This window comes from Pongo abelii, chromosome 1, assembly GCF_028885655.2.
Source record: "Pongo abelii isolate AG06213 chromosome 1, NHGRI_mPonAbe1-v2.0_pri, whole genome shotgun sequence".
NCBI classification, from domain to species: domain Eukaryota; kingdom Metazoa; phylum Chordata; class Mammalia; order Primates; family Hominidae; genus Pongo; species Pongo abelii.
The window spans coordinates 54015421-54159599 of NC_071985.2; positions in this window are offsets into that span (position 1 = coordinate 54015421).

Sequence of the window (144179 nt, forward strand, 5' to 3'; positions counted from 1 at the left end):
AGCTGAGACAAATTGAGAGTGAAAAAATAAAAATAGGTTCTTTTAAAGAGTTGAGATTCTATAAAAATGAAGGGGTGGATATGGTGTAGACGTAGAAATTAGGATGATAATATATGCTCATATAACGAATATAGTGTCCTTATATTTGTGTCTTTCAATACTAACACATTTTTTTCTAAATAATAGCTATCAATAAAAAGTTTAAAAAATAACCTCAAATAAAGAGAAACTCCACACGTAGTTTAGATGATAAAGGGATTAAGCAATGATAAAGACCATGCCTAGCAAGCATCTTAATTTTACTGACAACATTACGGACACTGTTTTTAAAATCCTTTTTTGTCTATACGTGCCCGTCATTATCAATGTGAAAATTCTTTGTCCTTATAATGAAAAGTAAATACTTGGGCAAATACCAAAGCTACAGGATGTACCAGTCAAATTATATTCTATGTGAATAGTGCCTACCAGTTTTGGATTGTGCATCAATTACTACATATCATTTGCAAAGCTGAGAGAGTTGTTATGGTAAGTGGATTATAAGTATTATGTAGCAGGGCATGAATGCAAAAACACTTTTCATTCTTTTTCATTTTCAGAGAATTTTTAATTGTGTGTGTGTTTGAAAGATAGAGAATCATTTAGAATCAGACAAACATAGTATTTAATTCAAGGTTTATTGGTATTTAGCATGGGTCTACATAGATCGTTATTTTAAAATATGTAGTAAAATTAAGCCTATCACTTGAAATAATTCACATAATCAGTTTATGGAAAAAGAAAATTTAACTTTTTGTGACTTGTGTCCCCAAATGTTGCCACCATTTACTTAACAAAAGAACTTGTATATACTGTTTAAAATAATTGTTGGATATTTTTCTAATTTTATTTTTAATTGACATGTAATACTTGTATATATTTCTGGGGTACAGAATAATATTTCAATACGTGCCTGCAATATATAGTGATGAAATTAGAGTAATTAATAATTTATCATCTCAAATATTTGCTATTTATTTGAGTTGGGAACACTCAAAATTGTCCTTTAGGTATTTGACAATACACAATAAATTGTTAACTACAGTCACTCCACAGGGGTATGGAAGACTAGAACTGATTCTTTCTATCTAGATGTAATTTTATGACTGGCAACAAACCCCTCTCTGTCCTCCACTTCCCCATTTCTATTACCCACTATTCTACTCTTTACATCTATAAGCTCAACATTTTAGCCCCCACATATGAGTAAGAACATACAGTATTTATCTTTCCATGCCTGAATTATTTTACTTAAAATAATATCCTCCAGGCTTATCCGTGTTGCCCTGAATAAAATGATTTCATTCTTTATTATGACCAAATGGTATTCCATTGTGTGTGTGTGTATATATATATATATATATATATATATCCATTATATCTTGGCTTAGGTCCATTCCATATCTTGGCTATTGTGAATAGTGCTGCAATAAATATGGGTGTGTGTGCATATATAACTTCAATACACTGGCACACCTAGTTTTATTGAACTTTATTATACCTCACATATATTTTCTCTTTTAGAAAATAAAGGTTTGTCACAACTCTACATTGAACAAGTCTATTGATGTCATTTGTCTAAAAGTATGTGCTCATTTCATGTCTCTGTGTCAAATTTTGGTAATTCTTGCAATATTTCAAATTATTTTATTACTGTTCTATATGTTGTGGTGTTCTCTGATCAGGGATCTTTGTTGTTACTTTTATAGTTGTTTTTGGATGCCACTTAGCACAACAAACTTAATTGATAAATATTGTGTGTGTCCTGACTGCTCCACCAACTGGCAATTTCACTGTGTTTCTCCCTCTCCTTGAGCCTATCTGGTCCCTAAGACACAACAATATTGAAATTAGGCCATTTGATAACTATACAGTGGCCTCTACGTGTTAAAGTGAAAGGAAAAGTGATCTGTCTCTACTTTAAATCAACAAATAGAAACAATTATGCTTAATAAAGAAGGCACCTCAAAAGCTAAGATAAGTTAAAGATAGGCTTCTTGTGCCATGCAGTTTGCCAAATTGTGAACGTCAAGGACAATTCTTGAAGGAAATTAAAAGTGCTACTCCAGTGAACCCACAAATGATAAGAAAGTGAAACAGCCTTATTGTGATATGGATAAAGTTTGTGTGGCCTGGATAGAAGATCAAACCAGCCAAAACATTTCCTTAAGCCAAAGCCTAATCCAGAGCAAGGCCCTAACCCTGTCCAATTCTATGGAGGCTAAGAGAGGTAAGGTACTGTAAAAGGAAAGTGTGAAGCTAGCAGAGCTTAATTAATGAGCTTTAAGGAAAGAAGCCATCTTCATAACCCAAAAGTGGAAGTCACAAGTTCTGAGGTTTAAAGCTGTAACAGGTTATCCAGAGGATTTAGCTAACATCATTGATGAAGGAGGCTACACTTAATGACATTTTTTGATGTATTTTTTAAATGTAGACAAAACAGGCCTGTATTGGAGGAAGATGCCATCTAGGTCTTTCACAGTTAAAATAAATGATGGCAATGTCTTCCTTCAAAGCTTCAAAGGCAGGCTAACACTCTTTTTCAAAATTAATGCACCTGGTGGCTTTAAATTGAAGCCAATATTCATTTACCATTCCCAAAATCCTAGGGCTCTTAAGAATTAATCTAAATCAACTCTGCCTGTGCTCTACATTAAGAACAATAAAGCCTGGCTGACAGGACATCTGTCTGTAGTATGGCTTACTGAACATTTTCAGCCCACTTTTGATACCTATTGGTAAGAAAATGTGCATTGACAACGTATCTGGTCATGCAAGAGCTCCAGTGAAGATGTACAAGGAGATTTATGTCGTCTTCATGCCTGCTAACACAACATCTATTCTGCAATCTATGGATCAAAGAATAATTTAGACTTTCAGGTCTTATCATTTGTAAGGCTAGACCTGCTGTAGATAGTGATTCGTCTGATAGTTCTGGGCAAAGTAAGTAGACAACCTTCTGCATAGGATTCACCATTCCAGATGCCATGAAGGAAATTCGTGATACATGGGAGGAGGTAAAAATATCAACATTAACAGAAATTTCGAAGAAATTGATTCCACCCCTCATGGATGACACTGAGGGTTCAAAACTGCGGTAAAGGAAGTAATTGCAGATGTGGTGGAAACAGCAAGATAACTTGAATTAGAAGTGATCCCTGAGATGTGACTTAATTGCTATAAACTCATGATAAAACTGATGAGGAGTTGTTTCTTATGAATGAGCAAATAAAAGTGGTTTCTTGAGATGGAATCTACTCCTGATGAAGATGCTGTGAACTTTGTTAAAATGACAACGCATAATTTAGAATATTATATAAACTTAGTTGATAAAGCAGTGGCAAGGTTTGAGAAGACTGACTCTACTTTTGAAAGAAGTTCCACTGTGAGTAATGCTATCAAAGAACATCAGGTGCTATAGAGAAATCTTTCATGAAAGAAAAAGTCAATTAATGTGCCCCCCAAAAAAGTGTTTAATGTTTTCATTATTTTTTCTCAAGTCAGATATTAAATTTTTGTCACAAACCTTTTTTAAGTAAAGTTTTTATTTGACGTAATTACATATTTATTGTTGTCTTATTTTTTAAAAATTGCCACAGCTGCCCCAATCTTCAGCAACCACCACTCTAATCAGTTAGCAGCCATTAACATCAAGACAAGACCTTCCATCAGTAAAAAGATTACTACTCACTTAAGGCTCAGATGATGGTTAGTATTTTTAAGCAATAAAATATGTTTTTAAATTGAAGCATGTACATTGTTTTTAGATATAATGTTTTTGTACACTTAAACTACACTATAGTGTAAACATAACTTTTGCACACACTGGAAAACCAAAGTATTTGTGTGACTCACTACATTGTGGGGATTAAGAACCAAAACAGCAGTCTCTGAGGTATGCGTGTACTGATTTATTTTCCCTTGAATAAATATCGGGTATTTATTCCCTTGAATAAATATCATATGATCCAAATAAAATTTTTGGATCATATGATAGTTCTATTTTTAATTTTCTGACGAACTACCATAATGTGTTCCGTAATGGCTATACTATTTTTAAGTGGTCAAATAAAGAAAATAGGCCTTTAGATATTGATCAATCCTCTTGTTACATAGAGAGTATTATAGAAAGGAAATTTTCCATCCTTTGTAAGTTTTCACTTTGTTTTCCAACCACAGTTACCTACATTTATTATAACATCAATTGTTCAGATGAGGTTACTAACTTTCTATCCTCTCTGCTTTTTGAAGCTTAGGTTCTAAATGAAAAGGGTATGTGTTCTAATGGAATTCTCCCCTGGGGCACATTGAGTCATTTTATACAACGACACACTAAGAAAGGCAATTTATGATGTGTGACTGACTCTAATGTGACTTTTTCATCATTTCATTTGTTTTCCATTAGTCAGAAAAAAAGACATAAGAACCACATACAAATCTTTTTGTTGCACTCCACAGGGATTTTCTAGTATATTAAATTCTGGTGGAATACAATATTTTATAAAGCTTAGAAAAAAATGTTGTTCAAAAACATTTTTTACCTTCAAATCTCTGTCAAGAATTCCTATAATGTTCTTGAAGACACCTAAATTCTTTTTAAAAAATATATCTTCCAAAATATATTTTTATGTAAGTGCTTAAAACTTTAATCAGTGCTTGTAAACAATTTTCAGCTATAATTCAGAGCTCTGAAACCATTGTCGTTCAAATATAAATCAAATAAAATCAGAGTTGATTGCTCTGATTATATAATTTAAATCTGTAAATCCTTATTTTTAGTTATCTAGTGTGTTTTTCATTACAGTTTTTCTACAACTTGGGTTTCTAATAAATTGTCAGCTGTAAACGTGCAAATATCATTGTGATAAAAGTAGTATCATAATAGTATCAAGACTATTTACATAACATCTTTAGTGAGGTTTTACTCCTTAAATAATGTCCATCACTGTATTCCCTTCTCACCCTATTTTCACACTAATTTCTTTGCTGCTGTTTTCATTAGATATTTGTATTAGTTCGCTTGGTTTTCTCACCTTTTCTTGCTCTCCACTTACCCTCTTCATGTTTACTTTTTAGCATTATTTGAGATATACTGTAAATATTAGCACATTCATTCAATATAGTGGCTCATTTAATTATTTTTAGGTTAAAAAATGTGGGTACACAGTAGGTGTATATATTTATGGGACTAAACAAAATGTTTTGATATAGGCATGCAATGTGAAATAAGCACATCATGAGGAATGGGGTATCTTTCCCCTCAAGCATTTATTATTTGAGTTATAAACAATCCAGTTATGCTCTTTAAGTTATTTTAAAATATATGATTAAGTTGTTATCAATTATAGTCACCCTGTTGTGTTATCAAATAGTAGGTCTTATTCATTCTTTACAAATATTTTCTTTCCTGTTAACCGTCCTCTCCTCCACCATCCTCCAGCCCTCCATTAACTTTCCCAGCCTCTGATAATCATCCTTCTATTTTCTAAGTCCATGAGTTCAACTGTTTTGATTTTGATAACCCACATATAAGTAAGAACATGTGATGTTTGTCTTTCTGTGCCTGGCTTACTTTACTTAACATAATGATCTCCAGTTCCATCCATGCTATTGCAGATTACTGGATCTCATTCATTTTTATGGCTGAATGGTACTTCATTGTGTATATGTACTACATTTTCTTCATTCTGCTGATGAACATTTAGTTGCTTCCGAATCTTAGCTATTATAAACAGTGCTGCAGCAAACATAGGAGTGCAGATATCTCTTTCATATACTGATTACCTTTCTTTTTTATGTATACCCAGCAGTGGGATTGCTGGATCTTATGGTAACTAACTTTTTAGTTTTTTGAGAAACCTCCAAACTGTGTCCATAGTGGATGCACTAATTTACATTCCCACCAACAGTGTACAACTGTTCTCTTTTCTCCGCATCCTCACCAGCATTTGTTATTGCCTGTTTTTTGGATATAAGCCATTTTAACTGAGGTGAGAAAATATCTTATTGCAGTTTTGATATGCATTTCTCTGATGATCAATGATATTGAGCACTTTTTCATATGCCTGTTGCCATTTGTGTGTATCCTTTTTGGAAATCTCTATTCAGGTCTGTTGCCCATTTTTTTTCTCAGATTATTAGCTTTTTTTCTGTAGAGGAGTCTGAGTTCCTTATATATTCTGGTTATTAGTCCCCTGTCAGACGTGTAGTTTGCAAATATTTTCTCCCTGTGAGCTGTCCTTTTAATTTATTGATTGTTTACTTTGCTGTGCAGAAGCTTTTTAACTTGATGTGATCTCATTTGTCCATTTTTGCTTTGGTTGCCTGTGTTTGTGGGGTATTACTCAAGAAATCTTGGCCCAGACCAGTGTCCTGGAGATTTCCCCAATGCTTTTTTGTAGTAGTTTCATAGTTTCAGGTATTAGATTTAAGTCTTTAATCCACTTTGATTTGTTTTTTTGTATATGGCAAATAATAGGGTTCTAGTTTCATTTTTCTGCATATGGAAATCCAGTTTTCCCAGCACAATTTGTTAAAGAGACTGTCTTTTCCCCAGTGTATGTTCTTGGAAACTTTGTTGAAAATCAGTTCACTGTAGGTGTGTGGATTTGTTTCTGAGTTCTCTATTCTGTTCCATTGGCCCATGTGTCTGTTTCTAAGCAAGGACCATGTTGTTTTGGTTGCTATAGCTCTGTATTTTAATTTGAAGTCAGGTAATGTGAATCCTCTTTTTTATCTATTTATGTAAAGAATGTCATTGGTATTTTAATAGAAATTGCATTGACTCTGTAGATTGCTTTTGGCGGTATGGACATTTTAACAGTATTTACTCTTCCAACCCATTAACATGGACCATTTTTCTTTGTTTTTAGTGTTCTCTTCAATTCTTTTGTCAGTATTTTATAGTTTTCATTATACAGCTCTTTCACTTTTTTGGTTAATTTCTAAGTATTAAATTCTGTGTGTGTTGATTGTAAATGGGCTTAGTTTTTTATTTCTTTTTGACATTGTTCACTGTTGGCATACAGTAATGCTACTGATTTTTGTATGTTGATTTTCTATCTTGCAGCTTTACTGAATATTAGTTCTAATTGTTTTCTCATAGACTCTTTAGTTTTTTTCAAATATAAAATCATATCATTTGCAAACAAGAATAATTTGACTTTTTCCTTTCCATTTTGGATACCTTTATATCCTTATCTTGTCTGATGAATCTAGCTAGGACTTCCAGCACAAGGTTGAATAACAGTGGTGACAGTGGGCACACCTGTTGTGTTCCAGATCTTAAAGAAAACGCTTTCTTTTTTTCCCCATTTAATATGTCACTAGCTGTGGTTTTGTGGTATATGGCTTTTATTATGTTGATATATGTGCCTTCTATCCCAGTTTTTGGAGAGTTTTTATCAGAAAGGATGTAGTATTTTATAAAGTGATTGTTCAGTACCAATTGTAATGATCATGTGGTTTTTATCCTTCATTCTGTTGATATGATGTATCACATCGATTGATTTGCATATGTTGAACTATCCTTGCATCCCAGAGATAAATTCCACTAGTTCATGAGGAATAATCATTCTAATGTATTGTTGAATATGATTTGCTAGTATTTTGTTGAGGGTTTTCACATCAATATTTATCAGAGATGTTGGCCTGTAGTCTTCCCTCCTTCCTTCCTTTCTTTCTTTTTCTTTCTTTCTTCTTTTTTATGTATCTTTGTCTGGTTCCAGTATCAGGGTAATACTGGCCTCACAGAATGAGTTTGGAAGCATTTCCTCTTCCTCTATTTTTCAGAATAGTATCAGTGTGACTGGTGTTAGTTCTTTAAGTGTTTAGTAGAATTCAGCAGTAAAGACATCAGGTCCCAGGCTTTTCTTTACTGGGAGACTTTTTATTATCACTTAAATCTCATTACTTGTAATTAGTCTGTTCAGGTTTTGAATTTCTTCCTGATTTTATCTTGGTAGGTTGTTTGTGCTAGGAATGTTTCCATTTTTCTAGATTTTCCAGTTTACTGGCATATAGTTGCTCATAGTAACCACTATGATTATAGTTATCCTGATACTGAATTTCCACAGTATCAGTTGTAATGTCTCCTTTTCAATTTCTGATTTTATTTATTTTTATTTTTTCTTTTATATTTCTTTGGCTAAAGATTTGTCAATTTTGTTTAACTTTGCAACTAAACAACTTTTTGTTTTATTTATCTTTTGTTTTTTTATTTCAATTTCATATATTTCTGCTCTGATCTTTATTATTTCTTTTATTCTACTAATTTTGTGTTCAGTTTGCTGTGGCTTTTTTAGTTCTTTAAAATGCATATTAGATTATTTAAACTATTCCTGTTTTTTTATGCAGGCATGTATAGCTATAAATTTCCCTCTGAGTACTGCTTTTGCTGTATCTCATAGGTTTTGGTATGTTGTGTTTCCATTACCATTTGTTTCAAGAGTATTTTCTATTTTCTTCTTAATTTTTTCATTGACTCACTTGTCATTCAGGAGCACTTTGTTTAATTTTCATGTGTTTGTATAGTTTCCAAAATTCCTGTTGTTATTAATTTTTAGTTTTATTCCATTGTGGTCAGAGAAGATGCTTGATATTATTCCAATATTTTTGAATGTTTTATGACTTGTTATGTGTCTTAACATATCACCTGTCAATGAGAATGATACATGAGCTGAGGAAAAGAATGTATCCTGTAGCTGTTCAATGAAATGTTCTCTAAATATCTATCAGATCCAGTTGGTCAATAGTGAAGATCAAGTCTGAGTTTTCTTTGTTGATTGTCTGTCTGGAAGATCTGTCCAATGCTAAAAGTAGGTGTTCAAGTCTCCAGCTATTATTGTATTGAGACCTCTCTCTTTAGCTCTAATAATATTTCCTTTATATATTCCAGTGTTGGGTGCATTTATACTTAAAATTGTTATTTTCTGTTGCTGAGTTGACCCCTTTCTCATCATATTGTGACCTTATTTGTCTCTTCTTATAGCTTTTGTCTTGAAATTCATTTTTTTATTATTAAGCATAGCAACTCCTGCTCTTTTCTGGTTTCCATTGTCCAAGATATTCCAAAAAGATAGAATAACATTTCCGTCCCTTTATTTCTAGTTTATATGTGTCTTTACAGGTGAAGTGTGTTTCTTGTAGGCAACAGATCAATGGGCCTCGTTATTTCATCTATTCAGGTACTCTATATCTTTTGATTAGAGAGTTTAGTTAATTTACACTTAATGTTATTATTGATGAGTAAGAACGTATTTCTGCTTTTTTTTTTTTTGGTTGTTTTGTGGTCTTTCTTTCTTTCTTGTCTTCCTTTAATGAAGGTGATTTTCTTGGTGATATGGTTTAGTTTCTTACTCTGATTTTTTTATGTATCTATTGTATTTTTTTGTTTTAGGTTACCATGAGGTTGCAAATACTATCAGATAGCCCAGTGTTTTAACCTGATGACAACTTAACACTGTTTGCATAAACAAACAAATAAGCAAAAATAATACTAATACAAACTCTATACCTTAACTTCATCTCCTTGCTTTTTAACTTTTTGTTGTTTCTGTTTATATCTTACTGTATTAAATATGTCTTAAAAATTTTTATAGTTATTATTTTTGATTGGCGCATTGTTTAGTCTTTCTACTTAGTATATGAGTAGTTTACACACCGCGTTTGCAGTGTTACAATATTCTGTGTTTTTCTGTGTGCTTACTATTACCAGTGAATATTGTACCTTCAGATAATTTATTATTGCTCATTAACATCCTTTCCTTTCTGATCGAAGTACTTCCTTTAGCATTTCTTCTGGGATAGATCTGATGTTGATGACATCCCTTAGGTTTTGTTTGTCTGGGAAAGTCTTTATTTCTCCTTCGTGTTTGAAGGATATTTTCACTGGATATACTATTACAGGACATTTTCTTCAGCATTTTAAATGTGTTATGCCACTCTTTCCTGGCCTGTAAGGTTTCCACTGAAAATTTTGTTGCCAGACGGATTGGAGCACCATTGTATGTTGTTTCTTTTCTCCTGCTTTTAAAATCCGTTCTCTATCCTTGACTTTGGGGAGTTTGATTATTAAATGCCTTAAGGTAGTATTTTTTGGGTTACATCTGCTTGGTGTTTGAATATTAGTGTCTTTTCCTAGGTTTGGGAAGTTCTTTGTTATTGTCTTTTTGAAGAAACTTTCTACCTCATCTCTTTCTCTACCTTCTTTTTAACACTAATGACTCTTAGATTTCCCCTTTTGAGGCTGTTTTCTAAAGCCTGTGGGCATGCTTCATTGTTTTTTGTTCTTTTTTCTTTTGTCTCCTCTGACTATATATTTTCAAGTAGCCTGTCTTCAAGCTAATTCTTTCTTCGGATTGATCTATTCTGCTACTAAAGTAGAATTCTGAACTCCTTCTCTGTGTTACCTTGAAATTTTCAGTTTCCTCAACATAGTTATTTTGAGTTATCTGTCTGAACATTCATATATCTCTGTTTCTCCAGGATTGGCCCCTGGTACCTTATTTAATTCATTTGGTGAGGTCACATTTTCATGGATGGTGTTGATGCTAGGAAATATTCTTCAGTGTCTAGGCATTGAAGAGTTAGGTATTTAGTGTAGTCTTCACTGTCTGGTCTTACATGTACCTATCCTTCTTGGGAAGGCTTTATAAATATTTGAAAGGACTTGGGTATTTTGAGCTAAACCGTATCTGTTTTAGGGGCACCCAAAGCCCAGTAACACTGCTGTTCTTACAGACTCAGTGGTCCACGTCGATGGTCTTGGACAAGATCTGAGAGAATTCTCTGGATCACCAGGCAGAGACTCTTGTTTTCTTCCCTTACTTTCTCCAAAGAAACCAGAATCTTTCTCTCTCTCTGTTCTGAGTCACCTAAAGCTGGGGGTGTAGTGACCCTTTGGTCACTGCCATAATGACTGCACTGGGTCAGACCTGAAGCCAGCACAGCATTGGGTCCCCAAGGCCTGCTGTAACCACAGCCTGGCTACTGCTTGTGTTTGCTCAAGGACCTGGGGCTCTACAGTTAGCCAGTGTACAAAGTCAGCCAGGCCTGTGTCCTTCCCTTCAGGGCAGCAAGCTTCCCCTGGCCCCAGGTGGGTCCACAGGTATAATTTAGGATTCAGGGATTAGAGTCAAAAACCTTAGAAGTCTAACTGCTGTTCTTGTCTACTGTGGTTGAACTGGCACTCAAACCACAAGGTGCAGTTGTCCCACTCCTCTCTGCATTTTCCAAAGACAGATGAGCCTCAAACTGTAGCCACTGCCACCCCAGGCCATGAGGAGTACTGCCAGGCTACTGCTGATGCTCCCTCAAGGCCCAAGGTCTCTTGAGTACACTTGTCACGAATATTGCCTAGCCTGGGACTCACCCTTCTGGGCAGTGGGCTGTCCTCTGTCCCAGGAAAGGTCCAAAATTGCCATCTAAGAGTCAAGTCCTGGAATCAGGGATCTCAAGAGTCTGCTTGGTTCTTTACCCTTCTGTGGCTGTGTTGGTACCTAAGGTGTAAGACAAAGTCCCCTTTACTTTGTGTTCTGCTTTGCTCAAGCAGAAGGACTTTTGCTCTGTAGCAGCTACGTAGTGGCTCATTTAAATTCTTAGAATTCAGCTTAACCTTGCAGGGAGGAATGAATAACTCTAAATGAAGTAATGTATGTGTAAAGCTAACATAATAACCTATTAAAAATAATAATGTGTTTGGGGGTATAGAGTTTATCTGGCATTAAAAGCCAGATAACAGTAGCAAAACAATGCAAGAGAAAGAGTAAATAGATTTAATTCATTGTAAATTGCTTCCTTTGCTTTGAAGTGGTGAAGCACCAGTATATCATGTATTTATAATGACTACTGTAATCTTAGGTATAATTATTAAAAGATGATATAATAAATAAGGTGGAGAGAAAGAAATGATATAAAAATATGATTTAATTTATTCTAAAGAAGGCAAAAAATCCAATGGGAAGAACAAAAATGAAATGAATAGAATAAATAATGTTATGATAATATTATTTCAAACATGTCAGAAAAATGTAAATAGGACTAACTATTTCAGTAGTCACTAAACAAATGAAAGTCATATACATCAAACTTCTGCATTACCAGACTGAATTTAAAAATTTTTAATCTAAAATTATTTTAGTTGTGTCTGAAGAACTTTCTTTAATTTTTAGTGCAGGTTTTTGATAACACATTTTCTTAAATTTGGTTTCTCTGAAAATGTTTCAGTATTTCCATTATTTTTCCAAGTCAGATATTAAATTTTTGTCACAAATAATCTTTAAGACAAGTTTTCATATAGATTTACATGCATTTTTAAGAAATAATAGAGTGATTTCGAATATCCTTTATTAATTTTCTCCACTGAAACCATCTTGCAAAACTATAATATAATTGACCTTGTTATATTGAAGATAACAGAAAATTTTCATCACCACAGGGATTCCCACACCTATTTCCCTTTCACCTGTTCTTCTACAGTTTTACAATTTTAATAATGTTATATTAAGACAGAAACATTTAATGTTTTTTGTTTTGGCTTTTTGAATTGTTTAACTTTCTCATAGATTCTGGTTATTAGATCTTTGTCAGATGCATAGTTTGCAAATATTTTCTCCCATTCTGTGGGTAATCTTTTTACTTTGTTGATAGTTTTGTTTGCTATATAGAAGCTCTTTAATTAGGTTCCTTGTCAATTTTTATTTTTGTTACAATTACTTTTGAGGACTCAGTCATAAGTTCTTCGCCAATGCCAATGCCCAGAATGGTTTTCCTAGGTTTACTTTTAGGAATTTTATAGTTTCAAGTCATACATTTAAGTCTTTAATCCACCTTGACATATATATATATTATATATAATATATAATACAATAATATATAATATATAATACAATAATATATAATGTTATAGTATAACATATAAAATACATAAGTAATAGTATAATATATAATTTAAAATTTAAATATATATTGATATGTATATGTGTATGTATATATGTATTTTTTCAGTTTGTGAAGATAGAATAGTTCTGGTGATGGACAATGTTGATGGTTGCACAACATTATAAATGAATTAATAGCACTGGACTGTACTCTTAAAATTGTTAAGACGGCATATTTTATTTTATGTACATTTTGCCACAACTAAAAAATAACTACAAGAATGAAGGGAAAATCTAAATAAGCTCAGATGATGGAAAACTAAGAGAATCTATTGCCAGCAACTCTACCTGGAAAGAAGAAAGTAGTATAGACAGAAAAGAAATGACAAGAAAAGGAATATTGGAACATCAGAAAGGAAGAAAGAACAATTTACAAAGTACAAATGTAGATAAATATAAACAACTCCCTTCTTGAGTTGTCTATGGTTAAAGGTTGATACAAAAACTACAGCACTGCTGGGATGTTAAGTATATATTTTAAATAATTTTACGTTAAGTATATATTTTAAATAATTTTCAATAGTGAAAAGTAATAGGATACAAAAGGAGATCAGGGTTCTGCAATTCGCTCAAAGTGGAAAAAGAACTGTACCAGTAGGCTGTGACAGGTCGTGTATATGATATAATACCCAAAGCCACCACTGACACGTTAATACAAAGATCAACGCTCAGAAACACCACATTTAAACCAAAATGAATTGAAATAATGCACAAGAAGGCAGAAAAAGGAAAACAAAAAATACAAGATTAAATGTCAGATTTAAGAGCTGGCATATTAATGACTACAGTGTGTGTAACTATTCTAAATATCTCAATTAAAAAATGGGAATTGGGAGCGAGGAATAAAAAAAGACATAAACAAACTATGCATCTTTTGATGGACAAAAGTTTGATATTAGAATGCAGTCCAGTTTATCTATTTATTATTTTGTTGTTTGTGCTTTTGGTGTCATATTTAAGAAATTATTGTGTCATGAAACACTTCCTTTTTTTTTTGTTTTTTTTTTTGTTTTGTTTTGAGACGGAGTCTTGCTCTGTCACCCAGGCTGGAGTGCAGTGGTGCGATCTTGGCTCACTGCAACCTCCGCCTCCTGGGTTCAAGCGATTCTCCTGCCTCCGCCTCCCGAATAGCTGGGACTACAGGTGCCCACCACCACACCCAGCTAATTTTTTATATTTTTAGTAGAGACAGGTTTTCACTGTCTTAGCCAGGATGGTCTCGATTTCCTGACCTCGTGATCCAACCGCCTCGGTCTCCCAAAGTGCTGGGATTACAGGCGTGAGCTACCACGCCCGGCCAGATGGCTTACAGTTTTATATACTACGTTTAAGTTTTTGATACCTTTTGAGTTAATGCTGGTATATAGTGTAAGATAAGGATCTAACTTCATTCTTTTGCATGTTGATCCTTTCCTCCATTGAATATTCTTACCCTACTGTTAAAAATAATTTGACCAAATGTTCAAGTGTTCATTTCTGGGCTCTGTATTCTCTTCCATGAAGCACACTTTTTACTGGATGTAGAATTTTAACTTGATAAATCATTTCCTTCAATCTTTGAAAAATGATGTGTCATTTCCTCATGGTCTTTTTGGTTTTCAATGAGAAATTTGATGTCTTTAGGATAGTATTCCCTGTAGAGAGGGTGTCATGTCTCTCTGACTGCTTTCAAGGTTTTTCCTTTGTCTATATCCTATAGAAGTTTGATTCTATTGTTTCTCCATTTAGATTTCTTTGAGTTTTTCATGTTTGGGCTTCACTCAATTTCTTGAATATGTAGGTTTATATCCTTTACAAAGTATGGGTAGTTTTTGCCATTATTTCTTTGAATACTGCTGAGCCCTACCTGCTTTTTTGTCTCCTTCTATATAACTCTAATACTTGGATATTTTGCTTATTGTACTTTTCAGTTTTAAAATACCATTTGGTTCTTTTTTACATCTTTAATTTTTGCTAAGACTATCTCTGTTTCAAGTTATTTTATGTGTTTAAGTTAGATTTTAATTGATGAGTGAATCATTTTTATCATGGTTTTTATAAATCATTGTCAAAGAATTCTAAAGCCTCTGCCTTCTTGGCACTGGCATCTACTGATTGTCTCTTTTTATTGAAAATTATATTTTTCTGGATCTTGGTATGATGATTGATTTTCAGGTGAATTCTATACATTTTAGGTATTATGTTTTTATGCTTTCAGTGTTATTTAAATCTTTTGTTTAGCTAGTTGCTTCTTATATCACTTCAGCAGAAAGAGGGGACCCTGAATAATTACTGTTAAGTGGAGTTGAAAATCTAGTTTCTACATACTGCTGCAATTGACACAAGTGAGGTAGGTCTCCTCCATACAGCCTAGCTAAAATAAAAGTTCTGGCTTTTCCCCAGGCCTCCAGTGATACCTGGCTTTATTGAAGGAATAGTATTGCCTAATTATTATTCCCTACATAGGCTAGAGTGCTCTTGTTATCACTGGTCTACGGAAAATGTCTTAACTCTTCACCAGGTCTCCTGTGACTCCATCCCAGATAAGAGGGGCATTGGTGCTTTGATACCAGCAGAGGGTGTGGATAAGTCCAGGATCTCCTGGTGGTCTCCACTGATACCACTGGGAAGAGGCCTTGTTATTGCCTGGCTGTATTCAGTCCTGGTTCACTACTTAGCCTTCTCTGACACCACCCTGGCATGTGGTGGACATAACATGCCTGGAAAGGTTTGGACTCTACACTTCCCGCATGGTCTTTGCCGACATGGGTAGAAACTTGTACTCTTATGCCTATTTATTTTATAGAGCCAGAAACCCACATTGGACTTCTCAAACTAGTGAGATACAGTGGGTTCCAGGCTACCTCTTTGTGCTAAACTTCTGTTTCACCTGTGAGGAACAGGCAAATGCCTTGAAGAAAAAAATTGTAGAGAAAAATAAAACTTCTAGTTACTTTCCCATTCTTCAGAATATTGGCCTTCAAATCCTGGATATCTTAGTTGCTTTCAAGAGCTTTCAAACAGTTGTTACTTCAGGTTAAAAAAAAGTTCTTGGCTATTGTAGTTGATATTGGTAAGAGTTTTACAGTGACACAAGTTATTCAATCATGGTCAAAATTGGAAGTGGATCACACAATATATTTAATGTAGGTGTTTGGTTACATTCTTACAATGGAATTCAAAGGTCAAAAGTAGGAAGCCCAGTAGAGTTTAACAGATACGGGAAAATAGTATTACAAGTGGATTTCGAGGCAAAGAAAATAAATGGATGTTTGAGTTTTATTGTTATTGTAGCATAATACCACAAATGATGTGGCTTAAATCAACACAGGTTTATTAACTCACAATTGTAGAAGTCAAAAGTTCAAAATATGTCAGCAGAGATGGGTTCCTTTTGGAGGTTCTAGGGAAGAAAAAATTTATTTTCTTTGTCCAGCTTCTAGAGGCTCCCCATATTTCTTGATTCATGCCTGGCTCTGAATCTCTCCAATCTCTGTGGTTGTGGTCACATCATTTTCTCTAACTCTGACTCTCCTATTATACTGAGCTCACCCAAATAATCAAGGATAAACTCTCCATTTATACACCTTCGACATAATCACATGTGTAAAGTCCCTTTTGCTATGTAAAGTCATAAATTCTTAGGTTCCGGGGATTAAGATGTGGACGTTTTTGGTGGGAGGCATTGTTCAATGTACCACTATGGGTTATAAGATACCAAGAGCAGGAATCACCAAATAGGATCTAGCAGCATGGACTGTAGAGCAGAGAAACTGGAGCCACGAAGAGTCAGAACTGCTGCCAGAAGCATCACCTTATTTAGGAGGAGAAGGAAAAATGCTATAGCTTATTTCTCATTGTACACTCTAATCTCCTGTCAACATTGCGTGTGGTGGACTGAGCTGGAAGGCAGATAACACTGGAGCCTGAAGACTACATCCTGGATATGTTGACCCTGTTTAGATAGAGCCAAACAAGTGAATATTGAGTAAGGGAAGTGAGTTCAGGCAGGCCCAGGAAACATGGCAACAAACATACTATTTTATCTGTGTTTGATTTTAACAACAACAACAAAATGTATGGCTTATTTTAGTGTAAAAATTAAAATTGCTACAATAAGGGAGCATGTGTATCTTAGTGGAATTTTACTGTCTGTGAGAAAATGAAAAATTTCCATATAACAATATACCACTTTATAATGTCAAATTAGCTCATGGAGGTACACAAAACAATAATGAATGGTGTTTTGTTTCTAGTTTTTAATGGGCTTACAGTAAAATAATTGTGATGCAAAAAGCACCTTGTAAAGGTAATATTTTCAGTCCTTTAAAAAGCAATGGGCAGGGCTCGGTGGCTCATGCCTGTAATCCCAGCACTTTGGGAGGCTGAAGCGGGTGGATGACCTGAGGTCAGGAGTTCAAGACTAGCCTGGGCAACATGGCTAAACCCCGTCTCTACTAAAAATAAAATAATTAGGCAGGCGTGGTGGAAGGCACCTGTAATCTCAGCTACTCAGGAGGCTGAGGCAGGAGAATCGCTGGAACCTGGGAGGCAGAAGTTGCAGTGAGCTGAGATCACGCCACTGTACTTGCACTTCAGTCTGGGTGACAGAGCGAGACTCAGTAAAAAAAAAAAAAATGCAATGAAGCTTTTTATTGACTGTGTGTTCATTGATTGGAATTCAGTGTATTGATTCATCTTTTAAAGCGATGAATCAGTTTATGAATTTTTAGCTATTTTATGATAATAAGACTGTGCTCTAGCATCACTTTTTAAATCATTTTCCAGAAGTTTATATGGCCTAAGAGACTGGAAGCCTTTTATTTAGTTTCTATTTTGCTTTGTGGAAATACCCAACCCAATTCAAGTTAGAATGGACCTTTATTTAATATTACATTGCTTTGTGTGTACTGTGGTAGCCCAGTTAAAAATATATGCAAGTCACAGATGACAGCGTGTTAGGGAATTAAACACTGCTTAGGTTGAGCTTCATCTGTAAGCAATGAAGCAGAGCTGTAGCAGAGAATGGCACCTGGAGCACATGTAAAGTCAATTGAACTAAATACACTCAAACAGCTCTGTTCAGAGGGTGAAAGAGAAAATGAATGGCCACTACTTCAGAATGGAAATGAACCTGCAATAAGAATGGAAAGTGGTTTACTTTAGACAGGCAAATCTGAAGCCTAGAATTAAAATTATTAGCCTCTCTAAAGAATAGCTCTAATGCTATGTAACAGCTACAGCTTTAATCTGTTGGTTTATTGACAGCTAAATACAGAAGCAGAACTAACACATACGGAGAAAGATAGTCACTGTATATATGTAGAATAACTGAGCCTTGATATATCATTGTATTGAATGGCTTATATTTGGTATAATGAATTGGAAAACCACCATATTTGATATGAATATGATTTTGAAATAAAATATTTTTCTTTGAGCATGTGTTCTATTACTTATTTTGCTTATTCCATTTACCCCAAAATGTATACATTAAAATATTATGCATGTATGTATGCGTGTGTGTGTGTGTGTGTGTGTTGGAGTTTTCAAGGAGAGAGCATTATTTTGATTCAAATATTGATTACCACCTGTCTTAGGCACTATGCATATTTTATCAATAATTCCTATAATAGCTGTACTGTGTAGGTGTTATATAATATTACAAATATAGAAACCAAGGATCTGAAATTAGGTAACAATAAATGTATACTAGGGTCATGAGAACCCATGTCTGTTTGCATAGAAGAATGATTTTTAAAAGATAAAACACTCAGTTAAATGATTGGTACAAACTGTTTATTTTTGTGTGTTTGAAAACAGGGCATGTTTCGCAAGATCCAAGAGTTAGATTTCTTTCTGCAAAATAAATAGTTATTTGATATAATTACTTTTACTTCATTTTAAAGAAGAAATCATAACAGTTAATTATACAATTTTTAATCACACCAAACCCTAATTTACACGTGTTAAAGTAATAGTAAGGAAAAGAGTAGGTTTTCCTCAATAAGTGTACATAGTATTTGTTCTCATCAGAATAGTATATAATGAAATGGATTATTAGGTTGATGCAAAGGTAATTGCAATTTTTGCCAATAGAAAGTATTCTCTGAGCAGGTGGCTCAAATATTTCCTTTAATTAGAGACACCTTTGAGGAAGAATACTTTGGTAACTCTTCTAAAGTTTCTAGATCCAAGGATAACTTGTACCAGATTTCCAAAGGAAACTCATTTGTATAACAGAGGAAAACAAGTTTGGGGAGGAAGATAGAGAAAAAATGAGAAGGAAAGTGGCAGAGCGCTGTTAAATAAGTGAAATGACTTCATCCTGTTAGTACACAATTTTCAGGAAAATATGTGATAATTGAGGATTTTGTATATACATGGAGTTCTCATCAAAAGCAGTGAAAGACAGAATTATTGTTGTGGTTAAATGAGCATACAATAAAAAATATGGATGGACAGAAGGGAAAACAAACCGTAGAAAACAATGTTGAAAATGGTTCACTCTAGACTTTATGAGATATTGTCAACTTATTAGCCATTGGCTTTATGGTTGTTCATAATCTCAGCTATATTTCAAGCTTTTTAAATTATTTTACATTACATACTAAACATTTTAAAACCTGTCCTTATGAAAATGTGCCTTACTCTTTTATGCATATTTGCTATGTACAAGAAGCTTATTTCTGAAAACTTTCTCTCATCCCATTCCTTGTCTCTCCACCAGAATAACTTTTAATTATCATTCTAATTTCAAATTTTCCAAAATGTCAAGTTATTGACAATTTCATTTTGTGGGATATTGTTATGTTCAGTACATAATATCTAGTATATGATTATTTAAATATATTTATTTTTAAGTTGACAGATGAGACTGTATATATTAGTCACCTACAGCTAGGTGTCTTAACGTATATATGCATTGTGTAATGGTTCAATCTACCTAACAAATATGATACTTCACATATTTGTCATTTTTATATTGAGAAAATTTAACATTCACTCTCAGCATTTTTCTTTTTCTTTTTGTTTCAGAGACTGGTTCTCACTTTGCTGAGCAGTCTGGAGTGCAGTGGTGTTGATCACAGCTCACTGCCACCTCAAATTCCTGGGCTTAAGGGATTCTCCTACCTCAGCATTTTTCAAGAACACAGTATATCTTCATTAACTATACTCACTATGCTGTACAACAGATCTTTTAAAGTTATTCTTCCCATTTACAATAATACTATATATTTTGATTAATATCTTACCAACCTACCCTCACCCATCTGCCCCAGCCTCTGGTAATTGCCATTCTACTCCATTTCTGAGATAACTTTATTAGATTCTACAGATGAATGAGATTATGTGGTGTCTGTCTTTCTGTTTCTGACTTATTTGAGTTAGCATAATGTCCTCCAGATTCATCCATTTATCAAAAATGAAAAGATTTCCTTCTTTTCTATGGCTGTAAAGTATTCCATCATATATATACACCACAATTTCTTTATCCATGCATCTTTTGATGGACACTTAGGTTGATGCTATATCTTGTGAATAATACTGCAATAAATGGTATGTTTGACATGGTGATTTCATTTTCTTTGGCTATATACCCAGGAGTGAGACTGCTAGATCATAAGATAGTTCAGTGTTTAATTTTGGGGGGAACCTCTATACTGTTTTCTATAATGGCTGTACTAATTTATATTCCTACCAACAGTATATAGGAGTTTTCTGTCTGGGCATGGTGGCTCACGCTTGTAATTCCAGCACTTTGGGAGGCCGAGACAGGTGGATCACGAGGTCAGGAGATCGAGACCATCCTGGCTAACATGGTGAAACCCCGTCTCTACTAAAAATACAAAAAATTAGCCAGGCGTGGTGGCGGGCACCTGTAGTCCCCACTACTCGGGAAGCTGAGGCAGGAGAATGGTGTGAACCCACAAGGCAGAGCTTGCAATGAGCCGAGATCGCGCCACTGTGCCACTGCACTCCAGCCTGGGTGACAGAGCAAGACTCCGTCTCAAAAAAAAAAAAAAAAAAAAAAAAGTTTCCTTTTTCTCTACATCCTTGACAACATTTATTATTTTTTTCTTTTTCTTTTCATTTGTTGGGTAACAGTCACTTCAACAGGTGTGAGGTCATAGCTCATTGTAGTTTAAATTTATATTTCCCTGATGATTAGTGATGTTAAGCATTTATATGTAGTCATTAGTTATTTGTATGTCTTCTTTTGAGAAATATCTAATCAGATCCTTTGCCCATTTTTCAATTGGGTTATATTTTTTCTTTCTTTGCTATTGAGTTGTTTCAGTTCTTTATATATTTGAGATTCTAAAACATTAAATATATAGCTTCTAAGGATTTTTTTTCCATTTCTGTAGGTTGTCTCTTTACTCTGCTGATTGTTTCCTTTGCTATGCAGAGCTTTGAGTTTAATGTAATTCAATCTGTCTATTTTTGCTTTTGTTGCCTGTACTTTTGAGATCACATTGGACAAATTACTGCCCAGACTAATGTCATGAAGTTTTTTTTTTCCTGTGTTTTCTTCGGTAGTTTCATAGTTTCAAGTTTTACATTTAAGTCTTTAATCCATTTTTGTATGTGATGAGAGGTAGAGTTCTGATATCATTCTTCTGCATGTGGATATCCAATTTACCCAGCACCATTTATTGAAGAGACTGTCCCTTCTACAATGTGTGTTCTGGTCACTTTTATTGAAAATCAGTTGTCGTGTAGGTTTGTGGATCTATTTCTGAGCTCTCTATTCTGTTCTATCAGTCTATGTGTCTGTTTTTTTTTTTATGCCAGTATCGTACTGTTTTAATTACTATAGCGTTGTGATATATTTTAAAGTCAGATAGTCTGGAAATTCCAGCTTTGTTTCTCTTGCTCAAGATTGGTTTAGCTATTCAGGATCTTTTGCATTTCCACAGAAATTTTAGGGTTACTTTTTCTATTTTGGTAAAGAATGTCATTGGTATTTTGATAAGGAATGGACTGACTTTGTAGATTGCTTTAGGTAGTGTAGACGTTTAAATAATATTAATTATTCTAATTAATGAACAAGTCATGTATTTCGATTTATTTGTATCTTCTACAATTTTTAAATCAATATTTTATAGTTTCCAGTGTAGAAGTCTTTTAGCACATTGGTTAAATTTATTCTTAAATAATTCTATCATTTTTTAGCTATTGTAAATGAGATTGTTTCTTTATTTCTTTTCAGGATAGTTTGATGTTAGTGTATGGAAGTATTGCTAGTTTCTGTATGGTAATTTTGTATCCTGTTACTTTATTAAATGTGTTTTATTAGTTCTAAATGTTTTTAATGATATCCTTAGGGTTTTGTATAGATAAGCTCATGTCATGTGTAAACAAGGAAAATTTATCTTCTTCCTTTCCAGTTTAGATGTCTTTTGTTTCTTTCTCCTGCCCAATTGCTCTGGCTAGGAGGTCCAGTACTTTGTGGAATAGAAGGGGTGAGAGTGGGCATCCTTGTCTTATTTCACATCATAGTGAAAATCTTCCAATTTGTCCTCAGTGAGTATGATGTTAACTGTGGGTTCATCCGTTAAGGTCTTTATTATGTTGATGTACATTCCATCCATACCTAATTTGTTTAGAATTTTTATTTTGAAACAACATTGAATTTTGTCAATCACTTTTTCTGCATCTACTGAAGTAATCATATGGTTTTTGGCTTTCATTCTATTAATTTGATGTATTAATGTTTATTGATTTGCATATATTGAAACATTATTGAATCCTTTGTATGAATTCCACTTTATCATGGTGAATTATATATATATATAAATATATATAACATAAATTATATATAATTTATATATATATAATTTTTTTTTCTTTTTTTGAGATGGAGTCTCCCTGTGTCGCCCAGGCTGGAGTGCAGTGGGGCAATCTCGGCTCACTGCAACCTCCACCTCCCAGATTCAAGTGATTCTTCTGTCTCAGCCTCTGGAATAGCGGGGATTACAGGCGAGCGCCACCATGCCCAGCTAATTTTTGTACCTTCAGTAGAGACGGGGTTTCACCACGTTGGTCAGGCTTGTCTTGAATTCCTGACCTCGTGATCTGCCCGCCTCAGCCTCCGAAAGTGCTGGGATTATAGGCATGAGCCACCGCACCTGGCCGGTGAATTAAATTTTTAATGTGCGTTTGAATTCAGTGTTCTAGCACTTCGTTGAGGATTTTTGCATCTCTGTTCATCAAGGATATTAACCTGTAGCTTTATTTTCTTGTAAGGTTTTTGTCTGAGCCTGGTGTCAGGGTAATTCTGGCCGCATAAAATTAGTTTGAAAGTATTTCCTTTCTTTCAATTTATTTGGAAGAATTTGAGAAGTATTGGTATTCGTTTTTTTAAGTTTTGGTAGAATTCTCGAAAATCATTGGATCCTCAGCTTTATATTGATGGGAGAATCTTTATTCCTAATTTCAAACTCTTAATTAATTATTGAACTGTAAAGATTTTCTATTTCTTTGTAATTTCATCTCAGATTGTGTATGTCAAGGAACATATTTTTTCTCTATATTATTCAATTTGTTGGTATATAATTTTTCATAACAGTCTATTATGATGCTTTGTTTTTCTGTGGTATCAGCTGTAATGTCTCTTTTTTCATCTTAAAAATGTATTTGAGTCTTCTCTTTTTTTCAGTCTATTATATTTTTGTCAGTTTTATCTTTTCAAAAAACAACTCTTCCTATTTTTATTTTTTCCAATATTTTTCTAGTTGCCATTTTATTTAGGTTTACTCTGATCTTCCTTCTGCTAATGTTGGGCTTAGATTTTTTTTTTTTTCCTGTTTTTCTAGTTCGTTGTGGTGAAACTTAAGAGCATTTTTTTTTTTTTTTTTAGATCTTTCATGTTTTTATGGTATAGGTGTTTATTGCTGTAAACTTTCCTCTTACAACGGCTTTTGCTGCATCCTATTAGTTTTCATATGTTGGGTGTTCAGTTTTATCTCAGTTTATTAAAAGTATTTTCCTTTTAAATTCTTTCATCAATGTATTGGTTGTTTGGTCACATGTTATCTAATTTATTTGTGTTTGTGAATTTTCCAGTTTCTCATATTATTGATTTTGGTTTTTATACTATTGGGAACAGAAAATATACTTTATATGATTTTTAAATTATTAAGGCTTGTTTTGTGACCTAAAAATGACCTATCCTAGAGAATGTTCCATGTGAGCTTGAGAAGAAAGTGTACCCTGTTGCTGTTGGATAGAATATTTCTTAAATGCCTGTTAGGTCTATACAGTCTAGCATGTAGTGTAATCCCAGTGTTTCTTTTTTGATTTTCTGTGCAGATGATCTCTCCTTTTAGGAATGTGGCATGTTAAAATTTCCTATTAATGTTGTATTGCTGTTTTTCTTTTCCTTGAGACCTATTAATCTTTGCTCTATATATTTACAGTCTTCAATATTCAGTGCATATATATTTGCAATCATCATATCTTTTTGCTGGTTTGACCCCCTTATAATTATATAATGCCATTTTGTATCTTTTTAATTTTTGACTTAAATTCTATTTAATCTCATATACATATAACTACTCCTATTCTCCTTTGGTTTCCAATTTCATGGAATATCTTTTCCCATCTTTTCACTTTCTTTCTGTGTGTGTCCTTACAGGTAAAGTGAGTGTCTTATAAACAGCATATAGTTGAACTGTATTTCTTTTATCCATTCAGCTACTCTGTATTTTGATTGGATAATTTAATCCATATATATTCAAGGTAATTACTGATAGGTAAGAGCATACTGTTGCCACTTTAAAACATTGTTTTCTAGTTGTTCTGTAGATCTTTTGTTTCTTTCAACCTCTTTTATTGTCTTCCTTTTTGGTTAAGTAATTTTCTCTCAAGGTGTGTTTTGATTCCTTGCTTTTGTTTTTTGTGTGTCTTCTATAGTTTTTTTGCTTTGTGGTTATTATGAGGCTTACAAAAAATATTATAGTCCTAACAAATTATTTTACACAGTAACAACTGAACTTTGATCACACACAAACACACAAATCTATATTTTTACTCCAATCCCCCCCCACTTTTGGAATTGTTGATGTCACAATTTACATCTTTTTATATAGAATATCCTTTAACTAATTATTATATTTATGATGATTTTTAATATTTTGTCTTTTAACCTTCATAGTAATAAGTAATGGGAATCAGTGGTTTACACACCACCATAACAATATAGTATTTTCAAGTTGACTGTACTTTTAACCAGTAAGTTTTATATTTTCTGATGTTTTCATGGTATTCATTAGTGTTCTCTTTTTTTTTCCACCTTAAACTACTTTAGCATTCCATGTAAGATAGATCTGGTAATGATGAAATCTCAGCTTTGGTTTGTCTGGGCAAGTCTTTCTATCTCCTCAATTTCTTTTTTTGCTTTTTTTAAAAGGACTCTCGCTCTGTCACCCAGGCTGGAGTACCGTGGCACAATCTATGCTTACGGCAACCTCCACCTCCAGGGTTCAAGCGATTCCCCCGCCTCAGCTTCCCAAGTAGCTGGAATTACAGGTACGCACCTCCGCACATGGCTAATTTTTGTATTTTTAATAGAGACGAGATTTCAACATGTTGGCCAGACTGGTCTCAAACTCCTGACTTCAAGTGATCCACCTGCCTCGGCCTCTCAAAGTGCTGGGATTACAGGTGTGAGCCACCACACTTGGCCTCTCCCTAATTTCTAAAAGAGAGCTTTATTCAGGACAGTATTCTTGTTTGCCACTTTAAATGTATCATCTCATTCCATCTGGGCTGTAAACTTTCTGGTGAGAAGTCTGCTGCTAAGCACATTGGAACTCTTTCATGTTTTATTTGCTTCTTTTCTGTGGCTTCTTTCCAGGTTTTTTTTATCTTTGACTTTTGACAATTTAATTACACTATGTCTTGCTGTAGTCTTATTTGGATTGAATCTGACCAGAGACATTCCTGTATCTGGATTCTTTATATCTTTCTCCAGGTTTGGAAGGTTTTCACCTATTATTTCTTTAAACAAGTTTTCTATCTGTTTATTTTTCTCTTCTCTTTCTTATACTCCTATGACTCAAATATTTACTTATTTAATACTGTACTATAAATCCTATAAGCTTTCTTCTTTCTCTTTTGCTTCTGTGTATTTTTAAAGAACCCGTATTATAATTTTTTCTTCTGCTTAATCATTTTTGCTGTTGATGCTGTCTATATTGCATTTTCATGTTTTTCATTGTATTATTTAGCTCCAAATTTTTGTTTCATATTTTTAAAATGTCAGTCTTTCTGTTAAGTTTCTTTTCCTGCTCACTTATAATTTTTCTTATTTCACTGAATTGTTTTTCAGTCTTTTTTTGGAAGTTTGCTAAGATTATTTGAAACAGTTATTTTAAACTATTTGTGAGATGCTTCTTATCTTCATTTCTTTAAGATTAGTCACTGGTATTTTATTTTTTTCATTTGGCGGTACCGTGATTTTGATTATTCTTGATCCTTGTGGGCATACATCAATGTCTACACATGTGGAGAAGTGGATCCTTATGCTAGTCCTTACAGACTGACTTTTTCCTAGGTATGCCCTTCAACAGTAAGCCTGTCCAGAGTTTCTGAATAGACTATCTGGTGTGGTCCCTTAACCCAGGGCCACATTGATCATTGCAGCACTGAGGGGTTCCCTTAGACAAAGACTTCTGAGGCTGATGCTGTACCAGGCTGGAATTCCATGGATGTTCAGGCTAGTTTGGAGCTGGGGCATGCGTGGAGTCTTTTTGAGGTCTGTCTGCCACTGGGGTTGCCTAAGGCTGCTGTAGTTAGCTGGGAGTGATGCCGACTGGAGATCAAGTCTACTCCACAGGGGGTTATGTATTTCTACCTGGGTCCAGGACATATCTGAAAGCCCATGGTTACCAGCGTGGAGTCAGGAGCTGTATCTGCTTTGCTGAGTTTTACTGGTGTAGGCCCAGTACCTGTTTCCAAGGAAAAATCCTATGCTTACTTCCCTTTCTTTCCTCATTTGGGAAGTATCACTATCCTTGCTGTGCTACCCAAGGTTGAAGGAAGGAGAGACAGGTAATGTAAAACTACTTTTTCTACCCTTTTCTTACGATGGTATTATAAATAGATACTGTGACCACTTGTGTGGTCTCCTTAGCTCTTATGAAGGTATTTTTACTTATGGATAGTTGCTCAGATTGATGTTTCTGGGGGAGAATGATCACTGGTGAGTCCTGTTCCACCATCTGGCTCCTTGGGCAATTTTTAACCTACATTTTCATCATCTGCCTACTAATCTGTCTTTCCGACTTGACTGCAAAAACTTAAGGCAGAGGCTCTAAATTATTAGTTATGCAATCATAAATTCACATAGTAGGTACTTAAAATGTAGTAAGTAAAGAGTAACTTAAATAGATTTTCTTTAAGAACTTCTTAACAATGTAATTATTAATGTTATAGATCAAACATATATGATATTCTGTTACTCAACCTGACAAAAATGAAAAAGTAATATTCTTTATTGTGTAATTTCTTTTTTTTGTTTAAATGTTACAATGTATCACTTTATTATAATTTTTAATATCATAGTCTACTTATTTATGAAGTTTAGAAAATAACTTGTAGGACTTGTGGCATATTAAGCTGCGATATTCACAAGGACAGTAAAATCAAATCGGTATAATTTGTTTTGGCATTATTTTATGAATAAATGTATAGAAAAACTCCAGAGCAAAGAACTCTTTATTGCTAGCCGAAGGCCTTGAGGGGCACATAAAAATATCGTTGCAATGACTTGTACTGACTTTAATGTGACCTATGGTTTTTCTATAACTGCTCTATATAAATGTGTTTATCATACCTAAGTTGTTTTGTCCTGTATTATAGGTAGCATTTCAAAAAGATAGAAATTTTTAAATTACATATTTATAGTGAGATGTCCGCAGTTTTGTTTTAAACAAGGACACATTTATGATACAATAAGATTTATTTAACACGTATTTTTCTACTCTTTTTTAGCATCAAGCTTTCCATTCCTTCCAGTTCTTCCTCTTCTCTTAGTGGATTAGGGAGGAAATAATGGAATATTAGCAATAGAAGCTTTGAAGGGCTATAAAGAAGGATTACACTGAAACAGAGAAAAGAACAAGCTGATGGTCACATCAAAGGTCATTTACCAATGTGTTTACAAATATTACAGGGACTTATTCTATCATATGTTGATCTCTAACTCTTTGGAATAACAATATAATCTTTCAAGCAAGATCGTAGTTTATTTTGGGGCATGGCACATATTTTCTCAGTCTTCTTCTATTTAACTCACAGTGATTAGAGGGTTTCTCAAAATCTGATCCACTGAATACTCACATCAGAATTCCCGGGGTATGAATGTAAACTTTTGAGTCCTCATAACAATTAAGTCATAATTTCTGGGTTTGAATTTCAGAGTGCATATTTTCAGCAAGTTTCTTAATAACTTTTATGTAAAATGAGACCCACTGTCTTACCAGCATCTTGGCTTGAGGTTAATAAACACCTGTTTATTTGGTCATTATATTGCCATGAAGTATGATTCATGAAATTTGATATATTAAAATATCTATGTATACATACACATACACACAGTGAAAACAATATTTAAAAATTATTAACTAATTATTTAATAATATTAGTGTAATGTGGTCCAATTACTCCAAAACATTGTTATTAAAATTGTTTTTTCATAGTTCTGCTTCTTTTTATTAATTTGTATCAAGAGATAGGTGAAACCAAGAACCAAACAAATACTGCAGAGACTTCTTTCTACTTCTGGCAAAAATGAACTAACACGCATGAGAATTACCTACTGCTTGAAATAAACAAAAAGTAGTAAAATATATGAAACAGTTGTGTTTCAGATGGTGATAGTCAACCAAAGAATGTTGAGCTTGAGAAGAAACACTTACGAGATGGAATTATCTAGAATAATGCCCAGTGTTTACAGAGGGCTAGCAGTAGTGCCTGTTCTGACCACCTATACTAGAAAAACACAACACAAGAATATTTATAGACATCACCAGCTGTGCTATCCACATGGCCTCAGAGGTCACATAGCATTTCTTCCACTGTATTCTGTGGGTTGAAGCAATTGTAAACTTGAATTATAATCAAGGGAATTGGAGACATCTGAATGGGTGGAGTGTCAAGGAATTTTAGTGCCATGTTTTTAAACTGCTGCAGTTATATCACGAACTCATTTTGGTGTTACTGCATGAATATTGGTAATGAATTTACTTTAAATATTATAGAAACTACTTGATGAATTCATGAAATTGTCAGTATTGCAGATAAATCACATGATAAATGCCCCAGAGCAAGAAATGTCTAAGAATGAAAAAGACAATATATATGCTTTGATCATTCTGAAAACATTTTTCTGCATGTTCCAGTTCTAAAGATTTTACGTTCTTATCCTATACAGAGAGTTAAACTGTATTGAAAAGTAAAATATGTTCCTTTTGGTTTGAGTGAATTCATTTGCAAATTAGTGTAGTGTAGTTTTAAATTTTCATGATTTTTAAATAAAAGGCCATAAAAATAACATTTTTAAGAAATGTCAGTTTATCATAACAATTAATAGCTAGAATTATTATCTTTTAGATTAATGGATAGGTTATATGGATAAATGGGCATGTGTTTGATTTTTAAAAATCTTTAAATGGTTTAACAAATTAATAGAGTAACAGAAATGCTGTGAAATGACAGTGTGTTCCTCATTTATTTTCATTGAAAATAAACAACTTTCCATTAAAAATCCTAAATGTTTTTTATTATAAAAAATACAGTAATACATAGCCTTAAGGTAATATAGTCTTAACAATATAGAATATAGTTTCAAGTATTCATCAAAAACATTCATACTATTCATTTAAAGAATTAAAATAAGACTTATTTCAAGTTATTTATATTCATCTTTAATTTCATTTTTATCTTCCTAATATGGCAATTTGAACTCTATCAGTGACTTGTTCTGTGAACACAAAACTAGTCAGTATTTTTATGAACTTGACTGATTCAATCTATCCCACACAGTGAGTCTAAAGGGTGTCAAGATGGAAAAAGACAGAAAAAATACACAGAACTTTAAAGGGTACAGTGCTGAGGACTAATGGTATATTCATATAAGCAGGTTATATTTTTACCTAATTCTTTCTAGAAGGGCTGACAATCAAAACCAGAGAATCACTGTGCTCTTTGAAAGTAAAGTATTCAGATTGTGCTTGTGAATAGAATGTGTCATATTTCATTTGCCCTAAACACCAGAGGTATAGGATGTGTCATTATTTTATGTACACTACAAAGCGAAACCTGTTGCCAATTAAACAATGTAAGATTGCTTTGTTACTACTATTTTTAAAATCTGAAACACATTGAATGTAATTTTTTTAGTTATTTAGAATTTTTTGCAAAAAGAAAAAATATTGAAGTAAATTTTTTGAAAATGCATGCACAAAGTTGTCTTCTAGATAGTTTAATATTTTGTTATGTTTTAATTTATACATAAGAATTTTATGTACATATGAGTTATACTGTGATGTTTCAGTGTATATATGTATGTATATATACACACACATATATACACATTGTGTAATGATTAACTTAAAGCGATTAGTATATTAACCACCTCAAATACGTTTTTTTGGTAAGAACATTCAAACTGCTTTCTTCTACCTATTTTGAATTGTACAATACATATTGTTGACTGTAGGTACCTTACTGTGTAATGGAACACCAGAACTTTTGCTTCTATCTAATCATACTTTGTACCTGTTTATTGGCCTTTTTCCACCCCCCTTCCCCTACATTCCCCACCTATGATAACCTCTATTCTACTCTGTAAGCCTATGACTTCAGTCATTTAAGATTTCACCTATGAATGAGATCATGTGGTATCTGTATTTCTGTCCCTAGCTTATTTCCCTTAATATAATGTCCTCTAGGTTCATCCATTTCATTGCAAATGACAGGATTTTCCTCTGTTTATGGCTGAATAATCTTCCATCTTGTATGCATACCACATTTTAAAAATCCATCCATCGATTTTATTTTTTTTAAATACAGGCTCTTACCCTATCCCCCAGGCTGGAGTGCAGTGGCAATCACGGCTCACTGCAACCTGGACCACAGTAGCTGGGACCACTGGAATACACCATTATGCCCAGCTAATTTGTTTTATTTTATTTTTTGTAGAGACAGGATCTCACTGTGTTGTCTGGTCTGGTTTCAAACTCCTGGGCTCAAGCACTTCTCCCTCCTCAGCCTCTCAAAATACTGGGATTGCAGGCATGAGACACCATGCTTAACCATTCATTTGTTGATGGACATTTAGGTTGATTCCATATCTTGGCTACTGTGAATAGTGCTATAATAAATATGGGAATGCAGAAATCTCTTTGACATACTGATTTCATTTCCCTTGAATATATACCCAGTAGTGGGATTGTTAGATGATATGGTAGTTATATTTATAGATTCTGCACAGCAGAGGAAATAATCAACATAGTGAAAAGACAACCTACAGAATGAGAGAAAATATTTTCAGACAATGCAGCTGACAAAGTATTAATATATCCGATATATAAGGAACTCAAACAACTCAATAGCAAAAATAAAAGTACTTTATTTTTAAAATGGGCTAACGACCTGAATAGACATTTCTTAAAAGACATATAAACAGCCAACAGCTATATGATAAAGTGGTCAACATCACTAATCATCAGGGAAATGCAAAGTGTGAAACACGATGAGATATAACTTTACCCTGGTTAGAATACCTATTATCGAAATACAATAAAAAACAAACACTAGCAAGAATGAAAACAAATACTAGCAAGAATGAAACTCATACACTTTTTGTGGGAGCTATAAATTAGTACAGCTATAAATGTCACCAGTATGCTTGTTTCTTAAACATTTTAAAAACATGAATAATCTATGACTTAAAGCTAGTTCTGATGCTTTTCACAGGTTATCATCTTCAGTGACTTCATCACCTTTCTTAAAAAGGTGGTATTTCTCTAATATCTTTAGGATTTTCTTTAAAGCAGCAAGGAAGTAATTAGATCACTGGGGTGGATTTTAGCTTCAGAGTGTCAATCAGGCTCACAGTAGCCTCACCCAAGAACAATTTCAAGACATGTTACAGACTCCAGAGCAGAGTAGTATACACAGCAACAGTATCATGGACCTGTCATACAATCAATATGGCTCCTAATGTCATTGTCGCCAGTTGGGATATGCGCGGTTTTGAGACAAGAGCTGATGTAAGTGAGGATCACATTAACACAGGAAAACGGAAGGGTCTAGAGACTTCTGGCTTAAACAATTTTTTAGTCAAGTTGCACCTGAAGAGGTATGAGTCTAACTTCTGTTTTAGTGCTGCTGAAGTTCATAAATTATACATTGTATAAAAACAAATCTTATTTAAAAAATTTAAAAGTTGTAAATGTTCTCAAATCAATAGTCAATACTTAGTAACCTCAGTAGGATGCTCATTTGTCTTCAGCTGGATACATAATATCAATATTTCAAGAATTTTAATTAAAGATAAATAATTCCTTAGTTGTTCTTAACACTGGAGTGCAGTGAAGTTGTTAAACCATTCTTCTGGTATCTTTGGCATCCTTTGACATTGCTTCTGCAGTTTGATTAGATCTGAAATTTATGTCTTTCTTTCATATTACTGTTATGTATTTAGTTTATTTTTATTTAGGTTTACCCATGTGTATTTCAGATTGTTTTTTATGTAAATATCTTACGGTATTAAGTATCTTTATTGTTTCTGCACACTCTTGCTCAGAGTAATCTGTAAACAAATTCGATAATATTCCATCAACTATTTTTAGGAATTTTAATTAGAGTGGAACGATAAAGTATAAATCAGAGCACCATATTACTAAAACTAGAACTGATTCATTTCTTTTTTAACTGAATATCAAATCCTCATTAAATGTAATTTTTATCTATCCTTCACAGTTATCTAGTAAATTACTCACATAAAATTACCAATCTTTTAGGCAGCTGTGACTTAACAGGTTTACCTCTGGCCCCATTCCTTATAAATGAAACTCTGTCCTCGGGTTAAAAAGATAGACCGACCCTGATTGGCTCTCTTTTGCTTCCAATTCTGGTGCAGAACTCAGAGAGTCCAAGAATTCTACACCGTAACATAGCCTTCCATATTGTTATAAATTATAGTTTTCAAGGTAGAAAAACAAAACCATTTAATGCTTTGTTTTATTGATCTATTTTAAGTATTACACAAGATATGTTGGCCTTTATTTGTACACTTTGTGTCCAGCCCTGAATAGGTTAAGGGATGTTCTAATTTCAGGATACAATAAATGCAAATGCCTAAATACAACCATGAAGTTTTTAGGCTAGTTTGATGCAAATACAATGGATGTTTCTATATTTTTGAATTATTTGAATAATATTTTTCCCAGATTTCTCTTCATTTTAATCGCATAACAACTGCCACCTTCTTTAGTTGTGAAAAAATTTGTAATAACATTGGATAAATTATATGTGAAAAATATTTTAAACATTTTTCCTTCAACCCACTGCATTGTCTTGGCAGTAAAACGTAACATGCCAGTGTTTAAAAATGCAATTAGCACTATTTATTTATTTATTAAACTTGTCACAATTTTCACCCAGAAAACAAATGAAACATTTGAGCTACTTTCATCCAGTTTTCTTCCAGGGATGGACATATCAATTAGTGATATATATATAATGCCTCTGGTCTATCAGGGAAATGATGAAGTCTCAAACTCAGATGCCTTAATGTCTTTTAAGCAATAATTTTTAAACAAGACAACTGTAATTTTGTTTAGTACACTTAAATTTGGGCTAGGCATGAAAATAAATTATTCACTGCCTTTCTGCAGTACACTAATTATTTCTTGCACTTACATTTATCTAAAAAAACTGATAATGTATTCCACGGATTTGACAATATACAAGTTGGGCGTCCTTAATCTGAAAATCCCAAATCCAAAATTAAACATTTTTGACTACCAACATAGTCAAAAACTATGCCACAAACGGAAAAACATAGCCACAAACGGAAAGTTCTTCATCTGATCGCATGTTCCAGGTTACAGTCAAAACACAGTAAACAACACACACTTTATTTAGCATCCACAAAGGAAAAAAGTCCCTCCCAGCCTCCTTTAGCTATACTGTATTTTCCTTACATGCCCAGATTCCCCAATGTAAACCCGCTCAAAAAGGATAATAAAATAACACATGTGCAGATCAGGTAAGCCAAGAGCAGGTTCCTCAGGTTCCTTCTTCAAGCTGCCCCACTTGAAGCCAAAACTGACGTGCATTACTCACTGTATTTTTTTTTAATTCTCTGCTCTGGTGTAAATATATTGTTGAAAATATTGGCTGGGTGCGGTAGCTCACGCCTGTAATCTCAGCAGTTTCGGAAGCTGAGATACGTGGATCACTTCAGGTCAGGAGTTCCAGACCAGCTTAGCCAACATGGTGAAACCACATCTCTACTAAAAATACAAAATTTAGCCAGGCGTGGTGGTGTGTGCCTGTTGTCCCAGCTACTTGGTAGGCTGAGGCACGAGAATCGCTTGAACCAGGAGGAAGAGGATGCAGTGAGCCAAGATTGCACCACTGCACTCCAGCCTAGGCGACAGAGCAAGACTCTGTTTCAAAAAAAAAAAAAAGAAAGAAAGGAAAAAAAATATCAAAAAGGCCTGCAGATATTTCTGTGAGCAACAGTGATCAGAAAAATAGTAAGCATTTGTTTTTCTATGTTGCATAAAGTAGGTTATTGGAGAAACTGGACAGCAGTTTAAGTGTGAAACATCTTACAGAGGAGTATGGTGTACAGTGTTGAAATGACCTCTATATATATTATCTGAAGTAGTAGAATAATAAACTGTTGAAATTCTATGCTAACAGTTTATTAGAAGTAACTGAAAAATACAAAACCATTGTGTAAAGCAAAGCTAAGATTCAAGATTATGAGTGTTTATTGAAACAGTGGGTACATCAGCATCACAGTGAAGACATACTATTTAAAGGTTTGGTGGAATCATGAAGCAAGTGAAAATTCATCATGAAAATTGAAGGGAACTGATTATTCAACAATGTAGCCACAGGAATATTTGACTATACATGGGATTAAGTTTTTAAATATTTGTGGAATAAAGCATCTGCTAACTACAAAGCAGCAAATCCATTGACAAATTTGCCAAGCTAATTGCTGATAGAACAAATCTACAAGGGTGAAGAAACATCACTGTTTTGGTGTTATTGCCCCAGAAAGATATTAATTATAATGGATAAGACAGCTCCTACAGGAATTAAAGATGGCAAGGACAGGCCGGGCGCGGTGGCTACGCCTGTAATCTCAGCACTTTGGGAGGCCAAGGTGGGCAGATCACAAGGTCAGGAGATCGAGACCAGACTGGCTAACACGGGGAAACCACGTCTCTACTAAAAATACAAAAAATTAGCTGGGCATGGTGGCAGGTGCCTGTAGTCCCAGCTACTCGGGAGGCTGAGGCAGCTACTCGGGAGGCTGAGGCAGGAGAATGGCATGAACCCAGGAGGCAGAGCTTGCAGTAAGCCGAGATCGCACCACTGCACTCCAGCCTGGGCAACAGAGCGAGACTCTGTCTCAAAAAAAAGATGCCAAGGACAGAATAACTGTGCTGCAGTGTGCTAATGCAGGAGGCATGCATAAGTGTAAACTTGCAGTGACAGGAAAAGCTTTTGTCATCATTGTTATCAAGACATGAATTTACCAGTCTATTATGCTAACCAAATATTATGCTAGCCATGGATCAGTAGGAACATCTTTTCTGATTGGTTTCATATTTTGTACCAGCAGTTTATACTCACTGAAGGAAATCTGAACTAGAAGAGCACTGCAAGATTTGGTTATTCCTTGACAACTGATCTGCTCATCCTCCCGTTGAAATTCTCATCAAAATAATCTTTATGTTATGTACTTTCTCCCAAATGTGACATCATTAATTCAGTCATGTGATGAGATTATCTGAAAATCAATAAACAGTAAATATGAAAGCATGCTTTCCTAAACAGCATGCTAGCAGCAGTGAACAGAATACAGAATAGTGGAAATGGGAGGTTTTCAAAGGGAGTTTAATGTGAAGGAAACTATATTGGTGTTGCCAATCCTTGGAACACAGTGACTAAAGGCACAAGTTGTGCATGCCTGGCACAGTCTCTGGCCTGCAAATATGTTCAGTGTTGATGATGAACAAGATTGTGACTTTGAAGAATTCTGTATGTCAATTGTGCACACAATTATATCTGACCTCCTTACATATGCAAACATATACCTTCAGAGTCTGTCAGTACGCTGACAAGTAAGAAGTAAATGCTGAAGACGTTTTTAACATCAATAATAAGGCTCCAGTTGTTAATTCTTTGAATGATGGTGAATTAGCCAAAACCATAATGAATTGAGATGATGATAATAATGATGATGAAGTTGATGTTATTAACACTGCACAAAAAAAGAACCTATAGATAATGTGGTGGAAAGGTGTGATGGGCTTATTAAAGGAGAAAAAAAAAATGAAGTTAATGAGCAGATGACTCTCAGGGAAACATTTAAAAAGCCATCCACCAGAAGCCCTCCTCATTTTTTGAAAGACCCACTTCCTGGTCCCTCAACTGGTTTGATGTTTCTGCTCACTCCCCCAAAATAAAATAAGTTGTACAAAAACCTTCTAATCAAAATACAGCATCGTGGTGGAGACCGGAAGCCTGCCATTGTTTGATGTTGCTGCTGTCTAACAACTGATGTAAGTATTCTGTTGATGTTACTACGCTGTTTTGTTACTCAGAACACATTGTTTTTCACTGGAATAATGGTATGTCACATTTTTCTGCTATGTACTTATGTGTCAATAAGCCAAAGAAAATGATTGCTTATTAGTAGTGTATAAATTTAGAGACAGGAATGATGGTGATGCCAAACAAACAGATTGTCCACATTGGTGGCTGAGATAGTGATAGTGACTGTGTTTTCTGATGGTTCAATGTATACAAACTGCATTTTGTGCACAAATTCATTAAAAATATTGTATAAAATTATCTGTAAGCTATGTATAGTAGGTGTATATAAAACATAAATGGATTTTTTGTTTACACTTAAGTCCCATCCCCAAGATACCTCATTGTCGGTATGCAAATACTCCAAAATATGAAAAAATCTGAAATCTAAAACATATCTGGTTCCAAGAATTTTTACATAAGGATTACTCAATCTGTACCAGTTACCATGTTACATATTTCTAGTTAAGTGTCTCTTTATTCAAAACTTAGTTTCAAACATAAGATATAACATATTATTGCATATGATTTGAAACTGTTTACTGTCAGTTTTCAAGCTTAAAGCTTTAAGTCAAAATTTTGATTATCATTGTAAATGAGTTATATAGCCTATCCATTATCCCTATATTATTGAAATTTTAGTTGACTTGATCAGCATTAAAAAGAAGTAATTTTTAATAAATTAGAAGTTCTCAAATTGGAGTTATCACTTACTCAAGATTTGCTTAATACTTTTTCTTAACCGTAGGAGATAAAAATAGTGTATATAATAAAAGTGTATTATATAAGTGTATATAATAAAAATTAAACTATAAGGAAATCATATATAATATTCTAAAATGATTGCACTAAGTGTAGATGTAGAGTGTCCTTATATATTTCTTTTCAAGAAAAAATAGTCTTCTATGTTACGTATCTGTTTCACAATTTTGTGGGCCTCTCCTGAATGTTGTTTTATAATTTCTTATATGCTAAAATAAACACATTTGACAATTTTTAAAAGAAAAATCATGCTTTAAAATACATATTCAATGTAAAGCAATGCAAGGTAGGAGATTGTATTTGGAACTTCTGGTTTAAGAATGTCTATATTCCTCAAAATTAAAATTATGATACTTTCTGTTGAAAATTTGTCAATGTAAAAATGATAAATGATGTCACATTTTTTATTGTGTTTTCTCCTAAGGTTTTAATTAGGGTACAATGCACAACACTGAAGATTTCCAAATATTTTATTAAGATGATCAAATTGTATTTGCCTAGGGAAAATTCAAGGCACTAACCTGTATTTTTTGATTGAAATTATTTTTGTTATCATTCTTGAAAACTTTAAGCAACTATATTTTTCCCAAGCACGTGGGGAAATTTGTTCAATTTGGGGAAAAAATATCAATTGCAAATACACTCATATTAACTTTACAACTTTACCATATTTTGTAGATTTCAATTATAATATATTCAATGTGTTTAATATCTTCCATATATCTAAAACAGTGAGCCAGGTTTTTAAACTATTGACATACCAGAGATAATTTTTCCCCTGAATTTTTAACTTTGAAGTAAAATAGATAATTTTCTCCTTTCTAACCCACATGTCTGCTACTCTACCAACATGGAGAATTTAATTCTCCTTCATTTTAATGGGCAGTGGAGCAGGTACAATCAATATTTGATGAAAAACATTTAATTTTCTTTTTCATCATGACTTTTCCAGTGTGAGAAACATAATGTTGCTCTGAACTTGAGAGTTCTTATAATAGAACTTTCACATAAAAATAACTTCATTTTTCTTTTGTATAACACATTATTACAATGTATAAAAGGATTATTTCTCTTTTAACAATCTTACAGGCTACTTACTCTGTTTTTTTTCACAGATGTGAAAAATGAGGTTTACATAGAATAGCAGACTCATGGACTATGATTCCAATTATAGATATTGTCCTGCAGGCGATAAAATACCTAGGCTACTACTGCTAAATACCTAGGCTGTATATTATAGCCTATTGCTTCCAGGCCAGATACCCATACAGCATGTTACTTTACTGAACCCTGTAGGCAACTGTAACACAATGGTATTTGTGTATCTAAACATGTCTAAACATAGAATAGATACAGTAAAATACAATAAAAAAGATAAAAATTGGTCCACTTGTATAGGGCACTTATTATGAATTAAGCTTGCAGGACTAGAAGTTGCTCTGGGTGAGTCCCTGAGTGAGTTGAGTTTTGAGTAAATATGAAGGGCCAGGAAATTGCTGTACACTACTGTAGGTAGGCTTTATAAACAAGGTACATGTAGGCTACACTAAATTTATTTAAAAAATTCTTTCTTCAATAATAACATTGGCTTACTGTAAACTGTTCATGTCATAAATATTTTAATTTTTGTAATATTTTTATTCTTTTTTAATAACACTTAGCTTAAAACACAAATACATTGTACAGCTGTATAAAAATATGTTCTGTCGGCCGGGCGCCATGGCTCACACCTGTAATCCCAGCACTTTGGGAGGCCGAGGCGAGCGGATCACGAGGTCAGGAGATCGAGACCATGCTGGCTAACATGGTGAAACCCCGTCTCTACTAAAAATACAAAAAATTAGCCGGGCATGGTGGCGGGCACCTGTAGTCCCAGCCACTAGGGAGGCTGAGGCAGGAGAATGGCGTGAACTCAGGAGCATAGGTTGCAGTGAGCCGAGATCTCACCACTGCACTCCATCCTGGATGACAGAGCGAGACTCCATCTCTCTCTCTCTCTCTGTCTATTCATCTATCTATCTATCTATCTATCTATCTATCTATCTATCTATATCTATTTATATATATGTGTGTGTTCTGTCTTTATATTGTTATTCTACAAGCATTTTTCAATTTTTCTATTTTTTAATTTTTTTGTTAAAATCTAAGACACAAGCACACACTTTAATCTAGCCCTATACAGGGTCAGGATCATCAATATCACTGTCTTTTACATCTGTGACTTATCCCACTGAGAAGTCTTTGGGGGTAGTAACAGGCATGAAGCTGTCATCTCCTATAAAACAATGCCTTCTAAAATATCTCCTAAGGATCTGACTGGGGCTCTTTTACCCTTAACTTGGTTTTAATGAGGAGGAGTACATTCTAAAATAATGCAAAAGAACATAGTGTAGCAAATACATAACCACTAACAGAGTAGTTTAATATCATTACCAACTATTATATACAGTGCATAATAGTATGTGTCATACTATTACACAACTGGCAGCAAAGCACATTTGCTTATCTGAGGGATGCATTGCCCTATGACATTACAACAGCTGCGATGTCACTAGCCAATAGGAATTTTTCAGCTCCTTTATAATTGTTGGGGCCCCTGGAATGTATTCAGTCTGCCATTGATCAATGTGTCCGTGTGCAGTGCATGCCTGTATTTCTTTGTGCAATAGTTGTAAAGTCTTAAAGCTGTCTTCAAATACTTCAGGTGGCTATTAAAAATAAATGGAATATGTATGTTGCTTAGGGTCATTACTGGAACAGAATAGAAGTTTACTGAAAGGAATCTAGGTAACTTCATGGAGAACCAGGTGCAATACACTCCAATTAGGAACAAAGTCCCAGTACAACAATAGCAACAGTAACAACACTAACAAATCTGCAGAACTGGTCTAGTGAAGAAACCATGCCTCACTGAATTCTGAGTGCTATGGTTTGATACATTCCAAGCTGGGGCCTGGAACCCATCCAATACTATTTTCTGCTACCATGGAAGTACTAAGAGCTCCACTGCATGGATTATTTTCATCCAGAGCTCCAGGACAGGGGTAATCCCTATAAATCATATCTCCTGGAGTTGTAAAAAGTGAGCTCCTGACTCCAAAATTAGTCTTTGGTCTGATTGTGAGAGTCTAGACACATGACTTGAACTCTTTAGCTGTAAGGGCTGAAGGGGCACATGTGACATTTTCATATCCTATAACAAGACAGATCTAAAACTGAGATGATAAAGGTATAGACTGAGTTGGGTCCGTATATTATTTCTGGAGTTCTTTGAATTAAAATATATGTATATATATAGATAGTGTATATATATAAATATATTTATATATAAATACATCATATTATATATAAATGTTATATATAACGTTTATATTATATATAAATATATATAAACGTTATATATAACGTTTATATTATATATAAACGTTATATATAAACATTTATATTATATATAAACATATTTATATATAAACATATTTTTATATAAACATTATTCATATTATATATAAACATATATAAACATATATATAAACATATTTATATTATATATAAACATATTTATTTATATATAAACATATTATTTATATTATATATAAACATATTTGTATTATATATAAACATATTTATATATAAACATATATTATATAAACATATTTATTAATAAACATATTATATAAACATATTAATATATAAACATATATAAACATATTTATATTCTATATAAACAATTATATTCTATATAAACATTTATATTCTATGTAAACATATTTATATTCTATGTAAATATATTATTTATATTATATAAATATATTATTTGTATTATATAAATATATTATTTATATTATATATATTATTTATATCATATATAAATATATTATTTACATTATATAAATATATTATTTATATCATATAAATATATTTATATCATATATAAATATTTATATCATATAAATATATTATTTATATAATATATAAATATATATATTTAGGTTCAGACTTTTTTAGGTCTAAATAGGAAAGTTTACAGATGATATCTTTGTCTAGACATGACTTATGCAAGGAAGACATTGTCTTTGAAAATTAAGTATAATATTAGCTGTAGGTTTTTTCAGTTTTCATATCTCAAGTTAAAGAAGTTTCCTTTTATTCAAAATTGGTTGGTAATTTTTAAAATCATGAATGGATGTTGAATTTTGTGACTTTTTCTCTACTTACTGCTATAATTATATTTTTTCTTATTTACTCTGCAAACATGATAGATTGCATTAACTGATTTTCAAATGTTGAACTAGCTTTGTATCTCTACTGTAACACCTCTTGATTGTGAAGTGTTATGGTTTTTATATGTTATTACAATTGTCTAGTATTTTGTTAATGATGTTTACATTTATATGAGTGTTATTGGTGCTTTTAAAATCTCTGCCTTATGTATCCGGATATGCTGATCTCATGGAGATGAAAAGTGTTGCTTTCTTTTAAATTTTCTGGAAGACATTGTTAAGAACTAGCTTTAATTCTTCTTTAAATCCTTGGCATAATTCACAATTAAGTCCATTTAGGTCTGATATTTTCATTTTTAAAAAGATCTTAGCTACAAATTTAATGCTCATTACATTATCTATTTATTATTGAGAGAGTTTTGGTAGTGTGTTTCAAGTAACTGATCCATTTCATATAAGCTGTTAAATTTTGTCCATAGAGATTTGTTGTAATATTCCCTCATTATCCTTATAATATGAGGTCAGTTGTGATAATATCTCTTTTCTCCTAATAACAGTAATGTGTGCCTTCTCTTTTATTTCTTGTTCAAACTACCTGAAGGTGTAATCAATTTTGTTTGTTTATTTTGGATAACATAAGCAGCTTCTAGTTTCACAAATTTTCTGTGCTTTTGTATATTCTCAATTTCATTAATTTATAATTGTATCTTTTTCTTCCTTCTGTTGTTTACTTTGGGTTTGGTCTTCTATTCGTTTTTTTTTTTTTTTTCCAGTTTCTGGAGGTGGAAGCTTATATTATAAACTTGAGAACTTCATTCTTTTGTAACATGAGCAAATAATGCTGTAAATTTCCCTCTAATCTTGCTTTAAATATGTTTCTCATAATTTGACGTGTTTAATTTTCATTTTCATTTAGCTTAAAATATTTTCTATTTTCCCTTGAAACTTCTGCTTTAATCTGTGGATTATTTAGTACAACATTGATTGCTTTTTAAAGTATTTTTGGATTTATCAAACATCCTTCTATTTATTTTACATTTAGTTTTATTTTGATCAGAGAACATAGTGTGAGTAATTTCCATTCTTAAATTTAATAAGATTCATCTTGTGACCTAGAATGTGATCTATCTTGGAAGATGAAAGCATTGCTAAATCATGCAGATCAATTCTTTGTTGTGTAATTGTTCTGTGCATTAGAGGATGTCTAGCATCTGGGTCTTCTGTCCCCTAAATGCCAGTAGTTTATCACATTGTTTTGCAAGCAAATTTATGTCCGAAATTTTTACATGTCTTTGGGGGCACTGATGCCTCTTTTGGAAAATGACTGGTTAAACATAAATATTAAACTTGTTTAATAAACTGGATATTTGAATATTAGATATTTTAGATTTCCTTGTTCTCAATACTATTTCAAACATTGTAAAATATAATAATTTATTTAGTTGAGTTTTGCCTCTTTGAATGAATGAATTTTTGAAAAGAAATTTAGAAGATAATTATTTATCAGTAAATTGGTGTTTTAATTTAGCTTTCTTCTCTCTCTTTCTCTGTCTTTCTCTCTGTGTGAATGTGTGTATATACACACAAGTACATGTTAACTATTACCAGAATTGGAGATTTTGAATTTCCTTATATCTTACTCATGTATATTTGCATAATAAATAACAACTGCACAAACATTAGAGCAAAATCCCTCTCCTCCATATTCGTAACTTTTATTGTGGTGAAATTAATGTGGGTTCATTAAAAAATTCCTTTCATTTTTGTCTAAAGGAATGTGGCTTGAGGGAGAGTCTCTTGATTGGCAATGGTGGGCAAACTGTGAGCCATTTGTTAATCACTTAATAATGACAGCTTTCGGGTAGTAATTTAGACCAGCTGCACTGGACTGTCTGGACCCATCATTATTTCTGCTCTGTGAAATAAGCTGTCATTATGTTTCACACAAACATATTTCTGTCTTTTCATAACTAGAACAGTTCACCTGGGAGAACCAATGAAAGAGAAAGCTACCGTATAAAAATTCTGCTTTACAGAAAGTATAGCTTAATAGAAATAACATTATTAATGGGTTTAGAAGAAAAATATTTCTCCTATTTTTCATTTCAACAAATAGTGTTGCTGTGTGTTTTACTGATGCTGATGACAATGACTTTAAAAGTCACAAACAGTTCATTCCTCAGTAGAGATAAATACAACTTCAGAAAGCGGTATATCAATCTTGCACTGATAGAAGTAAAATATCTCACGAATTCTCTTTACACAGAATTTCACTTTCAGATGTCTTAATCAACTATTGCCTATGGCTGGTCAGCAGATGCCTCAAAAAATGTTAAAATCATCCTCCTAAAGTCATTCTCTTGCTTGGCTTCTATGACAAAATATTCTGCCTTATCTCCTACTATCTCTCATTTTTATTTTCGGTCTCGCTCGCTGCATATTTTTCCTTTGCTTGCTTCTTATGTATTGCTACACCTTATATTCCTTCCTAATACCATTCTCTCCCTCTATTCTAATGCACTTTTGAGCTTGTCCTCTATCATGATTTTAAGCTCTATCTTGGTGGGTGATTTTAAAGATTATTTCTTCAGCCCATATAATCTTCAAAACTTTTGTCCTCTATATCATACTGCTTACTGGACAACCCCACTAAAAATTTTCATAGGTATTTCTCTGCTATTCCTCTATTTCTTTTCCTAATTAAAGACATTTTCCTCTATTGAGTCAGCAGAAGATAAACTTGGGAGCTCTCTTTTAATCATTACTTTGTTTTTATCTCTACTCTCAAGAGTTCCACATTTTGTGATTTTCTTTCTTACCTTTGATTCACTTGTTCATTTTCAGCCCCACAGTTAACGCTTTCGTTCCGACTCCCATTTTTCTCTTTTCTCATCTAACATCACATTCTCCAAAATGCCTACTGACTTGCATTTGTTATACTCTCTCTCCATGACTGCCAGAATAATCTTTCTGAGAAGCAAGATGGAGAATATCACGCTATTGCTTCAACCTCTTCAATAGATACAGCTTCTTAAGGATGAACTCTCAACTTCTTAATGTGTTATGCCCAGCCCTTCATGATCTGGATACTCCAAGCACCCAGGGCTTTTCTTGCTTTGCCTCTAACCACTCTAATTCAATCTTTTTGAAATATTTATTGTTCTTCAAGGCACAAATATCTCATAACTTAGATGCCTTTTTTTGAGTTAATTTCCAAAAATGTCTTTATTTATTGGCCAGCAACTACTTATCTGTCAATATTCAACTCTTCTGTTACCTTTCCTGAATGCTTTAAGTAAAGTGATTACTTTCTCCTTTTGACTTCGCTATAACTTAAAATTCTCCTATAACGTCTTACTAAAGGTAGGTGCTTTCAAATTAGTTTCACCTTACTTAGTAAAGTGAGTGCAGGCAGTAAGTCAGCAAATCCCCAATGATGATTATCTCTGATGAAACTGGAATATAGGAAGATGGACAAGACAATCCCCTGCCATGCAGGAATCACAATCTTCATGTCTTTATCCCCAGAATCAGAGTTTACCACAATTTTAGCAGACTGTGGAAGCACATTTTAGTACTGATTCAGTAAAATTATGATTAAATTAACAAATGATTGGATAACTTATTGGTAAGTTATTACATTAGTTAATAAAACAATATGCTCATATATATATATATTTTTCAAGGAGCAAGTCCTTGTAATACTATTACCTGATTTGCCGTAATACTACTCATCTTTTAGCCATGCCATAATTATTTTCAAAAATGTCATATTTTCAAACTAAAAACGCTTAGTTTCTAGTCAGTCTCTTACTTTAAATTTTTGACCCAATGAGTCTATATATATATATATACACACACACACACACATACACACACCTTAATCCTGTCCCCTGTTTAAGGTTAAACGAATTACTTTCATGAAACTTTCCACATTACTTCATAAGACTTTCTACATTACTTTATAAGACTTAGAATCATAATGTTTGTGCTGTTATTAGCTGTTATTTCCTAGGTAGCCATTAACCTTCTAGGTTTATGAGTAATCTCAATTTAGCAAGCTTATTGTGTGGACTCAGGCAGATAACTATATTTAATACTAGTACATTTGGGGTGCATGATGAATTTTTGTTGATTCAGGCCCCAAATCTCACTAATAAATTGCTTGTTTGACCCATGTGGCCTATAGCATTTTTCACTTATTTTCACTTATGTGGGTATTTAATCCTGTTAATAGCATATTCACTCTTAGGATGAATGAATATATCTTTTATTTTGTTTTAACTTTGCCTTTATCTATTACAATATTTCAAGTTGCTAGAAGTAAATTATTTGTAGAATAAATACATTTCTTTTTATGCTTTCCATTTTATAAGTCCCTTCACCTTAGAAAATATAAATACTCCCTTTTTGCATGCAAACAGGCAAAACTTACACATGCAAGATTCTTGAATAAAGGATTCTTCCACTGGATTGCAAAAGTATATTATGAGCATTTAATACGAAATTAACATTTATTTTTGTTACGTAATTTTGTTTTCTAAAAACATAACTAAATTGTGCTATGATGTAAAGTAGTGTACTTTAAAAATCATAAAACATCAGTTAAGTAACAAATCCCTGGACATGCAGTAGAAAAGAAACTAGAAATAGAGGTGAATTGGACTACATAACTCGCAATATTTCTCTCAAAGGGAATTGATGCCATGATTTTATCAGGACTCAAAGATTGTTTTATGAACCAATACAGTTGTGGTCTAAACTTGTATTCTCTTGCTAAAGTGTATAACAGTTATAGCTTAGTTTAAATTCCTCAAAGGCAACTTTGTAGAATGAAAGAACATTTGCTTTGCAAAAGAATGTGCCTTTTCCCCTTTAATTTTTAAACTTTCTGAGAAAATTTAAATTTAAATTATTTTGTTATTATTATTTAAATATGGAATCTCATTCTGTCACCCAGGCTGTAGTGCAGTGGGACAGTCATGGCTCACTGAAGCCTTGAACTCCTGGGCTCATGCCATCTGGCCTCAGCTTCCAGAGTATCTGGGTCTATAGTCATGCACCACCACACCCAGCTAATTTTTATTTATTTATTTTGTAGAGACAGGGTCCCATTATATTGCCCTGGCTGATGTTCAACTCTTGGCCTCAAGTGATCCTCCCACTGTCCCCAAGAGTGCTGGTGTTTCAGGCATGAGCCAACACACCTGCCTCCCCTTTATTTATTTTTTGTACATAATTAGTAATAGTGCAGTTTCAAGGAGCAAGTCTTTGTATTACTATTAACCTGATTTGCCATAATACTACTCATCTTTTAGCCACGCCATAATTATTTTCTAAAATGTCATATTTTCAAACTAAAAATGCTTATTCTCTAGTCAGTCTCTTACTTTAAATTTTTGACCCAATGAGTCTTGTTTAAAAAGAGAAACTAAAGCATATTTCACACATTTAATTAGTTTGAACTATGATATTATAGCAATGTTTCCAGCTTAGAAAAAATATCAGAATGTGCAACAATATTATTAATCTCAAATAATATTAAAACGGTATTTTCTTTTTTTTTTTTTTTCTTTTATTATTATTATTATTATTATTATTATACTTTAGGTTTTATGGTACATGTGCGCAATGTGCAGGTAAGTTACATATGTATACATGTGCCATGCTGGTGCGCTGCACCCACCAACTCGTCATCTAGCATTAGGTATATCTCCCAATGCTATCCCTCCCCCCTCCCCCCACCCCACAACAGTCCCCAGAGTGTGATGTTCCCCTTCCTGTGTCCATGTGTTCTCATTGTTCAATTCCCACCTATGAGTGAGAATATGCGGTGTTTGGTTTTTTGTTCTTGCGATAGTTTACTGAGAATGATGATTTCCAATTTCATCCATGTCCCTACAAAGGACGTGAACTCATCATTTTTTATGGCTGCATAGTATTCCATGGTGTATATGTGCCACATTTTCTTAATCCAGTCTATCATTGTAGGACATTTGGGTTGGTTCCAAGTCTTTGCTATTGTGAATAATGCCGCAATAAACATACGTGTGCATGTGTCTTTATAGCAGCATGATTTATAGTCCTTTGGGTATATACCCAGTAATGGGATGGCTGGGTCGAATGGAATTTCTAGTTCTAGATCCCTGAGGAATCGCCACACTGACTTCCACAAGGGTTGAACTAGTTTACAGTCCCACCAACAGTGTAAAAGTGTTCCTATTTCTCCACATCCTCTCCAGCACCTGTTGTTTCCTGACTTTTTAATGATTGCCATTCTAACTGGTGTGAGATGTCGATCCTAAGCCAAAAGAACAAAGCTGGAGGCATCACACTACCTGATTTCAAACTATACTACAAGGCTACAGTAACCAAAACAGCATGGTACTGGTACCAAAACAGAGATATAGATCAATGGAACAGAACAGAGCCGTCAGAAATAATGCCACATATCTACAAGTATCTGATCTTTGACAAACCTGACAAAAACAAGAAATGGGGAAAGGATTCCCTATTTAATAAATGGTGCTGGGAAAACTGGCTAGCCATATGTAGAAAGCTGAAACTGGATCCCTTCCTTACACCTTATACAAAAATCAATTCAAGATGGATTAAAGACTTAAATGTTAGACCTAAAACCATAAAAACCCTAGAAGAAAACCTAGGCATTACCATTCAGGACATAGGCATGGGCAAGGACTTCATGTCTAAAACACCAAAAGCAATGGCAACAAAAGCCAAAATTGACAAATGGGATCTAATTAAACTCAAGAGCTTCTGCACAGCAAAAGAAACCACCATCAGAGTGAACAGGCAACCTACAAAATGGGAGAAAATTTTCGCAACCTACTCATCTGACAAAGGGCTAATATCCAGAATCTACAATGAACTCCAACAAATTTACAAGAAAAAAACAAACAACCCCATCAAAAAGTGGGCGAAGGACATGAACAGACACTTCTCAAAAGAAGACATTTATGCAGCCAAAAAACACATGAAAAAATGCTCACCATCACTGGCCATCAGAGAAATGCAAATTAAAACGGTATTTTCTCCTTAGGATGATGTAGTTTTTTTTTGGCTCATAATAAGCAGATTGTTTAATCTGTGCCGTTTTGTTTCACCTCTCTGGGAAGCTGAGTAGTCCCTTCACACAGGTGCTTTGAAAGAAGTCCGCCACCACAGACCCTGAGTTCAAATGCAGCACTTTAATAGCTCCTTGAAAGTCTAATGAACCTGTAGAATATTCACAACAGTTCAAAGGGAGTCCCAGGAATCCACTTACATTAATTAAGTAACACAGTTTTTAAAATAAGACATTTTTAGCATGTGGAACTAGATGAATAGCGGCTTTCTCTTCCTCCAACCCCATGCTCCATGATGATGCAAAGCCACAAAAATTATTTTTAAATGTTTTAACTGCATTTTCATAAGTCTTAAATGTAAAGTGTTCTTTTTTTGTTTCTCATTGCTAAAGCAATGCTGCTCTTGCTACTACTGCTGCTAGTGTTGCTGCTACTACTACTTCCACTACTATTGCTGGTAGTAATTTGTGTGAACCCATTGAACATAACATCAAAGTCATCATTTGAAAGATAAGTAAGCTGAGACAGAATGATTAAGTCTGACAAGTAAAAAAAGATTACATAAAGTTATTACACAGTATCTCTTTAAATCAGGAGATAATCAGAAAACATGATAGAGAAATTTGCCTTTTCAGTTTTTCATTCAAGTTGCTTGTTATTATTATAAATACCTATGAAAAATCAACTTGTCTCCTGGCTTGAGAATGAGTTCTCTTCTCTGATATGTGGTTTGTCATACTGCTGTCCTAAAAATGCCACCAGTGTACCTATGCTATATAAAATATTTGTCCCACTTAAGTCAAGGTGAGCTTTTTTTTAAGAAAAATGAAGAAATATGATTAATTTTCTTAGTAAAAAGAAAATCATATTATATACTTTTGTCACAATAATAATTATGTACCTTAATACTTATAAATACTGCACATATGTAAACAAATTGAATGTATCTTCTTAGGATTTAGAAACCACTAAACTGTTACACATTTTTGTTTTGATGATGTAGATTTTTATTCTTTGATTAAAAACATTAACAAAAATCAACACCAACAGACCTACAGATTATAGGAAATTTTTTATATTAAAAATTATAATGCAGTCAGCAGTAATATTTATTTTATAGCTGTCGATGAGTATATAAAAATTTGAAATATATTGCTTCAAAAGTATTTAGTTTTAGAAGCACTTTCAGAAATGTTGCAGTAATGTGATGAAGGTTGTTAATTTGAAGTAACATGAAATTGAATTTAACTTACAGGTGTAAATGCAAAAATTTGCCTAAATACCATACCAATTTAAAATGGGGATAGAATACAAACTGGATCATATTACTTTAAATATTATATGAAAGAATTTACATAAAACAAATACTTTTACTTCAGACAACAATAACTTGGTTACTTTTAATTTATAACTATTAGTACTGTTTTATCACATGATGATTTTTAAAAGTATAATTTGTATTTAAATGAAATAGCCAAATGAAATAAAAATTTATCTTTCTATAACATTTTCAAGGAAGACTAAAAGAATAATTTGAAATATCCAGAAATATTATTTCTTTGCAGATTTTTTCACAAACAGTAGTATAGTTGTGCTAGATAAAAGAATAACTTGGAATATCCAGAAATATTATTTCTTTGCAGATTTTCTCACCAACAGTAGTATAGTTGTGCTAGGTTCATCAACACTTTCAACAGATATTTTACAACTGTTTTCCCAGGCAGTGGGGTAGAGATATGATAAATATTGTGAATATAAAAAAAAATTAAATCTCTGCCTCATGGTAACTATAGTCTATTGTCTGGTCCAATTTTATAATGAAACGAAAGTCCAATTTGTAAGTGATGCTGATATTCAGCACTTAAATACGACTACCACCTCACCACCACTGCCACCATAATAATAAAGCACTAAACTAAAACAATAAAAGTCATGACTATTTTAAATAAATACCTATAAATTATATTTAGAAATAGAACAAATGATCCAGAATTTAACAATTATTTTATTCAGAGTAGAGCAATTTGAGTGTATTATCCAGTCAAGGAAGCCCCTGGTCACCATCATTATACTCCTTGTTGCTAGTTATTCTGTTTTTTGTTTTTTGTTTTGTTTTTGAGACGGAGTCTCCCTCTGTCGCCCAGGCTGGAGTGCAGTGGCGCGATCTCGGCTCACTGCAAGCTCCGTCTCCTGGGTTCACGCTATTCTCCTGCCTCAGCCTCCCAAGTAGCTGGGATTACAGGCACCCGCCACCACGCCCGGCTAATTTTTTGTATTTTTAGTAGAGCCGGGCTTTCACCGTGTTAGCCAGGATGGTCTCTATCTCCTGACCTTGTATCTGCCCGCCTCGGCCTTCCAAAGTGCTGGGATTACAGGTGTGAGCCACCATGCCCGGCCTTGTTATTCTGTTTTTTAGATTCCACATATAAGTAAAATCATTCAGAATTTATGTTTCTGTGTCTGGTTTAGTTTACATAGTATAATGTCCTTCAGGTTTACCTATGTTGTTGCAAATGGCAGGGCCTCCTTCTTTTCTAAGGCTGATATTTCATTTTGTATAACACACACACATACACACATACACATGATTTTATTTATCTGTTTATTGTCAATGGACACTTGTTTCCATATCTTGGCTACGGGGGATAATGCTTGCAATAAACATGGGAATGCAGATATCTCTTTAAGATACTGATTTCAGTTCCCTTGGGTATATCACTGGCGGAGGAATTGCTCTATCATATGGCAGTTGTATTTTGATTTTTTAAAGAAAGCTCCATCCTGTTTTCCATAATGGCCATACCAATTTACATTCTCATCATCAGTGTACAAAACGTACAGTGTATGTTTTTCATATGCCTATTGGCCATTTTATGTCTTACTTGAAAAAATATCTGTTCAGGCCTTTTACCCATTTTTTAATTGGATGATTTGGGTTTTGGCTATCAGTTGAGGGTTTTTACTGGAAATCACACCATGCCAAATGCATTTCATATAATATCAGAGTTAATTCCATGACATATTATCTTTGATGAAACACAGACTCAGAGAAGTTAACTTTTTTTAAAGTTCTAGAATTAGTGTGAGCTGAAGAAGGATTCTGAATTCACATCTTTCTGATTCTCAAACCTGTACCTCCAACTCTGAGCTGGGTCTATCTGGTCATGCAAATTTTTTCAAGTGTGGTTCTCTGCTTGCTTCCTTCAAGAAGCAAAATAACATAAGCAAAGAAGCATATTGTGCCACATTCCCAAATAATCACACTAATTCTTTTGTAGATTGCCTCTTTAAAAACATTCCAAAGCTGCATTCGTATACTTCCTGAGAAGAGAGGGGTCCGGATGGTTTCACTGTGTAACTATGATACATGAGGTGATATATTCATCACACATCAAACCTGTTTATATTTTCTCATTTCATTCAGGCTACAATCTCCTTTTCTTAAACTTGCCATAAATTTGCCTCAATTCACTAAAATTGCCTTGAGTATGTTAATGTTTTCCTTGACTAAGAATTCCTTAAGAGAGAAAGGGGAAGTTGCTTCTGAGAATCTTTAGCAGACATCATTGAATTTATTATGGAAACTGAGATCACTTTTCTTGGAATTTCAAGTCTTTCTTAGATGAAAGTTATTTAATTTTGGCATAAAAATTGCTGATAAAAAAGATTAGTTTATATGAGTATAAATCTTATATAAAAAGAGTATTTAAATGTACACAATAAATTTTAAAATATTTTCTTTGGAATATTAATAAACATGTTTAAAATGCAATTGTCTGTGGACAGAGTAGGTTTATCATTGAGAGTGTTTACAAAGTAAATTTAAAAAAAGATAATTAGTTGCAAATGTCTTCTTCTCTCATCTTGCCTTAAATGGTAACGTTTTAGTCATGATGAGTTTAGTCATGATGAGTTTCGTCTGCATTATTGCAGACAAAATTTTAAAAATACACTTTTGTGTTTATGTGTGTCCATATTTTGTATTTTCTACACAGTTGTAGAAACTTTATTGTTAAAAATCATTAGATGCTGCATGACCTTTGCGTAATTTTTAATTCTTAAAAATTCACTAATTTGTATTAAGAATTAGTGCAATAATTACAAATGGATATTTGCTATTTCTGGTTGTTCAATGTCCTTTGAATATCCCCTCCAATATCTTCATAAATTCTCACTCTAGGAATCATGACTTTTGGAAGTAAAAGTAAAAATGCAAAACAAACAAAAAACTCACTACCTTTCCCAGTATAATCTGTATTTTGCTGTATCTATTTCTTCTGAATAGTAGGCATAATCTATGACCCAATCCCATAATGAAGCAATAAAAATGAATAGTCTTCAGCCATGTGCAACATACTAGATGCAACTTAAAAACAATGTTGGGTGGGAGAAAAAAAAAAGCCAGAAGAAAACAGTGAATTGTGAATGTTTCCATTTAGATAAAGTTCAAAACCAATCAAAACTAAACTATGGAGTTGGGAGTTAAGGCAGTAATGAAATTGGGGTAAGAAAAATAGAATTATAATAGGGAGAGGGTAGAATGAGGCTTTAGGGATGATGGAGATATTATATTCCTTGATTAGGTGATGTTTATGTGGTTATATTCACTTTGTAAGATGTCTTCAAGCTGTAAAAATATAAGTTATATACTTTTTCTATGCATACTATACATTAACAATAATATTATTGAAACATTAATAAAATACTTGTGAATTTTGGGGAAAACAAAACGGTAGACATTTTTTCAAACTTAGTAAAGCTATGTTCAGCTAGTCAGATATGCCATTCATAAGGTAAGTTGATGCTGGGGACTTCTGACAATGCAGTAGTGAAGGCAACTGGTTCTTTGGGGACAGCTCTGGTGGAGGGTTGGACACGCATTCATTACTGTGACGATGAAGTTTTGTTTTTATTATTCCTGGCTATGTAGTACACAAGCTTGGTTTTGAGGTCTTCTCGGAGATTTTGTGACACACCTAATATCCTTTATTAAATTTCTTTCTGTTTAAGCTTGTTGACGTTTAACCTGATGTTTGCAACTAGGCAAACTGATCATTTTTTAAAAAAAATTCTTATTTAAAAGATTACATAAGATTTGTATTTATATATTAACCTTATATCAAACAACTTTGATGAACTCATTTAATTCTTTTATTATGAAATAAAACATAGTAGAAGAAACTACTCAGAAAATTACTCTGATAATCTTGTGAGAGTTCTAGTTTCAAAAATGTTTAAATTTGCACATTCCTGATCTGCCTTTTCTTGCAATTCAATCACTAAAATAACTGGGATTCTTTGTTAACAGTTGGAAGAAAATTGAGATGCATCTGATACCTAGAATTCTTATAAAGAAGGAACTATTTTGAGTAGACAATGTCTAGTGCCAATTGAAGATCTGGAAGAGAGTTGCTAAGAAAAAGGCTATTCTTTCCTGCAGAGGCTGAGCAAAGGCTGCAGATTTATTGTTAGGCACGAAGAGCAAGGATGCAGAACAGAATGATAGCAAATAACTAACCTAATTATAAATATATTTGCCAATCTAAAGTTTTAAAATTGGAAGAAAATCACATTAATTGTGAGTTTGGAACAGAGAACACTAAAGGTGTAGTGAAAAAGGGGTGGGGGAGAGATTTAAACTAACTCTTAATTTAATGTGCCATAATGAATATAAACTTAACTATCAAACCTAATTATAACTTCATTTTAAAGGAATTATTACTAGAATTACAGGATTAACTTTGATTCTGGGGTTTACTTATGCTCATTTGATTTATTTATATATTGTTAAACCATAAAATTACTATATTGTATAATTGAAGAATCATGTTCAGGTCAATATTAAAAGTTGTTTATCAGGTGTGATCCTATTTTAGTTTTCTGCCTTCTGGGATGTTTGTTTATTTAAAATTCTTGTGGGTGTTTTTAAAGATTTATAGGTGTGTCTATAAATCTGTTTCATGATGTATTATGCTTCATTAAGTAGTATTATATTTCATGATGTAATATTTTATAACTTGTATTTGTACAATATAATTTTAGGAATTCACTCAAATCTTAATATTGGAAATTAGAGTGGATGAATCCAAATGACTCTGCTTTTGAATAATGGCACAACCTCTATGTATATTACATAAAATTGCTATTCGACTCATAAATTTTATGCTTCTTATTAACATAAGTCCTATCTCTAAAACAATTCTGATTCAACCCTGTAGAGTAAGAACTTAACACATTGAAATAAATACACAATTGGAAAAACAGATCAGAGAATGGGAGTTTGAGTTATCTCTGATGAAGCAAAGTTTTCAGTGAGTTTTGTGAGGGGGAAAAACATCAAAAGTGTAGTACACAAAATAGGCGGAGAATTGCCAGTGTATTTTTGGCAAGGTACCTGATTGTAGTGATAGCAAATATTAATTTCCTTAAGTCAATCACATACTAAATGTCCTATGCTGTGCAGGATATTTCTATGTAATAAACTGTTTTCTTACTCAAATGTTTTTATTACCCCCATTGAGAAAACTGCTAAAGTGCTTGGAGATAAGAATATTCATTGTGTGTAACTCTGCTAGCATTTGTCTGCTGAGATAAGCACATTAGTAAATTATTTATCTGTTTACATTTGTTCTCAGTGAAAGTTTTTGTTTTCTAGTAAATAATGCCCTCAAAATGTCTATTGGATATTAAAATTATATCTTTTGAGACTGGCAAAGTGATTGTCTACAATTAAAGGATAAATTTTCCCTCACGTTTAAGGGCTTTTTAACAACATTATTTTGGTATTCTGATAGTTGTACAGGTTTCTACTCAGTTTGATACTAGCTATCTTGTTATTATTATAATATTATTTAAATCGAATGAGTAATTTATTTAATTAACTTACATACTTCCTAGAAACAATTTATTTCCCTTCAACATAATCTCTTTTCTCAGCAGGTTATGCATTCAACTGTTTGTTCAGAATAGAAAACATGTAAAATTGAGAAATAGTCAACTACGTAAGAATATTGTGTTATTATTTTTAACCAATTTCTTACCTCAATTTAGACATAAAATCTCCTGTCTATCCTCTCTCTAATTAACTGAGACATTAGGGAAGTATTTTTTTTTTAAAAACACACATATACATATATATATATGTATATATGTACACTCATATATATGTATTTATATTATTTTAAAATAATATAAAAAATAAAAGTTAATTTATTAAACTTTCTGACTACTAAATATATATATTATTTATATACATATATATTTTATATATATATATATATACAGAGAGAGAGAGAGAGAGAGAGGAGGGTAACATTAGCCTTGCTCAGCAGAAAGTGAGAATAAAGTTTGTTAGATGACCTTGAAGTACAAACTGGAATGATAGAAAAAAAAATTCAAGGCTCTCTCTAACATGTTAAACAAATTCAGCGGTACTGAAAAAAGGAGAAAGGTAATCATGGCAGAAATTATTTCTAGAAACAGATTGTACGAATGAATGGATCTTACTTTGTACAGAATCTTATTACCAAATGTGGAGTGACATCACACAAAAGGGTAAAGTGGTAACCCAAAGAAACTATAAAGTTAGACCCTCCCTACAACTCACCATAGGCAGGAAAAACAGAAAAAGAAGGTGGAAAAGTTGTAATTGCTTTTAGCTAATAGATAGGGATTTAAGAGAGCAGAGCTCAAAAGAGAAAATGAATCAGAAATGAGTAAAACGCATACCAAGACAGTTGTAGCAAAGGAATAGATATTTCCTGAGGATTCTAGTTGAAGCTAATCTAGCCCTAATACCTAAATCAAGTTTCTTGCAATACTAAGTCCATGTTATCATTATTTTTGACATTGTTATGTAACTAGCAGAAAGTTAAGTTAAAGAGTAGATATAATTGAGGATTTTAATTTTAAAAATATTGTACAAGTTATCATTGATATATCATTAGATGTTAGACACTGAAAATAAAATTTATTAAACTTTCTGGCTACTAAATATAGAACATAAGTAGCATTTCTCTGTTTAAAGAACAATTTCGAACACATATTAGAAGACAAGATTCCATTTAATATGATTAGAAAAATTATAAAATGCCCATGAATAAACAAGTACAGAAACCAAATCAAAAACAGATAACTCTTCTGAGGATTTTTAAAATGAATAAATAAAAAGTCACTAAGTGTTCAGGCATATAAACAATATAATCAAAATATGAATTATCCCTAAACAAATAAATAAAATCATATAAAACAAATAGAAATGTCAGGTTAATATTTTGAAATATACATAATACTACTAAAATTCATTCAGATAATTAAACATTACTTCTTTAGAGTATTTTCTGGAGAAGAAAAAACACAAAAAAGGAACCAGTAGAAAAAGTGTAGAAATATCTCCAAATAAATATACAGCAACAGTTTTTTGTTTTTTGTTTTCAAATTATGAGTGTCACATCTATTTATGGTAATGATGTACTTCTATTTTCCTAACAGGTTGGTCCAAAAAAATTAAGCTTACTGAGGGTGTAACTTTACTCATATATGCCTTTTTTTTTTTTTTTTGCCAGTTCTTTAAAAGCCATGTATAAAAAGAATCGCCTCACCTATAAAGCCATCTATAAAAAGAATTGCATACTACCTGAGGCTAATAATTACACTGCAAAACAATATCTATCCCAGTCTGGGGTATTTGAGGAGTTCACATTGAACTGGTTCCCTACTTTTTTTTACATTTAATTTTTATGAATACTTAATAGTTGTAGACAAGTATGAAATACATCTGAAATTTTGATAGAAGCATACCATGAGTAATGATTAAATTAGGGTAATGGGATATCCATCACCTCAAACATTTATCATTTCTTTGTGTTGGAAACATTTAATTCCATTCTTCTAGTTACTTTGAAATAAACAATAAATTATTGTTAGCTGTAGTTGCCGTATTGTGCTACCAAACACTGAGTCTTACTCCTATTTAACTGTACTTTTGTACCCATTTACCTCTTTGTGTCTCTCCCTCCCCATTACCCTTCCCATCCTCTGGTAACTATTATTCTACTATCTCCATGAGATGAAAATTGTTTAGGTCCCACATATGAGTGAGGGCAGGCGATATTTGTCTTTCTGTGCCTGGCTAATTTCACTTAATATAATGTCTCCAAGTTCTATCATATTGTTACAAATGATAGGATTCCATTCTTTTATATGGCTGTATTAGTCAGTTCTCATGCTGCTATGAAGAAATGCCCCAAACTGGGGAATTTATAAAGAAAGAAGTTTAACTGACTCACAGTTCTGCGTGGGTGGAGAGCCCTTAGAAAGCTTGATTCAATTCAATGCCTGAATAATATTCCATTGTATATTTGTACTACTCTTTTAACCCATGTATCTGTTGATGGACACACTTGGGGTGATTCCATATCTTGGCTATTGTTGATAGTGCTGCAAGAAACATGACAGTGCAGATACCTCTTTGACACAATGATTCCTTTATTTGGATATATATACAGTAGTAAAATTTCTGGATCATATGATAGCTCTATTTTTAGTTTCTTGTGGAACCTCCATACTGATCACCATAGTGGCTTTACTCAATTACATTCTCACCAACAGTGTACAGGAGGTTTCCTTTCTCCACATTCTCCACAGCATCAGTTATTGCCTTTTCTTTTCTTTTTTGATGAAAGCCACAGATTAATGATACTGAGCATTTTTTCCTATACCTGTTGGCCATTTGTATATCTTCCTTTGAGAAATGTCTATTCAGAACTTTTGCCCATCTTTTAAATTGAATTATTTGTTTTTTTTGCTATTGAGTTGTTAGAGATCTTTAGATATTTTATTAACCCCTTGCTAGATGAGTAGTTTGCAAATATTTTCCTGTTATGTACGTGGGCTCTTTGTTGACTTTTTCCTTTGCTCTGCAGAAGTTTTTTTAGCTTGATGTTACCCTTTTGTCAATTTTTGCTGTGATTATCTGTGCTTTCGAGGTCTTATTCAAGAAATCGTTGCCCAGGCTAATGTCCTGGAGTGTTTCCTCAACTTTTTTTCCAGTAGTTTCATATTTTCAGGTCTTCCATTGAAGTGTTTAAGCCATTTTGTTTTGATTTTTGTATAAGGTAAGAGGTAGGGACTTACTTTCATTCTTCTGCATATGAATATCCAGTTTCCTAGCAACATTTATTGAAGAGATTGTCCTTTCTCTAATGTATGTTCTTGGTTACTTTGTTAAAAATGAGTTGACTGGAAATTCATTGATTTATTTCTGGATTCTTGAATCTTCTTCATTGGTCTATGTATCTGTTTTTATGCCACTACCATGTTATTTTGGTTACTGTTGCTGTGTAATTTGAAGTCAGGTATTGTAAGGCCTCAGATTTGCTCTTTTCTGCTCAGGATTGTTTTGGCTGTTACAGGTCTTTTGTGGTTTGATTCAAATTTTAGGATTGTTTTTCTATGTCTGTGAAGAATGTCTTTGGTATTTTGGCAGCAATTGCATTAAATCTGTAGATTGATTTGGGTAATATGAACATTTCAACAACAGTGATTCTTCCAATCTATGAACTTGGAATATCTTTCCATTTTTTGTGTCGTTTTCAATTTCTTGCATAAATGTTATATAGTTATCATTGTAGAGATATTTTACTTTTTGTTAAAGTTTATCCCTAGATATTTAGTTTTATTTTTATGTATTGTAAACGGGATTACTTTCTTGATTTCTTTTTCAGATTGTTCACTGTTGGCATTTAGAAATGCTACTGATTTTTGTATGTTGATTTTGTATCCTGAAACTTTTTTTAATTTTTTTATTTTATTATTATTATACTTTAAGTTTTAGGGTACAGGTGCACAATGTGCAGGTTAGTTACATATGTATACATGTGCCATGCTGGTGTGCTGCACCTATTAACTCGTCATTTAGCATTAGGTGTATCTCCTAATGCTATCCCTCTCCCCTCCCCCCACCCCACAACAGTCCCCAGAGTGTGAAGTTCCCCTTCCTGTGTCCATGTGTTCTCATTGTTCAATTCCCACCTATGAGTGAGAACATGCGGTGTTTGGTTTTTTGTCCTTGCAATGAGAATGATGATTTCCAATTTCATCCATGTCCCTACAAAGGACATGAACTCATCATTTTTTATGGCTGCATAGTATTCCATGGTGTGTATGTGCCACATTTTCTTAATCCAGTCTGTCATTGTTGGACATTTGGGTTGGTTCCAAGTCTTTGCTATTGTGAATAGTGCCACAATAAACATACGTGTGCATGTGTCTTTATAGCAGCATGATTTATAGTCCTTTGGGTATATACCCAGTAATGGGATGGCTGGGTCAAATGGTATTTCTAGTTCTAGATCCCATTTGTTAGTTCTAATTTTTTAAGTCTTTATAATTTTCTAAATATAAGATCATATCACATACAAACAAGGATAATTTGACTTCCTAATTTTCAACCTGAATGTGCTTTCTTTCTTTATGTTTTCTAATTGCTCTGTCTAGGACTTCCAGTACCATGTTGTATAACATTGGCTAAAGTACACAACTGCACATTTCTCATCTGCCTTTTCCTTCCATTCAGTCACTAAATTGAATTGTCTCATCCTAGATCTTGAGAAAAGACTTTCAGGTTTTTTTTTTTTCCTGTTCAGTATAATATTATCTGTGGGTTTGTTGTAATGACCTTTAATGTGCTGAGGTATGTTTCTTTAACCCAGCTTGTTGAGTTTTTATCAGGAAGAGATGTTGAATTTTAAGAAACGCTTTTTCAGCATCTGTTAAAATGACCCTATCATTCTTGTCCTTCATTCTGTTAATGGGATGTATTATGTTTATTGATTTCTATATATTGATTTGATGTTGATTTCTATATGTTTATTGATTTCTATATGTTCTATATAACTTACACTCTTGGCATGAATCCCACTTGATCATAAGACACTATCTTTTTAATGTAGGGTTGAATTCAGTTTGCAAGTATTTAGTTGAGGATTTTTGCATTTATGTTTGTCAGAGATATTGGCCTGTTGTTGTTGGTGGTTTGGTTGGTTTGTCTTTCTCTAGTTTCAGTATTAGAGTAATACTGGCCTTTGTAGAATTAGTTTGAAAGTAGTTTCTCCTCATTTTTTTTTAGAGTAGTTTGAGTAGAATTGGTATTAGTTCTTCTGTAAATGTTTGGTAGAATTCAGAGTGAAGGCATGAGATCCCGAGCTTTTCTTCGATGGGAGACTATTTTATTACTGCTTCTATCTCCATACTTGTTATTGGTGTATTCAAGTTTTGTATTTCTTCATGGTTCAATATTAGTAGGCTGTATGTGTCTAGGAATTTACTTGTTCCTTCAAAGCTTTCAAATTGGTTGGCATACAGTTGCTCATAATAGTCGCTTTGATTTTTTAAATTTCTGCAGTACCAGCTGTAATGTCTAATATTTCCTCTCTAATTTTATTTATTTGAGGTTTTTTACTTCATTCATCTGGATAAAATTTGTCAATTTGATTTTTTTCAAAAACCTAATTTTTCATTGTGTTGACTTTAATATTTTTGTTTCAATTTCGTTTATTTCTTCTCTAATTTTTGTCTTCTGCTAATGCGGGGTTTGGTTAGCTCTTGCTTTTCTATTTCTTTGCTCTTGCTTTTCTATTTCTTTAGTATGCATCATTAGGTTATTTGAAGTTTTTCTACTTTATTGATGTAGTCATATATTGCTCTACACTTCCCTGTTAGTACTGTTTTTGCTGTATAACATAGGTTTTGGTATGTTGTGTTTTTATTTGTATTTGTTTCAGGAAGCTTCTTAATTTCATCATTGACCCAGTGGTAGTGCAAGAGTATATTTTTAAATTATATGTATTTGTATATTTTCCTAATGTTTTTTGGTATTCATTTCTAGTTTTATTCCATGTGGTCAGAAAAGATACTTGATATAATTTTAATTTTTTAAAAAAACTTTTGAGACTCGTTTTGTGTTCTAACATATGGTGTCTCCTTGAGAATGTTCCATGAGCTAAAGAAAACAATGTGTGTTCCATAGCTGTTGAATGAAATGTTCTATCAATGTCTGTTAAGTCCATTCAGTCTATATGTAGATTAAGCCATATGTCTCTTTTTATATTTTGTGACTAGATGATCTGTCTAATGCCAAATGTGAGCAGTTGAAATTCCCAAGTTTTACTGTACTGGTCTCTCTCTCTTTCTCCCCCATTACTTCTAATAATGTTTGCTTTTTGCTTTATATATGTTAGTGCTGCACTATTGTATATATATATAGACTACTGTTATATCTTCTTGCTGAATTGACTCATTTATCATTTCATAATGAACTTCTTTGTATTTTTAAATAGTTTTTAAATAAAATATAGTTTATCTGATGTAAGTATAATAACAATCCCTTCTTTTTTTCTTTTTTTTTGCTTTTGTTTTTGTTTTTTTTGAGACAGAGTTTCACTATTGTTGCCCAGGCTGGAGTACAATGGCGTGATCTTGGCTCACTGCAACCTCTGCCTCCTGGGTTCAAGAGATTTTCCAGCCTCAGCCTCCCAAGTAGCTGGGATTACAGGTGCCTGCCACCATGCCCAGCTAACTTTTTGTACTTTTAGTAGAGACAGGGTTTCACCATGTTGGCCAGGCTGGTCTCGAACTCCTGACTTCAAGTGATCCACCCACCTTGGCCTCCCAAAGTGCTGGGATTATAGGCGTGAGCCACTGTGCCCAGCCAATCCCTGGTCTTTTTTGAGGGCTTCCATTTGCGTAGAGTATCCCTTTTCTTTCCTTCATTTTAAGTCAGTGTGTATCTTTTTAGGTGAAGTAAGTTTCTTGAAGACATCATATAGTTGGGTCTTTTTCACATTTTATTATGTCCATTTATATTTTTTATATTGTGTATATCTCAACAAATTGTTGTAATTATTATTTTTGCTAGGTTTGTTTTTACGTCTTCATACCAAAAATATTATGTGTGGTTTACCACCACAGTTACAATGGTAGAATATTCCATATTTGAATGTGTACTTACTTTTACCAGTGGGTTTTATACATTCACATAATTTCTTTTTGCTTGTTACTGTCTTATTTTGATTTGAGGATCTCCTTTTAGTATTTCTTGTAAGACAGGTCTGATATTGATGAAATTTCTCAGTTTTTTCTTTTAGTTTTTGTCTTGGGAAATCTTTATTTCTTCTTCATATTTGAAGAATAACTTTGCTAGATACAAAATTTTAGATTGCATTTTTTTCTTTAGTACTTCAAAAATTTCATCACATTCCCTCCTACACTATAGGGTTTCCACTGAGAACTCTGTTGCCATACACATCAAGCTCCTTTATATGTTATTTATTTCTTTTTACCTTGCTGCTTCTAGTATCCTTTCTTTGTCCTTTAACTTAGAGAGTTTGATTATTACATGTCTTGAAGTAGTCTTACTTTGGTTGAGTCTGCTTGTTGTACTTTGACATTTTTGTATCTGGATAATCATATCTTTCTTCCTATGTTTCAGATGTTCTCTGTTATCATTTTTCTGAATAAACTTTCTACACCAATCTCTTTTTCTACATCCTCTTTAAGGCCAATAACTCTTAGTTTTTCCCTTTTGAGGCTATTTTCTAGATTTTGTAGGTGTTCTTCATTCTTTTTTACCCTTTTCTTCTTTTTTCTCTTCTGCCTGTGTATTTTCATATAGCCTGCCTTCGAGTTCACTAATTTTTTTCTTCTATTGATTAATTCTGCTGTTGACTTTGTTCCATTTGCAATTTGCCAATTGAATTTTTTAAGCCCCTAAATTTCTGTTTGATATATTTTTATTATTTCAATTTCTTTGTTAAATTTAGCTGATAGAATTTTAAATTCCTTTTCTGTATTATCTTGCAGTTCATTGAGCTTTCTCAAGACAAAAAATTACTTTGAATTCCTTGTCTGAGAGGTCACATGTCTCCATTACTCCTGGAATGGTCACTGGTGCCTTATTTAGTCCATTTGCTGAGATCATGTTTTCCTGAATATTCTTTATTCTTGTGGATGTGTTTTGATGTCTGGGCATTGAAGAGTTTTTTATGTATTTTAATCTTTGCAGTCTGGCTTTGTTTTTACCTGTCCTTGAGAGAACTTTTCAAGAATCCAAAGGGGACTGAATGCTCTTACCTAACTCTGATCTTTGCAGCTGTTTTAATACTAAGAGATATCTGAAGCTTGAGAACACTACAATGCTTGTGAACTCCTAGAAACACAGCCTCGGTGGTAAGAAAAGATTCCCTAAGTTCCCAAGTGAAGTCTTCTGCTCTCTTCTCTCACTTTCCCGGAAATAGATGAGTCTCCCTTTGTGCTAGGCTGTTTAGAGTTGGCAGAAGGGTGATTCTGGTACTTCCATGGCTACTACAGCTGGCAACATGCTAGGTTGCACCTGAAGCTTATAGTCTCCCAGACCAGTACAGTACTGGGGCTCACTAAAGACCCATGGCCACTACTGCTTGGCTGCTGCTAATTCAAGCCCCAAGGCCACTTTAGTCAGCAGATACTGAATCTTGCTGGGACTAGGTCCAGCCCCCAAGGGTAGTAGATTCCCTTCTGGCCTGGAGTGTGTCTAAAAATGTCATCAATGAGCAAAAGCCTGGAATTTGGGAACTCAGGAATCTTCCAGGTCCTTTATTTCACTGTGCCTGAGCTGGTGCCCAAGTTACAAGACAAAGTCTTTGCTCTTTCCTTTCCTTCCTCTGAGCAAAAAATATCTCTCCCTGAGCTTTGCTGCTTGGAGTTGGGGCACAGTCAATGCAGGCACTCCCATGGTTGCCACAGCCAGTGTCACACTGGGTTGCACCCCAAGTCCTCTGTATCTAGGGCCAGTGACAAAACAGGGCTTGCCCTAGGACTGCAGTCATTGTGGCCTGACTGCCAATCAAATTTACATGGGGATCCAGGCCACTTTATTCAGCTGGTAGTGAAGCCAACCAGGAGTTGTGTTCCTCCCACTTAGGACAGAAGCTTTCCATTTTACCCAGGAGCTGATCTAAGTTCTTTCATGGGCACTGGCAGAATTCTTCCTTGTGTTGTATTTCAGTGTAACAAATCAGCACTGAGTTCCAAAGCAATATACCATACTCACTTTGCTCTCCCTCTCCCAGGGGTGCAGATTCTCTTTCTGCACTCTGCTGCCTGAGATTGGGGAAGGATGGTATAGGCAATGCAAGACTGTCTTTCCTACCCTCCTCAATGCCCCTTTTCTTGTTATTATGTTAAAACCAGGTACTGCAACCAGTCATTTGATTTTTTTGTTTGTTTCTCATGTAGGTGCTTTTTTGTATGGATAATTGTTCAATTTATTGTCCTTGTTGGAGGGTTCTATTTGGCCACCCTCTCCACCTTCTAAATTTACCTTTGGTCTTGCTCCTTATATTTGATCTTGAGTTGTACCTCTGTCATCCTGAATAATGACTGATATTCTCAAAACCCACTTAACTACTTCTTTTTAAATGCCTGCTGACATTTTGTTAGCTTTGCATCATCGTGTAGTATGTCTGATTATTAAGATAAGAATGCTAATTCACCATTGTGCCTAACTTAATTTCACACACTCAAAGTCTCCTATTTGGTCTGACATATGTCTGACATATGTCTCCATGTAAATATCTATTCTCTGGTTTGGAAATCATTTTGAATATATATTATATGTATAATTTAAATTATTTATTTATCCTTAATATACAACCTATATCACATTAAAGCACAAAAAAGAAAAATTTTAAATAAGAGGCAAATAAAAACGAAATAAATATTTGATAGAATTTAAAACTAATAGAAGCAGTATCACAGCAGTTATGACGTGCTTAACTTTTCTATCTACAGAAAATATTGTTTTTACCTAGATTTAGCCATAAAGCTGGATTAAGCATAAACATATAAATGATTCTAGAATAACTGAAAAATGCATTATTGGAGGTTACACATACCAGTTATTAACTTTAGTATAAAAGTTGAGATACCTCTTCTTTCATTTTAGTTTTTATTGTATTATATTTGTAAATGCTGTCTGCATTTGCCTTAATCAGAATACTTAGTTAGCTATATATATCACCATCAAAAAACAAAAACGAAAAAAGGGAAATAACTTGTTATCACATAAAATTAAAAAAGCAATATCAATTTTAACTCATTATAAAGTTTGTATTTTCAATATTTGCTTTCAATAACAGCTATTTCTGTTTCTCATATTTATGATTTTTTATATAAAATATAACTACAAATTTTAAAATTGTTGTATAAAAATACTTCTCTAACAAAAAATAATAGTAGGCAAAATAATAAGAACACCAGAATAGTATCTTCATATGCCCAGAAACCAGAAACATTTTCTGGACTCTGACTGGTATTTCATTCATTGCATCTCTGACTCAATAGTAAATAAAAATAATAAAAATAATAATAATAGAATCTTGGACACTACAATAGATTGTTCTTAAATTTGTAAAATTTTGTTCAGATAAAAAATAATACTCTGAATCTTTTAAAAAGTTGTGAGGATAACTATAGCTGTATTAAACTTTCATAAGTAATCATAAAAGGACAAAGTTGTATAAAATTTTGCAAAAAATCAGTCACAAACAGAAGAAATATATATACAAAACTGTTAGTTTTTATAAGAACTTTTTTGTATTTAGCTTAGCACTAAAAATGCAAAGTGATTATATGTAAAGATAAGTCGTAGAGTTTTTTTCAAATTTATTCATTTATCGAAACAAGTTTATTGAATAGCTGTTATGCAGCCTAACATCCAGAAACTTCGTATTTGTGTGTGTGTACATGTTCATGCATGTGTGCACAAATGTGTGTTTTACAGCAGGACCTGACTTAGGCACTGAAGATATAATACACAATAAAATATTATTTTTGATGTGCTCACAATCTAGTTGTACAAGTCACAACAAAAAACATTTAGAGCAGAGAAGTAACTTGGAATAATACAGAAGTGGATTTTAGAGCAAGACTAATAATAGTTTTATATATCTGAGCTTATTTGGTTTTCTGTTGGTGCATTAATTCACTTTGGATAGTGGCCTCCACTGCATCTATGTTGGTGCAAAGTATGCTATTTTTTTTCTTTTTTATGGCTGCATAGTGTTCCATGGTGTATATGTCGCATATTTTCTTTAGCCAATCTACCACCATTGATGGGCACCTAGGTTGATTTGATGTCTTTGCTATTGTGAATAGTGTTGCAATAAACATATGAGTGCAGGTGACATTTTGTGGAATGATTTATTTTCCTTCAAGTATATACCCAGTAATGGAATTGAAGAGTTTAATGGTAATTCTAATTTTACTTCTTTAAGAAATCTCCAATTGCTCTCCACAAGGGCTGAACTACTTTGCATTCCCACTAAGAGTGTATAAGCATTCCCTTTTCTAGGCAATCTCACCAAATTTTTTTGCTTTTTCACTTTTTGATAATAGCCATTTGGGCTGGCATGAGATGATATCTCACTGTGGTTTTTATTTGCATATCTCTGATGATTAGTGATGTTGAACATTATTTAATATGTTTATTGCCCACTTGTATGTCTTGAGAAGTGTCTTCATGTCCCTTGCCCATTTTGTTTTTGCTTGTTGATTTGTTTAGGTTCTTTATATATTCTGAATACTAGTCCTTTGTTGGGTGCACTGTTTGTGAATATTATCTCCCATTCTGTAGGTTGTCTGTTTACTCTGTTGATGGTTTCTTTTACAGTGTAGAATCTCTCCAGTTTAATTAGTTCCCAATTGTCAATTTTTTTGTTGCATTTGCTATTGAGGACTTAGTTATAAATTCTCTGCATAGGGCAATGTCCAGAAAAGTATTCCCTGAGTTTTCTTATAGGATTTTTGTAGTTTGAAGTCTTACATTGAAATCTTTAACTCGTCGTGAGTTATTTTTTATATAAGGTGAGAAGTAGGGGCTCAGTTTCTTTCTTCTGCACACAGTTAGCCAGCTTTCTCAGCAGAATCTGTTAAATAGAGTGTCTTTTCCCCATTGTTTACCATCAACTTTTTCAATGATCAGTTGGTTGTGAGCGTGTGGTCTTATTTCTGGGTTCTTTATTTTGTTCCATTGGTCTGAATGTCTATTTTTGCACCAGTAACATGTTTTGTTTATGGTAGCTTTGTAGTATAGTCTGAAGTTGGGTAATGTGATGCCTCCAGCTTTGTTCTTTTTACTTAGGATTGCTGTGGTTATTTGGGGTCTTTTTGGTTGAACTTCACAATCATTTTTTCTAATTCTGTGAAAAATGATGGTAGTAATTTGATAGGATTAGCATGAAAGCTGTAGATTTCTTTGGGCAGTATGAACATTTAAATAATATTTATTCTTCTAATCCATGAGCATGGGATGTTTTTCCATTTGTTTGTGTCATCTATGATTTTATTCAGTAGCGATTTGTAGTTGTATTTGTAGAAACTTTTCATTTTCTTGACTGGATATATTTGTGGGTATTTTCTTTTTTTGTGGCTATTGCAAATGTTATGTTCTTAACTTGGCTCTCAGCTTAGACATTATTGGTGTATAGAAATGCTACTGATTTTTGCACATTGATTTTGTATCCAGAAACTTTATTGAAGTCATTTATCAGGTCTAGGAATTTTTTGATTAAATCTTTAGGGTTTTCGATCTGTAGAATCATACTGTCAGGGAAGAAATATGGTTTAGCTTCTTCTTTTCTTATTTAGATACCTTTTATTTCTTTTTCCTCCTTTATTGTTCTGGCTATGACTTCCAGTACCATGTTGAATAAGAGTGGACATCCTTGTCTTGTGCCAGTTCTTAGGGTGAATTTTGCCAATCTTTGTCCATTCAATATGATGTTGGCTGCAGTACCACGTTGAATAGGAGTGATAAGAGTGGACATCCTTGTCTTGTGCCGGTTCTTAGGGTGAATTTTGCCAACCTTTGTCCATTCAATGTGATGTTGGCTGTGGATTTGTCATAAATGTATTATTTTGAGGTATGTTTCCTCAATGCCTAGTTTGTTGAGGATTTTTATTATGAAGGGATGTTGGATTGTATCATTTTTTTCTGCATCAATTAAGATAATCATGTGATTTTTCTTTTTAAGTTTTGTTTATGTGGTGAATCACATTTATTGATTTGTGTATATGGAACCAATCTTATACCCCAGGAATAAAGTAAAGGTAATTGTGGTGAGTTTAATTTTTTTATATGCTACTGGATTTGGATTGCTGACATTTTGTTGAGGATTTTTGCATGTTTGTTCTTTAGGGATTTTGGCCTGTAGTATTCTTTTCTTGTTGAGTCTTTGCCAAGTTTTTGTATCAGAATGACTCTGGTCTTTTTAGAATAAATTAGAGAGGAATCTCTCCTTCTTGATAAAAAATAATAATAATTCCTGTAGGATTGGTACCAGCTTTTCTGTGTATGACTGGCAGAATTTGGCTGTGAATTCCATCTGGTCCAGGGCTTTTCTTGGTTGGTAGAATTTTATTATAGATTCAATTTTATAACTTGTTATTTTCTGTTCATGGTTTCAGTTTCTTCCTGGTTTAATCATGGGAGGTTTTGTGTGTTTCCAGGAATTTATCCATTTCCTCTAATTTTTTTAGTTTGTACGCATAATATGCATAAAGGTGTTCATAGTAGTCTCTGAGGATATTTTGTATTTCTGTGGGATTGATTGTAATGTCCCCTTTGTCATTTCTGATCATCTTTACATGGCTCTCCACTCTTTTTTCTTTGTTAATCTAGCTAGCAGTCTATTTATCTTGTCTAACCTTTGAAAGTACTTTTTGTTTAGATGACCCTTTGTATTTTTTTCATTCAGTTTTATTTAGTTCTTCTCTTATTTGGTAATTTATTTTCTTCTGCTGCCTTCGTAGTTAATTTTTTCTTGTTTTTTCTAGTTCCTTCAGGTGCTAGGTTATTTTGTTAATTTTTTTGTTAATTTGAGATCTTTCTGTCTCCTTGGTGTAGGTGCTTAGTGCTATAAACTTTTCTCTTAACACTGCATTTGCCACATCTCAGAGGTTATGGTATGTTCTGCCTCTGTTTTCATTTGTTTCAAAGGTTTTTTTTTTTTTTTTTTTTTTTTTTCCTGCCACAATTTTGTTGCTTACTCAAAAGTCATTCAGGAGGAAATTGTTTAGTTTCTGTGTATTTTTGTGGTTTTGAAAGTTTCTCTTATTATTGATTTTCATTTTTATTCCACTGTGGTCTGAGAAGATGCTTGGTATGATTTCAATTTTTAAAAATGTATTGAGACTTACCGTATGGCAGAGCATGTGGTCAATTGTAGATTACGTTACATTTGCAGATTAGAAGAATATATATTGTGTGGTTGTTGGGATATTTTACAGATGTCTATTAAGTCCAATTGGTTATGTTAAGTTCTGAATTTGTTAATTTTGTACCTTGATGTTCTGTCTAACGTTATCAATGGGATGCAAACATCCTCCACCACTATTGTGTGGCTGTGAAAAACTTTTCTTAGGTCTAGAAGTGATTGTTTTATAAATCTGAGTGCTCCAATATTGGACGTGTATATATTTAGAACCGTTAAACCTTTGTGTTGAATTGAACCCTGTATCATTATGTCATGCCCTCCTTTATCCGTTTTACTGTTGTTGATTTAAAGTCTGTTTTATCTGATACCAGAATAGTGAACCCTGCTCTTTTTTTGTTTTCCATTTTCATGCTAGAACTTCCTCCATGCCTTTACTTTGAGGATTTATGTGTCCATGCATGTCAGATGGGTCTCTTGAAGACAGTAGAAGGATGTGCGTGTTTTTAAATCCAATTTTCCACTCTATGTCTTTTAATTCTATCATTTGGCTGCTTACATTCAAGATTAATATGTGAGGTTTTCTTTCCATCCTAATATTGCTGCCTAGTTGCTATGTTGTCTCAGTTGTGTAGATGCTTTATAGGGACTGTGGGGTATTGCTTATATGTGCTTTTTTGGTGGTGAGTATTGTTCTTTTGTTTTTATATTTAGAACTCTCTTAACCATCTATTTTAGGTCCCCAATCTCTTCTGGTTTGTAAGGTTTCTGCTGAAATGTCTGGTGTTTGTTTGATGTGATTCTCTGTATTGGTAGTATGAGTCTTTTCTCTAGCTGTCTGTAAGATTTTTTATTTTAATTTCACATTTAACTTGAATAATCCAATGCTCATGTGCCTTGGAAAGTGTCATTTTGTATAGTATCTTGCAGGAGTTCTCTGGACGGCTTGTATCTGCATGTCAACGTTGTGGAAATATTCTTGAATTATATTCTTAAATATGTTTTTCAAGTTACTTACTTTCTCTTCTTCTCTTGCAGAAATGCCAGTTAGTCACAGATTTGGTTGGTTTATGTAATTCGATATTCTTAAAGGATTAAAGGATTAATATTTTAAATTCTTGTTCTTTAAATTTACCTGACTGGGTTGATTTGAAGGACTAGTTTTTGAGCTCTAAAATTCTTCTGCTTGGTCTAGTCGATTTTTAAGGCTTATAACTGTATTGTGAAATTCCTGTAGTGAAATGTTCAATTTCAGAAGTTTTGGTTGGTTCTTTCTTTGTACATCTATATCACCTTTCAAAAGCTAGATCATTTTCCTATTTCCTTTGTAAAGGATTTCGACATTTTCTTGAATTTCAATGAGTTTTTTTTTTTGCCATCCATAATCTGAATTCTGTATCTGTCATTTCATTCTGGTTAGGATCTATTGCTATGGGAGCTAGTGTTATCCTTTGGAGGTAACAAAGCACTGCCTTTTTGTATTGCCAGAGTTCTCACACTGGTTTGTTCTCATCGGAGGTGGTGAATGCTTTTTTGTTGTTGTTGTCATTCTTATTTGGATGGGGTTTTTTGATTTTTTAAATTATTTTCTCTCTTGAAGTTGTTACTGTGTTGTGTATGTTGTATATGATTGACTGGCTTCATTTCTCAGTGCTTTCAGAGGGCCAAGGTTTTTTATGGTTTCCTTGGTTGCAGATAGGTTCGGATAGTGGCTTTCTCAGATGTCGCTTGTTATACTGTTATTTTTGTTTGGTGTTGTAATTCAGGCTCCATTTGAGGAGATGGCAGATAAGAGTAAGAGTTCGCAGATAATCTCTGGGCTCATACTTTCCTTCAGCGGGGGTGGGGGCAGCAATGAATCATGGAAAAACCCTCCCCTTCTGTGGGGATGGGCCACTGGCGATGCCTGAGAAGCAGCTTCTTTCAGAATGCTTTCCCCAGGCCCCAAAGGGAAGAGCTTTCCTTTTCGCAGGAGTTCGCAGGGAAGGGAGCAGGAGGTGACATATCATCCCTTACTCCAAGCTCTTTCTCAGATTTTGGTGATGCCTCCCTTCAGCTTCTGGTACCTTGCTCATGTTTCCCTTGACCCAAGGGGGGCTTTGATGGGCTGTGCTCTTCTCTCTCAGGGGTGCTTTGTGCCAACAGTTAGATCTGCAGGGGAGTGGGGTTCACCTCCCTCCCACTCCTTGGAGCTGGTGAGGCACTCTCCCCCAGCTGAACAAGGGAGTAGTCTGGAGCATCTAACAATGACAGATGCAGACTCCAAATCACAAAGCTGTCCCTGTCTGCAAGCCTTACTACCCAGTAGAAACCTTAGCTTCAGTAACTCTACTATGGCAGGAGAGCTCCTAATACCAGTGCCAATAGCTTGGGCGCTCTCCATATTTGCCACTCAATTCTGGCTGTGGGGGCACCTCCCCCACTCCAGAACAAGCGCTCCAATCTCTGACTTCACCATAAAATATTGGTAGTGGCCGAAGTTGCCAGATCACAAAACAATGAGTGAATTTATATGAGCCCAAATTAAAAATGTCATCCTTCTCTGAGTCTTGGCTCTAGGAGAATGTCTGGAGCTTTTCCAAGTGTCTTTCTTCCTTTCTTCCTTTCTTTGTTTTTCTGAGACTGAGTTTTGCTCTTTCTCCTGGGCTGGAGTGCAGTGGCACGATCTTGGCTCACTGCAACCTCCACCTCTGGGGTTCAAATGATTTTCCTGCCTCAGCCACCCTAGTAGCTGGGACTACAGGCGTGTGCCACCATGCCCGGCTAATTTTTGTATTTTTAGTAGAGGCTGGGTTTCAACATGTTGGACAGGCTGGTCTTGAACTCCTGACCTAAGGTGATCCACCTGCCTTGGACTCCCAAAAGTGCTGGGATTATAGGCGTGAGCCACCGTGCTTGGCTCCGAGTTTCTTGCTTTTAGGCCATTCTTGTATTGACATAAGGAAATACCTGAGACTGGGCAATTTATAAAGAAACGAGGTTTAATTGGCTCATCATTCTGCAGGCTGTACAGAAAGCATGGCTCTGGCATCTGCTTGGCTTCTGGGAAGGCCTCAGAAAGCTTTTACTGGGGCAGAAGGGAAAGCTGGAGCAGGAACCTTACGTGGTGAAAGCGAGCAAGAGAGAGTGGAGGGAGGTGCCGCACACTTTTAGAAAACCAGATCTCATGAGAACTCATTTACTATAGTGAGAACAGTACCAAGGGGATGGCATTATATCATTCATGAGAGATCCACCCCCATGATCCAGTCACCTCCTACCAGGCCCCACCTCCAACACTAGGGATAACAATACAACATGAGATTTAGGGGGACAAATAACAATACCACTTCCCCTCTCCGTGTCTTAGCCTCACCTCAACTTAGCTCCGGGTCTTGGGATAACAGTATATGCTCTCTCTTAGCCTGGGTTGCCCAGATCCCAAGTGGGAAGGTGAGTCACAGAGGGAGGCTTACCATCCCTCTCACACACAGGGACTTCACTTACTTTTATCAACCAAATGCCATCACAGGGGCTGCTTGCCCAGATTCTTCTCCCCATGGTCTGAGCTGTCCTTGGCTATTCTGGTAAATTGCTGTTTTCTTTCTTGAATTAAAGCTCAGAGAGTTGACCTGTACGCACTATTTTGCTGTTTCCAAGTGGCTGAGACCTGCTGAAATCCTCTAATCTGCCATCTTTGGAAAAAACAGCAAATTAGCTTTTAGAGATATACATTTATATGTGTGGAAGAGCTACCTCTAGTGCTATTATCTATGTTCTCTTCATCCTGTGCATATATCTGGCTTACAATTTCCATCTTCCTGTATGGTTTGTTGTAGCTTTGTGCCTGAATTCGGGACAGTCAAACTGCTGCTACAGCAATTTAATGAGTTTGTGCTTTCTCAGCCTGAGTGATCGTTTTTCCCTCACGTAGTTAGGATGTTTAGGAAATTAGGAATTCAGAGCAAAAGTACAACTCTTTAGGAGACCACTTGACCACAGATGTCTATATTGAACTGCTGCATGATGAGAAATACTTTTATTTTTTGAGGCTCCTCCTTTTATTAACATTAGGTCACGTACTTTGGTAATATAATAATCATTGTATCATATTATCCTTTTATCACATATACAAACAAGTATTAAGCAGCTGCCTTACAAAATATTGATTTCAAAAGTGACTTTTACAGATTCTTATATTTGCTTTTGAGACACATTAGCCACGTGTCAAATGAAAGTATGCAAAATATGCAAGGTAAATTTTTACTAAGCTTATAGTGCATATTTAATTTTGAATACTCTCGTTAGATTAAAGTAGTACGATATTATTAAAAGTTAAAATATTTTTGACAATTTCACTATTTTTAGTAACACCATTTTTTACATAAAATATTTTACATAATTTTTACTGTGGTAATAGTAAAAATACTATTGAAATTTTAAAATATTAATTATATTAAATGCTAATAATTAAAATATTTGAGTTAAAACATTTGTTTTGCTTTTATTTTCTAAAGTATGATTCCTCCTGACACTTATTGCCAAACCTGGAAGGACAATGAAATTCTTTTGCAAACATCTACAGTATATGGTATCAAGTTAACTTTAAAGTCACCTTTAACTCTTAGAAACAACCTCATAGTTTTAAAATTTAACCAAGCCATAAGAGGTTAAGCATTACTAAGATGACTACAGAGTGAATCTCATAAATGACTAAACTTGGAATCTCACAGAGTTGAAGTGATTAGCCATAATCTAAGGTCTAGTCTGTAATCAAACCCAGTTTCCTTCTCAAGCACCATACCTTCAATGTTACTACACAGAAAACAACTCTGACCTTAGGAAGAGATGGAAAAAGTTTGAGAGAAACTGTGTGTGAAGAGGAGAGAAATTTATCTCCCTGAAGTATTTACAAGAGCCATTTATTGAGATTTGCTGTAAAGGTACAGAAATTGAAACTAGTAAAGACAAACATTTCATAGAACAATTATTAAATGCTTAAGGAAAAAAGAGAGGTAGCATTTGTTTGTTACCTACTATGTACTGATTTCTAATGAATAGTAAAGAATGAATTTATTTTTGTATGTCAGTTAATATTTTTGCAGAGGAAACGTTGAGAAATTCAAAATCCTCATTTTGCAGAGGAAACGTTGAGAAATTCAAACTAATAATGCTAATAAATGGTGGAGCTGAAACTAAAATGCAGTTTCTGTGATCTTGCTTATTGGGGGTAATGAAAGAGAATCCAGGAAGACATAGACTAAGGAGAAAGAAGTGTCCAACTGATTTGCATAAAATTTCAAAATTTGTGGTTTCAAATTATATAATAATATATCCTAAATTTTGACATGTTATGAAATTCTGTAAGCCTCCTAGTATAGTTATTTCTGCTTTTGTAACAAGCCCACTGATATAATGACATTTGAAGGTTTAGATTTAAAACCATTTTTTTTAGAGATAGGGACTCACTATGATGACCAGGTTGGCCTTGAACTCCTGGGCTCAAGCAATCGTCCTGCCTCAGCTTCCCAAGTGACACAGGCTTGTGCCATTGTTTTCAGTTTACTATTATTTTTTAATAGATCCCACATAATATAGTATAGTATAGTATATGTGCTGAGGGTCTAGGATATCCAAGTTCTAAGTGATAAACACATAGCAGATGAAGGGTTGATACTATATAAATAAGACATATTGGATTTAAATTTTATTTTCTATAAAAATAGAATCTGATAAGTCAAAAAATAGAATCTGATTAAGTCAAAGCAAAAAGAAAAAAATTTTTAATCTAGATATAAAATAAAAGCTAGAAATCTCCATCAACAGTTTAGCTAAGATAAATGATGAGTCTCTGCTTAATAAAGTTTTTGAAGTCAAGCTGAAATCCTTTAATCTCAGGAAATTTCCAGCTAATAATTTAGTTCCTTAGCTCCTCATTCATTAAAGTCAATTTACTTCAGTGCGTGGTGACCTAGAGAGATGTGACTATGACAAATCAAGCCAGGATAGAGAATATTCTGTATCGTCATGAATTGTTTTAGTTTATATGATGAACATGAATGCATTTGAACAACTCTAATGGTTAAAAAAATAGATTGTAATGTTACATGCACTTTATAAAAGAGTGGCTACTTTATATCTGCTTGGATATTACAAATTGAATTCAATTATGTATAAATATAATACTTAAGCTATTTTATTTTTTATTCTTCTCTGCTTTGGGAGTGTTCTATGTGAGGAGTATGAAAAAAGTTATTCTCTGAAGGTCCCAGGCTGTGAATTTTGCCAACAAGTGTTCAAATTTGGACATATCTACGACAGTGCTTTACAGTTTTAAGGATAGAGTGTTATTCAGAAGTTTAATTCCTAGATAACCTGATTTCACACAACATGTTGCATGTGAAGCCTGGATATTGAGGGCCATTTTCAGTTAGCAACTTGCTTTACTCACCATGTTTAATGACCCAGCAAATCATGGTTTTCCCCTTGATTCTGCCATCAGATCTTGATTTTCTAACATTTTCCATATCTGCACATTCCTGTTTTGCCAGCAGTGAGTTCCTATGAACATACCAGTTTTACAATATTAATCCTCTTCAAGGGATACACTGATACATATTCCTCTGGTTGTATTTTATACTCAAGTTGCTAAGGTTCATCCTTTCATCTTGCATATTGTAGTATATTTGTGCTTTGTGTTACTCCAGTTGGAATATTCCTTTCCCAGATTTCTGCATAACATACTTTCTCTGTCTGCTCTTAGGCCTACTATCAATAGTCACTTATGAAAAAACTTGGTTTCAGCACATGATATAAAATTGTAATTTTCTTCTCTGGCACTCATTATCATCTTACCCTGCTTTATTTCATTTAATTTCATTTTGGACCTGATATTTATATGTATATTTTTATATTTCACTTCTTCCCCATTAAATAGTAAACTCCAAGAGCTCAAAGGTTAAACTGTTTTCTTCACTGCCTTGTATGCACATTCAATAACAGTGCTTACCATGTACTCATATTCATATTCAACAAATATTTGTCAGGGAAAGGAAAGAAGTACTACACTTTTGGAAGTAATTGAAAACTAGCCTTCTGGAGTTTCTATGAGATATTCCCTTTGTGTTAATTACCAACAGTTTACAATTGCAGATTACCAGCAAAATATTTAAACATTGCTAGAAATATTCTATGCATTTACTTAATTCCAGTTTGTACCTTACAAGTTTCAGAAAAAAATAACATGAAGCAAAACAAAACAAAAGCCAATATCTTACACTGATATTTTGTAGCAAGTTTTATCTGCATATTAAAATAATATGCAGTGATTATATTTATTCAGATTTATGCTCCAAATAACAAAGTGGAAGAATCTGTTTTCAAAACATGACTAGACAACAGATTTACGGAAAATAATTTTTGTACTTATAATGAAAGAAAATAATAGTTTTAAATTCTCTTTAACCAGTTAAAATAAAACAACTTTTAATATTGTATTTTGAACCTCTATAAATCTGAATTTAAGTATATAATTGTTAAGAAAATACAATTAAAACATTTGAAACGTCATTTCTCTATATAAGAGCAACTTTCTCAAGAGTATGGATAAATATATCCACTTTTATCCTTAACAATTTTACATGGTAGATCAATCAACAATAAAAATATTGTTTTTTTTATTGGAACAACAACAAACGATTTACGAATTCCAATGTGTATATTATTTTATAGTTTGTAATCTTTATGTATGACATTATATAGAATATGAATTTAAATTTTCATATTTTTTCTTTTACTACAGGTACATATAACTCTAGATGTGTATAGACTACATTCAAAATTGTTTTCTGTCGTTTATAAAGATAGATTATGTGATTTAGGAGAAACATACCTTCAGAGTATAGACTACTTATCTACAGATTTTAAAACTATTTTTGTCTATTTCTAATAATAGCATTTATTAAGGCATTATGCTCATTTTAAAGAGCAATTGTGCTAATTGTATCATTATCCAGAAATTAATATTTATTTATTTTATTGAGTAATATTAGTCAAAGCTTAATGGCAGTTTTGGAACATTCAGTGAAACATATATTAAATATTTACAAAGTCAAACACTTGTCTTATGGAAGGTAACTTGATACTGTACAACCATTTGTACTTTGAGGTTTAAACTTCCTGAAAATTGCATTGCATAATACACATGCAAAGCGCCTTTTAAAAAATTATGTGGTTAAGGAGCTAAGTTTTGTATTTCCTGAAAAGCACAGTATGTCATGTTATGTTTTACATAGAGAATATTTTGTATGGTCTTATCTTTAGATATTCTATTGATTAAATAATGTTTTAAAAAATGATCCAATGGAAGCAGCATGAATTTTGGAGTGACAAGACCAGGGTTATTGTGGCATCTTAATTGTATTATTTCTATGGCCTTTTTTTTTTTTTTTTTTTTACATATAACTCAGGTTCATTTACTTTACCTTACCAAGCCAATAATATCTAACAAACTTAAATGTTGTGAATATCAAATAAAACAGATTTGAAAGTGCCTTACACACTAAAACACTGTTCCTGAAACACTAGGGTTTTGGTCTAGGTCCTGCTGCTCGCCGCACTGAAAGCTAATCACTGAGGCAATAATTATTGCGAAGGAAAAAGACTTAATCGGGTCCTGCAGGTGAGGAAATGGGAGCTCAGTCTTATATCCATCTCCCTGACCCATTAAAACCAGGGGCTTATATAGCAGGGAAGAAATGTAACAATGTGTAAGGAAACAGGAACTAGGAGGAGCAAGGAAGCAATCATGATAAATGAGGGGTCCAGCATTTCATTTTTAGGATGTGGTGATAGGGTGAGTTTCAGTTCTTTTATACTTAGTTGAGAGGCTGGAAGTTTTTTTCCTGAGGAAGGAACTCGGGTAAATATACATTTCAAGCTTTAAGACCATTAAGGGTCAATTTGTATGTTTATATATATTCTAAAAAATCTGTCTATGGGACTACTGCATCTGTTTCAACACTTTTAAAAGTGAGATATTATTCAAAAATAACAATAGGGCAATGAGGATATCAATGTGTACTAACTGAAAAGATTTGCTATGCTTTTGCTTACCCATGAGAATATCAAAGAAATACAGTACTCAGCAAAGAATGATCCTTCCATGCAGGCTGATAGGCTTTAGAAATAATAAAATAATAATAACTAACAATGGTGAGAGCCCACCAGGCACACTTTTATAATCACAGAACACAATTCACCTCATTAATCTTCACATCAGCCCCAGGAGTCAGGCTTCAATATGAACCCCATTTCACAAATGAAAAAGCAGACTTACAGAAGGATTAATTATCTTGCTGAATATTACTCTGTTAGTAATGCAATGGAATAAAGACTTAGATAGAAGGAGTCCTACTCCAGAGACAACCCTCTTACTCTTTATCCTTTTCTTTTCATATCAGTAATTTTACTCCAACAATGTTGAAAGCAACAATTATTCATAGTCAATGACTAATTTCCTAATGTATACTCATATAATAGTGTCTGTTCAAATGCAGCTGAAAAAAAAATTAGAAGAAAATTTATGTGTTTAGATAACATGCTAGTTTTCTCCCTTTATATTTTAGAATAATGCTCACTAAAAGGAAAAAATACAGAATTTTAGTATTATTACAAATAATAATTCTCCATATGGTAATGCAACCTTGAATAAAAACGGATGGGCATTGGCCGGGCGCAGTGGCTCACGCCTGAAATCTCAGCACTTTAGGAGGCCAAGGCGGGTGGATCACGAGGTCAGGAGTTCGAGACCAGCCTGGCCAAGATGGTGAAAAACCCGTCTCTACTAAAAATACGAAAATTAGCTGGGAGCAGGGGTGGGTGACTGAAATCTCACCTACTCAGGAGGCTGAGGCAGGGGAATCGCTTGAACCCGGGAGGCGGAGGTTGCAGTGAGTCAAGATTGCACCACTGCACTGTAGCCTGGGTGACCAAACAAGACTCTGTCTCAAAAAAGAAAGGAAAGGTATTACAACAGTATATCCTGAAATATCAAGTTGGAAATAGTTAAGGGAAAAATAAGTTTTGTGGGAATTTTACACAGCAGGGGTTGTTATTTTGCATTTGCTCTTGCACAGAAGATATGCATCACTATATAAAATATATTCAGAATACATTTTTAGCTGTACTTTTCAGTTTATGCAGAGTAATTCCAGTTAATCATTCCATCCTTAAAAAATGAAGATCTTTGCAGAACCACCACTAATATAATGTTCAGAAAGAAAAAAATTTATTAGCATAGCAGTAGACTATGACATCAATTGAAGAAAAAAAATTACCATGTTAATTGTGAAAGCTGACCTTGAATAGAGACGTTCTATTTCAAAATTGTGTTAAAAATTAAAACAGTTTGTTGAAGCCAATAATGGATTCCAAGATAGAAGAGAAAGAAAACACTCAAAATGAAGAGGATATGTATTGCCAAGACCAGCTCGGCTGGGGAGACCCTAACCCAGCAGTGCTAGAGGAATTAAAGACACACACACAGAAATATAGAGGTGTGAAGTGGGAAATCAGGGGTCTCACAGCCTTCAGAGCTGAGAGCCCCGAACAGAGATTTACCCACGTATTTATTAACAGCAAACCAGTCATTAGCATTGTTTCTATAGATGTTAAATTAACTAAAAGCATCCCTTATGGGAAACGAAGGGATGGGCCCAATTAAAGGAATGGGTTGGGCTGGTTAACTGCAGCAGGAGCATGTCCTTAAGGCACAGATCGCTCATAATATTGTTTGTGGCTTAAGAATGCCTTTAAGCGGTTTTCTGCCCTGGGCAGGCCGGGTATTCCTTGCCCTCATTCTGGTAAACCCACAACCTTCCAGCGTGGGCGTTAGGGCCATTATGAACATGTTACAGTGCTGCAGAGATTTTGTTTATGGCTAGTTTTGGGGCCAGTTTGTGGCCAGATTTTGGGGGGCTTGTTCCCAACATGTATAGTGTTAAGTTCCCAACATGTACATTAAGAAAAAAAGTAACACAAGTTGTGCCCTCATTAAAATTTATATTTATTTAATGAAAATAGACTACAGAAACAAAAATAATACATTGAGATATATGCCTAGATAATATTTGCAGCCATAATTACATCAAAAATTTTTTGGTCACATGTGATCCTTCCTTCCAGTTATTCTACTGGATGTATGTGGAAATACATATGTATGTGGAGATGGTGAAAGGGTCTTTAATCATGAAAAACAAACAGGAAAAAACCAAAACAGAAGTAAAATCCATAACCCAGTATTTTTGTTGGTCTTTCAATAAATCAGATAAAAAATTATGACTTCTTGAGAAAAATAAAACAAAACAGAGACATATTTCTCAAAGTTGATGAAAAACATCCACTTACACATCTAAGCATTTGATCGCATACCACGTATGATAAACACACAAAATACCAAACATACATATAATGTCAAAAGAAATGGTTATTTCACAGTCAAAACACACAAGGAAAATAGACAGCATGAAGATAAACAAAAACCTTAAAGAGAAAATAGAAGTAGAGCTACATGCAAAGATGTCAGCTATTAGAAACATGATAGACAGTCTATTAAAAAAGTAATAGTAAGAAAGTAATAGTCTGCTGGGTATGGTGGCTCACACCTGTAATCCCAGCACTTTGGGAAGCCGAGGCAGGTGGATCACCTGAGGTCAGGAGTTCAAGACCGGCCTGCCCAACTTAATGACACCCCGTCTCTACTAAAAATACAAAAATTAGCTGTGTGTGGTGATGCGCACCTGTATTCCCAGGTACTCAGGAGGCTGCAGCAGGAGAATTGCTTGAACCCAGGAGGTTGAGGTTGCAGTGAGCCAGGATCATGCCACTGTACTCCAGCCTGGGCTACAGAATGAGACTGAGACTCCATCTCAGGAAAAAAAAACAAACAAACAAAAAGGAAGTGAAACAAAGTAAAAAAAAGTAATAGCCTGGCTAGCTGATGAGTCAATGACAGATAATACTTGTCCATGTCTGTTCTTGCATGTAATTCCTGAATTTTAGAGAAAATTGGCAATTGCTTGCCATAACAAGAGCATGCTGGGACCCCGAAAAATGAATGATAGAGAAAATTGTAGTAGGATTGACTAGCTACTTCTACTCTTGACTCTAATGTTTTTATCCATGAAAATACTTTCAGGTGACAAAAGACATAAACAGAAATAGCTTAAACAGTATGCCAAGTGTACTATATGACAGATATAGAGTTATTTTATAATTTTTGCATATTTTTCTCTGCTTTTCCAGTTAACCTTGCTATAATCAGTCCAAGCTGCTACAACAAAATATCAGAAACTGGGTAGCTTAGACAACAGACATTTATTTCTTAGAGTTCTGAAGGCTGGAAAGTCTAAGATTATGGTTTCAGCCAATTCAGTTCTTGTCGAGGGCCAACTTCTTGGTTTGCAAGTGGCCACCTTCTCACTGCATCCTCACATGGCCTTTCCTGATATCAGCAAGTGGGAGGGAGTAGAAGGGAGAAGGATCTCCAATTTCTTCTCCTTTTATAAGACACTAATTCATAAAGGCCCACCCACACACCCTTCATCTAAACCTAATTACTTCCCAAAGTCTCTACCTTCAAAACCAACACACTGGGGTTAGAGCTTAAACATATCAATGTTGAGAGGATACACACATTAAGTCTATAACATGCCTACTACTTCTTGTGTCCCCAAGATGGATCCCATAATTTCAGGTATTAGATGCAGATATGATAATGTCAAGCAGAAGTAAATAAACAAATAAATATTAAAAATATATTTTGCATTCAACATCTCTTATAATCGGAAAAGAACTTCCTTGATGTGCTTCAATAATGTTCCTTTGGTGGCCAGTGTTTTGCTATACACTGTTCTCTAAAATATCAGCCAGTTGTTACTGAAACACCAGGGGTTTGGTCTAGGTCCTGCTGCTTGCCACACAGAAAGCCAATCACTGGGCCAATGATTATTGCCAAAGAAGAAGGCTTTAACCGGATGTTGCAGCTATAAAGAGATGGGAGATCAGGCTCAAATCTATATCCCTAACCAACTAAAATTAGGGGTTTATATAGCAGGGAAGAAATTTAACTATGTGTGGGAAAACAAGAACTAAGGAAGGGAAGAAAGCAATCATGATGAATAAGGGGCCTGAGGTCTCCTATTGTGTAGATGTGATGACCTGGGGAGTCTCAGTTCATTGATACTCTTTTTTTTTTTTTTCCTTGAAAAAAAGAACTTATAATTTGATCAAAAGAAAAGGCAATGCATGTGGAATATTAACAATCTAAAGTCTCACAGAAAAAATAAAATTCAATTTACACAGTTTCTTAGTATTCTGAGACTGCAAACCCTATCCAATTTTGACGTGTCCTTTCAGCAGAATAGTTATTCAATTCCTATTATATGTTCTCGAGATAGACCATTTAGCTGATCTGTTCTTTTTTTTTTTCTTTTTATTATTATTATTATTATTATTATTATACTTTAGGGTCTATGGTACATGTGCGCAACATGCAGGTAAGTTACATATGTATACATGTGCCATGCTGGTGCACTGCACCCACCAACTCGTCATCTAGCATTAGGTATATCTCCCAATGCTATCCCTCCCCCCTCCCCCCACCCCACAACAGTCTCCGAAGTGTGATGTTCCCCTTCCTGTGTCCATGTGTTCTCATTGTTCAATTCCCACCTATGAGTGAGAATATGCGGTGTTTGGTTTTTTGTTCTTGGAATAGTTTACTGAGAATGATGATTTCCAATTTCATCCATGTCCCTACAAAGGACATGAACTCATCATTTTTTATGGCTGCATAGTATTCCATGGTGTATATGTGCCACATTTTCTTAATCCAGTCTATCGTTGTTGGACATTTGGGTTGGTTCCAAGTCTTTGCTATTGTGAATAATGCCGCAATAAACATACGTGTGCATGTGTATTTATAGCAGCATGATTTATAGTCCTTTAGGTATATACCCAGTAATGGGATGGCTGGGTCGAATGGAATTTCTAGTTCTAGATCCCTGAGGAATCGCCACACTGACTTCCACAAGGGTTGAACAAGTTTACAGTCCCACCAACAGTGTAAAAGTGTTCCTATTTCTCCACATCCTCTCCAGCAGCTGTTGTTTCCTGACTTTTTAATGATTGCCGTTCTAACTGGTGTGAGATGGTATCTCATTGTGGTTTTGATTTGCATTTCTCTGATGGCCAGTGATGGTGAGCATTTTTTCATGTGTTTTTTGGCTGCATAAATGTCTTCTTTTGAGAAGTGTCTGTTCATGTCCTTCGCCCACTTTTTGATGGGGTTGTTTGTTTTTTTCTTGTAAATTTGTTTGAGTTCATTGTAGATTCTGGATATTAGCCCTTTGTCAGATGAGAAGGTTGCGAAAATTTTCTCCCATTTTGTAGGTTGCCTGTTCACTCTGATGGTAGTTTCCTTTGCTGTGCAGAAGCTCTTTAGTTTAATTAGATCCCATTTGTCAATTTTGGCTTTTGTTGCCATTGCTTTTGGTGTTGATACTTTTTAAGAGGTCTGGTGGTCTTTCCTGAGGAAGGAATAGTGATAAAACAAATGTAAGCTTCAAGCTTTAAGATCAGAAAGATCAATTTCTATATTATCCAAAAGAAACATCCATGGGACTGTTGGGTTGATTTCACAATTAATGTCAAGAAAATTGAATTACCATGATGGATATTGATCAACAAAGATTCTTTACCTGGGATTAGTAAAAGGTTCATTCTTCACTGAAGGATAACTTAATTGGGTTTGAATTAATAAGCGGTATGTTGGCAGATAAACATTTAGGCAAGCAAGAGTGTGTAGCATAGTCATTAGCTGCCTGAGTAGCTTTATGAAGTCATGTACTCCTTTGTCTCAGTCTCTTTATAAATTCATTATAGACTGCATTAGTTATCTACTGGTACATAAAAGAGATCACAAAATTCAAGAGCTTAAAACAACAATCATTTATAATCTTAGTTTCTGAGTGTCAGGAATAAGGTAATAGCTTAGGTCACTCATGTGGTTGTCCAAGGGCTTTTGTCTTCTCTGGTTTTAGTTAGAGACCAGTTTTCGGCATGAAAGCTTCTTCCAAGGGCTGCTAAAAAATGTCAGCTTGCTTTCCCCAGAGGGACTGATCCAAGGGATAGGCTGAAAATATACCCATGATAGAGGCTATACAATTTTATAATTAAATGAGATAAGAATGACAACATTTATTAATAATAAACTTTTTGTAATTCTAAGGATGATATATGTTCATTCATTAAAGCTTTACTAATTTCTCTCAAACAATGTCATGTAAATGCAAATTCTATCTGGGGCTTATGATAACATTTTTCTTAAGGGAAAGTATTCATAAAATAAATTTTCACAAATTATGTCTGTGAAGAATTGAAAAACCTGATTCTTGAAAAAAAATTCAGGCTTGAGAACATCTTTTAATCTTATTTTTAACTTGGAGTCATTTTTGCCCTGCTGTGCCCCCACCTTCCCACTCAGGACTTCCAAAATAATTTTACCAGTTTTATTTTAAAAAGGCTGAAAGCACAATTATCTGTCTTTAATGAATATATTTACAATTCACTTGAAAATGAGTATTTTTATGAGTACAAAAAAGAGAACAGACAAGAAAAAATATATTCATCACTAGGATTTATAATCAGAATAACTTATTTCTTTTTCTTGTTCATATGACTATTTAGGTTTATAGCAGCACTATATATTTAACAAATGTTTAGACATTGCCAAAGCATTAGGAGCCTTTACACATAATAAAAAGTAACTCAAGTGGTTTGGGCATGAATGATTAAACATAATAGTCCTGTGTTTCTTTAACAACAAAAGGATAGATCAGTTGGCTCTAATTTAGGTCCAATGGCTAGAAAGCCATCTGATGTTTTTAAATCCTAATGAGTTAAGTTGTTTATTCCTTTACTTTGATTCATATGCAGTCATAATGAGAATTGAGAGGTAAAGAAAGATTGAAACAAATTTTAGGATTGTTTTCCCTCTGTGAATGATTTTCTTATTAGTATATATGGAAGAATGCTTCTCATAGACCATTATTCTTTTCTGTCTGCATTCCTAATTTGTAGATTTATCAAGAATTATTTTTTTTGTTTGTTTTTAATGGTAGGGTCTTGCTATCTTGCCCAGTCTGGACTTGAACTCCTGGACTGAAGCAGTTCTCCCATCTCAGTCTCCTGAGTAGTTGGGACTATAGGCCAATATACCTATTATGAATAATTTTTATACACTGGTTTTTATTTATTTAGATAAATTTAGATAGATTTACTAAACTTTATTTTTGTACGATTATTTTATTGGTGAGGTTATTACTTTTGTCAAATTCTATAATAATTATAAGCAATACAAATAGGGAAATCTAAAACAGTTTTTGTTTTAATAACAAAATTTTATCTGCCAATAATATCACATCAGTAGTTATTTTGCCTGCATTTCTCAAACAAGAGAAATACCTTATATAATGAGATATTTTGTAAAGGTTTATTTAAAATTAGTATTTATTTTATTCATAATGGAAATTATTATAATAAATATTAGCTGTTACAACAACGTTATATTACATATTATGGTTCTTATAAAAACATAATAGGTTTTTTTTAGTGTCATTGTATATCATTTTCTGTTCTTTCTGGGAAAGAGACACACTCAGGACTCATTAATATGATGCATTTTATAACATAAATTAGCATATATGTAACCCTAGAACACCACATTTCTTTAGTTTCTAATCTAGACTTTTATGAAATAAAGTAAATTATTATACTGAATTTTAAACATATTAAGACTTTTGATAACAATTAGAGATTTATAATCTCTATTTGTTTCTGTTTTGGTGCTTTGAAACTCTTATATTCTCTAGGTAAACAAGAGGAAAGACAAAAAAAGGAAACTAATTTATATACGAGAATTTGCTTCTGGCGACAACGTAGTAACAAAGACTAAAATTTTTTTTTTTTTTCCTTCAAATAGGCAATCAATAAAATATGTGATACAAAGTTCTCAAATACTGGAAAACAAACAACACAAAAAATCCTTGAGAAAAGGAAAATGAATTGAGGTAAGCTCTCGATTGACCCAGCTTATTGCTTGGAGAAAGTTTCCAAGTTGAAAAACAGATAAGGGAGCTCAAACACAAGCTGTGCTGAGGATCCAGAGTTTAGAGATCCAGAGGTTAGTACAATTTAGAGGGTGAAATAACGGAGAGAAAAACACTGTAATGATAGAAGAAGCCAGGAGTTCTGTAAAAGTGCCCTCTTGAAGCTTTGTCTGAGTGCCTGAACTATGTATGAATGTGATACAGTACTGCAGCCAGGCAATAAACCACTGAAAATGAATGTGTAGAACAATCCCTGGAGCTCATACAAATTGGCCAATAGGTCATACTTTAACCAGCCAGAGTAAAAGGCCTCCCCAAATATGGGACACCACATAGAATCTTTAGAATAGTCTGTTTTACAAGTGGTGCAAAATTAGTCCTAAACCGAAGAATACTCTGAAAGACTGCTCTGGATAAGGTTTAAACACAAATCTCTAAAACTTCAAAGGATTCTATGTAAACTAACTGTATCTAAATAAAGTTCAATGATATTCCTAGAGACATAACAAAATTTAACACCAATCAGAGTAAAATTCACAATGTGTAGCATCCAATCAAAAATCACCAGGCATTCTAAAATAATATAAAATACATTTATCACCAAGAGAAATAATCAGTCAATTGAAACAGGCACAGATATAACCCAAATGATAGAAAAGGTAAACACAGATATTAAAATGCCTATGCAAGTATCTTCCATGTGTTTGGGAAAGTGGAAGAAAACACAGCTGTGATAAGGAGAGAAATAAAACTGCTAGTGGAGAAAAACATATCAAAAAAGAAATACATTTTATAAGGCTAAGTGTATCTTAAACACTTTAGGAAACAAGATTACTGCACTTAAAGGACATAATAAAATAAATTAGCCAAATAAATAGCATAAATACATGACTGTAAAACAGAAAAAGAAAAACTAAATAGAGCACCAATAAGTTGTGAGTTATTCTCAATTTGTCTAACATCATATGCAGGCATACCTTTTGCACTGTACTTTGCTTTATCACTCTTTGCAGATATTATGTTTTCGACAAAAGGATGAAATGTGGTAACCCTGAGTTGCTCAAGTCTATTGGTATCATTTTTCCAACACCATGTGCTCACTTCATTTGTCTGTGTGACATTTGAATAATTCTTCCAATATTTCAAACGTTTTCATTATTTTGTGTGTTACGGCTCTGCTGATCAGCAATTCTCTTGTCATTCTTTCCTCAGGCCTCCCTATTTCTCAGGCACAACAATATTGAAAGTAGGCCAATTAATAACCCTACAATGGCTTCTAAGTATTCAAGGGAAAGGAAGGGTTGCACCTCTTTCACTTTAAATCAAAAGCTAGAAATGATTTAATGCCTAAAACTGAGATAGGCCAAAAATTTGGGCCTTTTGCATGAAATAGTTAGCCAAGTTGTGAATGCTAGAAGTTCTTGAAGAAAATTAAAAGTGCTACTCCCACACACACACACACAAACGATAAGAAAGCAAAACAGCCTTATTGCTTATATGGAGAAAATTTGAGTGGTCTGAATAGAAGATCAAACCAGTAACAGCATTCTCTTAAGCCAAAGCCTAATTCAGAGCAAGGTCCTAACTCTGTCTAATTCTATAAAGGCTGACAGGTGAGGAAGCTGCAAAAGTAAAATGGGAAACTAGCAGATGTTGGTTCATGAGCTTTAAAGAAAGAAACCATCTCTGTAACATAAAAGTGCAAGGTGAAGCAGCAAGTACCAAGTCAGAAGCCGCAGCAAGTACCAAGTCAGAAGCTGCAGCAAGTCATCCAGAGGATTTAGCTAAGATCATTGATAAAATGGCTACATTAAACAACAGATTTTTAGCACATACAAAATAGCCTTCTATTAGAAGAAGATGCCATATAACAGTGGTCCCCAACCTTTTTTTTGGCACCAGGGACCAGTTTCATGGAAGACAATTTTTGCCCACGGACAGGGGTGAGGGGGATGATTCTGGAATGTCTCAAGCACATTAAATTTATTGTGCACTTTATTTCTCATATTACTTCATTGTAATATATAATGAAATAATTATACAACTCCCCATAATGTGTAATCAGTAGGAGTCCTGAGCTTGTTTTCCTGCAACTAGACATTCTCATCTGAAGGCGATGGAAGATAGTGACAGATCATCAGGCATTAGATTCTCACAAGGAGCATGTGACCTAGATCCTTTGCATGCATAGTTCACAGTAGGGTTTGCATTACTATGAGAATCTAATGCTACCACTGATCTGACAAGAGGTGGAACTCAGGCAGTAATATGAGTGATGGGGAGTGGCTGTAAAAACAGATGAAGCTTTGCAGGCCACTTACCTCCTGCTGTGCGGCCCAATCCCTAACAGGCCATGGACCAGTATTGATCCATGGGTATCCAGCCCCCGTTGGTTGGGGACTAGATAGGAGAAGTCAGCATCTGGCTTCAAAGCTTCAAAAGATAGATGGACTCTCATGTTAGTGTTTAATGTACCTGATGACTTTAAGTTGAAGCCAGTGTTTGCTTACCATTCTGAAAATCCTAGGGCCTTTAAGAATTATGCTAAGTCTACTCTGCCTGTCCTCTATAAATGGAGCAACAAACCCTGGATGACAGCAACAGCACATTTGTTTATAGCACGGTTTGCTGAATATTTTAAGCTCACTGTTGAGACCTATTGCTCAGGAAAAAAAAGAAAAATATAATCTGCTTATTGACAAGGTACATGGTCACCCGAGAGCTCTGATGAAGAAGTACAAGATTAATGTTTTTATGTCTGCTAACACCACATCTGAAGCCCATGGATTAAGGAGTAATTTTGACTTTCTAGTCTTATAAATATATTAGAAATACCTTTTGTAAGGTTGGAGATGCCGTAGATAGTGATTCCTCTGGTGGATCTGGGCCTAGTGAATTTAAAAACTCTCTGAAAAAGATTCCTTATTGTAAATGCCATTAAGAACATTTGTGATTCATGAGAGAAGATAAAAATATCAGCATTAACAGGAGTTTGGAAGAGGTTGACTCCACAATCATAAATGACTTTGAGGGTTCAAGACTTCAGTGGAGGAAATAACTACAGATGTGTGGAAATAGCAAAACTAGAATTATAAATGAAGCCTGAAGATGTGACTTAACTGCAACAAGCATATGATAAGAATTGAATGGATAAAGGGTTGTTTCTTATGGACGAGCAAAGAAAGTGGTTTCTTCAGATGGAATCTACTCCTTGTGAAGATGCTCTTAACTTTGTTGAAATGCAAATAAAGGATTTAGACTGTTTCATAAACTTACTTTAGAAAGCAGCAAGGTTTGAGAGGATAGACTCCAATTTTGAAAGAGGTTCCACTGTGGGCAAAATGTGATTAAACAGCATTGCCAGCTACAGAGAAATTTTTTGTGAATGGGAGAGTCAAGCAAGGCAGCAAATGTCATTGATGTCTTATTTAGAGGAATTGTCACAGCCATGCCAACCTTCAGCAACCACCACCCTGTTCAGTCAGTAGCTATCAACAACAAGGCAAGATCCTCCAGCAAAAATACTTCAAATTGCTGAAGAGTCAGATGATCATTAGCATTTTTAGCAATAAATGATTTTGTAATTAAAATATGTACTTTATTTAGATATAACGCTGTTGTACATTTAGTAGGCTATGGTACAGTGCAAGAAAAACATATGCACTGGGAAACCAAATATTTGTGTGACTTGCTTTATTGCAATATTTATTACAGTAGTCCGGAACCTAACTTTCAATATCTCTGAGATGCCTGTAAGTTGAATCTTAGAAGAAGAGGAGAAAGTGGTGGGAGGAGAGTGCAAAATATATTTGAATTAATAATGAATATTTATTATTTGACCATTATTGCTTATTTAAATTATTGAATAATTATTTTTTTAAAATGTAGAATTTGAATTTGAAAAAGAATTGATATATTTTTGACAAAATTATAAACCCACTCTATTAGTTTCACTCTACCACAGTAGCCAATTACCAGGAAGTTAGTGGCTTAAAATGACACAAATATGTTATATTAAAGTTCTTGAGGTCAGAAGTCTGTAATGGGTCTCACCAGACTAAAGCCAAAGTATCAGCAGTACCACATTTATTTTTGGATGTTCCGGGTATAATCTGTTTTCTTGTCTTTCGCAGCTTCTAAAGGCTGCCTGCATTTCTTTGCATGTGCCTCCCTTTCATCTTCAAACCGATAATAGGCCTTTTGAGGCTTTCTTACATAGCATCACTCTGATGCTGACTCTTCTGCCCCCAGCTTTCATTTTTAAGGACACTTGTAATTGCATTGTGTCTTATGGAATGATCTATGATAACCTGTTATTTTAAGGTTGGTTTATTACCAACCTTAATTTCATTTGCAATCTTACTTCTCCTTTTCCATGTACCATAAGATATTAACAGATTCTGCAGATTTGGACTTGGACATCTTTGGGAGCCCATTATTTTGCCTCCTACACCTATAAATACAAAGAAGTTCAACATATTTTAAGCAGAAGAAACATGAAGAAAGACACACCATAATCCAGTTGCTAAAATCAAAGAGAAAGCATAAAAATAGAAGGTAGCCAGTCATTTAAGTTATAGAACAATGCAAATAATGCTGCTTCCAACATAACCATGAGGAAAAAATCATCTCCAAAATCATAAAGTATTTTGAGCATATCAGAGAGTTGAGCTCACGCAACAGATAACTATCCAGACTTTCAAAGAGAGAAATGCTCTTGGAATAATGATAGTGTAAATGAATTGTTTCAGTTTTGCCAAAGCGAAGAAGAAACTGATAGACTCTTAAAAACAAATTAGAAAAAAATTTGGTAAAACCCTAAAAAAATAATGTTAAAGCTAAAGGTTGGGCTGCTATATAAGTTTGGAAAAACTGAGGGTCCCAAATGTAAGATGAGGGTCCCAAACACTCACAAGATCTTCTATATTGTTTTCCATTGGGTGTTCTCACAAAACAATGTGGCTGGGGGCAGTTGTCCATAGAGAGCTTCCCTCTGTAAGACAAATGTTCACAAAATGATTGACAGTTGCTACAAATGAGCACAGACCTCTGCTGATATACCTGTGACCTTTTCTTCTAAGAAGTGAAAATAAACTGTGGAGGAAGAAGCAGCAAATATTTGTCCTTCAGAACCCAAAAGGAAAAAAAAGTCAGTTGATTCAGTTGATTCTACAAGAGGAGCAAAAACAAAACTGGTCTATGGGGGAGATAAAATAATAATAATAATAACTCTGTGATACCCAAGATGAAGTCAAACTTCTTTTGAAGCTCAAAGGGAGAAAGGGAATGAAATCCCTATCTTGGGTAAGAGACAACAAAGATCTTGAACAAAAAACTCTATATCTAAACCAAGTAGAAGGTTTCTATTCCTGTAGAGGAGCAGAAAACTCATTCTTAAGATAAAAAAATTAAAAATAAAATAAGAATTTGGACTGGGATGGGGTGTATGAAGGGAAATCTGAAAGCCTCAGTTTCAAGGCCATAAAGACTGAAATTCATCTAAGATTGTAGTTGTCCTATGACAACAGAGAATACCCCTGTTCCTGCAATAAAGTTTTGCACTGAGTAATAACACTTACCTACCCCTGGAGGAGGAGCAAAAGCATGAAGACAGACCCTATCTGTATTATAAGTGAGCAATAAATAGTGAAAGTTAGTGAGCAGCAGGTAAACTGAGAGGATTCCTTCAGGACCCACCACCCTGAACTCAAGGCAAGAGGAGATAACTATTAGAGGATAGGGAATTATGGGCTGCACTGGAGATAATTATAGCAATGACGAATTACAAACTCAGCTTAACTTCAACTTTCAACTTCCAACTACGTTGACTGCAACTTTCACATTAACAACCTGACAGAAACTGCCATATCCAGATGTAAAGGTCATTTATTTACCCAATAGTGAGGTATAATATTAAGTATGATAAATTAAAGAAAAGTATTAAAACACTAGTATGGCTACTAAAATGATATACCTGTTAAGCATTAAAACATAAGTAGGCATTTATAATATGTGCTTACAAATAGGCGAGTGGTATAGGACTAAATCTCTTTGTGTTGAAAAAATAGTTCACCACTCATACATTTTATGAAATTGTTCTGTATGTGGAAAGTCCTGAATTAGAATTTTAAAGTTTTTCTCTAAATTAGAGTTTAATTAATATAGAACAGCACTCAACTCGGTGGCCTCTATTGGTAAATTCAAAATATGTTTATTAAAAATATTACCTTTATTACATGTATCATATATACAATATTAACAACATACTATATATTATTTATTTACATAATAATATATAACAATATACATCTAAACAGTCATGTTCATTATTATTAAATTAAATTTTGTTTTATTAAGTAATTTGGTTAATGTTATGAACTCAGGTTTGAAAATGACTACTAACATGTTTTTCGTAATTCAATAAATAAAACTAACAAAGATTAACAAAAAAGAGAAATCATATAACACACATATATGTAAAAATAATCTTCATATTTGCTGAACAATCAACCATTCTAAGTCTTAGAAACCCAGTTAGTTGAAAAACCACAGATCACAGTTATATTCAGTTTTTGCCCTTAAGGTAATTTAGTTAAACTTTAAAAGCACATTCTTTTTATTAATGGTAATGAGGCAGACAACCTTTTGGTTAGACAGCTTGAGAAAGGTCAAAAAGGCTAGCCTTTATGGAAATCGAATTTTGAAATTTAATTCAGACTACACAAAAAAAGAGAAGTTGTCCTGCACCTATATTAGTATATGTGGATAGCTAGGTGAGTTTTAAAAAATATTTAAAATGGTCTTACTTAAATTATTTGCCTTAAAATATAGCTGCTGTTTTCAAATAGCCCATGATGTAAGCATTTCAGCAGCTGAAAATCCATAGATTTATGTATATTACCAGGCAAACGTTACACAAATTATTCAGTCTGGCTGTCTACTTTAATTTAATTGGAGAGAGAAATTGTAAACAGTTCTATTTATATTCTGTGGACATGGTACCTCTAAAGACAAAACTGAATAAATTTTATCATTGTTAAATAAAAAATTTGTTTATAAAGTCAATTTCATAGATAACTAAAAATAAGCACCAATTATTTTTAATTTTTGTGAAAAGTGAAAGCAGTAAAAGGAAATATTAACTATCATTACATGTAAACTTCTATTATGGATTACACAATTATACAATTTTCCATTAAAAACATCTCTATTTTAATTCATGGAGCCTGCTTTTTCTTAAGACAATGGCAAATCCCATATATATATACATACACTACATTTTCTGTATCTATCTATCTGTTGATGGACATTTGTTTCCACATCTTGGCTATTATGCCCAGTGCCTCAATGAACATAGGATTGATAACATCTCTTCAAAATCCTGATTTTGATTCTTTTAGATAAGTGCCCCAAAGTGGGATTTCTGGATTGTAAAAAAGTTATATATTTATTATTTTGAAGAGCTTCTGTACTGTTTTCCATAGTTTCTGTACTACTTAGCATTCGCACAGTGTGCAAAGGGTTCCAATTTCTCCAACATTTTCACCAACACTTCTCTCTCTCACTCTTTTTTGATAGAAGCTATCAGAACATGTGTGAGCTGATATCAGGCTTTAAAAGAAGAAGGCAAATTTACAATACACTGCAGTACAGATGAACCTTGAGGAGGGGGAGCTAAGTGCAATAAGCCAGCCACAGGAAAATAAATACTACATGATTTCATTTACATGAGGTATCTAAAATAGTCAAATTCATAGTATCAGATTGTGGAATGGTGTTTGCCATGGACTGACAGGAGAGGAAAGTAGGAGTTACTAATCAATAGGCATAAAGTCTCAGTCAAGCAAGATAAATAAGCTCTAGAGAGCTGCTGTATGACATTGTACCTATAGTTAATAATAATGTAAACAAATATTTTCAATCCTTGTTGGCTAATATTTATATTTTACATTTAAGATGACTTATTCTTCAGCTTTTACCTTTATTTATATGTGTTAAATTACTTGTGCTTAAAATGTTAAGATTCTCATTCTCTCAAGGAAACTGTTACTTAAAATTGTTTGATTCCAGGTTTCAATTTTAGCGTTAAGCAAATCTGAATTAAAAATTAAGTTTTCATAATGTATAGTTCCGCACCACAGAATTCTAACCTTTCTCAGTTATACCACGTGGGATCTCAAAATACACACATTCACATTCATTTATGCTATTTAAAAATTCCCATAGAAAGATTTATGTTATGAACTATATATATATATGTATCCAATCAGCATATGTACATATATATGAAATAAGAACAAACTATATTATGCTTATATTTTTCTTGTCCCAGTCAACATCATCTTTATGATTTTAAAGGCCTGGAGTTGTGAAAACACTTACTTGAAATTTCAGAAATAATTTTACTTGGGAAACAGAAGAAATTTTAAAACCATCAGTAAGAATTTTCTAGATGAATAAAAGAGTGATTTTCTTTCTTTGTATTTTATTCCAATAACTTGTGGTGAACAGGTGGTTTTTGGAGCTGGGTGAGGGCTTTCACCATGGGATAGCCCCACTTCCCTGGTGAACTGTATGGCACAGCAGAAGCAGCCATAATCGCCACCAAAACATAACCTCATTGGCCTGAGAACCACCCCTCCATCCACCACAATGACCACAGCAAGCCCCCGCCCAAGAAGATTCTGAGCTGAGACCCATATATCCCTGCCCCCACCTGATGGTATTTTTCCACCCATCCTGGTAGCCAAACACAAAAGTCATAAAGTCTTGGGGGCTTTATGGCTCCACCCATTGCCTGAGAAATCAGAACACCTACCCTGGCCAACACAGGGCAAGCTTATATCCCCCTACTACTACTGTAGCTGGTACACTCTTGAAAGTACCACCTCCTGGCTTGAGGCCAACCAACTCAGACCTTACAGCAACTCATGACAGAATAAACCTGCTACTAGGAAGAAGAAAACACAGCTAATATCACTGCCAGCAACATCCTGGCTAATCAAAGACCCTGAGTCTGTCCACGTGACAACTTCACTGCTAGCATAACCAGCATTCAAGAAAGCCAGCACAGCAAACATATCTACAACCAAGTATTCTCACAATCTACTTCACTCTCCTGCCACCTCCACCAGAGCAGGTGCTGGTTTCTATGGCTGGGAGACCTGAAAACAGATCACATCACAGGATTCTTTGCAGAAGCCCCCTAGCACCAGCCCAGAACCTAGTAGCCTTGCTGGGTCGTTAGACGCCCAATAACATTCACTGCAGTATGGCTGTCAGGAAGCCCCATCCCTAGGGGAAGAGGGAGAGCACCACATCAAGGGATTACCTTGTGGGGCAAAATAGTCTGAACAGCATACTCTGAGTTCCAGATATTTCCATGGAAAAAGTCTACCCAAATAAGAAGGAACCAGAAAAGTAAATGTGGTAATATGACAAAACATGGTCTTATAACACTCCCGAAATCACATTGGCTCCCCAGCAATGGATCCAAACCAAGAATAAATCTCTGAATTGCCAGATAAATAATTCATAAGGTTGATTATTAAGCTACTAATTGACATACAGAGAAAGGTGAAAGCCAAGGGCAAAGAATATGAAAATACATTTCTCAGAAGACATTTGTGCAGCCAAAAGACACATGAAAAAATGCTCATCATCACTGGCCATCAGAGAAATGCAAATCAAAACCACGATGAGATACCATCTCACACCAGTTAGAATGGCGATCATTAAAAAGTCAGGAAACAACAGGTGCTGGAGAGGATGTGGAGAAATAGGAACACTTTTACACTGTTGGTGGGACTGTAAATTAGTTCAACCATTGTGGAAGTCAGTGTGGCGATTCCTTAGGGATCTAGAACTAGAAATACCATTTGACCCAGCCATCCCATTACTGGGTATATACCCAAAGGATTATAAATCATGCTGCTATAAAGACACATGAACACGTATGTTTATTGCGGCACTATTCACAATAGCAAAGACTTGGAACCAAGCCAAGTGTCCAACAATGATAGAATGGATTAAGAAAATGTGGCACATATACATCATGGAATACTATGCAGCCATAAAAAAATGATGAGTTCATGTCCTTTGTAGGGATATGGATGAAGCTGGAAACCATCATTCTCAGCAAACTATCGCAAGGACAAAAAACCAAACACCACATGTTCTCACTCATAGGTGGGAATTGAACAATGAGAACACATGGACACAGGAAGGGGAACATCACACACCGGGGCCTGTTGTGGGGTGGGGGAAGCAGGGAGGGATAGCATTTGGAGTTATACCTAATGTTAAATAATGAGTTACCGGCTTCAGCACACCAACATGGCACATGTATACATATGTAACTAACCTGCGTGTTGTGCACATGTACCCTAAAACTTAAAGTATAATTTAAAAAAAAATTCAAAAAAAATTTAAAAAGCAATAACAGGATATGAATAGAAAATTCTCCAGTGAAATAGATATCATAAAGGAAAACAAATCATAACTTCTGGAAATGGAGACACACTTAGAGAAATACAAAATGCACTGAAAAATTTCAACAATAGACTAGAACAAATAAAACAAAGAACTTTAGAGCTTGAAGAAAAGGCTTTTGAATTAACCCAATCAGACAAAGACAAAGAAAAAAAGTAAAAATAAATAAACAAAGCCTCCAAGAAATTTAGGATTACGTTAAACAGCCAAACCTAAGAATAATTGGTGTTCCTGAGGAAGAAGATAAATCCAAAAGTTTGGAAACTTATTCGAGGGAATAATTGACGAAAGCTTCCCTGGCCTTGCTAGAGATATAGACATCCAAATACAAGAAGTTCAAAGAACACCTGGTAAATTCATCACAAAAAGATCATCACCTAAGCACATTGTCATCAGATTATCTAAAGTGAAGATAAAGGAAAGACTCTTAAGAGCTGTGAGACAAAAACAACAGGTAACCTATAAAGGAAAACCTATCAGATTAACAGCTAACTTTTCAGCAGAAATCTTACAAGCCAGAACAGATTAGGGTTGTATCATTAGGCTCCTTAAACAAAATAACTGTGAGCAAAGCGTTTTGTATCCAGCAAAACTAAGCTTCATAAATGAAGGAGAGAGAAAGTCTTTTTCAGACAAACAAATACCAAGAAAATCACCACTACCAAGCCAGCACTACAAGAAATACTAAAAGAAGTTCTAAATTTGAAACAAAGCCACAAAATACACCAAAAAAGAACCTCCTTAACGCATGAATATCACAAGGCCTATAAAACAATAACACAATGAAAAAAAATAAGGTATTTAGTGAACAACTAGCATGATAAAGGAACAGGAACTCACATCTCAGTACTAATATTGAATTTAAGTAGCCTGAATCCTCCACTTAAAACATACAGAGTGGCAGAATGGATAAAAATCCACCAACCAAGCTTCTTCAAGAAACTCACCTAACACATAAGGATTCACATAAACTTAAGGTATAGGGGTGGAAAAAGATATTCTATGCAAATGAAAACCAAAAATGCGCAGGAGTAACTATTCTTATTTTTCTAAATTTGTTTTACTTTTATTTATTTATTTACTTTATTATTATACTTTAAGTTTTAGGGTACATGTGCACAATGTGCAGGTTAGTTACATATGTATACATGTGCCATGCTGGTGTGACGTACCCATTAACTCGTCATTTAGCATTACGTATATCTCCTAATGCTATCCCTCCCCGCTCCCCTCACCACACAACAGTACCCAGAGTGTGATGTTCCCCTTCCTGTGTCCATGTGTTCTCATTGTTCAATTCCCACCTATGAGTGAGAACATGCGGTGTTTGGTTTTTTGTCCTTGCAATAGTTTACTGAGAATGATGATTTCCAATTTCATCCATATCCCTACAAAGGACATGAACTCATCGTTTTTCATGGCTGCATAGTATTCCATGATGTATATGTGCCACATTTTCTTAATCCATTCTATCATTGTTGGATATTTGGGTTGGTAACCAAGCAAAAAGAGTCCAGGACCAGATGGATTCACAGCTGAATTCTACCAGAGGTACAAGGAGGAACTGGTACCATTCCTTCTGAAACTATTCTAATCAATAGAAAAAGAGGGAATCCTCCCTAACTCATTTTATGAGGCCAGCATCATCCTGATACCAAAACCGGGCAGAGAGACAACCAACAAAGAGAATTTTAGACCAATATCCTTGATTAACATTGATGCAAAAATCCTCAATAAAATACTGGCAAAGCAAATCCAGCAGCACATCAAAAAGCTTATCCACCGTGATCAAGTGGGCTTCATCCTTGGGATGCAAGGCTGGTTCAATACACACAAATCAATAAATATAATCCAGCATATAAACAGAACCAAAGACAAAAACCACATGATTATCTCAATAGATGCAGAAAAGGCCTTTGACAAAATTCAACAACCCTTCATACTAAAAACTCTTAATAAATTAGGTATTGATGGGACGTATCTCAAAATAATAAGAGCTATCTATGACAAACCCACAGCCAATATCATACTGAATGGGCAAAAACTGGAAGCATTCCCTTTGAAAACTGGCACAAGACAGGGATGCCCTCTCTCACCACTCCTATTCAACATAGTGTTGGAAGTTCTGGCCAGGGCACTTAGGCAGGAGAAGGAAATAAAGGGTATTCAATTAGGAAAAGAGGAAGTTAAATTGTCCCTGTTTGCAGACGACATGATTATATATCTAGAAAACCCCATTGTCTCAGCCCAAAATCTCCTTAAGCTGATAAGCAACTTCAGCAAAGTCTCAGGATACAAAATCAATGTACAAAAATCACAAGCATTCTTATACACCAATAACAGACAAACAGAGAGCCAAATCATGAGTGAACTCCCATTCACAATTGCTTCAAAGAGAATAAAATACCTAGGAATCCAACTTACAAGGGATGTGAAGGACCTCTTCAAGGAGAACTACAAACCACTGCTCAAGGAAATAAAAGAGGATACAACGAAATGGAAGAACATTCCATGCTCATGGGTCTGAAGAATCAATATTGTGAAAATGGCCATACTGCCCAAGGTAATTTATAGATTCAATGCCATCCCCATCAAGCTACCAATGACTTTCTTCACAGAATTGGAAAAAACTACTTTAAAGTTCATATGGAACCAAAAAAGAGCCCGCATCGCCAAGTCAATCCTAAGCCAAAAGAACAAAGCTGGAGGCATCACGCTACCTGACTTCAAACTATACTACAAGGCTACAGTAACCAAAACAGCATGGTACTGGTACCAAAACAGAGATATAGATCAATGGAACAGAAAAGAGGAGTAACTATTCTTATATCAGACAAAACAGACTTCAAAACAACAACAATAAAAAGACAAACAGGGAGATTATATAATGATAAAAAAAATTAGTCCAATAGAAAAATATCACAGTTCCAAATATATATTCACCTAACACTGAAGCTCCCAAATTTATAAAACAATTACTTCTAGATGTAAGAAATGAGAAAGACAGCAACACAATAATAGTGGGGGACTCCAATACTCCACTGACAACACTAGACAAGTCATCAAAACAGAAAGGCAACAAAGAAACAGTGGATTTAAACTATATCTTGAAACAAATTGACTTAACAGATATATACAGAACATTCCATCTAACAATTGCAGAATACACTGTCTATTGAACAGCACATGAAACTTCCTCCAAGATAGACAATATCATAGGCCACAAAACAAGTCTCAATAAATGTAAAGCACTCAAAATTACATTAAGAATTGTCTCAGACCACAGTGGAACAACACTGCAAATTAATTCCAAAAGGAACCTTCAAAACTATACAAATACATAGAAATTAAATAGTATGCTCCTGAATGATCTTTGCATCAACAATAAAATCGATAGAAATTTAAAAATTCTTTGAATTGAACAATAAAAGTGACACAATTTAGCAAAACCTCTGGGATACAACAAAAGCAGTGTTAAGAGGAAAGTTCATAGCATAAATGCCTACATCAAAAATCTGAAAGAGCACAAATAGAAAACGTAAGGTCACACCTTGAGGAAGTAGAGAAACAAGAAGAAACCAAACCCAAACCAGGCAGAAGAAAATAAATAACAATGATCAGAGCACGACTAAATGAAATTGAAAGAAACAAACTGAAAAACATTACAAAAGGTAAATGAAACAAAAAGCTGATTATTTGAAATGATAAAATTGATAGACCATTGGTGAGATTAACCAAGAAAAGAGAGAAGATCCAAATAAGCTCAATTAGAAATGAAATGGGAGATATTACAAACAATACCACAGAAATACAAAATATCATTCAAGGCTACTACAAACACCTTTATGTGCATAAACTAGGAATTCTAGAGGATATGGATAAATTCCTGGAAACATTCAACTCTTCTAAATTAGTTCAGGAAGAAATAGAAACTGAACAGACCAATAACAAGTAGTGATTGAAACAGTAATTAAAAAAATGCCAACCAAAAAAGTCCGGGACCAGATAAATTCACAGCTTCTACCAGGCATTCAAAGATGAATTAGTACCAATCTTACTGAACTATTTCAAAAGAAAGAGAAGGAGGGAATCCTCCCTAAATCATTCTATTAATCTAGTATCACTGTAATACCAAAACCAGGAAAAGACATAACAACAAAAAAAGAAAACTACAGACCAATATCTTTGATGAACATAGATGCAAAAAATCATCAAAAAATACTAGTTAACTGAATCCAACAGCATATTAAAAAGATAATACTCCATGTTCAAGTGGGTTTGAAACCAGGGATGCAGACATGGTTTAACATATGCAAGTCAATAAATGTGATACAGCACATAAACAAAATTAAAAACAAAAATCATACGATCATCTCAATAGAAGCAGAAAAAGCATTTGACAACATCCAGCATCGCTTTATGATTAAAACTGTCAGCAAAATTGGCATAGAAGGGACATAATACATGGTAATAAAAACCGCCTAAAAGAGTTGATTTCTATAGTTTATTTATTTATTTTATTTTTTAATTTTATTTTATTATTATACTTTCAGTTTTAGGGTACATGTGCACAATGTGCAGGTTACATATGTATACATGTGCCATGCTGGTGTGCTGCACCCATTAACTTGTCATTTAGCATTAGGTATATCTCCTAAAGCTATCCCTCCCCCCTTCCCCCACCCCACAACAGTCCCCAGAGTCTGATGTTCCCCTTCCTGTGTCCATTTGTTCTCTTTGTTCAATTCCCACCTATGAGTAAGAATATGTGGTGTTTGGTTTTTTGTTCTTGCAATAGTTTACTGAGAAGGATGATTTCCAATTTCATCCATGTCCCTACAAAGGACATGAACTCATCATTTTTTATGGCTGCATAGTATTCCATGGTATATATGTGCCACATTTTCTTAATCCAGTCTATCATTGTTGGACATTTGGGTTGGTTCCAGATCTTTGCTATTGTGAATAGTGCCGCAATAAACATACGTGTGCATGTGTCTTTATAGCAGCATGATTTATAGTCCTTTGGGTGTATACCCAGTAATGGGATGGCTGGGTCAAATGGTATTTCTAGTTCTAAATCCCTGAGGAATTGCCACACTGACTTCCACAAGGGTTGAACTAGTTTACAGTCCCACCAACAGTGTAAAAGTGTTCCTATTTCTCCACATCCTCTCCAGCACCTGTTGTTTCCTGACTTTTTAATGATTGCCATTCTAACTGGTGTGAGATGGTATCTCATTGTGGTTTTGATTTGCATTTCTCTGATGGCCAGTGATGGTGAGCATTTTTTCATGTGTTTTTTGGCTGCATAAATGTCTTCTTTTGAGAAGTGTCTGTTCATGTCCTTTGCCCACTTTTTGATGGGGTTGTTTGTTTTTTTCTTGTAAATTTGTTTGAGTTCATTGTAGATTCTGGATATTAGCCCTTTGTCAGATGAAGAGGTTGCAAAAATTTTCTCCCATTTTGTAGGTTGCCTGTTCACTCTGATGGTAGTTTCTTTTGCTGTGCAGAAGCTCTTTAGTTTACTTGGATCCCATTTGTCAATTTTGGCTTTTGTTGCCATTGCTTTTGGTGTTTTAGACATGAAGTCCTTGCCCATGCCTATGTCCTGAATGGTAATGCCTAGGTTTTCCTCTAGGGTTTTTATGGTTTTAGGTCTAGTTTAAGTCTTTGATACATCTTGAATTCATTTTTGTATAAGGTGTAAGGAAGGGATCCAGTTTCAGCTTTCTACATATGGCTAGCCAGTTTTCCCAGCACCATTTATTAAATAGGGAATCCTTTCCCCATTTCTTGTTTTTCTCAGGTTTGTCAAAGATCAGATAGATGTAGATATTCGGCGTTATTTCTGAGGGCTCTGTTCTGTTCCATTGATCTATATCTCTGTTTTGGTACCAGTACCATGCTGTTTTGGTTACTGTAGTCTTGTAGTATAGTTTGAAGTCAGGTAGCGTGATGCCTCCAGCTTTGCTCTTTTGGCTTAGGATTGACTTGGCAATGCGGGCTCTTTTTTGGTTCCATATGAACTTTAAAGTAGTTTTTTCCAATTCTGTGAAGAAAGTCATTGGTAGCTTGATGGGGATGGCATTGAATCTATAAATTACCTTGGGCAGTATGGCCATTTTCACAATATTGATTCTTCAGACCCATGAGCATGGAATGTTCTTCCATTTCGTTGTATCCTCTTTTATTTCCTTGAGCAGTGGTTTGTAGTTCTCCTTGAAGAGGTCCTTCACATCCCTTGTAAGTTGGATTCCTAGGTATTTTATTCTCTTTGAAGCAATTGTGAATGGGAGTTCACTCATGATTTGGCTCTCTGTTTGTCTGTTATTGGTGTATAAGAATGCTTGTGATTTTTGTATGTTGATTTTGTATCCTGAGAATTTGCTGAAGTTGCTTATCAGCTTAAGGAGATTTTGGGCTGGGACAATGGGGTTTTCTAGATATATAATCATGTCGTCTGCAAACAGGGACAATTTGACTTCCTCTTTTCCTAATTGAATACCCATTATTTCCTCCTCCTGCCTAATTGCACTGGCCAGAACTTCCAACACTATGTTGAATAGGAGTGGTGAGAGAGGGCATCCCTGTCTTGTGCCAGTTTTCAAAGGGAATGCTTCCAGTTTTTGCCCATTCAGTATGATATTGGCTGTGGGTTTGACACAGATAACTCTTATTATTTTGAGGTACATCCCATCAATACCTAATTTATTGAGAGTTTTTAGCATGAAGGGTTGTTGAATTTTGTCAAAGGCCTTTTCTGCATCTATTGAGATAATCATGTGGTTTTTGTCTTTGGTTCTGTTTATATGCTGGATTACATTTATTGATTTGTGTATATTGAACCAGCCTTGCATCCCAAGGATGAAGCCCACTTGATCACGGTGGATAAGCTTTTTGATGTGCTGCTGGATTTGCTTTGCCAGTATTTTATTGAGGATTTTTGCATCAATGTTAATCAAGGATGTTGGTCTAAAATTCTCTTTTTTTGGTTGTCTCTCTGCCTGGCTTTGGTATCAGGATGATGCTGGCCTCATAAAATGAGTTAGGGAGGATTCCCTCTTTTTCTATTGATTAGAATAGTTTCAGAAGGAATGGTACCAGTCCTTCCTTGTACCTCTGGTAGAATTTGGCTGTGAATCCATCTGGTCCTGGACTCTTTTTGGTTGGTAAGCTATTGATTATTGCCACAATTTCAGATCCTGTTATTGGTCTCTTCAGAGAGTCAACTTCTTCCTGGTTTAGTCTTGGGAGGGTGTATGTGTTGAGGAATTTATCCATTTCTTCTAGATTTTCTAGTTTATTTGCGTAGAGGTGTTTGTAGTATTCTCTGATGGTAGTTTGTATTTCTGTGGGATTGGTGGTGATATCCCCTTTATCATTTTTTATTGCATCTGTTTGATTCTTCTCTCTTTTTTCTTTGTTAGTCTTGCTAGCGTTCTATCAATTTTGTTGATCCTTTCAAAAACCAGCTCCTGGATTCATTAATTTTTTGAAAAGTTTTTTGTGTCTCTATTTCCTTCACTTCCGCTCTGATTTTAGTTATTTCTTGCCTTCTGCTAGCTTTTGAATGTGTTTGCTCTTGCTTTTCTAGTTCTTTTAATTGCGATGTTAGGGTGTCAATTTTGGATCTTTCCTGCTTTCTCTTGTGGGCATTTAGTGCTATAAATTTCACTCTACACACTGCTTTGAATGTGTCCCAGAGATTCTGGTATGTTGTGTCTTTGTTCTCGTGGGTTTCAAAGAACATCTTTATTTCTGCCTTCATTTTGTTATGTACCCAGTAGTCATTCAGGAGCAGGTTGTTCAGTTCCCATGTAGTTGAGCGGTTTTGAGTGAGTTTCTTAATCCTGAGTTCTAGTTTGATTGCACTGTGGTCTGAGAGACAGTTTGTTATAATTTCTGATCTTTTACATTTGCTGAGGAGAGTTTTATTTCCAACTATATGGTCAATTTTGGAATAGGTGTGGTGTGGTGCTGAAAAAAATGTGTATTTTGTTTATTTCGGGTGGAGAGTTCTGTAGATGTCTATTAGATCCACTTGGTGCAGAGGTGAGTTCAATTCCTGGGTATCCTTGTTAACTTTCTGTCTCGTTGATCTGTCTAATGTTGACAGTGGGGTTTATTTTGTTTTAAAGCTGCTCATTATACTGCTTTGGCCCCATCCTCTTTAAAGTCAAGCTATCAAAATAATAAGTTTGGAGCATTTGAGTTTTTATGAAACTTTCTGTTGTACTTTAGTGTCTTTTAATATGATAAGTACTATTGACAGTTCCTTTTGGGCTAGTCATAGATCTATGGATTCATTTTCATACTGAAGCTAGAGGGAGAATCTAAGACTAGAAAGATAAAGAGGCAGGCAAAGAAGAAATGTGTTAGAGTTGAGTAACATAACCAAGAGAGGCTGTAGAGATTGTTCTGTGCTTTTAACTATGTATTTACTCCCTGAAATAGATTAATATTTTAATGAAAATGCTATCATTTTGTTATATATTCCTATTGTGATTGTTTTGGGAGCATATCATATATAATTAATATCCAGGACACCATCATTTTATTAAATGTGAAATATAAATGCACACAGAAATCACGTTAAGCCCCCGCTAGTCTTTCAATTCAAATGACATATTATGTTAGAGACGTTCACTGATTTTTGGTGGTTTAGCACCACATAATGAAAATGCAAGATTTTCAAAACTGTTTTTCAATAATAGCCACAGGGAGCATGTCACACTTCATTTATATATCCTTAAAAAATATTCCTAGGTAATGAAAGCTGAAGTTTATAAATATCGACAGATGTCAAATTATTTGAGTAGCTGTCTCTTGTTGATGTTTTTTAAGGAATTTCTTTAGGGCCTATACACATCATGAGAAATGAAAAAAATACTATTTACTACTTGGTTGGAAATTGCAGAACAAAGCCTTTGAAAAATATTATTTCATGTTAATGTCCAGAGATTGCTCTTCTATGGGTGGGTATAGCAGTTCCACAAAGATGTAGACAACCAAGAACTTTCTACGTTTCTTCTATGTAATAACTAATCTGTCATGGTTATTTTGCTTCAAATGAGTGTGGCAATGCCCAACATCATATCCACATTCCAGCCACCATGAAGGCGTAAAGGGAAGACAAATGCATTTCTTCTTGTTTTAAGAACACTTCCTAGAATTTCCATCAATTTTACTCACATGTGATTTGCCGGATACTTGTCACATGATGACATCCAGTTGCTAAGGTCAAAGAATATACTCTTATTTGGCACAGCGATATGGCCCAATAAGAGTCTAGTGTTTTGATGCAGAAAAAAAGAACAGATAATGTGAAACAATTAGCAATTTCTGCCACAGCCAGTTTAATTAGATACCCATAAATTCCTGCCCTCTCCTTTTTACACACATAGAATGCATTCATCATTTCCCCAGGGAAGACTACCCAAAGTCTTCAGCTCAAAGTTCATGATATCAGGATAATATTTAACCTCCTTCCTTATAAAGTGTAAGTCCTTATGGTCTTGTAATCTATAAAATAAAGGGCAGGTCATTTGTTCCACACAAAGAGAAAAAAAAATAACGGCGTCTAGAAATACCTGTTTGGAAGAGGGTAATTGGAAAACGTAGCAACTGGTTGTCTGTAGCACTTATGAAATGCAATTCAAGTGAATTAGTAAAGGCCCTTTTTGATTATGGCAGAGGAAGTTCCTTGTTTAGCCCATTTGGGCTCTATGCTTCTGCTTCATGAAAAGAAATCTTTTCACCAATATCCTCCCCAAATCATGACTGTCTTTTGGGAGGGTCTGTCTCTCTCTTTCCCTTTTTAAAAATAATTTTTAAATGGCAAATAAAAATTACATACATTTATGGTGTATAACATATTTTGATAGATGTATATATTGTGATATGACTAAATCAAGCTAATTAACATATTCATTACCTGATATACTTGCTCAGTAAGCTTCGTGGCTGTATCTAAGGTGGGCACTGAGAAGTATGACTGTCTTGGTGGTTACATAACCTGTATAACCTATGTCCTGCTAATACATTTTTGAGGGCTGGTGTATATTTTTCAGGATATATAAATTATAGGCAATTTCATGTCACATTGGCAGTCTCTGTGGCAATAAATTTTTCATCAAATTTATAGGTTTCTCATTTGTTTCTCAGTTCTGTAAGCAAGCACCTATAAGTAAATAATGTTGTAGACAGTTAAAGTCTGAACACTCTGGTCCTTTATTTACTGGGCTCAGTGTTATACCCACCATCACCACCACCTGACCGATGACTGTTTTGAGACCACCTGAAGCAAAAACACTCTTAGTCTGATCTTTACTAGTATTCTGGCTGCTGATCTGGTGTAGAATTTTTGTGAAAGTTCTTAAAAAGATTCTGCAGCACAATTATGCTAATGATGTCAATACAAGCCACTGATTTTTATTGTTTTGATTATTGATATAGGCTGGTTTAAAATAGCAAAACTCAGATTGTAGAACTGTGTACAAAGTTCTTAGTGTAGAAAGGTGACCTGTAGATAGAGGTCACCAGAGCTGACGTGTTCCATCTCTGTTTGCAAACTGACCAGTTGTAGGATTTTGCAAATATAGGGTAAAGATAGGGTAAAAGATAGGGTAAAGATAGGGTAAAATATAGGGTAAAAGATAGGGTAAAAGGGTAAAAAAATAGGGTAAAAGCATCTACATTCTACATGTTTCTATCACTTTCCTTTACGATAAGATATGTGCATCTGCTTTCCGTGGTAGTGCTGATTATAGTTTTTATCAAATATTTTTTCTGTAATGCAATAAGGTTATTATTATTTCAGCTTGCAATATTTAAATCCTTGATAGCTGATGTGCAACTACTAATTTAATGTCACACATTCTTATGTAAGTGTAGATTAATATGTAGAATACAGAATAATTATGTAAAATATAGTCATTTATTATAACCGGTGTCCACTTATGGAATTCCATATTAATCATATTAATTAGGGTTAAATTTGTCTATGAGTGGGGGAAATAGAAGGCCAGATAACCAAAATGAATCAAATATGGTTTAAATTTCTTCATTAAAAGTCCAGAAGTTGACTGTCTAAAACTGGTATGGCATAAGTCAACAGAGACTTCAATTGTTTTCAGCTTGCCATTCTGCCATTCCTAAAATATAACTGCCATTTTTTCATGTTTCAGTCTTAATTTTTTGTGCCTACATTTTGTTTAAATAATTTTTACTTTCAAGGACATAAAGTAAAATCATGATGTTTTTCTTTTTAGTTTTTAAAATTGCTAAGTGGAATAGATACAATTTCCTCGAAATCATTAGGTCAGTCTTACCAGATTCCAGAGGGTGGAAAACCCAGGTGTTGCTAGCAGTACTCATCCTGCTATGAACAGTGACACCTTAAGATCTCAGGGTAATATAGAGTAGTCAGACATTATTTGGCTCAAAGAATGTCAGGATATATTATTGCCTGCATTCCAGCCACTAAACCATAGATATCAAGCAATGTCCAGTACAAATTAGTCTCAGAGAGTCTAGCTTGCACATGTTTTGCAAATCTTAAAGTATCTTCTCTAGTTTTATTTCCATAGCAACCCCAAATAAGAAACGCCTGAGAAAAATATCTAATGTTTAGCTTATCCATAAGCCTTTTCTTGCCTTTTTGTTTTCCAGTCTACCTGGATCACTAGTCACCATATTATATTCATCAAAAATCCTAAATCACCTAGATTTTATTTAACCACTAGGATGGTGGTTCTCCACAGTGATGGTGACATCACCTGAACCGTGTTGAAAAGCTTAGAGAGACTTTGTGTTTAACAGTAGGGATCCACAAATAATGAGGATGATTATTGGCATTGAGTTGGCAAGGGCTATATGTTCTGACTTCCAAGTGCTCCAAAGAATCATTCATTAATATATGTATATGTACACACATACGTGTGTATATACCAAAATGGTAAAATATTGTTTATAAGTTTTTCATCCCAGATCATAATTTTATTTAACCTATAAAAATGACACCTTTTTGTAGAGCTTTGATATACACTGAGTTTTTCAGGAATTCAATGATTCTTTACAATAAAAGACATTTGCGTGGTGTTTGATTTGAATCTTTACTGAAAGCTTCTTGCAATTTAAAAAAACGTATCACACTATAATTGATACTATCACTCATTACAGAATGCTAAATAAATCAGTCTGTGTTTTTTATTGTATCATCTATTGTGATTCTATGCTCAGGTTCAAATATATAATTTTGCTGTTTTTTTTCCAGCATAGCTGTGCCCATTTGGATATATACAGACCTGCAAATTTGAATGCAAATTGTTTTCTTTTATACTATAATATATTAACATACATACGAACAATATTTTCACAGTTATTACTCTAATAAATAACTCTTCATTGCTGGGACTGCCAAAATAGCTTCCCAACTTGTCTCTTTGCCTCTAGTTCTCCCTGTTCTCCACAGTCAACATCAAAATTTAGATTAAATTAAATACATTCTTTTCCTTAAAAATATTTTAATGACTACACTTGTTTGTAAACATTGTATTCAAATTTATTTAATTATGCAAACTTGTATATCTTTTCACAGTTTATATGTGATTATATAGGCTATAATCCTGGCTTATAACACGTAGAGCCAAAGTAATCACTAACTACATATGAAAATTCCACTTTCAAATAGCCTCTATGATGATTTATAAACAACTGGGCATATTTTCTGACAATGACATTACTTCTTGACTGTTTATCACCTAGGATGTACCAGGATAAAAGTGATATCATCTGATGTCTTGATGTCAAATATTCTTCTTGCCAACTCGTTAGTATTTCCTTTAAAAGACAGGGATTTTTGAGGGTATTTTTATGCTCTTGTTTTTATTGTGAAATACAGCATGCATACTAAGGAGAGTGCAAAATGTCTGGACAATTTAAGGTATAATGATATAATGAACGTGCATATATATGCTTGTTAGGTTTTAAACTTAAAAGAAGTACATTTTAAAAGTCTTCTGTAGGTTCCTTCTAGTCCCAAAAGTATTATTCCCTGCACTATATTTCAATTTTTACTTACTATTTATAGACTTTCTAATTATGTGTGTATCCTTAAAAAAACTCACAATGTTCTTTTTCGTTTTAGAATAGTTTTTTAAAATAATGTAGTGTTTACATCTTTCTATCCTATTTCTTTTGTATAGTATTTCAGCATATAAATATGAATCTCACCCAATTGTCCCATAAAATGATGTTTATGTTTTAATTTGATTAAATGTAGAAATTGACCCTCACAGTCTTGAAACTTGAGAAAGTTACATGTGTTTTATCTGAATTCCTTTCTCAAGAAGCCAACCATCAGGACTCCCAGATAGTATCAAGGAACTGACTGAGACTTACTAGATCACCACATCTGGACAATGAGACCACGATTTCTCACCCATCATGATGGTCTAAGCAACCACCTGCTTCCTGTTGACAAACTCGTCTTCCTTACCTCTCCCTAATTCCTGTTTTCCTGCATGTAGTTACATTTCTTCCCTGCTATATAAAACCATAATTTTAATTGGTCAAGGAGATGGATTTGAGACTGATCTCCCATCTCCTCTGCTATAGGACCCAGTTAAAGCCTTCTTCCTTGTCAATACTCATTGTCTCAGAGATTACTTTTCTGTTTGGTGAGCAGCAGAAACTAGACTGAACATCTGGCATTTTGGTTAGAGATATGCAACTGAGACAGCCAGGTGGGAGGGGGCTCCACGGAAAAACTCCAACGGGCCTGCGCACTGTGAATGAGCACTGTGGTGAAGCCTTGAGAAGTATGTGGCATTTGCAGTGGGGAGGAACCTGGCCCCTCTCCTTCCTGTGTGAAACCTGGAATTTCAGCTGCAGTGGGGAAGCATTCTAGCCAGGACTCTGGCCTTGTGGAGGATCCCTCTTTCGCCCCCTTCTTTGTTTTTTTTTTTTTTTTTTTTTTGTCTTTTTGAGATGAAGTTTCACTCTTGTTGCCCAGGCTGGAGTGCAATGGTGCTACCTTGGCTCACTGCAACCTCCGCCTCCTAGGTTCAAGCGATTCGCCTGCCTCAGCCTCCCAAGTAGCTGGGATTACAGGCGCCCACTACCACACCTGAACTCAGGTGATCCACCCTCCTCGGCCTCCCAAAGTGCTAGGATTACAGGTGTGAGCCAACACACCCTGCCCCCGTTTCCCCCTTTTATTCCCTTTCCACCCAATAAAACCCTCTCTTACTCATCCTTCAGTCTACGTGCTTAAATTTTTATGACCATGGGACGGACAAGGACTTTGTCTTTAGCTGAACTGAGGAAAAGTCCTGTAACATTTTTGGCATGCAACGTGGGGGCTCGAGAAGCAGTGAGTGAAATAGAGACTCAAAACCTATTGCTGTGGCTTCTAAGCCTTTCTTCCTGGTATTTCATAGGGTAGAGAAAACATGCCCCTCAACCCTGTCACTCCCAGATTCAGGGGAAAGGCCCTTTCCTTCCTTTTTCAGGACAGACAGGCTAATGGGGCTCCTTGCTGCCCCTCCCCTCTGTGCCAGGGCTGGGACGCATGGCCCAAGGGTCCCACACAGCTGGCTGGCTGGTTCCCAGCCACAAGCCTTCACCTGCTTCCTTTTCCCCCCAGCCAAGGGGTTCAGCTTTATTGGACAGTAATTAAGCTTTTCACCTGGTGGAGGAGCCACTTGCATAAGAATAAGAGATTCTTTCCCAGGCATTTTTAAACTTTTTTTCTTTCCCCTTCTCTACCCTATCAGCAGTTTCCTTTTTCTTTCTAGAGGACATTTTTTTTAGGCCAGGCCCCCACAACTTTCACTATTTATATTTTCTGCAAAGTTTTGGTTGCAAAATCAAGCCTCCATCTTGTTTTACATCCTGAGGTCCTGGATGGTAACCACTTGGCAAGGCTTTGTTTAGCAATCCTGCCTTAGGCGATGAGCCCTCCCTAGTTGGATATCTGCATGTTTTCCTAGCCCTGTCTCTTAAAGGCCTCACCCAGTGACTGGGTTTTCTTCTGCCTGTCTGTGTGTGTACTGTGTGTGATGTCTGTAAAAGAGCTCTAATTAATATGGCCTAAAGAAAGACAAGTGCACGGATCTAATTTTTTTTTATTTTATTATTATACTTTAAGTTCTAGGGTACATGTGCACAATGTGCAGGTTAGTTACATATGTATACATGTGCCATGCTGGTGTGCTGCACCCATTAACTCGTCATTTAGCATTAGGTATATCTCCTAATGCTATCACTCCCCCCTCCGCCCACCCCACAACAGTCCCCAGAGTGTGATGTTCCCCTTCCTGTGTCCATGTGTTCTCATTGTTCAATTCCCACCTATGAGTGAGAATATGCGGTGTTTGGTTTTTTGTTCTTGCGATAGTTTACTGAGAATGATGATTTCCAATTTCATCCATGTCCTTACAAAGGACATGAACTCATCATTTTTTATGGCTGCATAGTATTCCATGGTGTATATGTACCACATTTTCTTAATCCAGTCTATCATTGTTGGACATTTGGGTTGGTTCCAAGTCTTTGCTATTGTGAATAGTGCTGCAATAAACATACGTGTGCATGTGTCTTTATAGCAGCATGATTTATAGTCCTTTGGATATATACCCAGTAATGGGATGGCTGGGTCAAATGGTATTTCTAGTTCTAGATCCCTGAGGAATTGCCACACTGACTTCCACAATGGTTGAACTAGTTTACCGTCCCACCAACAGTGTAAAAGAAGAAGACATTTATGCTGCCAAAAGACACATGAAAAAATGCTCATCATCACTGGCCATCAGAGAAATGCAAATCAAAACCACAATGAGATACCATCTTACACCAGTTAGAATGGCAATCATTAAAAAGTCAGGAAACAACAGGTGCTGGAGAGGATGTGGAGAAACAGGATCTAATATTTTTTAAGGGAAGTTAAAACTGTGGTGCCTTTCAGCTTACGTGACTTTAATCTTTGAGAAATAAAAACAGCCCTAAAGACTATTTGTAAAATGCAGGTCAGATGCAAGGTTTGCTAAGTGTTTTGAGGTTATAAACTGCTTTTTGGCTTTTGAGTCCTGAGGACATATGGAACTAACCATGCCCTTAACTAAGAAGGTAAACCTTGGCTGCAGGCAGCACACAATTACAGCAACTTACCAGGTTTTACCTTAAAGTTTAAAATTGCAAGGAATTAATTGAAACTACTAGAAATTGATTTACATGCCAGGTGTGTAAGAACAGTAAAATGTGTTTTTTGGTAAAAGGTTATAATAAGTCATGGAAATGTAAACTTTGGCCTAGGGTTAAAGGATTGTTTTGAATTAAAGTAGGAAAAAGCTGAAGGTTCAAAGAAGTGATGGAAGAATTGTGGAAATTAATCTTGCAGAAGAGGTCCTCTGTGTCGACATATTGACTAAATTCCAAAAAGGGTATTATATGGTTTTTCTGTAAATTGAGCATTGAAATAAAAGCATAACAAGGTTTTCCTAAGGCGCTAATCTGCTCTTTGGCAAAATTTGTAATGGGTTATGAAACTTTTTGCTTCTTTAAGATTTCTGAGTAATCATTTTGGCAAAATAAATAACTTAGGTAATCTGGAATTCTATTTAATAATACCAAGTATTTTAAACCTGGAGCATTTAACAGCCTTCTGAAAATCAAACTTCAGTTTGAAAATTGTCTTCCCTGGCACCTGGCTTTTGAGTACTTCAGAGGGCCTCGGCAGTTTCCAGAAAAGAGAGGTAAACAGGATTATTTGACCTGTTTAGGCACATGGGATTGCCACAATGATGTTCAGTCTTCTTTAGGTTATATTATTGTAAACAATGCAAACATATTTTCCAAAGTTTTGTGGGATTTCTGAAATACTAATGTCTGAGTATATGCTATCAATCATAATTAAGGTTTTTATGGTAAGACATTGTAAACCACGGAGATAACTGAACTTCCATGTCAATCATGTTTCTAACTACAACTATACTGGACATTTTGCTATTCGCAGACAATTGTCTTGTTTTAGTCCTTTTCAAAAATGGTTTTTAATTAACTATAGAACTTTAACTGGTGCTCTTGAATACAGGCTTCTGATAACTTTAGAGATCGTAACACTGGAATAAAGGAAAATATACAGGACTCATAAAGAGCTGAAATGTTTACGAATGCCAAGCAAAACAAGGGCTAACTAGATGGACTGAACTCAGAAAGCTGAAGAAAATCTTTTTGACCTTTACTTGGAATATTGCCTTGTTTTGTTTTTCAGAGTCAAGAAAACTAATTTTGAACTATTTACAGCCTTTAATAATTGAGCAAGTTATTCTCCCGTGAACAGAATTTGGAGCATGTTTGGTTCTCTCTGCCTGGTTCCTTTAGAATTTGGAAACTTTGTGAGTATTCTTATGGCAATATTGTCGTTTGCATCAGTGCAATAAGAATCCATTTATCTTTTGCAACAGGACCCAATTGCAGAAAGTGGTTATTTTGCGAAGGCCTTGACTGGAAATGTAGGCTTCCCTCTAAGGAGTCAAATTCGACTTGCAGAGTTGATAAAAAAAAAAAAAAAAAAAAAAAAAAAAAAAAAAAAACCCATGGGAGAAACTGGCATTATAACCTTGCCTACGAAGTCCCTGGACAGGGTTCCTGACCTATGGTTAGTAAAGAATGTTACTTTCTAACAGGTCCAAGAGCTCCAAGTTTATCTTGAGATCTTAAGAGGGGAGAATCACCCAACTCACAGGTATTTTAGGATAAACCTATGGCTAGTGTTGGCTTTAAAAGGTCTTATCTGAGATTCCTTGGGGAACAGAGTTCCATCAGAGCCAATCCAAAAGGCCTATGTAGAAATAATTATTCTTGTTGCACTTTATGCAAATAATCAGGCCAAATATAAGATTAAAGTCTATTTTTGCAAACAACCTGGTCCTACCGTGATTTGTTTTTAAACAAAAGTGAGGACTAGAGAGAGAGAAATTATGTTCCAAAACTTATCATACATTTATCATTACATTCTAAACTCACTAGTTGTTTTTAAGTTTTAGCCTACATTTTAGACTAACCCTACTTGTTCCTGTGAACCAACCAGCAACCTCCAGCTGCAGCTTAGAAAGAACATCAGGGATGGATAATTAAGAAATTCTGATAAGTATTCTACTGATTAATTATCCTGCAAATCCTGCCAGGTGATGGGAAAAAATAGGATGCCCATCACTGAGAGGTTTCCTTTTGGGAGTGTAAAACCAAAGGAACTAACTAAAGCCAAGCACCAAGCACCCAAATCTTAGCAAGCATAACTATAGCCACCAGTTATCTGGGTGTGTCACAAGACATCCTTTCTTCTCCCCTGTGGAGGAGGATTCAGTTCTATAGTTGCACCTTAGCATTTGGCTTATCATAAGGAATCCATGCAATCCCCCCACCGACACATTTTTGTCCCAGATTCCATTCTAAACTTGGGGTCAAAGCCCTAGGAAAGAAAACTGGATCTAAGGGATCCAGAGGCAGATGACAACAGAGATTAAAAGGCACAGTGCAGGTGAGTGTGGCTGATTCATGCTGAATAAGCTAACCCCAAGCTTCATGTTTCATGGATAAAGGCCACGTTAATATCCATGGCATAAATGAGGTCTAGAGAAATCCAAGGCTACTGATAGCAGGGGAGATAGGTCATACATGGGTAAAAGCAGATGATTCCCACAGCCAACACGCCCCTCCCCTGCCGCTTCATGGGTGCAAGCCACTTTTACACCCAAGGTGGCACCTGCCAAGGCTGCTGGGCCTCGGGGATGCCAGGACGGAAGAGGAAAGAAGACACTCTTCCATTTCTCCATCATGTACCTTAGGTATCTGATAGGAAGAGAAGGGAACCAGGAACGCCTGCTCGCCTCTTTCTAGATGGGTAGCCATTCATCTTCAGTCTATACACCTTTCAAATGCATCCTGAACCTCTGAATCAAAATAGCTTCCTTTTTCCTTTCTCCTCCCCACTTCTCTCTTCATGGATAGGTAATTGTGTCTCCATACTATGGGACACTCCCCTCAGGTGCATCCTCCAAACTGGAAAGAGTTAATTATTCAAACCTTAAACTGGTTGGCTTAGGATTGGGCTCAGGGGAAGGGAACCCAGAAGCCCAACATGCTGGCAAAAGGGTAAAGTTTCTTTCCCATTCAGGCTTTTGGCTCCCTCTCTCTGTGCAAACTGGTAAAAGGCCCCAGAATGTTTGAGCTGTCCCTACTTCCCCCTTGTTTTGTTTTGGTATATGTTTTCTAATAACCTGGTTTGTCTGTTCCTGCCTTCAGGCCATCAGACTCCAAAGGGTCATGTAACCGGGGCCTCTGACAATGGCCATTTCTGCTGGGAGCCCTTAAATAGGCCTCTGAGGGAGCTCTGACTGCCATTTCCCCAAAACAGCACCCCTTGTCAGCAGGAAGCAGTTAAGATCAGTCTTGTCCTTATCCTTATTCTAACAACAGTTAGATGTACATCTTTAGAGCGGGGAATGAGACAGACAGGTGGGAGGGAGTACATGGAAAATTCCAACCAGCTTGTGTGCTGGGAATGCACCCTGTGGTGGAGCCTCTGGAAGTTGTTCCCCTTTGCAGTGGGAAAGAGCCTGGCCCCTCCTCTTCCTGTGTGAAACCTGGAACTCAAGCTGTGGGCGGGAAGCATTCTAGCAGGGACTCTGGCCTTGCAAAAGATCCCTGTTTCCCCTTTTCTTCCCCTTTACACTCAGTAAAACCCTGCCTTACCCTACAAACTGTCTGCGAGCCCAAACTTCTGTGGCCGTGGGACAAAGACCCCGTCTTTAGCTAAACTAAGGAAAAGTCCTTCAACACAACAACTTAATTTTATATCATCTTAGACAATCCGTTTGTTTCCAATGCTTGCTATTATAAATAAAAAGACCCTGTTGTAAATAATTTGGGAATGTCTACTTTAGACAAGTTCAAGACTTTCTTAGATATTCAACTGGGAATGGACAAACTATGTTGTGAAATTTTAAAAGGAATGATATTCAAAATATTTAGCCACAGTAAGATCAAGGGCAATGCCCTAATAGAATAGAAGCCAACAACTTACTACACTGTTCAAGTGTGGAAACAGACTTGTTCATGGGTACAAATGTGTTAATAATTATTAAATAATTCCAGATGGCTTCCACATGTTTATATTACCACCAGCAGAAAATGAGTGTTATCTTTGTTCCACTTAGTTAACAGACTTGGATATTTTTATGAGAAAGTAACACATCATAATGTTTTTTTCTCTGTATTTTCTAAATAGTTAATGAGTAATGAAATGTTTTCCTGAATTAATGCTCACTTTGTTTCATTTTTTAAAAATTCCTGTTCTTTTTCTCTCATTTTCCAGTGGGTTATTTGTATTTTTCCTATTCATTTGGAGGAGTTCCACATATTCTTTACGTTTAACTCTCTGTTGGTTGTTAGTGTTCCAAATGGTTTCTCCCAGTGTGTAGCTTGTCATAATTGTGTCTTTGATCATTATGAATTATTGCTTGTAGTGTACTTTATATTTATGATGTAAATATGATTATCATGTTTTCTGCTCTCTGACCCTGAAATCATATTCTCTCCTAAGATTATTATGTGTTGTGAATGATCATAGTTCCTTTTTTCTTTATATAGAAAGCCAGTTGCTCCAGAAAATCTAGTGAAATTTCACCTACTCTTTCCACTTTTATCTGAAATATCATCTGTGTCATAAAACAAGTTTACACATCAGAGTAGACATGGTTCTTAGGCTCTATTTTCTGTTCTGTTAATTAACATTTCTATTTTGTGCAGATACTTAACTGTCTTAATTATGTACTATAATTTTCACTACATTTTTCTAATTTGATAAGGCAAGTCCCTTCCACCACCCCAACTTTGTTCTCTTAAATTATCATTTTGACCATTTGTAGTCTCTCATCTTCTTATATTCATTTTAGAATGACAAAAATTTCAAACATAATCCATTTAATTGAAAAACATTACATGTATATATTAATATGGAAAGACTTCATATGTCAATTATATTGGGCATACTAATCCATGATCAATTACCTATGATTTCTATAATTCATTTAGATTAATATTTGACTTTTTCTCAAAACTGCAGTGAGATTTAATTTCACTAAAAATTAATTATTTAAATATGAATCCACTTAATCCAGCATAGGTAAACCAAGGAAATGTGTGGGACATTAATAAATAAGGGAAAGGTCAAATTTTCTACCCTCTGGATATAGTGGAATATTCTGTCTGCTCTCAAATACTATATGTAACGCAAGACAAATTGACATGTGGCCAGAGTGCACAGCTATAAAATCATAAATTTCTTATTAATAATATTTAAGTTTGAACAAAATAAATACAAATATTCTTCCTCAGCCATAATTGATAATTTCGAGCACTTTATTATGCTGCAACCCATTTTGAACATCTCTACAATACAGAGATGTAGACAACTATCTTAGTTCTTTCATTTAAGTCGTGGAACATATAATCTACTCCAGTGAAGAACTTAGATTACTTTTTACACATGAAATGCTCCTTCACACTAAATGTGTCTGCTTAAATGTTTCCTTGATCTGGACTGTCTTCTGGTTTTCTGCTAATATCATTCTACTCTTCTTTTGTAAACACTTTGAAATGTCTTTTCCTATGTTATGTTATGTTATGTTTTATCTGACTCTCAGAAGTAGATTCAGATTCATTTTTTATTATATTATCCTACTGTACTAACACATGTGACTTCATAATAGGTATTGTTGTTTGTCAATGTGTCTATTTCCTACATTATTTTTCTGTATGGTATCAGCAGTTAGATAATATTAATACTAGATTACAAATATTTAACACAGTGGCTTAGAATCTATTAAGAATAATATATTATCTTAAATGGATTCATTAATTCTTTTCAAATTTTACATTTATTTGAAATTATAATTTCATAAGAAACCATAATTTTGTACATATTAATACTTAAATTGTATTATTATATTTACATGTAATATTCATTCAGAGAAATCTTATTTATGAAATTTTATTTAGATATATAGTACCCTTAAGAATTACATGTGGTTAGTGTCTTCTTAGTGTTTAAAATGTTTGTTTATGCCAATTAACCAATGCTTAAAATGTAAATCCAATTATTCTTTAAGATATATTCTATAGTTCTGAATAGAATAAAATATTCATGCTAGAAGAGAACTTGAAGATTACCTTGTTTTATATCTTCACTGTGTAGATAAGATTTTATTTTCTGTAGGAAGCAAATTCTTCTTATTTTCTATACTGAGCATTTAAATTTTGAGTATGTAGATTATAAATGTTCTAGGCATAATTTTAAAGTACTGTCATCCTGTTAATACTCAGTCATCCTGAATAAAAATGGCTCATTGTGAGAGAATATACAATTAATTCCAAAATGAAACAATCTCTATGACAATTTTGAATGACTATTTAAAAGATTAATCTTTAAATTAATATTGTGGATTTTATTTTTTAAGATGTGTTATGGCTGGGTGCAGTGGCTCATGCCTGTAATCCCAACACTTTGGGAGGCTGAGGCGGGCAGATCACGAGGTCAAGAGATCGAGACCATCCTGCCCGACACAGTGAAACCCCGTCTCTACTAAAAATACAAAAATTAACTAGGAGTGGTGGCATGTGCCTGTAGTCTCAGCTACTCGGGAGGCAGAGGTTGCAGTGAGCTGCTATCGCTCCACTGCACTTCAGCCTGGTGACACAGCAAGACTCCGTCTCAAAAAAAAAGATGTGTTATAAATGACTTACAGACACTATACTTGATAGTTTTTAACAGTGACTAAAGAAGTTCACTGTAATTTTGAATCAGCAAAATTGTACAAACGTGCATATTTTGAACTTATTGAATTTACAAATTACAGATTAGAATTTAAAGTAATGTGTGTTGCTTTGTTCTAATTTTCTGCAGTTTGCCAAAAACTCATCTTGTTTTAGTTCTCATTTGGGGTGTTTTTATTAAATACTATGTTTCATAATATATTTGTTAAATCTAGAATATAATCGCAGGACATATTTAGAAAAGAGAGGTAGAGAATATTATGATTGATACAAACTCCATGATAATACAAATTTGAGCAATTTCAATATTACCTCATGCAAGGTATATAATATATAATAGGATATAGAGATAATACCTGGAATTCTAATTGCTAGGAACTAGTATTTGCTTTGTACAAATCTAAAATATAAGTTTAATCATTTTTAATTTGACTCCCTCATGTATTTTAATTACTTTTATTTCAGATAATGTAGATTCATAATTAGTTGTAAGAAATAACAGAAAGAGATTATGTGTATTATTTACTCAGGTTTCCTCAATAATAACTTCTTGAGACACTTTAGTAGTAAAGTACAAACCAGACAACCACAAGGATCCCTCATGTTTCTTCTTTATTTATTATTTGTATAGAGTATAGGTATAAGTGCAATTGTATTACATGAATATATTGCCTAGAGGTGAAATCTGTGCTTTTAGTTTAACCATCACTTGATTAGTATACGTTGCACACAATAAGTAATTTCTCATTCCTCACCCTCCCACCCTTCTGAGCCTCCAATGACTATTATTTCATACTCTATGTCCACATGTACACACTATTTAGCTCCCATGTATAAGTGAGAACTTGGTATTTGACTTTCTGCTTCTGAGTTGTTTCACTTAAGATAATGGCCTCCAATTCCATTCATGTTGTTGCAGAAGACATGTTTTTGTGCTTTTTTAATGCTGTGCAGTATTACATGGTGCATATATACCACGTTTTATTTATTCAATCATTTGTTGAGGGGCACTGAGATTGATTCCAAGACTTTGATATTGTAGATAGTGCTGTGATAAACATGAGTGTAGGTATCTTTTTGATTTAATAATTTCTTTTCCATTGGATATATATCCGGTAGTGGAACTGCTGAATTGAAAGGTAGTTCTATTTTGAGTTCTTTGAGAAACTTGCATACTATTTTCCATGGATGTTGTATTAAATTACATTCCCACTAAAAGTGCATATGAATTCCCTTTTCTCTGCATCCTGACATGTTAATTTTTGGCTTTTATTTTTCTCTTTTTTCATTTCAGTAGCTCTTGGGGTACAAGTGTTTTTTGATTACATGAATGAATTGTATAGTGGTGAAGTCTGAGATTTTAGTGTACCCATCACCTAAGTAGTACACATTGTATCCAATGTGTAGTTTTTTATCCCTCATCCACTTCCCACCATTCCCCTACTGAGTCTCCAAAGTTCATTATATCTCTTTGCATGCCTTTGTATAACCATAGCTTAGCTATCACTAGTAAGTGAGAACATACAGTACTTGCTTTTATATTCCTGAGTTACTTCACTTAGAATAATAGCCTCCAGCTCCATCTAGGTTGCTGCAAAAAAGGATTATTTAATTATTTTTATGCAGAGTAGTATTCCATGCTGTATATATACCATATTTTTTTATCCATTCATCGACTGATAGGCACTTAGGTTGGTTCATATATTTGCAGTTGTGAATTTTGTTGCTTAATAATAGTCATTGACTGGTGTAAGATGGTATCTCATTGCGGTTTTGATTTGCATTTCTTTTATTATTAGGATGTTGAGTGTTTTCTTTTTTATATCCTTGTTGACCATGTGTATGTCTTCTTTTTTAAAATGTGTATTCAGGTCATTTGCCCACTTTTTAATGGAGTTTTTTTGTGTATTATTGTTGGTGGCTTGAGTTTCTTGTAAACTCTGAATTATCAGTCCCCTGTCAGATTCAGTTTGCATACATTTTCTACCATTCTGAAGGTTTTCTCTTCACTCTGTTGATTATTTGTTATTTCTGTGCAGAATATTTATGTTTGAAGTCCCATTTGTCAATTTCTTTTTTGCTTGGGCTTTGGAGGTCTTATTCATGAATTATTTGCCTAGACTGAGAGAGGAGGCAGTTAGGGTCTGGTTAGGCAGACGGAGAGGGAGGGTCTCAGAAGAAGGACAGAGAAAGGCAAAGGAAAAACCCCAGGACAGCACCTACACTGCCTCTGCAGGTAATAGGATGGAATATGGTTAAGAAATTCTCCTTGTGCTAGGATGTTGCTCAGAAGGGATAGTCCCAACTTTGTATAGGTACAATGAATCAACCTAAATTTCCTTATCTTAATCCAGCTCATTATAATATCACTAACATGACATTAGCATTGTGTTTTTGTCTTTACCTGAGTCCCCCCCACCCCATGGATTTTGCTTAGCGCTCATGGGTAATAAACAAGACAGAGTCACTCTGGCCAACCCTAGGCATAAGCAGATGTGGCACCCCTAGGAGGGAACTTTACCCCTCCTATTTGGGCAAAACCCACAGAAGACTTCCTGGCTTCTGTCACATAAAGATCTGGAACTCTGTCCCATTTCTGGAAACCTGCTTTCAGCACCCCTCTCTTTGTTTAGAGCTTTCCTTTTCCTTAATAAATCCTACTCTACTCACTCTCTGATGTTCACATGCCTTATTCTTCTTGGTCATGAGACAAGAATTCAAAACTACCTGAACTAGAGACTAAGCAGACTGCAAGAAGACCAATGTTCAGAAAAGTTTTTCTAGGTTCTCTTCCAGGATTTTCATACTTTCAGATCTTACTTAAGTCTTCGATGCCTCTTGAGTTGATGTTTTTATATGGTGAGTGATAGGGGTCCAGCTTCATTTTCTGCATATGACAACCCAATTTTCTCAGCACCATTTTTTAAAAAAGTTGTTCTTTCTCCAGTGTATGTTTTTGTTGACTTTCTCAAAGATGAGTTGTGTATAGATCTGTGGCTCTATTTCTGGGTCCTCTATTTGGTTCTATTGATAAGAATGGAACTGAATGGCATTGATATCTATTTGTATACCAGTACTATCCTGTTTTGGTTTGGCCTTGTAGTATAATTTGGGGTCAGGTAATGTGATGCTTTCAGGTTTGTTCTTGTTGCTTACAATGGCATTGGCTATTGCAGCTCTTTTTCAGTTCCATATGAACTTTAGAATTTTTTTTTTCTAATTCTGTGAAAAATGACATATTTAGATAGAGATTGGGTTGAATCCACAGAGATTGCCTTGGGCGGTATGGTCATTTTAATGATGTTAATTCTTCAATCCATGAACCTGGGGTGTTTTTCTATTTATTTGTGTCATCTATGATTTCTTTTGTCAATGTTTTGTAGTTTTCCTGTAGAGATCTTTTACATCCTTGGTTAAATATACTCCTAGTATCTTACATTATTTTATCTTATTTTTTTATTTTATTTTTATTTGCTATAAATAGGATTGCCTTCTTGGTGTGCTTCTCATTTAGGTGTATACAAATGTCATTGATTTTTGTATGTTGATTTTGTATTCTGAAACATTACTAAATTTGTTTATCATATCTAAGAGTTTTAGGGAGGAGTCTTTAGGTTTTTCTAGGTATAAAATTATATCAACAGCAAACTGAGATAACTTGACTTTCTCTTTTTCAATTTGAATGCCTTTTATTTCTTTCCCTTGCCTGATTGCTCTGGCTATGACTTCCAGTACTATGATGAATAAGAGTATTGAAAGTTGGCTTTTATGTTTCCCAGACTTCCTCCCTGACCTCCATCTTCTTAAACTCTGCCAATCACTTGTATGTTTTACAGTTCTATAATTTTGCCATTTTAAAGATGCTAGATAGTGGAAAATACATGCTCTTTATATTTTATGTAATATATAGTAAAGACTTTTCTCAGCAATTCAAATTTTGATATGAATTTTAATTGGGTAATTACTGGATTGTATGTTAGTTGCATATTTAACTATTTTTCTGAAACTGCTAAGTTGTTTTCAGAGGAGTTATACATTTTATGATCCTACCAGCAATATATGAATAACCCAATTTCTGGGCATGCTCACCCACATTTGGTGTTGTCATTATTTTTGAAAGCCATTTGATAGATGTGTTAGTGATGTCTCATTGTGGGTTTATTTGCATTTCCCAAAAGCTAATGAGGCTAAATGCTTTTTTATGTACTTATTCGTTATCTCTGTATCCACTTTGAAGAAATGTCTTTTTATATTTATTGCCTATTATCTAATTGTATTGTTTTTTACTCTTGAGGTTTGAGAACTGGGACCAGGACTAGAACTTGATGCCAGCTTTTTGTTGCATACGTGGTTTGCAAATATTTTCTCCCTGTTGCAGTTTTTATTTTCATCCTCTTAAGTGGTCTTTTCATAGAAAAATCTTGTAATTTTGAGGTACAATATATCACTATTTCCTTTTATAAATTATACTTTTGGTGTCATATCTAAGAATTCAATGCCAACCTCTACTTCCCAAATATAATCTCCTATGTATTTTTTTCTAAAATGCAATAATGCAAAATAAATTGATGTCACATTTCCAAAGGGAATATAAGAAGAAAATAAAAGTTCAAATATTTTTTAAGTTAAATAAGTTAATGTTACGCATTCTACACCAAATAAAACCACACAAACAGCATACAACAATTTATTTTTTAATCAATGGTTAGGTAATAATGGAGGGTTTGAGCTTCTTCTCAGACAAAGCAAGGAACAAGCAATTAATCAACACAATTTTATTGTCTGTGAATTTGACTATACTTATAGTCAAATTCAAAACTATTAATAATTCAAAAAAATTATAATTCAATGTTTTTCTTAAAGTGGAAGAAAATTTAAAAAATTTACTGTGAATACATATATATGTATATATGAATGTACACATATGTATATATGAATATAAATATGTGATTTAAATATGTATATAATCAATTATCCCATTTTAGTAATACATATTGAAGTACTGCATTCTTTAAATAATTTGTTTAATGTGACAAGAATATAAATCCTATAGTCAGATTTATTAAGTTTCGTAGCCTGATCTTGGCAACTGCTAGATGGACAATTTTGTATCTACCCCAGTTTTCTCGAACCAAAACAACGATGTTCAAATTAAGTAAAATAATATATTTAAAATTCTTAGTAGAGAGCTTAGCAGAAAAAGATGATAATCAATATTTTATATGCTGGGAGTGAAAATGTTAATCCTTTATACTCTATTTTTGTATTTTCGTGATTAATTTTCTGAAATCTGAGAGTTGCAAAGATGGTTAAGGGTTATGGAGAAAAAGGAAGATCTGAAGTAAAATTAAGAAAAAAAGCGAATACTATTCAAGAGTACCTAAAGGGTGGTTCTCAGCTTGGTGTATACACATGTCATTGACTAAATTTGTTTACAGCCTTATAAAAAATAAATGAGTTATAAAATGAAGATCATAATAGCCTTACCATAAAAAGTGCCTGTCTAACTTTATGTACATACAATGATATGGTGTACTTGAGGGGACAATGTATTAAGAAATGATCACTTTGGGTTATGTCTCAGATTTTTTTGTTCACTTTAATAAATAGACCCTGACTACTCCAGTCCTTGTAAGCTTTCCTCAGGGTAACACACTTAGAGCTCTTGTATTCTCCTGCAATTATAGAATTCCTAGGAGTCTGTCTTCTGAACTGCCACAAACTTCCTAAAGGCATTCAACCGATGATCATAGGAGGGCCACCTACTGTTAAGCAGTACATCAAAAGATAGCACAGTGAAGGCAATTTATTTTCTTACTATTGTATTTGCTACCCCACAGAGAGAAGTGCAATGCTTATTGCTATTTGCTTTTTCTTCATTTGTAGAGATAATAATACAGAGCAAGTAAAATTATGTAAGAAACAATCTGAAAAAAGATGACTAAAGAATGAGAGTCTCTCCAAAATGCCCTGAGTGCTCACTGTTTAGGGAATTTGATATTAAATCTTCCGCAGAACTGCATACAAATAGATCATAAGATTTCTTTCCTCTGTTAGTGCAGAAAATGTCTGTTCTGTGGAGATCCAGATGAGTCTCATTTTCTTATTATACACGTGCCAATGATATGTTATTTATGTGTTATATAATTTGTAGTCACTTTTCTCAGTGACTTCTTTTTCTTTACATTTTAATTGTGTAAATAGAATGATGTTTAATTATAATATAATGCATATACATATGTTGACCCATGTTAATCACTTCTGAGAAAAATTAATATTTAATTTCAAGAGAAAAGCACTTTGTGTGAAGTATTACTCACATTTTTTTCTAAATTAAAATTAAAGATATTTAATAATGTGCAAAGCTATTCCAGGCACAATGTTTTGCAGAGATGTCTCCTGACATATGACTGAGCTTATTTACAAATATACCAACACATTAATATATACATTATTCATAGTTTGGGTTACTGCTACTGGTACCTCTTATTTTGTAACAAAACACACCAGGAAGAAAATTTTACTATACTGCATTTAACTGCTTTTTATTATATGAAACATTTTTTGTGTATGTGGCATTCCTAAATGCATAATGTATGGAACATATTTAATTAAATCCAGGATGGCTAACTATGCACATGTTTGTAATTCTCACAGATCTTGATAAATTGATAATAATTTTGAAGTAGAAATTATGGCCTAATTTTATTGCAGAATGTGCAATTTCTATAGTGCATACTGTATCATGATGCATGTTTCTTGCCTCCTCAAATTTAAACAAAATATAATTTCATTAGTTATTTCATTCTATAGAATATATTTTATAAATAATCAGTGACAAAGAAACTTTTGCAATATTATATTATAAATTTGAGTTACTTTTTGTCCAGAATTATTTTATAGCTTCTGTTTTCTAACTAATTTAACAGGTTCATAATTATGTGTTGCTTTTATACATTTTTTCCTTTTAAGTTTTGGAGAACATAAGTCATAGGTAAAATTATATATAAAGTGCAAGTCAAATATATCATTGGGTTGAATGCTTTATTGGAAATATATCCACATATTGTTTTTGTTATATTTTACTGTTATTTTTAATTATTTTAATATTTTTATTTCCTTTAGGTTTTGTTAAGACTGATTTGATTAGAAGTAACAGATTGAGTCTGGTTGAGAAGAAAGAGAAATTTAATATTGCCATGCAGGATTGTTGTATCCTTGGATCACGTACAAAAAAGTAAGATAGAGCTCAAAACTGGAATGTCACAAGTATCATAGAGACCCATTTGTGTAGTCCCTTTCTCTCTCCCTAGAAAAGAGACTCTATCTCTGCATATGGACCCTATCTTTGTATTTCTTATAAATCTTGTATTTTCATGGTTCAGGTTTTCTCATAAACTGTGAAATTGAAATCTGCAAGTTTATCTGATTGAGAGTTTCATGTTATTATGTATTTCCTTCTGCTCATTTGAACATCTTCAAGTGGGGAGAAATCTTCAAGAATTCTTGAGAAAACCTTTCTCCAGTTTCAAAAATGCTTCAAGTTGAGAAAAATCCTCAAGTTGAGTGGGTTGTACCTGGTCCCCTGGCCTCCTAGCTCAAAATCAGGTATTGGAGTGCAGGCTCAAGTTGCTTCTTCATAGAGATGTTACAGAGTCACTTTATGACCCAGAAGGAAGATCCATTCAATTCTTACAATTTAGCCCTAGCAACAGCTTCATGGCAGCCACATCCCTGGTATTGGTAGTAGAAGTTTTAGCACGTACTCATAAAGGCAGCAGTATCTTTTTGAGCCTGCTTTTATTAAAGAAATTTTAGTTTTTAATTGATGAGAAATGAACTTCCAGCCACTTCTGTCAGCTTTTGGTTCTAGAAACTTCAAAGTGCCCCCTTCATCCTCTAGTTACCGTAGAATATTTTGGATCTATTGCACTTCCAAGGAGCTATGTGTCTATATTTTAACAGACTGAGATTTCTATTCTTATAATAAATATTGGAAACTAAGTGATGCTGATGCAGGGCAGGTAAGCACCAAAGTGGGGCTCAGCCTTTGAGGTTTCTTGGCTTTGCCCAGGAAAAGAATTCGAGGGCATTCCAGAGGTAGACAAACAGCATTAGTGAAGCGGCTGCTGCAGAGAAGGGCCACCCCATAGGCAGACAGTAGCAGCTTAGGACAGTTTTGTAGTCATATTTATACTCATTTTTAATAACATGCAGGTTAAAGGGCTATTTATGAGAAATGTCTGAGGAGGGGTGGGGTAGTAACTTTTGCATCATCAGGTGGGTCACTGCCATAGAAAGGGATTGTTAACTTATGGGTGTAGTGATGGCAATGGTAAACCGACAGGGTATATTAGTGGGTATATTGGTGGGTGTGTCTGATTGAAAAGCTGCTGCCCTAGCCCTGTTTTAACTAGTCATCAATCTGATCTTGTACCTGAGCCCCGCCTCTAGAATCGAGTTCTACCTTCTCCTACCTCAATATAATGAATTAATTCTTGAGATTATTATATTATCTTATGTATGTGTTAAATCTTTTCAAACAAAAACAAAAAATCAATTTAAAAAGGAATTCTTATGAACATATATGAAATCTCACACCTTATCTCAGTTTACATCAATAAATGCTATTACAATTTTTATATTAAAAATTGCAATATTTTTTCAATATTCACTTTGTGTTGTATGGGTGTGTGTGTTCGTGTGTGCATATGTATGAGAAAAACAGAGACTGGAATGACATACCATGCCTACTGTTCATAGACTATGTTAAAGTATAGCTATGACACAATTTCAAATTTCCACATACATTTTTTTTTCTCAGAAGTGTATCACAATTTACTTAATGAATCCACTACTTCTAAAGCTGTGGTTGTATTGTTATTTTTAAATTCTCTATATTTTGAACAAAGACATAATGAGTAATTTTCCAGCAAAATAATTTCTTACACCCATTATTTTTCAAGTAGAAACCACTAATAGCAGAACTCACATACTATGTTCTTTATCTTTATAAAGCACATAAATAGGACGAAGGCTCTATATGTGTGTGTATATATGTATATATACACATGATATATATATACACACATATAGGTACATACATATATAGGCACACACATATATATCCTTGACTTTCAGCATCACGAAATGTTTTAGCATATAAGCATATATACATGGCAATTAAAATATGGCATGTTTCTCTCAAAATAGATACAATTGTGATAATTTTTGAATATTTATATTATTAGTATAATGGTATAATATATATTTATATTATACTAATTATTAAATACTGAAATACAGATATATCATTTTGATATGGTATATTTATAATATTTATATTATTAGTATAAATATATAATTTCATAAATCCTGAAGTCTCATCCCTCCTAATTTTTATTAAACGCTTAATGAGCAAAATTCCAGTAAAAAGAGACTATGCAATAATTCAAAGCCAGTTGAACCAACATACATAAATTATAAGCATATGTAAGTTTAGTGTGCTTTGTAACTGGACCCAGTATATTAAACATTTGTTCTTAATGCAGCCTGCAATTGCAAGTGATCACTATATACTGTGAGCTGGTTACTGTAGTTTTAATCAGAAAATAACAAAAAATGATGGATTACTTTGGTAAAGTCTGTGATAATTAAAAGATTTATTCTAATAAGTTTATAATATTAAAGGAGGGCTATTTCTATGAACTTTGTTAAATTTGGTCAGAGTCTTGAGCTAATAAACAGGAAGCACCAGGAGAGATCTTTCTAGGTTAAAAATAAATAGAAATTATGAGATAAAATTAGCCATGTAGAAAAGTTATGATAAAAGTTATATATAGGTATAATGTACATATTTATTCCAGATAGTACAAAATCATGTATACAAAAACCCCAAGCAGTTAGGCTTAGTGTCTGCTTAGATGACAATATTTATGTATTTATAATAATAAAAAGGTACAATATAACTACATTAGAGGTAGAATGAAGAGTTCTAATGACATACAAACTTATCTACCATACACATTAAGTCTAGAATTCATATATGTACAGCTGGCAGTGTACACATTTGTGTGTATTTGTGTGTGTGTGTGTGTGTGTGTTTAGGCCTCCTAGGTCACAGACTATGAGATAAATTTAGGAGTGCAGAAGTTTTATTGAAGAGTAACACTTGTTACTCTTCAATAAAGAGTAACAAAGTAACAAGAGTAACAAGAGTAATAAAGTAATAAAGTAACAAAGTAATAAAGAGTAACAAGAGTAACAAAGAGGGAGGAAGAGGATTGGAAAGGAAAAGCTTCCAAACAATAATGCAGACATAATAAACTCCTGGTCAATTCTGGGAGCTCTGGAACAAAGATCAACCACTAGAGATGACTTACATGGGGCAGAAATGGTAAGAGACCATTAAATTATTAAATAATTGCCTTCAGATTATTGCATAGTCTCTGTTATCTGGAATTATCCTCTTTAAACAATTAATAATTAGGAGAGATGAACTTTTGGTTATTGTAAAATTATATATTTGTGCAAACAATATAAATATTCAAAAATTATCACAAGGTTGTTAGTTTAGAGAGAAACATGCCACTATGCTAAGACATTATCTGGGACTTTATAGAAATATTCAAGAACATGACCTTAGCTCAAGGAAGGATAACTCTGAAGACTTTAATATATAGAAGCTGTAGCTAAATGTTCTCTTTGAAGTTTTATAACAAGTTGTTTCTTGAAGAGAGATCTAAGTGAAATACCTCAAGAGCCACTACAGAGAAAGTTTGTGGGATAGGGAAAACAAGAAAAAGAGATAGGAGTTTTCCTTCTAAAGGTTGTGGATTCATCTGAGGTAGAGATTTGCTGATTTTTAAAAATCACTGTTGAAAATACTGAAATACAGATATATCATTTTGATATAGGATTTATTTGATTTAATAAATTGGTGAACTATATAAAATACTGATTACAATGATATTGATAAAAACATTTTGTAAAGCATAAGAAAACAGGTAAAACATAAGAAAGGAATCTGTAAATTCAAAGAACCAAAAATGTCAAACTGATAATAAGAAAGAACTGTTTTTTGGAAACAAAACTAAAAAGATGCACAATAAACACATGTAGCCAAGCAAACACAATCTTTAAAATTAAATAGAAACAGAAACAAATTAATCTAATTGAATATTAAGTTGGAAACATGACCATGGAAATTACACTATGATTGACCTGTATCCTTGGATTTTGCATCAGTGCATTCAACTAACTGAAGATTGAAAACATTCAGGAAAAAAAATATGATTGTGGGGCAGGTGTGGTGGCTCATGCCTGCAATCCCAGCACTTTGGGAGACCGACATGGAAGGATCACTGAGGGTCGGGAGTTTGAGAGCCTGGCCAACATGGTGAAAACCCATCTCTATAATAATACAAAAATTAGTTGGGTGTGGTGGCGAGCACCTGTAATCTCAGCTACTCGGGAGACTGAGGCAGAAGAATTGCTTGAACCTGGGATGCAGAGGTTACAGTGAGCCGACATCACACTACTGCACTCCAGCCTTGGTGACAGAGCAACACTCTGTCACAAAATAACAATAACAATAATACATACATAATTAATTAATAATAGTTGTGTCTGTACTGAACATGAACAGACTTTTTTCTTTTCATTATTCCCTAATACATTATAAAAACTATTTACATCCCATTTACATTATATTAGGTATTACAAATAATGTAGAGGTAACTTTAAATGTATGGCAGGGAGTGGATAGATTATGTGCAAAATCTATGCCATTTTATGTCAGGGACTTGAGCATATATGGATTTTAGGGGTCCTGAAACCAATGGATACTGAAGGTTGCCTATTCTGAACACTGTACACTGTATACCTTTAGTAAGATATATTAATAGGCCACTATTATTATCCTGTTGTTATTAATATTATTAATGTGTGAGGTATTGCAAGGACAAAATGACTGAAGAAAATCTTAAACTGTATGTTGGTAAGTTATTGTTGTCCTATCAGTATGCAGTTGTTATGTATCTATTTTTTCTTATTTAATGTGTGACAGAAAAATAGATAAAATGAATAAATATATTGTTGTAGCAGAGAATAAGGTCTCTTACTAAGGGAAACAATACAAAATCAAGTGTTGTAATATAAGAAAAGCTAAAAAATACTGGATTTGGTTTGTACATACCAATATTTACTAATGTTACCTGTTAAATGCATGTCATGACTCTGTCCACTGAAAAGATCTACATTCAATGACATCCTCCTATGATTAGATACTCTATTACACAAATCTTCATTTCTAAATGTCATTCTCCATCAAAAACAACCAGGGACCTTTGAGAAATGGCCAATTATTGCTCTGTGGGGAGAAAGTGAAAGTGAAAAGTGAGCCTGGGACATTTCATGTCAGAAAGTAAGGAAGTATTCAAAGCCTTACGATGGCACTTCAGGAAGACCAAAGAGTCAGCTTAGTCAAAAGTGGAAAATTCTGACCATCTAAAAATAACAATTAAATCAGTATTTTATATTACATTAAATTGAAAAACATTTCATAAATTCTTAACACTACTCAAGAACAACAAAATTAGATGCGCACAGTGGCTACTGCCTGTCATCCCAGTGATTAGGGAGACTGAGGAGGGAGAATCACTTGAGGCCGGGAGTTCGAGGCCAGCCTGGGCAACATAGTGAGAGTCCATTAATCAAACGTTTTATAAGTTAGCTATGCATAGTGGCACTCACATGTATTCTCAGCTACTTGGGAGGCTGAAGCTGGGGGACTGCTTGAGCCCAGGAGTTGGAGGCTACAGTGAACTGATTGGGCCCCTGCATTTCAGCCTGGGTGACAGAGCAAGATACTGTGTCTTAAAAAATAAAATAATAAACTAAAAGATAGAAAAATAAAATAAAAGCTGTTTTTAAATAGAAGAATGCCAGCTTATTATTATGGGAGGTCAATGCTAGATTTTTTTAAATAAAGGTTTCGTGAGTTCTGATGTAATAATAAGTTAATAAAGTGATCATCAATGGATACTTAAACCCTTGGAGAAAAAGTTGTTTTGGAAAAGGATGATCCCAAGCTTTCAATATCTCATATTACTACTTAATTTCAAAAGAACAAGGGATATTTATAATGATATGACCTACCTAACCTTGAACAAGTGATCAAATTTAGCCTCCCCCAAATTATGAGCAACAGATATTATGTGCCCCCTGATTTTGTGCCATAAGAGATACACAATATTAATTCCATTGTGTTCTCATAAAATACGTGTAACTCAAACATAATCATAAGGAAACAATTGATACCATGCCTGGGCCCTTCAAAAGGTCATAAGCAAAACTAAACAAAACAAACAAAAGGTATTGGAAATTGTTGTTGATTAAGAGACTTACATGCATTATAAAACAGACAAGATGTTATGAAGACATGTTTTCAGCAATTTAGAACATTTTATTAAGGATGGTATATTATAACTGGATCAATATTAGTAGTTAGGTAGAAGAAAATCCTTGTTCTTAGGAGATAAATATTGAAGTGGTGAGAGTGCAGTCAGGATGTCTGCAACTCATTTTTAAATGACTTAGTAAAAAGAATGTTGGCAATATACACACATGCAAAGAAAGAAGACAATTTATATGTGTGTGCATGTACACATATGTATATATGTTGTTGAACCAAATTGAACAGTATATATAACTTCTTTGTAGTTTTTAAATTATTATTGCTGCTGATTTGTCATTTTTCAAAGTAAAATGTATTGAGGGAGACAGAGTTCTACCCATAATCAGATAGATAAACATGTCAGTGACAAAGCCATGATGAAAACTTATGTCCCCTGATTTTTATCCCAGAGTTTTTGCCTCTATCCTGAAAAATTTTCCTTCCAGTTCTATGTAATTTGGCTATTTGTGACTATCACAGCAGTTCTCACTATTATAAAATAATTAAAACAAAATTTGAACTAATCCTCTTGAATTAGCAATGTTTAGCTTTCAAATTCTCTAAGGTAAATATTTCACTTTAGTCATTTTTTTCCTGCTTATCAAATTTACTACTTATTCTAATACCTAAGAGTCTATACCTGAAGTATAAATTATTGTTACTAATATTTGGGGGGGGCTGATAATCATTATAGCTTTATTAGATTCATTACACAAATCTCCTATGAGATTATACCAAATCCTGTATTGTTATCAGCAATAAAAATGAAATAGATGTCTAGATACCACTATTATAATTTCATCATGATTACATAAAGGATTACAAGCCAATAATATGATAGATATGTAGCCTGGAGTCCTTGGTATTCTTCCTTGTTCCAGTGATGACTTGATATATTTTTTGTTATTTAAAGAAACTCTGTGTTCCCTATCCTTTCTGAGGATCACCTACAGAGACACCGATGCTTGCAGTTTGGACAGGTCGTAAATTATGCTCTTCACAATCCCCTCTACAGGGGTAGATATGCAATACAAGAAAAGACAATTCAAATCTTTCTTGGAATGAATGGATAGATAGACATTGCAAATGATAAATTCTGTTTTAGGTTTGAAATTCTATATTGAGAGGAATGCAAAGGTGATGGCAGCCAAGTTTCCATCCAATTTGAGAGAATCTATAATCAAATTCAGGGCAAGGAGTGACAAGGGCAAACATAAAATAGAGAGTTAAACCTCTAATAAAATTACTTGAACTCTGAATCTAGTCGCACCTGAGTAGACATCCTCATCAGATGCTGTTACAAAGACCTACATTTCATTATTCAGAAAACTATCTTTGATTGTTGTTTATACTGTGTATGGTGCATAGAGTACTTAATAACTCAGAATTTGGATCTCAAAATTGGGTCACTATAAATGACAATTGACTATGTTAAAGTAGGACAGAGGATGGTGAGGATTCTCTTGTTCTGTCAATTTAGTTTTATACTCTGCCGATTCTGCTATAACCTAGCTCTCAGTTTAAAATGTTAAGAGCTTTTGTTCTCAGACTGGACTAGCAAACAAATTTACTCACTGCTATGGTAAAATGGGCATGTCTGTTGATAACGGTGAAGCATTTTTTAAACGTCTATATTCAAAATACAAATGGATAGCTCCTGTCATTGCATTTACTAGTTCTAAATTATTTGAAATAAAATTTACTAGTAGCTAATGAATTTTTAAATATTATTGACACAGAAAGCTGGCAAGCAGGAATCTATGATTTTTCTATCTCTGAATATAACCCAGTTCTTGTGACTGTGGAAAAAATAAAAGGCTTACTCTTAATTACAGAGCTCTGAAAAGCAAAGTCCTCCTTTATGTTCTTTTTGGACATAAACTTGAAGGAAAATGACAAAAAATATTCAATCAGAGAGAATTACAAAGGCCAGGCAGATTTCTGATGATGGCATTCACTTTGCATTGTAGATTAAAGACCCTGCTATTTCCACTCGAGTACAATATACTACATGCTATGGAGTTGTGCCCACTCTCTGTTCTTTTCTGTTTATCCTTTTCTTAAATGGAAATTTATAACATAATGGTTTTGTTGTCCCTTTTTTGTGTTGTATTAGGATGTGTTAAATGTAACACTTAGTTTAAGGACTATAGAATATCTACATTGGTATTGTGATGACACTAAAGAAAAAAGTGTCATCTGGAGAATTATAAACTCAAAGAAAAAGACTATTAGATAATCATCTGTAGATATAGTAACTGGACATATTTTTAAGATTGCTTTTCTTGGGAAAAAGAGAAACACATTTGTAATTTAATGTGTAAATTACACATAAGCAACTGTTTCAGCTGGATTTTCATCTGGTTTTAAGTAAAAGTGTGACTTAAACACATTGGTGTTTATGTGTCTCATTTAACTAAAAGTCTCTGAGATGAGTAGGCAGGTCTGGACTACTACTGAGTGATATATGTTGTCTATGTCCCCATCCAAATCTCATCTTGAATTCCCAAGTGTTGTGGGAGGGACCTGGTGAGAGGTAATTGAATAATGGGGGTAAGTTTTTCCTGTGCTGTTCTCCTGATAATGAATAAGTCTCACTAGATCTGATGGTTTTAAAAAAAGAAGTTCCCCCACACAAGCTCTCTCTTTCTTTGTCTGCAGCCATCCATGTAAGACATGACTTGCTGTTCCTTGCCTTCTGCCATGATTGTGAGGCTTCCCCAGCCACGTGGAACTGTAAGTCCAATTAAACGTCTTTCTTTCGTAAATTGCCCAGTCTCAGGTATGTCTTTATCAGCAGCATGAAAATGCACTAATACATTGAGGTTAAACTTTTTCTTTCTTGGAATAGGTTTCCACGAATAGGTTTCCACTATAATTTTATTGCATAGAATTATAGGCAATATAACTATTTCATTCTCAAGGTACCGAAGTCCTTTATCCTCTCCAGGTTCTGTATACACATTGCAGGGAGGAATATAATGAAATTTTCAAAATACTAGAGTCTATGCAAAATATATACTTGTTTGGGTGTTTTCATCAAGTTTCTTCTAGTAACTTACATCGTTTTGTCCAGAATTGTGTCAAAGACCCAACCAAATCTTTGTTGAATGTAGGGTCTGGAAAGATACTGCTAACTGCAAAAATTGCAACCATGAAATACTGAAGTTTGTTTAGTAAAGGCAAAGTGGAGATTTAAAATTTAATGAAATACTATTCATAATTGCAGTAATTGCCCATTTAGGAAATAAAATCATGTAGCTCCAATTAATGACAAGATAATCTTATAAATGATCATTATGTGTCATAATAAAAAACTTCTAAATTACTAAAAGACATTGCAAAATTACTCTTTGATGAATTCATCCAATGGTGAAGTATTTGCTTTAGGATCTGCCTACTTGGGATTCAGAATTTCAGTTGTACTTACATGACTACTGTGAATGCTGCAGCATTTTTTTGTAGATCCACATATCTGGGCACAGAGAGCTGTTCTGCGCGTGTTTTGAAGGGAGACGGACTTTAAGTGTGTCTGTCATCCAGAGTACTCCATCCTCAATAACACAATTGAGTAGTCCAGAGTTATACACCTGATCCAATCCAGAGCCTTTCTGAGGAGTTTTTAAAACTAAATATGTTAAAGCAAGCCAGTATCTCCCCAGGCTTGGAAATCATAATGCTTACAGGTAATACATGTACAGATGAAGGAAAACCAAGTTGACGTACAATGAGAAGCAAGAATGAGCCAGTTGTTACTGAGATTCAGCTACAGAGCCTAATCTGGTTGTTTTGGGTGGTTGGAACACTTTTTTTTTTTCCATGTTACATTACACTGTCTTTTCTGGATTCGCTCAATTTATTTCAGTTTCTCTATTTTTGAATAGTAGATCAAGAAAAGAATCTCGACATTTACCCTAGTTAACACCGATGAATAATTTGTGGTATTTTTTCCAATAAAAAATAAGCAGCCTTCTTATCTGATAGAAGTATCAAATTATAAAATCTAGGATGTGATTTGGCACCAGGTATAAAAATACTATATGCTAAAAAGTGAAATAATGTAGTAGTTATGAGCTGTATCAGTTGAGATATGCTCAATTATCTTGTAGTAACCAACAATAAACCATCCTAGTTGTGCATGACCATGAATGTTTTATTTTATGAGTTTATCTCAGGTTGGTGCAAATTCTGCTCTAAATGTCATGGGGGGATGCAGACTGGCTGAAGACCTGTATCTAGAATATTATCAGTGTCATGGAAACAGGATGATGCATGGCTATCTATGGGCTAGATTTTATAGCTTTTAATTAGAAGTGTCATGTGCCACTTATACACAAATTCATTAACCAAGTTACAGGACTACGCTCAAATTCAAAACAGTGAGGAATTGGTCAGTATTTTGTGTGATAATAGATATTCAACAAGGAGAGACTCTGGAGATGCCGTAGGTTTAAATTCTGGCTTGGCTATTTAATAAAAAAATGTTACTTTAGGCAAGTTAAATAATCTCTCTGTGCATCATGTTCTTCACCAAAAACAAAAAAAAACGTGTAATTTTAGGAACAACTACGTAAAACTGATATGAGGATGCAGCAACATAATGACTAAAATATGCATATCATATTATATGGCTCAAAAACATCAGCTTTTTGATAAAAAAAATTGGCATTATTGGATTCAAATTTTGATTTAAAACATAAAACCTTGTGTTAGATAAGAATGATAAATGTGCTGTAGTTCTAATCCATCTAATATTAATGAAGCTGCTACCGAAAGATTATATGACTAAATGCCTTTGTCAGTAGTAGATTATTTACCTGAGGCTTTCATTGTCCATGTTTATTGACTCAGTAGGCTTCAATCTTTTTACTTGTTTTTATAAAAGACACTTTAATTAAAATTAAGACTCATCAGCTGCAGCTGATCTTAAGATATAACATAAAACTGGACCTCACAGCATATTAAAATAAAAATACAAGCTGTTACCAAGGGGGCAGTCTAGCCGAATGTTAAACAATTGCAGTGATTAGTTTGGTAATTGGACCCTCTGCAATATAGAAGTCCATAGCAGTGGAATCTATTACTTAGGAGGTCACCTTTATGTTATCCTCTGAAAGCACTCATACTTTTTCATAATTAATACTTGTTGAAATTCATTTATCCTTTTCTTTACGTAGAGAATGTCTTAAATGAATTTTGTATTTATCATTCAGAAAGTCAAACATTTTCTTATTTGTTGGACTTGATATTTTTTATAGCATAGTTTAGCTTCCACACCATAGAAAACTAAGCCAAGCTATGCCTAAGAGGAACTTCATAACATATTGTTTCTCAAGGCAAAAATAATCATTTTTTGCTATTGTTACTTGCTGGTCTTTTAGGCTCTTATTGACTAAGTTAATCTATCTGCTTTGGGTTTTAGCACTCACTATTTCTACCCCTGTTGCTTCTGGAACAACAGGGACAATATTTTCTCCTATTTTGTCAAAAGAGATGAATTTTTGCCTCATTCTTTGCCATGGATCACTTGCTAAGACTGACTTGACCAAAAGTATCTTTCTTTTGCAATTGCTTTTCTCTGACCTGAATGTAGTATACAATAATTGTCTAATGAGCCAATTGTTTGCATTTTACAACAACTTTCTAAATATCAATATCACTATTTTTTCAAAATCTTAACTAAAAATAAGAAAATATTTTTAGCCATCACATTTTATTTGATTGTGAAAGCAATATTCACAGTGAGCAATGCGTTGCTATTTTATATTTTGTATAATTGTAAATGTTTACATATTTATTAATTTGTATATATCTCTATGAATTAATGAAATAACATTCATACCTTAAAATTTGCTTTCAAAAGTTTATGTTACAGTAAACTGCTTATGGTCATATTTGATTGAATAAGAAATTTCAAGACCTAATAGTAAGTTCATGTTTATAACATATTTGAGAGATACTTAATATATGCCTTTATTTTATGAATCATGGCTAAGTCTTTAAATATTTCTACTACGAAATATACATGTAATCAAAATAGCTAGAATATCAAATGAAATGAACTGTAATCAACAAAAAGACATGCAAATAATTCACATCATTAGGACAACTATCATTTTGAGTTTTTTTTTAATACTTTGTGAGAATTAGAGTGGAATTGTGCAGTTTACACATTTAATGCATTATTTTTCTATAATTGCTATGTATTCAAGCCATGGGCAATGGCTTATGTGCATAAAGTAGACTAGAATTATATTGAGAATTTTATTTTCTTATTTTTTTAATCCCATGAGAAGACCTGCAAATTTCTTGCTCCTAAATTTTCTTCATGGATGTCTTAGATAACAGGATTTAACTTTTATGAGGCCTGAAGTTAGGACATTCAACAAAATGGCAAAAATTTAAAATAAGTCTAGCCAGAAGAATTGATTGAAAGATATATTAGAAAGATGAAAAGAAAAATAAGTTAAGAAGTACCATTTAATCAATTTTTTTAAACAAATAATATTTCTCCTGTCAAGTCTATATGAATAAAATTTTTTTAAAACATGAAAATGACAAACACTATTTAGAACAGCCAACATTATCTAATTTTCCAATAAAAGTATGAGAGAGATAATGGCCACTGCAGATTGCCTTTTAGAAATTTCACCAACTGAAATCAGGGTATTTTGTCAGGATGCACTGAATCCTTGGCTCAAGATAAAGCATTTTAAAGTTCATGCTGGCATGTTAGATAAGGTTCTTAGTGGTAGATAAGATAAAGTATAAATGAAGCCAAATGATGTAGTTGCTTAATTTTCAGTGGTTATAGCGTGTTGAATCCCAACAGATAATTTGGTTGCTGGTGATAAAATGGGATGTAATAATATATTTGTACATAGGACTATTTTTATTTGAATGCAAAGATAATCACATATAAAGACATTTCTGATTAAATAAGTAAAGTTCATTTTAATAACCATAATACTGAATGATTTAATTTAAAATCATTAAACCACATAAGTAAAATCTATATATATATATATATCTGCCTGCAGGTACATAAATAAGAGATTAGCTATGCCTAGATCAAACCATGCATTTGTGAGTAAAATAAAAATTTATTATTGTATGCCACTGAGATTTTGTGATTGTTCACAACAAAATGTTATTTAGGCAATAAAATATACTAGGTTAAAAGTAGGGGCATGTGGAATGCTAAATGTCATTATCATGATTTAACACATATGTAAAATTAAATACTGAATTAATTCAAATCTGGTTGGACCACAAGAAATAGCTTCAAAATAGAAACAAATTTTCAACAGTCCAAATTATAGTCAGAAATGAGTTTGATATATGGATTAGAATATGCATTTAGATAACACTGACTATGGATATTTGAATATAGCTTAGAGTAAGAGTATGGCATTTAAGTAAAGACAAATGAGCATTGTCTTCTAATTTATGTAGAGGAAAACAAATCAGATTATTTTGAAGCTGAAAACTATGGATCTTGGCAACTCACTGGATCTGAGTGATGCCTACCAAATATGGGAGAAATAAAATTATTTCAAAACTTATGGGACTTAGAAAGTGATATCAATAAAAATAATTGAGCATAAGAAAACTGATGGAGTTAAAGAAAATGTCATTTATAGCCTTTTGAATATGATATATATATTCATCAAATTGCCTTAACTTATAGAAATTTACCTTTAAAAGAATTGTATATTCTCTTAGATATGAAGATTTTGGAAAATATAGAGTTAACAGAAAGTAAGCAATATGCAGTGTTAAATATAGATAGGCTATGTTTCTTAAATGCAAAAAGTCATTCAACAAGTTTGTATTTATTTATTATACACCAAATGAATTATTTTCTATAACAGTGAAAATAAGATAAATGGAAGGAAGTTCCATTAGTTACAATTTGATAGCATAGATAAGACTTAAATTAGCCATTTAAAAACTTAAAGAAGTATATAATACCAAAAGCTTTGTATGGATGAAAAATGTAATCTAAGGTCAGCTATAAGGAGATTATATAGATTAATATTATAAAATTGGGGGACAAATTAAAGTGAAATTCAAATAATATCTTGAAGGTTCTATTTAGTTAGATAAAGAGCCACAAACAGACACCAAAGATAAAGCAACCAGAAAGACTTACCTTCAATTATGTCTTGATTCTGGAGTAACTTGATAGAATGGAAAAGCAGATTTAGAGATTGGTTAAAAAGAGTGGATTAGGTTTAGGAGAGATTGAAATTGATGAGCTAAATAGTTTGACCTCTACCTTCTTTGTAACAGATAGACATTGACACTTTTTAAACAAGTATATGATAAGATGAAATGGATGTATTAGAATGACTTGTTGGGTGAGAGGCCATAGAGGAAAATTTAAACATTTGCTTTAAACACCCATATGATTGTCCAAGAGTTTGTGAACATGTCTGCTCTGGCAACTGCCACTGGTTCCTGAGCATGCTTTCCAGGAGCCTGAGCATCCACCTGCCCTATCCACCACCACAGGCACCCACACACATCATCTGGGGGCCTGAGGATAGGACATAATCAAAGCCAAAGCACCCTACCTAACCGGCACTATAAATATCTAGAAAAATGTATTTTCCTCAGAAAACCCATCTATGAAAGTGGAAAAAGTGACTGTTACACCAGATGCAGAGATATCAATGTAAGGACATAAGAACATGAAAAAGCAAAGAAATATGACACCTCCAAATGAACACAATAATTCTCCAGAAAAGAAAATGTCTGTAATGCCTGAAAAAGGATTCAAAATAATGATGTTAGAGAAGCTCAGTGAGATAAAAGATAGCACAGAAAAACAACACAGGTAAAATATCAGAAAAGGGATTCATGATCTGAGTGAGAAATTTAACAAAGAGAATATATATCATTAAAAAGCAGAAATTCTGGAACTGTAGATTTCAATAAAGAGGAAAAAACCAATTTAGAGTTTCAACAATGGATTAGATCAAGAAGAAGAAAGAATTTCTGAACTTAAAAACAAGCCTTTTAAAATAATGTAGTCAGTAAATAAAAAGAACGAATAAAGCCTACATGACATATGAACACCATAAAGCAACCAAATATTTAAATTTGGGAGTTCCAGAAGAAGAGATGAGAAAGAGCATAAAAAATATGTTTAATGAAATAATAGCTGACAACTTTCCAAGTCTTGAAAGTGATATGGACATCCAGATACAGGAAGTCTAAAGATTTCCAAATAGATTCAATCTAAAGAGGTCTTCTTAAGGCAAATTATACTCAAACTGTCAAAAGTAAACAGAGAATTCTATAAAAAGGTAGCAAAAACGTCAAGTCACATATAAGGAAATCCCAGCTGGTCTAACAGCTGATATCTCAGCAGAAACCTTACAGGACAGGAGAGAATTAGATAATATATTAAAAGTCCTAAAAAGAAAAAGAAGACGTGAACCAAAGACACTATGTTCAGCAAAGGTTTTCTTTGAAAATGAAGGAGAAATAAAGTCTTTTCCAGACCAAAAAAAAGAGGATATTCATCACCACTAAACTGATCCTATAAAAAATGCTTGTTAGTTCTACATCTGGAAGTAAAGGGACAATATCTACTATCATGAAAACACATCAAAGTATAAAACCCATAGGCACAACAGATACACAAATGAGAAAGAGAAGGGATTCAAATGTTACCATTATCTTAAACCACCAAACCTCATGATACATAATAAGAGAGAAAGTAAAGAACAAAGGATATACAAAGCAACCAGAAAACAATTAGCAAAATGATAGAAATTATTCCTCACCTATCAATAATAATCTTGAATGTAAATCAATTAAATTCCCCACTTAAAATATGTAGACTGCATGAATAGATTAAAAAATATGACCCATCTATATGCTGCCTAGAAGAAACTCCCTTCACCAGCAAAGACACATATAGACTGAAAGTGAAGGGGTGGAAAAGCAAACCAAAAGTTAGCAGGTATAGCTATACGTATATCAAATAAAAGAGGCCTTAAGTCATAAATAGTAAAAAGAGACTAAGAAGGTCATTAATTAATAATAAAGTGGTCAATTCAACAAGAGGATATAACAATTCTGAATAGAAGTGTACCGAAGACC